Consider the following 144,179-nt stretch of genomic DNA (forward strand, 5'->3'; position numbering starts at 1 on the left):
TTATCTTACTGTCCGCAATTCTGTGGACTGTCCATTAAATACCGAAGGGGCTCTACCAACAATCCTGACCATAAAAAAAGTTCAATGTTATCAAGGATATATCTGAACATTCTATTAATGTCTGGTTGACCTTTGAAAAATCCCATTATGTGACTAAACCTCAAGTTATATAGATACGCTAATAGAAGCAGTCATATTAATCTTTCAGCTGTTGGTAGAGGTGAAGACTGATACTGAGAAATATTTACATTCCTCAGTCCTTCCTGAATCCCGAGATGTGACACTATTTTCACATTATTTATACTTGTCTGGTAATGAAGCATTTACTATGTCACGACCCTTGCAGCAGTCCTTTCTTGTGTTTATCTAACCACACTAATGAATACAAGACTGTAAAAGTCCAAGGACCAGTGTGGATTTAACCCTTAGATCAGAAATGGCTAACCTTTGGAAGGCCAGCTGTTTTGTACTAGAGTTCTCATCACGATTGGCCGACCGTATACTTTAGAGAGTTATTAAGCTGTGACGGTTAATTCACATCTCTCAGTATTATGGTACTCAAAGGGTTAGCCACTAAACAGGGAATTGTCCAGGGATTTGCAAATTGCAAGTAAAATAATCTAAACCCAACTTGCTTATGTTTACAGTTAATTTATTTTGGTTTTAAATTTGCAATTTCCTGGTCATTTCCTTGGATGTCATGAATAATCTTGTGTCAACTGGCCTTGGTGGGGAAAATGTTATAGATAGGGAATAGGGATTATTATTATTATAGCACCAACATATTGTGTATCACGTTGCAAGTAGAATGAATTATAGAATGAGGATAATTCACGAGAAGTAATTGACACACAAAATATTCCAAGAGACAAGAGGTAGAGAAGGCCCTGCTCGAACGAGCTTGCAATTAATGTTGACTAAAAGCATTAAAAAGTCAAAGATATCACATTTAATTGGACTGTTGTTATTAAAGTTTTGTTAGAGACATTTATATTATATTAATGTGGAATATAGTTAATTTTGAAGGGTACCCAAACATGCCTTTGCTTCTGTGTGTTGCAGTGGCATACCAGCAATTTAGCCACTGATAATAGGTTCTGACTAATCGACAGGGCAGAATTTAGGTAAACCTCAAGGTTATTCACTAAACTTTTGTTTCAACTTTCTTTTTTTGTTTAGTGGAATTTGTGGAGAATTGCAATTCAGCTGTTTTTTTTTCCAGAAATTTGCATTTCCCTTGCAGTTCTTCACTAGCTCCCTGATTTTGAGACACTCACAAGGGTTTATTCGTGTGGTTACTTGGAAATCGAATTGCCAATTTTAGGCTAAACCAGCCGTGCTGTGATTATAGCTGAGATGTAGAATGTTTCAGCATAGCTATTATGGCAAGAATTTTATACATTATTATGAATGTATAAAGTGTACTTTGCTGTACAATAAATGGTCTAACACAAGAAGGTTTAGCAAGACAAGGTAGATATATAGGAAGATAAGGCAGTGAGGATTTATATTACAGGAGTGGGGTAAAATTACGCAAAAGGCACCACACTTTGCTGTTTGTTCAATTCAATAAACCACACAGGGTTATTCAGTAAAGAGGAACTAGTTTGTAATTGACAAGCAAATTTTACATTTTAAACTCAAATAGCAGATAATCTAAAATGGGGTCTATCTGCAGGATATGTGTTTATGTTATACACTGTCAATACAGAGCAAGTACTTCATCTTCTGATGTGATTACAGTAAACAAGCAACTAAATAAAGCTTTATATCACTTTCACTGTTTTGTAAATCAGTTATGTGAGTATTTTAAAATAGGGATAAAAAACAAAGCCTATGAACTAAGGTCTTGCATCTCTGGGTCTCAGTAGAGCAAGCATGTCAAACCCAAAGGCTAACTCTAGCCAAATAAATAAGGTCAACGAATCAGTGGACATACATCTTTAACCAGGCACACAGACAAAGATTACGAGAGATAGTCTACATTCAGAAACATTACTGAAAACCTAAAAAACACACATGAAAGCACACCTCGTAATCATGAGACTGACATACACCCATACATATCACTAGATAGACACACACACACACATATTTGCACAAACGTACACACAGAAAGAAACAGAAAGTATCCATTCATACATTTGAAGATAGGAAAAGAATGAAGCAAGTCTGGTTTATCCAGTTTTGATTTCAGTCATCACTACACACTTTCAGTAACATTGGTTGACACCTGTACATCTGTATTTAACATTCATTTCTATCTCGCCAAAGACTCAAGGAACTACTTTAATGAGAAACTGTGTTATTACTTTCAGTAAGCTTTCACATTAAAAATGATATGCTAGGCTGGAGTTCATAAAAAAACAAAACTGTATGGATTGTTTGCTTATATTCTGCAGGCTCTGTGGGCACTTGTCAAGTAGTGATGTCGCGAACATAAAATTTTCGGTTCGCGAACGGCAAACGCGAACTTCCGCAAATGTTGGCGAACCGGCGAACCGGGCGAACCGCCATAGACTTCAATGGCGAGGCGAATTTTAAAACCCACAGGGACTCTTTCTGGCCACAATAGTGATGGAAACGTTGTTTCAAGGGGACTAACACCTGGACTGTGGCATGCCGGAGGGGGATCCATGGCAAAACTCCCATGGAAAATGACACAGTTGATGCAGAGTCTGGTTTTAATCCATAAAGGGCATAAATCACCTAACATTCCTAAATCACAATGAATATGGATTGACACCTGACATATGACATATTGACACCTTGACATATGGATTGGCACTCGTCCTCAGAGACCCTGATGCACACTGACACAGAGCAGAAAAGGGACTGTTCCCCCTACATAGGGTCACTTGGCAGATATGGATTGACACCTGTCCTCAGGGACCCTGATACACACTGACACAGACCAGAATAGGGACTGTTCCCCCTACATAGGGTCACTTGGCAGATATGGATTGACACATGTCCTCAGGGACCCTGATACACACTGACACAGAGCAGAATAGGGACTGTTCCCCCTACATAGGGTCACATATGGATTGACACCTGTCCTCAGAGACCCTGATACACACTGACAGAGCAGAATAGGGACTGTTCCCCCTACATAGGGTCACTTGGCAGATATGGATTGACACCTGTCCTCAGGGACCCTGATACACACTGACACAGAGCAGAATGGGGACTGTTCCCCCTTCATAGGGTCACTTGGCAGATATGGATTGACACCTGTCCTTAGAGACCCTGATACACACTGACACAGAGCAGAATATGGACTGTTCCCCCTACATAGGGTCACTTGGCAGATATGGATTGACACCTGTCCTCAGGGACCCTGATACACACTGACACAGAGCAGAATAGGGACTGTTCCCCCTACATAGGGTCACTTGGCAGATATGTATTGACACCTGTCCTCAGAGACCCTGATGCACACTGACACAGAGCAGAATAGGGACTGTTCTCCCTACATAGTGTCACTTGGCAGATATGGATTGACATCTGTCCTCAGGGACCCTAATACACACTGACACAGAGCAGAATAGGGACTGTTCCCCCTACATAGGGTCACATATGGATTGACACCTGTCCTCAGAGACCCTGATACACACTGACAGAGCAGAATAGGGACTGTTCCCCCTACATAGGGTCACTTGGCAGATATGGATTGACACCTGTCCTCAGGGACCCTGATACACACTGACACAGAGCAGAATAGGGACTGTTCCTCCTACATAGGGTCACTTGGCAGATATGGATTGACACCTGTCCTCAGAGACCCTGATACACACTGACACAGAGCAGAATAGGGAATATTCACTAAATGCCAAACATTGTTATACAGGGGAATATTCAGTAAATAAGGATAAGGGGGGGGCTACTGTCCTGCCCCCCCCCGGCCCCCACCCCTGCGCTCCATAAATCACAATGGGGGGACCTACTGTCCTCCCGCCCGCCCCCACCCGTGAGCGGTGGGTGGGGGCCATTAAAATAATGAGGGGGGGGACCTACTGTATGATGTTGTATCGATCAGGTAGTGTAAGGGTTACGCCCACTTCACAGTGACAGACCAAACTCCCCGTTTAACGCACCGCAAACAACCGCAAACAGTCCATTTGCACAACCGCAAACTCCCCATTTGCACAAGGTTGGATACCAAGCTAGCCATGTCCGTTCCTTGTCCTCACTGATGTCATTGAAGGTCTCTTCCTCCACCCAGCCACGTACAACACCAAGGGTCCCCGAAAGGTGACAACAAGCCCCCTGGGACGCCTGCTGTGTTTGGTCTACCACCTCCTCAAAGCTACCTCCTCTGACTCCTCTTCTTCAGACTCCTCTCTCTGCGTTGCCTCTCTCTGCGTTATTATAAGGTGTGTTAAGTAGTACTATTCTTATCAGTTTAATCCCTGTTACGAGTAGAGGACTATTTCCTTGTTTCACCAAACCCCTTCAAAGATGGAAAAAGCGGTATGAGTGGAAGAAACGAGGAAATGTGGTCAGGTGGTGGTGCCAGCCCCAAAAGTGTCAATAAGGTGATATAAAGTTAAATGTATCACAGACACACAGCCACCCTTTCTCTTAGCTAGTTTCCAGAAATGCTGGATAGGTAGAAGGGCTATAAAGACTCAGAGATGTCTAAGAAGAATCCTCTAAACTAGCCCTAATCTCCTTAAACACCTTCAAGGGTGTTCTAAGCTAAAGCTCAATCTAAACGTTAAGATGACTGCCTGATTTCCCATCACAGATGCTGGCTAGGAATAACACTGTGCAAGACAAAGAGTGGGTCTAAGTGCCCATAGTGCAGTAAAGTGTCCCTAGTGAAGTGAAAAAGAGAATAACGAGCTGGCGCCCAAGAGAATAACGAGCTGGCGCCCTATCAGGGGATGTGTATATGGCATCGATTTTAGGAACCGGGAGATGGAAAAAGATGCTTGGTCGGTCCTCCTACTTCAAACTTGGGGCACTGCGCGTGCAATCTAATGTGCCACCAGATAGGAGTGGTGTGTTAAGTAGTACTATTCCTATCAGTTTAATCCCTGTTATGTGCCTTTTTTTTGGTTTGGTTTTTGAAGCCACAGTGCAGCACCAGAGGCCCGAAAAATTAGGCATGTACACATGCCTGAAAAATTAGGTATTGTTGCAGCCGCTGCTGTAGAAAATTGATGTTTGTTTCCCAGGCAGAAAGTACCCTAAAACATTGCGGCTTGAACCCTAGTTGGTGGCTGATAAGTCACGCAAGTCAACCGGCATTTAGAGCTAAAATACAGCAGCGTGTGGACCATTTTTAGCCCAAGGCCTTTTTTAGTCTAATGTATCGCCCACTGTCAGTCCCTTCGGGATCCATCCCTCATTCATCTTAATAAAGGTGAGGTAATCTAGACTTTTTTGACCTAGGCGACTTCTCTTCTCAGTGACAATACCTCCTGCTGCACTGAAGGTCCTTTCTGACAGGACACTTGAAGCGGGGCAGGCCAGAAGTTCTATCGCAAATTGGGATAGCTCAGGCCACAGGTCAAGCCTGCACACCCAGTAGTGAAGGGGTTCATCGCTCCTCAGAGTGTCGATATCTGAAGTTAAGGTGAGGTAGTCTGCTAATGTCGATCGAGTCGTTCTCTGAGGGTGGATCCCGAAGGGCTGTGGCGATGCGTAGGACTTAAAAAGCTCCGCAATGCCTCCATCAACAACATGTCTTTAAAGCGTCCTGTCCTTGCCGGCGTGGCCGTGGGAGGAGGAGGATTACTTTCACCTCTTCCCCTGTTAGATTCCCGTTGTGCTGTGACATCCCCCTTATACGTTGTGTAAAGCATACTTTTTAATTTATTTTGCAAATGCTGCATCCTTTCCGACTTATTGTAATTTGGTAACATTTCAGCCACTTTCTGCTTATACCGGGGGTCTAGTAGCGTGGACACCCAGTACAGGTCGTTCTCCTTCAGCCTTTTTATACGAGGGTCCCTCAACAGGCACGACCCCATTTGCACAAGGTTGGATGCCGAGCTACTCAATTCCCGTTCCTCCTCCTCAGTGATCTCAATGAAGGTATGTTCTTCCCCCAGCCACGTACAACACCACGGGTACCAGATAGGTGACAACAAGCACCCTGGGATGCCTGTTGTGGTATGTCTTCCTCCTCCTCAAAGCCACATTCCTCCTCTGACTCCTCTTCCTCACAATCCTCTTCCAGCGTTGCCGCAGGTCCAGCAAGCGATGCTGATAAGGCTGTTTCTGGTGGTGATGGTGACCACAACTCTTCCTCTTCCTCTTCACGCTCATCTACGGCCTGATCCAGCACTCTTCACAGGGCATGCTCCAGGAAGAAAACAAATGGTATGATGTCGCTGATGGTGCCTTCGGTGCGACTGACTACTTTTGTCACCTCCTCATGAGCCTACAGGCATTGCGCATGAGCGTCCAGTAACGTGGCAAAAAAATTCCCAGCTCCCCAGAGGCTGTCCTACCACCCCGGTAATACAAATATTAATTAATGGCTTTTTCTTGTTGGAGCAGGCGGTCGAACATTAGGAGTGTTGAATTCCAACGTGTCAGGCTGTCGCAAATCAAGCGCCTCACTGGCATGTTGTTTCGCCGCTGGATATCTGCAAAGTGCGCCATGGTCGTGTAGGAACGCCTGAAATGGCCACACACCTTCCTGGCCTGCTTCAGGACGTCCTGTAAGCCTGTGTACTTATGCACAAAGCGTTGTACGATCAGATTACACACATGTGCCATGCACGGCACATGTGTCAACTTGCCCAACTTCAATGCCGCCAACAAATTTGCTCCGTTGTCTCAAACCACTTTGCCGATCTCCAGTTGCTACGGAGTCAGCCACTTTTCCACATGTGCGTTCAGGGCGGATAGGAGTGCTTGTCCAGTGTGACTCTCTGCTTTCAAGCAAGTCAAACCCAAGACGGCGTGACACTGCCATTGTGACACCAAATATGAGTGGCAATGTGCACTGGCAGAGGTTAGCAGAGTACACGCTGTAGGTCTGACACCCGCTTGAAGACAACTAACTGCTATTCAATCTATAACAGTGAAAAAAGTTTTTTGGTTTTAAATGCACGCTATTGTGACACCAGATATGAGTGGCAATGTGCACTGGCAGAGGTTGGCAGAGTACACGCTGTAGGCCTGACACCCGCTTGAAGACAACTAACTGCTATTCAATCTATAACAGTGAAAAAAGTTTTTTGGTTTTAAATGCACGCTATTGTGACACCAGATATGAGTGGCAATGTGCACTGGCAGAGGTTGGCAGAGTACACACTGTAGGCCTGACACCCGCTTGAAGACAACTAACTGCTATTCAATCTATAACAGTGAAAAAAGTTTTTTGGTTTTAAATGCACGCTATTGTGACACCAGATATGAGTGGCAATGTGCACTAGCAGAGGTTGGCAGAGTACACGCTGTAGGCCTGACACCCGCTTGAAGACAACTAACTGCTATTCAATCTATAACAGTGAAAAAAGTGTTTTGGTTTTAAATGCACGCTATTGTGACACCAGATATGAGTGGCAATGTGCACTGGCAGAGGTTGGCAGAGTACACGCTGTAGGCCTGACACCCGCTTGAAGACAACTAACTGCTATTCAATCTATAACAGTGAAAAAAGTTTTTTGGTTTTAAATGCACGCTATTGTGAAATTAGAAATGAGTGGCAATGTGCACTGGCAGAGGTTGGCAGAGTACACGCTGTAGGCCTGACACCCGCTTGAAGACAACTAACTGCTATTCAATCTATAACAGTGAAAAAAGTTTTTTGGTGTTAAATGCACGCTATTGTGAAATTAGAAATGAGTGGCAATGTGCACTGGCAGAGGTTGGCAGAGTACACGCTGTAGGCCTGACACCCGCTTGAAGACAACTAACTGCTATTCAATCTATAACAGTGAAAAAAGTTTTTGGGTTTTTAAATGCACGCTATTGCGACACCAGGTAAGAGTGGCACTGTGCACTGGCAGAGGTTGGCAGAGTACACGCTGTAGGCCTGACACACCCGCTTCAAGACAACTAACTGCTATTCAATCTATAACAGTGAAAAAACATTTTTTGTTTTTAAATGCACACTATTGTGACACCAGATATGAGTGGCACTGTGCACTGGCAGAGGTTGGCAGAGTACACGCTGTTGGCCTGACACACAGACGCTTGCAGACAACTAACGATATTCAATCTATAACAGTGAAAACAAATTTTTGTTTTTAAATGCACGCTATTGTGACACCAGATATGAGTGGCACTGTGCACTGGCAGAGGTTGGCAGAGTAGACGCTGTAGGCCTGACACACACGCTTGAAGACAGCTAACTGCTATTCAATCTATAACAGTGAAAAAAAAATTTGTTTTTTAAATGCACGCTATTGTGACACCAGATATGAGTGGCACTGTGCACTGGCAGAGGTTAGCAGAGTACACGCTGTAGGCCTGACACACAGACGCTTGCAGACAACTAACTGCTATTCAATCTATGACAGTGAAAAAAAAAATTTTGTTTTTAAATGCAAGCTATTGTGACACCAGATATGAGTGGTGGCACTGGGCAAGTGGGCACAGTATCCACTGTGAGCCTGACACAGAAGCTGGCAGGCAGGCAACTGCAATTAGATTACACAGGGAAAAAAAAAGCAGACTGATGTTCTAGCCCTAAAAAGGGCTTTTTGGGGTCCTGTCCTTACAGCAGAGATCAGATGAGTCCTTCAGGACTGTAGTGGACACTGAATACACTAGCCTAGCTATCCATTTCCCTATCAAATGAGCAGCAGCTACACTTTCCCTCCTCTATCTAAGAATGCAGCTTCAGAATGAATCTAAAATGGATGCTGTACAGGAGGTGGGAGGGTCTGGAAGGGAGGGTCTGCTGCTGATTGGCTGGAATGTGTCTGCTGACTGTGAGGCACAGGGTCAAAGTTTACTCAATGATGACGAATAGGGGGCGGATCGACCCGCGCATGTGTTCGCCCGCTGTGGCGAACGCGAACACGCTATGTTCGCCAGGAACTATTCGCCTGCGAACAGTTCGGTACATCACCATTGTCAGGCTCCTGCTGCTATACTTACCTGAAGCAGCCTCCCAGACAATAGTTATTCCGGTGGTACCTCTATTAAATGGTCAACTATGGCGACTGTGAATTCAAAGCTTCAAACACCGCTCACGCATAAGCAATACGTTTTTCATCAGCCGAAGGATGGCCAACCCCAGCTGAATGCTTAAATATTTAAACCTCCTAGTTTATTCCTACAGTGCCTTTCTATGGTTCTCTGTAGAGTTTTAGTGAGCTTTGTCACTTTAGTTTGTTTTCAGATTTTTTTGCCATTGCTAATATGACTACCAACTCCAACTTTGGGACACTATAGTCACCAGAACAACTACAGCTTATTGTATTTGTTCTGGTGAGTATAGTCAGTATAGTCAGTCCCTGCAGACTTATTGCAGTAAACACTGTCCTAATGCAGTGTTTACTTTACAGCCTAGGGATACCTCCACTGGCCATTCGCCATATGGCTGCTAGACGTGCTTTCTGGGGAACTGCTGCACAGTGTGCAGAGCTGACATTCAGTGTCTCCACCTTCTGCATGGAGACAGCAAACATTCCTAATAGAGATGCATTGATTCAATTAATCTGTATGAGGAGATGCTGATTGGCCAAGGTGGAGTTTGGCTCCACCTTCAGCTCACCTCCTTGGCTGAGATAATCAGAATTGACATTCTCAGCCAATTCAATGCTTTCCTATGGAAAAGCATTGCAATTGGCTAAGATCATCACTTCTGATGATGTCAGCCAAGGAGGTAGATCAGGGGCAGAGCCAGCACCAGCAGACTGGAATAAAGATAAGAATTTGCTATATTTAGGCGGGAAATGTAGGGCCAGGGGGGGTTAGATCATGATTTTAACACTACAAGGTCAGGAATACGTTTATGTTCCAGCCCCTATAGTGTTTCTTTAATGACCTTGGCTAGTATTTCTGATTACAAGAAACTCTGGTGCTTTTGTCTAGGGTTCTACTATGTATAAGCTTAACTTCTTTGGGTTCCTGGTTTTCCAGCCTCTCTTGCAGGGACGGACTGGCCCACTGGGATACCGGGAAATTTCCTGGTGGGCCATGGCACCTGGGGCCGGGCTGACAGCCCAAATCATGAGGCTAATGTAATTGAAATGATTTTCCCCTCGGACTGTGCCAGACCAAGGGGAGTATAGAGGGAGGAGCTGGGGGCTGGTGCACCGCAATTAGGCTGCTGGCGGCCGGAGAGAGGCCTGTCAGTCTCCCTTCAAAACTTACAGCAATTTCGGCTGCATGCTCTGCCTCTGCACGCAGAAGCTCAGCCTCACGTACGCAAGCTCCGCCCCCACGAACATTGCTGACCTCACTGGAAGAAAGAGGCCACAACATGGGAACTTCACCTACCAGTGCCAGGTAAGTTTGTGTGTTCCTGCTAGCGAGAAAACTTGTGTGTGTGTGTGTGTGTGGCTGCTAGTGAGTGAGCTTTTGTGTGTGTCTGTGTGTGTGTGCCTGCTAGTGAGTGAACTTGTGTGTGTGTGTGTGTGTCTGCTAGTAAATGGCTGAGTGCATGGCCAACTTGGCTGGGTCTTCAGGGGCACTGTTAGGAGAGTACGAGTTAGCTCTCTATGTTTTCATGTAACAGACTGTATGTATCACAGTATTTCTCTGCTCACTGAGCTAAAACCCAACAGATTTCCATATACCTCCTTTTGTAAATGAGTATTTCTGAAGTAAAGTTGAGACGATTATAGTCACACCCTAATGCAATGTACTGTGCACACCATGACAACTAGTCGTGTGACACCGAACTCAGCTCTGTTGTCTGCAAGTGTAATTAACTCAGCTCTGTTTCATTGCAGACCTGCAGGAAACGATGCTGGCTTAGAATGAATGGGCCTTAGGTTGTTGGTGGATTAGATTGATGCTGGCTTAGGTTGATGCTGGCTTAGGTTGATGATTGCTCAGTGTGATGCTGGCTTAGACTGTGTGTGTGAGTGCCTGCTAGTGAGTGAGTTTGTGTGTGTGTGTGTGTGTGTGTGTGTGTGCTTGCTAGTGAGTGAGCTTGTGTGTGTGTGTGTGTGGCTGCTAGTGAGTGAACGTGTGTGTGTGTGTGTGTGTGTGCTTGCTAGTGAGTGAGCTTGTATGTGTGTGTGTGCTTGCTAGTGAGTGAGCTTGTGTGTGTGTGGCTGCTCGTGAGTGAGTTGTGTGTGTGTGTGTGGCTGCTCGTGAGTGAGTTGTGTGTGTGTGTGTGTGTGTCTGATAGTGAGTGAACCTGTGTGTGGGGCTGCTAGTGTGTGAACTTGTGTGTGTGTGTGTGTGGCTGCTAGTGTGTGCGTGGCTGTCATGTGTGTGACTGCCGGTCACTGAAATATTGCGCCCCCAGAGCCCGTGCGCCCTAAGGCGGCCGCCTGTGCCGACTTATGGACGCGCCGGCCCTGCATGTATTATATATATATATATATATATATATATATATATATATATATATAGGGCTAGGAATTTTTTTTTTTCCAGTGCTGCTTTGTATCCCCAGTCTGGCCATAGTCTCTTGAGGCCTTTCTGTTGAGTCACGCCAATATAAGGAGTGCTAATACATCTCTCACTGCCACTATAGTCTCAACTTATCATAAGCGCTCTGGAATCTGTTGGCTCTATATAAATGACAATAATAATAATAATAATAACCACTTCTAAACTATCTGCCAGAGAGTCATTAAAGGACATTATAGCACCAAGATGTGGCTGTGATTTTAAGACATTCCTGGTGCAACCATTGCTTTAAGTTGGTGAGATGAACACAGTTCTATAAAAAAAACTGTTTTCTATAATATCAAATACACCTCTACTTATCCTTCATGGAGTATGCAGTCTCCCCGTACAGCAAATTCAAATGACTGTTGATAATTGTATTTTTCCTAAATGTACCGTACATACTCCTTCATTATCTTTTAACCAAAATTAACATTTAGATTTCCTCTGCACCATCAGACTAGGCAATGTCTTGGTCTGACCATTCTCCTGTGTTTGATTTTAATTGTATCACCAATAACAGACCCATGAATTCGTAACTGGTGACTTAATGAAACCTTAATTCTCATCCTTATTAGGGAGATATATAATCACAGGTTTTGCTTGCATCCATTCTCATTATTTTGATGATTTATCAGTGTCCACTATTTGGGAAGTTCATAAGTCTCTCACCAGGGTGCTTCTTCTTAAAAACGGTTCCATTAAAAAGTATACTTAGTCACCTGATGGACCAAATGACAATGTTATAAATTAAGCATAAATAGAACCACGATAATAGATCTTGACAACAGTTGCTCTCTCTCTCTGCCCTCAGTTGGACTGCATGTTTTCTTTACATATCTCTTTCATAAATCAATGAAGTATTTTTCTGAATACGGGAAACAACATAATATTTCAAAATAATGCATGTTACCTCTTACAAATGATAATGTACGAAATAAATTATCAAAATAAGCTGGTAGAACAATTCAATCCATAAATATAGCAATCTGTGCAAAGTGTCATTGTCCCTAGTTAGCAGTGTCCCCCATTGCCCTTTCGTGTCCCCATTCACATAGAAACATGGAATGTGACAGCAGATAAGAACAATTCTGCCCATCTAGTCTGCCCAATTTTCTAAATATTTTTATAAGTCTCTGGCCTTATCTTATAGTTAGGATAGCCTTATGCCTATCCCACGCATGCGTACACTCATTCACTGTGTTAAGTTACCTCTACCACTTCAGCACCCACTACCCTTTCAGTAAAGTAATACTTCCTGATATTTTTAAACCTCTAATTTAAGACTATGTCCTCTTGTTGTGGTAGTTTTTCTTCTTTTAAATATAGTCTAATGCTTTACTGTGTTGATTCCTTTTATGTATTTAAATGTTTCTATCATATTACTCCTGTCTCGCCTTTCCTCCAAGCTATACATGATAAGTTCCTTTAACCTTTCCTCGTAAGTTTTATCCTGTAATCCATGAACCAGTTTAGTAGCCCTTCTCTGAACTCTCTCTAAAGTATCAATATCCTTCTAGAGATACGGTCTCCAGTACTGCGTGCAATACTACAAGTGAGGTCTCACCAGTGTTCTGTATAATGGCATGAGCAGTTCCATCTTTCTACTGCGAATACCTCTCCCTATACAACCAAGCATTCTGCTAGCATTTCCTGCTGCTCTATTACATTGTCTGTCTACCTTTAAGTCCTCAGAATTAATCACCCCTAAATCCTTTTCCTCTGATGTTGAGGTTAGGACTCTATCAAATATTCTGTACTCTGCCCTTGGGTTTTTACGCCCAAGATGCATTAGTTTACCTAAATCATTTGCAATTTCGCTTATCTCTCCTGGAACATCAACCCTGTTACATAGTTTTGTATCAGCAAAAAGACATACCTTACCATCAAGACCTTCTGCAATATCACTAATAAAAATATTAAAGAGAATGGGCCCAAGTACAGATCCCTGAGGTACCCTCCTGGTGACAAGCCCATGCTTCGAATATACTCCATTGACTACAACCCTCTGTTGCCTGTCACTCAGCCACTGCCTTACCCATTCAACAATATTGTAATCCAAGCTTAAAGATTGCAGTTTATTGATAAGCCTTCTATGTGCAACAGTGTCAAAAGCCATACTGAAATCTAGGTAAGCAATGTCTACTGCACCACCCTGATCTATTATTTTAGTTACCCAATCAAAAAAATCAATAAGATTAGTTTGGCATGATCTCACTGAAGTAAACCCATGTTGTCTCTCATCTTGAAATTCATGTGTTTTTAGATATTCAACAATCGTATCCTTTAACATGGTTTCCATTACTTTCCCCACTACTGAAGTAAGGCTTACTGGTCTATAGTTGCCTGACTCCTCCCGACTACCTTTCTTGTGAATGGGCACAACATTTGCTAACTTCCAATCTTCTGGGACTACTCCTGTTAACAATGATTGGGTAAATAAATCTGTTAATTTATTATTAAGTTAAGTTAAGATAAGATAAGATAAGGCCAGGGACTAATGAAAGTATTTAGAAAACTGGGCAGACTAGATGGGCCGAATGGTTCTTATCTGCCGTCACATTCTATGTTTCTATGTTTCTATGTTAATGGTTTTGCTAGTACACCACTAAGCTATTTTAATAACTTTGGGTGTATTCCATCAGGTCCCATCAGTGGCGTACTAATGACCCATGGGGCCCCGGTGCGAAAATTGATCCGTGGGCCCCCCCCCCCCTTCGCGCTTACTCTGCGCGGGCCAGGGCAGCAACACATGGCGGCGGGCACCTGGTCGCAGGGGTTGCAGGGCTGCGACCGCGGTATTTACGCCAGTGCATGCAGATGCACACACACTTAAAGGACCACTACAGACACCCAGATCACATCAGCTCAATGAAGTGGTCTGGGTGTCAGGTCCCTCTAGTTTTAACCCTGCAGCTGAAAGCATAGCAGTTTCAGAGAAACTGTTATGTTTCACTGAGGGTTAATCCAGCCTCTAGTGGCTGTCTCACTGACAGCCGCTAGAGGCGCTTCCGCCATTTTAAGACACTGAACATCCATTGGTAAGCATTGAGTAATGCTTTCCTATGGGCGGTTTGAATGCGTGCGCGGCTCTTGACGTGCATGCGCATTCGGAGCTGAAAGGCGGAGAGATCCCCAGCGCCATGGGAGTCCGGCGCTGGAGAAAGGTAAGTGCTGAAGACACACACTCTCACGAACAAATGCATACACACTAGCTAACAGACACACACATTTACTGACAGAGACACACTCAGCGGCAGACATACATACACACTCACAAAACATACACTCTCACTGACAAACACACACTCACTAACAGACATCAAACAGACTCACTAACACACACACACAAACACACTCAGTAACAGACACACAGTAACACACTCACTGACACTCACTAGCAGACACACACACTCTAACACAAACACCAACACTCACACTAACACACTCACACTAACACTCACACACACACTAACACACTCACACTAACACACACACACACACACACACACACTAACACTCACACACACACTAACACTCACACACACACTAACCTCACACACACACTAACCTCACACACACACTAACCCTCACACACACACTAACCCTCACACACACACTAACCCTCACACACACACTAACACTCACACACACACTAACACTCACACACTAACACTCACACACACACTAACACTCACACACACACACTAACACTCACACACACACACTAACACTCACACTCACACACACACTAACACTCACACACACTTTTTAATTTAATCCCCCCAGCCTCCTTAACTTTTGGAGTGCTGAGGGGATTCCCTGGGGTCCAGTGGTGCTGCTGGGCTCCTGGGGGGGCGGTCACCCGGCGGGCAGTCAGGCTGGCCGGTGCGCGAGGGAGCACTCTCCCCTGAGTGCTTCCTCTTCGGCTCCCTCGCGCGCCGCGTAATGATACCGGCGCCGGAAGATGACGTCATCTTCCGGCTCCGGTATCAGTGCGGTGCGCGAGGGAGCTGAAGAGGAAGCACTCAGGGGAGAGTGCTCCCTCGCGCACCGGCCAGCCTGACTGCCCGTCGGGTGTAATCAGGGCCAGCCTCGGGGGGCCCGGAGGTGGCCGGCTCCTGGGCCCCCCAGGAGAAGAGGCTGGCCCAGTGGCTACATACAGGGTCGCAGGGGCGGCCGGGCCCCCTGGTGGGCCGGGCCCGGTCGCAGCCGCGACCCCTGCGACCCTGGTATGTACGCCACTGGGTCCCATTGACTTATTTGTCTTTACTTTTGGCAGTTGAAATAGAACCTCTTCCTCTGTAAACTCACATGTAACAAATTACCCATTTGTCCTTTTCCCTTACTGAGGCCCCTTTCCTTAAAGGAACACTATAGTCACCTAAATTACTTTAGCTAAATAAAGCAGTTTTAGTGTATAGACCATTCCCCTGCAATTTCGCTGCTCAATTCACTGTCATTTAGGAGTTAAATCACTTTGTTTCTGTTTATGCAGCCCTAACCACACCTCCCCTGGCTATGATTGACAGAGCCTGCATGAAAAATAAAACTGGTTTCACTTTCAAACAGATGTAATTTACCTTAAATAATTGTATCTCAATCTCCAAATTTTACTTTAATCACATACAGGAGGCTCTTGCAGGGTCTAGCAAGCTATTAACATAGCAGGGGATAGGAAAATCTTAATTAAACAGAACTTGCAATAAAGAAAGCCTAAATAGGGCTCTCTTTACAGGAAGTGTTTATGGAAGGATGTGCAAGTCACATACAGGGAGGTGTGACTAGGGTTCATAAACAAAGGGATTTAACTCCTAAATGAGGATTGAGCAGTGAGGCCGCAGGGGCATGTTCTATACACCATAACTGCTGCATTAAGCTAAAGTTGTTCAGGTGACTATAGTGTCCCTTTAATTTTCATCTGTAAATACTGAACAAAAATATTAATTAATATTCTCCCTTTCTCCAAAACCTTACCTTAATTGTAGGCCTGCTGTCCCCAACACCCATTTCCGTATCAGATGTTATATTTGTTTCTCTCTCACCCGATTTCCCCATTACAAGCTATCTTTCCTTCTCATCTCTTTTCCTCATTACAAGAACCTCTGTTCCACTCCTATTTCTTTATTAAGGGCCTCCATTTTCCCACCCCAGTTTATCTTATCACAAGTTCCATTTTCCAATCCTGGTTTCTCCATTAGAGGTTCTGTGCCACAGTTTCCCTGTTCAGCCCAACTTCCATATTGCTGGTTGACTTAATTATGGAAGTTGGCCTTTTGTGATTCACCTATACATAGCATATAATCTGAGCCCCATAGGATAAACGAATAGAGAAACTCCTCACTTACAGACTGGGTTCTGTTCTTATAACCCGGTCGTAAAATTAATTGGTCAGTAAGTGAGGATGTGCTACAGAGCATGCGCACCAGTGCAGGTCTATGTTTGGGGAAATTTCCCTGAACATAGACAAGCGCAGCATACAGGGAACCCCTTAAATCTATGTTCGGGGAGCATTCCCCGAACAAAGATTAGATGGATTCCCTGCTCTGGTGCATTTTTTTATGTTCGGGGAAATTTATCCAAAAGTAGACATACACACCAGAGTAGGGAATCCCTCTAATCTATGTTCGGGGAAAATTCCCCGAACGTAAACCAGCTCTCTAACATGGGGAATCCTTTGAATCCCCACGCTACAGAGCTAGTTGTAAGTGCGAGCCGTCGTAAAACAGGTAGGTCGTAAAGTGAGGACCACCTGTATAACGATTTGGGCCTCATTGAGGAGATATCACTAATAAACACAGAGACTTAGGATGCATTAAGTTAACCCATGCTAGCTTTGCTTTTTAAGTATTTAAATTATACAAGGGTTAGCTGACATGGGATAAGGCAAATTCATTTATATCATCAGAATCTCAGCAATTCATCTGTCACAAAGTGGTTATTTTATATAGTGTTGGCCCTTCGGGGAATCTGTTCATAGCAGACTACAGGCAATGCATACTAAGTATATACTACAGGAAATATATGACTGTGTCAAGGTTTGCAAGCAACCAAGCTGGGGATACGCTCATATCAAACGTTACTGCAATGCACTAAACCTGGATCAACGAGCGACAGTTACAGGATAAGTAAATGGTTATTAGGTGCTTAGATCTAAATACCTTGTCATAACTCTTGAACAAGCAAAAGTGCTGTAAGCTCTTCAAAGGCCGTCTTCAACACTCACAGAGGGAATACTGCACCGTTCCCAGAACATTGTTTTAGGAATACAGAGTTCATTTATGTGTAATTCAAAAACATATTATTCCAAAGTCTTTGTCAGTATTACAGAGACTTTTGATGGCATAAATTTGGTTTATTTGGCTATCCTGGTGCCTTAAGCCTAGACCAGCTCCTATGTCTTGGCTGCTGCGGAAGTAAACTTCTGTATTAGGCGTCTACTTTGGACTGGCATTGATAGGCAGAGAACTTTGGATACAGGTTAGCCTTAGTTGGATGGCTAATGGCTAGGTTCATGTCCGCATTAACATCCAAAAACAGTGATAATGTGTGCAAAGTGTATCACAGCAAAATGGTTATATTTTTTGTGTAAGAATATAACAGAGATAAACCCAAATATGTTTGTCTTACAGTAAATGGTATTGCACCTTCTAATGGTTGAAATTTATTGTATATACTGTACAATGTCTAGGTCTCATATGAGGGTTGCCCACGTTACGGTAAGGCACGTGGTGCCCCTCCAAGCAATCAGAAACTGTACTGGACAGTTTAAACTTAGCAGAGAATATTTATCAAACTATATATAAATCTGAGAACTTTAAAAACTGTTAAATGTGTCAGAGGATATGCTATATAAAGAGTCAAGAGAGTGGTATAGTGTAAACGGTTAAAAGAGACCTTCCCATTGGCCGCTACCTCAAAAACACAATACAAATACAAGTTATACATTTTAAATATTGATCTTAATTTTAGTACATTCTTCAAAATTACCCTCTCCCATCCATTTAATCTATTTTCCATTAATATTCATAAAGGGCAAAAAAGAAGGATCAGCTTGATGAAATACCCCAAAATTAGCTGACACTTTACTTTTTTATATATATTTTTTTTACTCAAGTGAGTATTCAAAGTTAATTCAAAGTGCATTTCAATTAAGGCCCAAATAGCTGAACTGAAAATAGAGCTGACTTTTTACAGTTTGGCTATTTTAACCTTAAATTTAAAGGGACACTATAGTCACCTGAACAACTTTAGCTTAATGAAGCAGTTTTGGTGTATAGAACATGCCCCATGAAGCCTCACTGCTCAATCCTCTGCCATTTAGGAGTTAAATGCCTTTGTTTATGAACCCTAGTCACACCTCCCTGCATGTGACTTGCACAGCCTTCCATAAACACTTCCTGTAAAGAGAGCCCTAGTTAGGCTTTCTTTATTGCAAGTTCTGTTTAATTAAGATTTTCTTATCCCCTGCTATGTTAATAGCTTGCTAGACCATGCAAGAGCCTCCTGTATGTGATTAAAGTTCAATTTAGAGATTGAGATACAATTATTTAAGGTAAATTACATCTGTTTGAAAGTGAAACCAGTTTTTTCTTTCATGCAGGCTCTGTCAATCATAGCCAAGGGAGGTGTGGCTAGGGCTGCATAAACAGAAACAAAGTGATTTAACTCCTAAATGACAGTGAATTGAGCAGTGAAATTGCAGGGGAATGATCTATACACTAAAACTGCTTTATTTAGCTAAAGTAATGTAGGTGACTATAGTGTTCCTTTAAAATTCACTTTGACCTCTAGGCACAGTGACCACTGCAGTTCAGTGTAGTAGTTATAACGCAAAGAGCTGCGTTGCCATCCTGAGTTTTTATCAAACAGGTACCTATTAGCCATTGTCTATCCTGCCCCCAATCCTCCCACCATATTACCACCAGCCAGGATTACCACCAGCCAAGGGAAACTCTGGTCACCATAACAACTGCATCTAAATTAAGTTGTTATGGTGCCAGGAGATCCTGACCACTCTCTTACCTTAAGGTTTTAAGCCGGTTTAACCCCAAAGGTTGCCTCCAGTGCCTATCTTCAGGTCTCCCAGGCAGCATCTGGCATCTGGAATTGAGTTACAGGAAGTGCAGAGGCACTGTTGATTGGCTAGAGCGGTCAGCTGACGCTCTAAGCCAATCAATAGCTTCCCATTCATAAAAAAAAAAGGTACCTTTTTTATGAACGGAGAGCTACAGCTGTAGCCAATCAGCTGTGCCCCTGCCAGGTGGGACTCCACGCATCCTGTAACTGAGTTTCAGAAGCTTTATGACACCTGGGTGACATGGAGATCAGCACTGGGGTTAACCTTTGGGGTTAAAGAAAGGTTCAGAAAGGTTCAACTCCTCAAGGTAAGAGAGTGCCTGAGGGCCAGATAGAGGAAAACATTTTTTGGAGAGATTAGAGGCGGTACAGAGATTGGTGAAGGCGAGATCAAGAGTGTTTCCCGCTATATGGCTTGCTAAATTGGACCATTGCGTAAGGCCAAAGGAAGAGGTTGCAGAGAGCAGACGAGAGGCATCAATGCAGTTGGGGTTGTGTTTTGGTATATTGAAATCCCCAAGTATAAGGGAAGGAGTGCTAGATGAGAGGAAGTGGGGAAGCCAGGAAGAAAAGAGCTCAATGAATAGCCTAGGATGACCGGGGAAGGGGGGGGGGGGGGGGCGGAGGGGGGCGGTAGATGATAGCAAGTCTTAAAGGAGTGGGTTTAAATAGGTGGATAGTGTGAACTTCAAAAGAAGAAAAGGATAGGGCAGGGGGAGTTATGATTGGTTGAAAGGGGAGAAAATGATGCCTACATCACCTCCTTTACAGTTGAGTCTGGGAGTGTGAGAGAATTGAAGTCCACCAAAACACAAAACGATGAACTGTAGTAGTTATGGTACTTAGAGTGCCCTTTTAGAAAAGGTTTAAAGGCAGTCATACTCATATAGCATAGTTAATATTTCTTCTGAACTACATTTCCTGTAATGGTTTGCAAGCCAAAGTCTGGTTATAGTAGTCAAATAAAATATGGAGAGCTAAGTTTAGTATCCTTAGTGCACATCAACTCGTAAACTCTCATTCCTCGGTAATATCAGCAAAGCTCTAAAAACACATAAAATTCCACATGAAATAAGGTTTTTTGATAAGTCAGCTTAAACCGTTGAAAAGTGAATATAATAAAATTTGAGCAGCTACTGTTATATGATCCTAGTAAAACAGCACAGTGGGTCTCGTGCAGCTTATATAACAGCTTAAAAGATATGATAATGCAATCTACTTCCCCTCAAAAGATATCTTTATGCAAGAAAGACAAGCTTAATGCAAGATAGACAAGGTTAACTTATTGTACGAAGAAAAATGCAATGGAATCAATAAAACTTCTGAAAAGTCTGTGTGTTATGTGCTAATCAGCAGAAGCACCATCTGATAATTGGTTAAAATAGAATGGTCTCCTTGAGTTGCTCTATGCTGAAGAAAAGGCCAGTAATTCCAGCTTGGTTCTCTGATGTCTCCATAAAACACAGGGCATAGTGTGATTGTGTTACCAAACTAGATGGTGCTGTGCTCAGCTGGCTAGTGCATTCTCCCCCATAAAAAGTAAACGGAGTTGCCCTGGTGAGCTACTATGTCGAGCAGCTTGTTATCCTAGTTGAAATTGCAGATGTTGTAAAGAACTGACAATCTGCACCCGTTAAAATAATCGAACCAGAAAATTTCTCCATCTAAGCTATATTTTTCCATCTCTGATATTTTTGCATAATCTAAAGGTCAAGTGGTTTACAGGGAGTGCAGAATTATTAGGCAAGTTGTATTTTTGAGGATTCATTTTATTATTGAACAACAACCATGTTCTCAATGAACCCAAAAAACTCATTAATATCAAAGCTGAATATTTTTGGAAGTAGTTTTTAGTTTGTTTTTAGTTATAGCTATTTTAGGGGGATATCTGTGTGTGCAGGTGACTATTACTGTGCATAAATATTAGGCAACTTAACAAAAAACAAATATATACCCATTTAAATTATTTATTTTTACCAGTGAAACCAATATAACATCTCAACATTCACAAATATACATTTCTGACATTCAAAAACATAACAAAAAAAATCAGTGACCAATATAGCCACCTTTCTTTGCAAGGACACTCAAAAGCCTGCCATCCATGGATTCTGTCAGTGTTTTGATCTGTTCACCATCAACATTGCGTGCAGCAGCAACCACAACCTCCCAGACACTGTTCAGAGAGGTGTACTGTTTTCCCTCCTTGTAAATCTCACATTTGATGATGGACCACAGGTTCTCAATGGGGATCAGACCAGGTGAACAAGGAGGCCATGTCATTAGATTTTCTTCTTTTATACCCTTTCTTGCCAGCCACGCTGTGGAGTACTTGGACGCGTGTGATGGAGCATTGTCCTGCATGAAAATCATGTTTTTCTTGAAGGATGCAGACTTCTTCCTGTACCACTGCTTGAAGAAGGTGTCTTCCAGAAACTGGGAGTTGAGCTTGACTCCATCCTCAACCCGAAAAGGCCCCACAAGCTCATCTTTGATGATACCAGCCCAAACCAGTACTCCACCTCCACCTTGCTGGCGTCTGAGTCAGACTGGAGCTCTCTGCCCTTTACCAATCCATCCATCTGGCCCATCAAGACTCACTCTCATTTCATCAGTCCATAAAACCTTAGAAAAATCAGTCTTGAGATATTTCTTGGCCCAGTCTTGATGTTCTAGCTTGTGTGTCTTGTTCAGTGGTGGTCATCTTTCAGCCTTTCTTACCTTGGCCATGTCTCTGAGTATTGCACACCTTGTGCTTTCGGGCACTCCTGTAGCCCATGGAACAGCGCAGTCAGGGGAGTGGGCCTTGACAGAGCCAGGAGTAGGCAGGGGAGTAACCAGTTAAAGGGGCGTGGTTATTGGTAAATGGGGGTTGGACAATAGGAGTATATTAAGCGGCCATTTTATGACTAAGGGACATTTTAACTAAACTGACACTTACCTGGTAATTGTCCCTCCCACCCTCCCTGTTGTTTTGGAGTTCCCGTTTGGTCACAGCGGCGGGATAGGGCTTGGGTAATTGGAAGGTAGGAGGAGTATAAATTGGTTAGGCTGGATTAAACTGGAGTGTGAAATGGTTTGTGGGTTCGAGCTCATCGGTGGCTCCGAACCAGGTGGTGTAGGGGGGTCTCGGTACACCCCTACAGTTAAAAAAGTTATGGATATGGGGCCTCTTTGGTAGGCCATGTGTTATGTGTTATTTGTTATTTATAATGTTATTTATTGTTATTGGGCGGGGTCATTGCCAGGGGTAATTTATGTACGGTGGGGGGTGGAGGTATATTTACTTTTGTGGCAATGACCCCAATTTGTTACCTTGTTTATAATAATAAATAAAGCTGTGGACTTTTTTATTCCAACAGAAATACGGTGTCTGTAAGTTATTGGGGGGTTGGGGTAAACAGCGCACCTGCCGAATAATCGACTGTGCGCATGTCAAGTGATGTTGCAGCTCTGAAATATGGCCAAACTGATGGCAAGTGGCATCTTGGCAGCTGCACGCTTGACTTTTCTCAGTTCATGGGCAGTTATTTTGCGCCTTGGTTTCTCCACACGCTTCTTGCGACCCTGTTGACTATTTTGAATGAAACGCTTGATTGTTCGATGATCACGCTTCAGAAGCTTTGCAATTTTAAGAGTGCTGCATCCCTCTGCAAGATATCTCACTATTTTTAACTTTTCTGAGCCTGTCAAGTCCTTCTTTTGACCCATTTTGCCAAAGGAAAGGAGGTTGCCTAATAATTATGCACACCTGATATAGGGTGTTGATGTCATTAGACCACACCCCTTCTCATTACAGAGATGCACATCACCTAATATGCTTAATTGGTAGTAGGCTTTCGAGCCTATACAGCTTGGAGTAAGACAACATGCATAAAGAGGATGATGTGGTCAAAATACTCATTTGCCTAATAATTCTGCACGCAGTGTATAAATATTTCCCAATGCAGCTCAATTAGAAGTATTTGCGAAGCAGGTTCTCTAAGTAATAGTGTGCCTCCTGAATTTAGTTCCAGTGAGCTAAACAAATACGGAAGTAACGCCAATTGCATGATTGACAGGGGGTGTAACAATGTTGATTTAGAAATATGCCAATTTCTATTGACATCTGCACTTTTTGTAAAAATAGGAGACACTCCTCAGCTAATGCTCTCAGCCAATGACTGGCCATCCTTGAGAAAAATGTTTTAGACACTAACCAATGAATAGATGCCTCTTCCTATTTAAACCTTCACCACTGCTAAAACAATCTAGCCCCCAGCCCCCCTAAATATAGTATAATCTTACTTTTATTCCAGTCAGCTGCTGCTGGCTCTGCCTCTGATCTGCCTCCTTGGCTGACATCAGAAGTTGTGATCTCAACTAATCACAATGCTTTCCCAAAAAGAAAGCATTGGATTGGCTGAGAGCGTCAAGGAGGCAGATCAGAGGCAAAACCAGCACAAGCCAAACACATCCCTGGCCAATCAGCATCTTCTCATAGAGATGCATTGAATCAATGCATTTCCTTGAAGAAAGTTCAGAGTCTCCATGCAGATGGTGGAGAGACTGAATGTCATTACTGCACACTGTGCAGCGCGGCCCCAGGAAGCACCCCTAGTAGCCATCTGAGGAGTGACTAGTGGAGTTATCCCAATGCTGTAATGTAAAGACAATGTTTACTGCAAAAAGCCGGAAGGGAATGATTATACTCACCAGAGCAAATACAATAAGTTGTGGTTGTCCTGGTGTCTATAGCGTCCCTTTAATTAAATGTTTCTGTTTATCAATATTTTTCTATCTCCTCTATTATCCTGTTATTCTCTACTTGCCCTTCTGTTTGGATGGATGCATACAGACTGAGTTTCAGTCTGGATGTCCCCTTGTTTGTGAAACAGCCCTGTTAGTATTTGATTTAATCCTTCCATTGGCCGAAATACCAGAACATTGTTTAACCCCTTAAGGACACATGACATGTGTGACATGTCATGATTCCCTTTTATTCCAGAAGTTTGGTCCTTAAGGGGTTAAAGGAGATGAATTGCAGGAACCCTTAGCATCATCAAATGGGTTAAAAATTTACTTTGCATAGCTTTTCTTTATTCTTTCCAGCATGAGAACAAAAATTCAACTTCTTTGGAGGTACCAAGATCTGAAAATAATAGAATTTACTCTTTGACAATAAAGTGAGCAATGTATTTGGAAAGCACTTTATGAACAGTAATGATTAGGTGCCAATCTCCATCTAATGATGGACTTAGCAAGCATGATAATTCAGGTTAATTGAAGACTTAATCCAGTTTAACCAGTATTCAAGCCAGTGGCAACTAATTCCACATCAGGGTGTGAATACAACAGTTGTAAATCCCAGAGTGTGATAGTTATTAAATTGTCTCATCCAAGTTGTGAACCTATGTGGCCATTAAATGAGTTGAAACACAAGCAGGCTTGACTAGAGAAACCGTCACATCTGATAATGGTTTCTTTGAATTCAAACGATCTACAATCATAAGAGTTCCCTAGTTTGCTACAACAGTGCTGAGCGTATCCCAAACATACTTGCACACCAGTCCTATATGGGCAGTTTTCACAGTTCTTCCGTAAAAAAATCTAGAAATCAGAAACCAAGTTTAAAAAGTTATGACAATATGTGCAGTTTTATTATGGGAACAAAAATTTTTTTATAAAGGTTGGAAGGGCAAAAAGGGTGGGCTTGCAGGGCAGATCTATTCATTATTTTGTATAAAACATAAAAGACTGTTAGAAAGACACATAGCATATGTAACTGTAACTAACCTATACAGCGCAGCAAACAAATTGGCGCCTGGCGTATATATATATAAAAAAAATAATCTAAATCTGTCATAATTCTATCATATCTATGTCTGTCTGTATATTTATAGTAATGTGAAAAAGGCCTGTTTCTAGCACTTGTGAACTAACTCAATCACAGTGCATACTCAAGTATACACACACGTACAGAGCACGGTACCTTAGGTCACAGTGTGATATTTTAGGGTAAAGTTACTGAAAGTTTCTGGTACAGACCTGAAATTGTTAATTTACAAGCACTCTAATTATTGGTTGACTTTAATTCTATCTCTGGTGGGCAGCGCTATGCGCACAAAGCCACCTGCATTGCTCTTTTGACTGTATACCTTGGCATGACACTGAAAAAGGGATGCTACCTGCCTATGTATACTGACCTTGATTGACGTTGGACTTTGCCTAGCTTGCTTCCTGTTCTGACCATTTACTTGACTACTACTAATGAACCTGAGCTTCCCATCTTGGTCTTTTTAAAGTAGACTAATCTTGAGCTGTGAAACCGGTTTATTTACCTGCCCAGACATGCTTTCTGTCCAGTCCTGTGTGCTGTCACATCAGGGCAGCAAGAAACCTAGAAAATATTGATAATGCATTACATAACACTGTAGTGGTTATGGTTCCAGGACTGCCCTGGCATCCTCCCACAGTAAGTAGTCAACCATTCAATAACAGTTTGACTACTTACCTGTGGTCAACCGGACGCCTGTTGGCTCTTCCGCTGGAGCTTGGAGTGTTCCGTTAAAAAAGAATAATAATGGGGTGCGCCAGGGCGCCTCTACAATGTGCTGTAGTGTTTATGGTCCATGGCGTATTCCTTTACTAATATAAACATTTATAGACCCTGGGAAGGTTATTGTTTCCCTCGGTCATAGTAAGTGATGGCTGAAGGGTAATGACAAGATAATACAGTAAACTGAAATTTATTGAAGCTCTGTATTGTGACATATTTGACAAAATACTTGCTTTGTCTTATCATATCCATATCAATATCAATGAAATTCTGTTAGACATATATATATATATATATATATATATATATATATATATATATAAAATTCACACACATACTTTTTTCTTGAAAGAAAAACAATATACTGTTAGGAACACATACATGTATTCCCAACGTTATAGTGTTCCCCTGCGTATGTAGGTATCCCCTATGTAGATGCTCCCCCATTACCTTGTATCGTGCAACGTGTTGGTCTATGTGCCGAAACTCTACCTCCTTGTCTGAGATCATCAAGATCCCATAGGCAAACATTGGCAGGCTAGTGCGCATGCACAGCAAAATGCCACGCTGTGCCAATCACATGGTCTCTATGAGACTATCTAAATGAATAGCAGAGTTTAACTATTGGGGCCAACATCCTCACCCCATGCACTCATTCCACTGTAATGTAAGTATTCCCAAGACATTCTGGCAGATTTGATCACATGTTCTGGTAATTCTACAGTCACAGAATGCTCTGAAAACGAAATACTTTATTGGCATTATGTGTTAATTTTTTGTGCTTCTAAGTATACAGTATATTGGAGAACTAAACAGATATAACAGGGGTTTTGCTTACAAATTGTGTGTCTTAATATTATGAGGATTTTTTTTTTTTTATAAATCAACCCCCCTCCCACAAAAAAAGATAAATAGAAATAAATCAAAACTGCATTGAAACAGTATTATATACAAAAGTAATATGTTTTCTCTCAGCAACGTGCATTATTATGATTAATTGGTAATACTTTATCTTGGTTTGGAAAACTAGCTATTGGCTGGCCCCAAAAAATTAAATATAAAATAAATGAAAATCCCTGTTAGACTTGGCTGCCTTGCAATATATCTATACTGAGCCCATCCCCCACTGTTAAAGGGATACACAGAAAGGCCTCTCACTTTTTTTTTTCCTTCTTCGTGCAAGAGGAAGAGAGGGAAATGAAGTGCAGAAAAAAAAAATAAAAAAAAAATGACATTTTGCAAAGTCTCTCTCCCTCCTCCCCGCCCCCCATAGATCACGTGACTCCCCCTCCTCAAGAAACGGAAAAATAGTCCCTTAAAACACGCGTAACGACACAAATATACTCTTCCTCGCTGTGGGGATAAAAATCCTTCCACATTCCTCTTTTCTGTAAAAAAAAAAAAAATGTCCCCCCCCCCCCCCCCGTTTGCTCTCTCTTGTGAAATAAACAGTGTCCGGGTCTGTCAGCCCCCCATTCACCGGCGCAGTGTGTGGCAGGCAGGTGTGAGCTCTGCGGTGAGAGGGTTTGACAGGACGGGAGCCGTTGGCGGATGATGTGGCGCGGGGACTATATTGTGACTCCGCGGATTGGTTTTGATCTCTGTGTGAGTGAGTGTGGTGACTGGTGAGGTAGGCGGAGGGAGATGCAGTGGAAGGAAGGTTAGATTGCTTATCCGCGGAGGGATACCCAGTGCCTCTTCGCTGCCTCTCTGAGGGAAGCCATGATGGGAGTCTGAGCGTGCGGCTGTGGAGACATGAGAGCTGGCAGCGGGCGGGACCCTGCACGCGGCACCCAGGCGGCGGTTTAAAGCGGAGCTGCTCGTCACCGGCAAGCAGAGCGGCAGAGAGCGGCGGGCGGAGGGGACACGGAGCCGCTGGCCCTCAGGATCAGGAGGAGGGGGGCACGGAGCTAGTGTCACCCGGGGGAAACGGCCGCAGGATCCTGGGACTCGGAGAGAGGAGACCCGGCAAGGACTGCGAGAGACCGGCCCTACATCACCCCCCCCCCCCCCAGCGGCCTCAGAGTGAGCCGCCAGCCCCGGACTGAACAGACCCCGCTAGGGGAGTAGCACTAGGCCGCAGCCCCCCTTCCCGGCCAGACTCTGGCCTCCCCCGGCAGCCCCCGCAGCAGCAGCAGGAGGAGGAGGAGGGGGAGGAGAACGGAGCTGAGCGGCCGGCCAGAGGAGTCCGACCACGGAGCCGGGGCCGCTGCTGCCCCCTTACAGCAGCAGCAGCACCTCTCTGCCCCCCTGTCCTTCTTCCCCACCCCCCGGCTCCCCGACATGACTGCCATCATCAAGGAGTTCGTCAGCAGGAACAAAAGGCGATACCAGGAGGATGGCTTCGACTTGGACTTAACCTGTATCCATTTTATATTTATTTATTTTGGGGGGGGGCTTTTATATGCCTCTCCCCCCCCCACCTCAATCCTGGTTGTCAATCTGGAAAGAATAAAAGGAGCCTGTCATCAAGCGTGTGGATGGATAGAGGGCATTGAGGGGAAAAAAAAGGGGGGGGGGTGTATCTGGATGGATTGGGGGTATCTGGATGGATTGGGGGTATCTGGATGGATAGGGGGCATTGGGAAAGGGCTGGGGGTATCTGGATGGATAGGGGGTATTGGGAAAGGGCTGGGGGTATCTGGATGGATAGGGGGTATTGGGAAAGGGCTGGGGGTATCTGGATGGATAGGGGGTATTGGGAAAGGGCTGGGGGTATCTGGATGGATAGGGGGCATTGGGAAAGGGCTGGGGGTATCTGGATGGATAAGGGGGCATTGGGAAAGGGCTGGGGGTATCTGGATGCATAAGGGGGCATTGGGAAAGGGCTGGGGGTATCTGGATGGATAAGGGGGCATTGGGAAAGGGCTGGGGGTATCTGGATGCATAAGGGGGCATTGGGAAAGGGCTGGGGGTATCTGGATGGATAGGGGGCATTGGGAAAGGGCTGGGGGTATCTGGGTGGATAAGGGGGCATTGGGAAAGGGCTGGGGGTGGATAAGGGGGCATTGGGAAAGGGCTGGGGGTATCTGGGTGGATAAGGGGGCATTGGGAAAGGGCTGGGGGTATCTGGGTGGATAAGGGGGCATTGGGAAAGGGCCGGGGGTATCTGGGTGGATAAGGGGGCATTGGGAAAGGGCCGGGGGTATCTGGGTGGATAAGGGGGCATTGGGAAAGGGCCGGGGGTATCTGGGTGGATAAGGGGGCATTGAGAAAAATATGGTATTTGGAGGGGGGGGTCGGGGGTATCGGATGATGGGGAAAGAGGAGACAATTGGGGGCAATCTGGATGAGGGAAGAAATATGGTATTGGTTGGGATTTGCTTGGAGCCCTAGTCACGGGGGGGGGGTCTATTAAATGGAATGCTGGGGTATAGTGCTACAATTCAGAAAGGAAACCAATTAAGCGATTTTATTTATAGTGAGGCAGTGGTTCTTTTTGTCTAGTCAGTAAAACGGAAGAAAAAGCTGTGACAGTAACAAGTTTAAGTTAGATGTCCCTAATGTGACATTTAAATGTTAAGCAAAATATGTATTTAGAATTTTTCTTTTTTTTTTCTAGGAAGGATACATTGAGATTTTCTCTAGTTTTTAAACATGTCCTGGGTTTTTCAAGTATGTCCTGCAGTGTAGCACATTAGAATGGGTATTGGTGCAATAAGCAAAGTGCTGTTGGTTTCCATGGTAGTTGCTACCCATTTAGCACATTGCCCCAGAATGGCACCTGTCTGGTCTCTGTTCTCTTGATAAATTAACCCCACCCCCGATTCTGATGCAGGTTTACAGGTTGAGGGGAATGATGCTTTGAAGTTTAACACCCAGCTTTTGTAGCAGTAGTGATACATCTGGATTTGCCCAACTGTCTGCTGCAAAATCCCTATTAATCTGTGGAAGACATATCCAGCTATTCACGTCAGGATAAGCTAATCTAGCTGCAAAATCAGTGTTGCCCCCAGGTAGTTTTATTACAGGTTCTCTGGGTACAGCATATTTAAAAGAAATATGATTTGGAGCTATGTATGTTTATGCACATAGGGTTTTTTCACTGTTTGCCGCCTTGAAAAAATGTTGGTTCATATGCTCTTTAAAAGAACAATTTGCATCTTTTACATGGTACTTTGTGCTTCAAAGAGTAGGCTTGAGTGTAATTTAATGAATTTAAAATTTAGCTCTATTCCAATGAATGGATCAGTCCCTGCACCTGTTTATTATATTATGCTAAAAGTATTTCAGTAAGTAAATTTAAAGACTTTCATTGAAATACCCTATCTATATAGTGTAGTGGGTTTAAACTGGTTACTCAAGCACCAAGCCTTTCTTTTTTTTTTTTTTTAAATTCTTTATTTTTGAGTGCATAAGGAAGATTAGCATTCACATGTACGCGTGCCATGCCACAACAGCCGGCACCAAGCCTTTCTATGTGCATTGGAGACCCCTCTGACTTTGGGGAGTGTCTAATTAAGATGAATGAGGTTATGATGAATGAGGTTATTTTGAAATTGAAGCCACATAGAGAGGCAGAGTACTGTTTGACTGTTTGGTAGTATAACATACCTGTTTAGAACTCTATGCAAATTTGCACATATAATTTTTTTTAACACTTAAACATTGTGTTGAGTTGTAATGATTTGTTGATTTGTATTGTCAACAAAAAATGTGGCCAAAGAATATTGTAATGCCAAGATTTAGTCTGACATAACTTTTATGTACCTTATTTATACACCGTGTGATTAGTTATTTCACTTTTCCTATGGGTTAAAGGTTCTGTCTTTAGAGCTAGACTTATTTAGCGTCTGTTGCATAGAAAGGACTATTTTGGTTGCATGTTATTTTCTCCACACTCCTTTTTAGCTTTCATTCTGCAGTTTGGTTATCAGTTCACCAAGGTTGTTATGCGTGAATAGTACTATTGTGTGTGTGCAGAATTGTTGTATGTCAGTGTTTGTCAAATATATGTACCAGTAATTTATCACTGTAGACCCTTCACTATTTCTTGGGAGTTGTGGTTTACTGGGTGTGAAGGTGAAACTGCGCAATTATATAGTCAATTGGTAGGTACTTTTAGTAACCTCCCGGAAATGATGGCTGGATACTTCCTGAAGGCATTGAGTAAAATGCAAGAATGTGGCTGGTCCTTTTGTATTACGCTCTGCAGCACCTGCGCAATTTTCAACACTTTTTTTTTTTGTGTGCAATGAATCTTCTTTTACAGGCCCTTTTTTTTTTTCCTACTTCCTTTCTCTTATGGCCTAGGTACAAGTGCCCTGTTGCCAGAGCAGCTGGAAATGTTTTTTGATTTTGAACAAAAATCTGACTGTGTTTGGATTCATTTTATATCCGCAACCTGCATTGTCATGGCTTGCGTTTTAGCAATATAAAAAGTTCTTTAATGGTCTTCTTTTTTGTATTACATTAACTTCACAATTGTCATTATTTGGTCAAAATTCACTGCTGAGTGTGCGTTGTTTTTGGTGAAACGCCTACCTATTTCTAGGCCTCAGTTTCTCTTGTCACATTTTGTTAAACATACTGTAAAATTAAGAGGGCACATTTTAATGTTGACAAACTTTTCTAAAGTGCCACATATTTGATAGAATTGTGCAAAGGACTGCCACCAAATGTAATTGTTAAGTTTAGACCCAATAGAAGTATAGGGTATGGGTCCTGCTTGGAGCTTACAAGACTCTTAAGTTAAATAAATGTACATATTCTGCAAAGCATTTCTATGAGAATATAACAAAATGTAGGTACATTACTGTACAATGGAATGTATCCATCATTGATGAGCATAATTTGCATGTTGTGCACGGTTTACATTTTTTTTTTTTCACCTTAAAGCAAATATTATCAATCATCCTAAATTGCATGAGTTTTTAGTTGCATGCAGTTTAAAATGCTGTAATCTTACCTTTTTAATAATGGACTAGTTTTTTGAAATACTCTGCATTGCTTTGGGATGAATGGAAGACAAAAAAAAAATCAATCAGAGCAAATCAATGCAAGCATTGATACAGCCTATCTGAACCCATGCCAGTTCAATTTTACAGCATTTAAAAGTAAATGGGGATTCCAATCTCTCTCTATACTTAACTTACTATGCTATTGATATTGCACTTAAGTTGGTTTCATGTATGTCCAGGGTTTCCTTTTTGGTATTTAATTTCCTTTAAGAAATCCCTGGTGTTTTATCTTCTGACTAATTCACATTTTCTGACCTGGTGTAATGCACATTAGAATAATTGTCACAGTTGCTTTAGCCACAATGCCACCCAAGATATTTCAGTAGCACAGTACTAATGGTTTGATTAATGTATAGGAAAATCCTGTGTGCATTAATTATACTTACAGCGCATAAACTTTTGTCTAGTTTTTCATTGGTGATCTGATTCTTAATAATTTTGGCTGATCCCGGTTTCTAATATAGTCTTATGGACCAACTATGTGCAAACTACTTATGCCTATATAACGGTTCATATACAGCACTTTTAGTTAGAGACTTTATAAAATATAGCAATTATTCCTAGAATGAGTTATAGAGTATATAATTCAAGCATTTCAAACTTGCGGTCCACCTGCCCTGGGGCAACTTTGTGTTGTGGCTGGTCGCAGTCACAAGAAAGGAAAGATATTTCCTGTCTGATTCTTGTCTTCCCTCCCCCGGCCAATTGCGTGCTCCTGGAGGCCAGTCACTCCCCCTTCCCTCCTGCTCGCAGTGCCAGAGGAGTGTCTGGCCTTCTTGAGCAAAGAGGAGCAGGGCTGTAACTGTCGAATGGGGCAGCTTATCTTAAGGTAGGGAAAGAGGGGCTTGGGGGACCTTCCTGTGTAGTGTGTTAAATTGGGGAGGGAGGCATTGTATTAATTTGAGCGATGGGGGTAGGGCATTATATATAGGGGAGGGAGTGGGCAGTGTAATAATTTTAGGGAGGGGGCCAGCGTATGAAATTGGGGAGAGACGCAGTGTATTAAATTATTACTGGGAGGTGGGGCAATGTATTCGATTAGAGTGGGGGGGGGGGGGGGCAGTATATTGAATGGGGAGAGGGCAGTGTATTTGAGTCTGCATCGAGGCGTTGAAGGCTTGCCATGGAGATGTTGATTTTGCCACTCATGCACAATAGCCTATAGGAAAGCATTGGATTGGCTGAGACCTTCAAGTTTAATCTCAGCCAAATTGAAGAACACACTCATAGGACTTAAAAATCAACAAGACGGTGCCTTGTTTTTTTTTTACAGTTGTGCAACAGCATACATTCACCATTTCAATCCCATTACCAAACTTTTCTTAATATGTCAAGGTAGTTGGACTGAAACATTGGTTATATGCAATACATATCTCCTTAAAGCGGCACTGTCATGCCGAACTTACCTTTCCTCAATCTCTTCCTCTTCTCCCCCTCTCTCGGGATCTGTTATTCTTTTCTTCCTGTCTCCTTTAGTTTTCTTTAAAACCATAAGACAAAGTAGGGACTCTTTGTCTTATGGGATTCCTCCGCTTGACCAGCTCTGACCAGCGGAGGAGCAAAGTGTGCTTCATTTCCGCTGGTCAGAGCAATTTTCCCATGATCCCTAGCTTTCCTCCCTGTTCCCACAATGCTTCCTGTCAGTATTGCCAAACGTCCTGTCACTTAGACAGAACGCCGGCAAAACTGCCGAATTGCATCCTAACAGAATTCTCCATTGGTGTTAGGATGCAATTCGGTACTTTGTTTGTATCGGAATTTCATTCTAATGAATGAAACTCCGATCCTATTCATTGCCGCGGCTGCATCTTGCAGCCGCTTAGTAGATAACTCCCTAATTCCCACGGTATCAGGGAGCTATCTACTAAAAGGCTGAAAGACCTGAATTGGTCTTTCAGCCAACTTTACTAATACTAAGTAAAGATTACTTAGTATTAGTAAATAATATGCCCCTACTCGCTATACCGCGAGTAGGGGCATGTCTAGTAAGCAGTGAGCAGCCTGTGGCTGCTCACTGTAAAAAACAAAAAAAACAATAAACACCCCCCCCTCCCCTGCGCGGGGTTAAAGATTGGGGGGGGGGACCTACTGCCCCCCCCCCGGCCCCCACCCCTGCGCGGTGGGTGGGGGCCCTAATAAAACAATAAGGGGGGGGGGACCTACTGCCCCCCCCCCGGCCCCCACCCCTGCGCGGTGGGTGGGGGCCCTAATAAAACAATAAGGGGGGGGGGACCTACTGTCCTCCCCCCCGGCCCCCACCCCTGCGCGGTGGGTGGGGGCCTTAATAAAACAATAAGGGGGGGGGACCTACTGTCCTCCCCCCCGGCCCCCACCCCTGCGCGGTGGGTGGGGGCCCTAATAAAACAATAAGGGGGGGGACCTACTGTCCCCCCCCCCCGGCCCCCACCCCTGAGCGGTGGGTGGGGGCCCTAATAAAACAATAAGGGGGGGGACCTATTGTCCTCCCCCCCTGGCCCCCACCCCTGCGCGGTGGGTGGGGGCCCTAATAAAAACAATAAGGGGGGGGGGACCTACTGTCCTCCCCCCCGGCCCCCACCCCTGAGCGGTGGGTGGGGGCCCTAATAAAACAATAAGGGGGGGGGACCTACTGTCCTCCCCCCCTAGCCCCCACCCCTGCGCGGTGGGTGGGGGCCCTAAATGAACCCCCCCCCCATCAAGGTGACTAGGGGTCCCAAGCCCCTAGTCACCCCCCACCCAAAACATTCTATCCCCTACCTACCCCCCTCACCCTAAAAATAGTGAGGGGGGAATAAAATAACTAACCTGTAAAAAAAAAAAAAATTAAACTTACCATTTGACGTCTTCTTTTTTCTAAATTCTTCTTACTTCAGCCCCCCAAAAGGCCAAATAAAAATCCATAAACCCGTCGCACTTTTAAAAAAAAAACAAAAAAAACCGAGCGCAAACAAAAATTAATCCATCTTCACCCATGGAGGGCACGCCGTGTACTGAGCTCCGCAGGGCGGGTCAAGGCTTATAAAGCCTTGCCCCGCCCTGCAATTAGGCTTAGAACACAATGATTGGTTGGTTTAAGCCAATCACAGTGCTCTGTGTCATTTTACAAGCGTGGGAAAATTCCAAAGAACTTTCCCACGCTTGTAAAATGACACAGAGCACTGTGATTGGATGGATTTCAAACCATCCAATCACAGTGCTCTGTGTCATTTTACAAGCGTGGGAAAGTTCTTTGGAATTTTCCCACGCTTGTAAAATGACACAGAGCACTGTGATTGGATGGCTTGAAAACCATCCAATCACAGTGATCTGTCATTTTACACAGCGTGGGAAAGTTCTTTTGAATTTTCCCACGCTGTGTAAAATGACACAGAGCACTCTGATTGGTTTAAACCAACCAATCATTGTGTTCTAAGCCTAATTGCAGGGCGGGGCAAGGCTTTATAAGCCTTGACCCGCCCTGCGGAGCTCAGTACGCGGCGTGCCCTCCATGGGTGAAGATGGATTAATTTTTGTTTGCGCTCGGTTTTTTTTTTTTTTTTTTTTTTAAAGTGCGACGGGTTTATGGATTTTTATTTGGCCTTTTGGGGGGCTGAAGTAAGAAGAATTTAGAAAAAAGAAGACGTCAAATGGTAAGTTTATTTTTTTTTTTTTTTACAGGTTAGTTATTTTATTCCCCCCTCACTATTTTTAGGGTGAGGGGGGTAGGTAGGGGATAGAATGTTTTGGGTGGGTGGTGACTAGGGGCTTGGGACCCCTAGTCACCTTGATGGGGGGGGGGTCCATTTAGGGCCCCCACCCACCGCGCAAGGGTGGGGGCCAGGGGGGGAGGACAGTAGGTCCCCCCCCCCTTATTGTTTTATTAGGGCCCCCACCCACCGCTCAGGGGTGGGGGCCGGGGGGGAGGACAGTAGGTCCCCCCCCCTTATTGTTTTATTAGGGCCCCCACCCACCGCTCAGGGGTGGGGGCCAGGGGGGGAGGACAATAGGTCCCCCCCCCTTATTGTTTTATTAGGGCCCCCACCCACCGCGCAGGGGTGGGGGCCAGGGGGGGAGGACAATAGGTCCCCCCCCCTTATTGTTTTATTAGGGCCCCCACCCACCGCGCAGGGGTGGGGGCCAGGGGGGGAGGACAGTAGGTCCCCCCCCTTATTGTTTTATTAGGGCCCCCACCCACCGCGCAGGGGTGGGGGCCAGGGCGGGAGGACAATAGGTCCCCCCCCCTTATTGTTTTATTAGGGCCCCCACCCACCGCGCAGGGGTGGGGGCCAGGGGGGGAGGACAATAGGTCCCCCCCCCTTATTGTTTTATTAGGGCCCCAACCCACCAAGCAGGGGTGGGGGCCAGGGGGGGAGGACAATAGGTCCCCCCCCTTATTGTTTTTATTAGGGCCCCCACCCACCGCGCAGGGGTGGGGGCCAGGGGGGGAGGACAATAGGTCCCCCCCCCTTATTGTTTTATTAGGGCCCCAACCCACCAAGCAGGGGTGGGGGCCAGGGGGGGAGGACAATAGGTCCCCCCCCTTATTGTTTTTATTAGGGCCCCCACCCACCGCTCAGGGGTGGGGGCCGGGGGGGAGGACAGAAGGTCCCCCCCCCTTATTGTTAGGGCCCCCACCCACCGCGCAGGGGTGGGGGCCGGGGGGGAGGACAGTAGGTCCCCCCCCCCTTATTGTTTTATTAGGGCCCCCACCCACCGCTCAGGGGTGGGGGCCAGGGGGGGAGGACAATAGGTCCCCCCCCTTATTGTTTTTATTAGGGCCCCCACCCACCGCGCAGGGGTGGGGGCCAGGGGGGGGACAGTAGGTCCCCCCCCTTATTGTTTTATTAGGGCCCCCACCCACCGCGCAGGGGTGGGGGCCAGGGCGGGAGGACAATAGGTCCCCCCCCCTTATTGTTTTATTAGGGCCCCCACCCACCGCGCAGGGGTGGGGGCCAGGGGGGGAGGACAATAGGTCCCCCCCCCTTATTGTTTTATTAGGGCCCCCACCCACCGCGCAGGGGTGGGGGCCAGGGGGGGAGGACAATAGGTCCCCCCCCTTATTGTTTTTATTAGGGCCCCCACCCACCGCTCAGGGGTGGGGGCCGGGGGGGAGGACAGAAGGTCCCCCCCCCTTATTGTTAGGGCCCCCACCCACCGCGCAGGGGTGGGGGCCGGGGGGGGGGGACAGTAGGTCCCCCCCTTATTACCATTTTTTTTTTTTTTTACAGTGAGCAGCCACAGGCTGCTCACTGTTTAGTGGACATGCCCCTACTCGCGGTATAGCGAGTAGGGGCATTGGGGAGATTTTAATCTCCCTTGTCCTATTATGGGGGTCATATTGACCCCCATAGAGTGAGGGGGGACATGGGGGGCTTAGGAAGTGGCGAGGAGCACTGCTCCCTGCCGCTTCTGTCTTTACATATTACAAGGAGGGAGCTGCACGCCGGTAGCTCCCTCCTTGTAATAAACTGAACGAACAAACTAACACTGATACACAGTGTTAGTTTGTTCGTCTGATTTTTTCTATTCATTCATTCGTCTGTCTGATGAATGAATGAATAGGTGAAATTCCCGTTCGCATGTCCAGGTGTTTCACTGGGCATGTGCGGGAATCTCACAGTCTGTCTAGTGTGGGTAGATGACGTGTCCCACAGGGACTTCACCTACCCACACAAAGATGGCGGCGCCCTGAATAAAGATCGGGCAGAAGATAAAGAATTAAAAAGAGGTAATGTGGGGGGCTTAGGGGCATTTGGGGGTGACTAGGGGGTCGATTGGATGTAGTGGAGGCGGGAGGGGGGTTAAAAAAAAAACGGGATTCGGCATGACAGTGCCGCTTTAAAATAAACTTGATCTTTTGTTTACTATGAAGCCATACGAGTGTGAGGATGTCCAGTGTACGTTGGGCAGCTTTTTTGTTTTAATTTTTTTTTATACTGTAATTTTCTAAATAAACCTACATTTCTATGAATACTAAAGGGTTTTGTTTTTTTGCGGCCCACGTAAACTTAAACCTTGTTTATTTGGCCAGTGTTAGCCTTTTGAGTTTGACATGCTTGATATAATTGGACTTACTGGATCAAAAAGGATTAGTTTGGTGTACCCAATACCTCCTCTCCACTGGCTTTTTTTTTTTTTTTTTTTTACAAATTTACATTCTTTAGTAGGTTTTGTATTTTGCACACTTCAATGTACATACTACAGGTTCAGTTGTCACTCTAGAGATTATTGAATGATTCCGGTTTAGTTTCAGTTAAAGGGACACTCCAGGAACACAGACCACTTCTGCCCATTGGAGTGCTCTGGGTGCCAGCTCCCACTACCCTTAACCCTGCAAGTGTAATTATTGCAGGTTTCATAAACCGCAATAATTACCTTGCAGGGTTAACTCCTCCTCTAGTAGCTGTCTACTAGACAGCCACTAAAGGGCACTTAAGTGTTTATAGCACATGAAAATTGTGTTATAACGTCGCTGGACGTCCTCACCCTTTGTGAGGACCTCCAGCGTTGCAGAAATCCCCATAGGAAAGCATTGAAAGCATTTTTCAATGCTTTCCTATGGGGAGGTCTAATGCGTGGCATTGCCGCGCATGCGCATTAGGTGTCCCCCACCAGTGCTCGCGCATGCTCAATAGGTCTCCCCTGCCGGATGACGACAGTGGGGAGGAGCGTGGGCGGACCCTGACTCAGCGCTGAGGGACATCGGCGCTGGATACAGGTAAGTCACTGAAGGGGTTTTAACCCCTTCAGCAACATGGGGTGGGAGGGAGAGGGGACCTGAGGTGCCAGGAAAACGGTTTGTTTTACTGGCACTGAAGAGTCCCTTTAACAGAGCATGTGGCAAAGGAATACCTGAATGACTTTAAAATTTAAAAAGAATATGGCTTTGACGTTTATCCTATGTTCAGCTTTGTTCTGTAACAGGTAAAAATGTTGTTAGTTCTCATGACATTCATATTTAATACTACCTTTACTACAGTTGTCTAAATGCTGGGCTGCTGCTAAATACCCTTTTTGAGAATGACTAGTGGTGGCAGGTTTTACATTAGAGACATAATTAAAACAACTTTATCTCATCGAATTGTTTTTATTGCAATGACTCCTATATCTCTGTACATTTTGTGTTCTCAAACCTCTTAACAATGAATGGGGTACCCGGCTGCTCACAGACCAGCCCCTTCAAATTCATGCCTGTAATGGTTGCTGTGATTGCCTAAAGGCAGCCACCTGGTGCTTTCAGCCAATCACGGTTTCCTATTACTGTTCATTTGCCAAGGAGGCACAGAAGTGATAGGGCTTGGGGACTTCAGTTTAGCATTAAAAACTGAATGGAAGGATGGCACCAGGGAGGGGGCTCCTGACACTGTAAACACTTGAATGACCTGAATAGTCAGGTCATGCAAAAACAAAACACCACAATGTTGATTGAGTTCTGGATTTCCATGTTTGGCAGGCAGCTGCATGGTCATGCATTTTATGTATCTTAAAGCAACGGTTTTATAGCCTTCAGTAATTAAGCCCACGTTTATTTGGGTGTGTACAGGGAGCCATGGATGGCATTGGAAGGACCTAAATGCATGCTTTCCCTTGTAGGCGCTGCCTGCAAGGGATTAGCTCGTTATATCTGTTGCCAGTGTGCTGTGCACACTGACGACGCACACAATTGACATTAGGCCGTCCAGAACAGAGTTCAAGTCACATTTGCCAGGGGTACAACTATCCCCTGGTATAAAAGTGTAAGTAAGAAATGCTGCACATACAGACACCTAGCTCATGATCACATATAAAGGCAGAAGTCATAAAGGGACCCTATAGTAACCAAAACAATTTTTTTAGCCTATTGAAGTAGTTTAGATGTATAGAACATGCCTCTGTAGTCTCACTGCTCTGTTCTATGCCATTTTGGAGTTAAATCACTTTGTTCATACAGCCCTAGTCACACCTCCCTGCATGTGACTTATACAGCCTTCCTAAACACTTCCTGAAAAGTGAGATCTAATATTAAACTTCTTTTATTGCACAATCTGTTTAATATAGAGTTTCTTATCTCCTACAAGAGTCAGCCGGAGCCTCCTGTATCTAAAGTTCAATTTACATAGCAGGATATTAAAAACATAAAGCAAGTTAAAGGAACACTATAGTCACCTAAATTACTTTAGCTAAATAAAGCAGTTTTAGTGTATAGATTCTCTTCCATTTAGGAGTTAAATCACTTTGTTTCTGTTTATGCAGCCCTAGCCACACCTCCCCTGGCTATGCTTGACAGAGCCTGCATACAAAAAAAAACTGGTTTCACTTTCAAACATGTAATTTACCTTAAATAATTGTATCTCAATCTCTAAATTGAACTTTAATCACATACAGGAGGCTCTTGCAGGGTCTAGCAAGCTATTAACATAGCAGGGGATAAGAAAATATTAAAGGACCACTCTAGTGCCAGGAAAACATACTCGTTTTCCTGGCACTAGAGTACCCTGAGGGTGCCCCCACCCTCAGGGACCCCCTCCCGCTGGGCTCTGGAGAGAGGAAGGGGTTAAACTTACCTCTTTTTCCAGCGCCGGGCGGAGAGCTTTCCTCCTCCTCTCCATCTTGAACGCGACGTCATCGGCTGAATGCGCATGCGCGGCAGGAGCCGCGCTCGCATTCAGCCGGTCACATAGGAAAGCATTTACAATGCTTTCCTATGGACGCTTGCGTGCTCTCACTGTGATTTTCACAGTGAGAAGCACGCAAGCGCCTCTAGCGGCTGTCAATGAGACAGCCACTAGAAGATTTGGAGGCTGGATTAACCCTCATTATAAACATAGCAGTTTCTCTGAAACTGCTATGTTTATAAAAAAAAAGGGTTAATCCTAGAGGTACCTGGCACCCAGACCACTTCATTAAGCTGAAGTCGTCTGGGTGCCTAGAGTGGTCCTTTAATTAAACAGAACTTGCAATAAAGAGAGCCTAAATAGGGCTCTCTTTACAGGAAATGTTTATGGAAGGTTGTGCAAGTCACATGCAGGGAGGTGTGACTAGGGTTCATAAACAAAGGGATTTAACTCCTAAATGGCAGAGGATTGAGCAGTGAGGCTGCAGGGGCATGTTCTATACACCAAAACCGCTTCATTAAGCTAAAGTTGACTATAGTGTCCCTTTAACATCTGAAAATGATTCCCTCCTATCAATGCAGGCTGTGAGTCACAGCCAGGGGAAGTGTGGCTAGGGCTGCATGAACAGAAACAAGTCATGTAGCATTTAAACGGGGTCTGTTCCTGTGCGTACAACTTGCCTGGTTATAATTACTTGTCAGTTGACCCATTGTACAGCGCTGTGGAATTTGTTAGCACTTTATAAATAATTTGTTAATGGCAGAGAATTGAGCTATGAGAATTCAGATGCATGATTTATCAACAAAAACTGCATTCTTAAACTAACGTTGTTTTGGTGACAATGCTATTTTTTAACAAGAATGGAAAGAAAATTAACATGAAGCACGTGTGCGACAATAGAAGCCTCTCTTAGGGATGTATTTAATCCAAATTTGTATGAGCAGCATTTAACGTCCTCGTGGATGTCAATTGTGATATGACTGAATCTTAGTCGTCGAAGCAGACGTACCTCTATGGACTCCTGGGAAGGCAGCCACTAGCAGTGTTTCGACCAGGCATTAAAACATTGCTGTCTCTACAAAACTGCATTGTTTCCAATTCCAATCACGGTTTCCCATTAAAAACAAGACTAAACGGGCAGGGCCTCTGGACCCAGACCGCTTCATTTAGATAAAGTAGTCTGTCTACCTCCTTTTACATTCCCCCATGCATGACATTTCCATTTTCTAAAAGCTCGGTTTCCTGTAATCTGCCTATTTGATGAAATTGTGATCTATGTTCAGGTTTTAAATGCTAGATTAACTCCTATTGCGCTTTTTAAAAAAAAAAAATAATTTTTTAAACAATTATACATAAGGGGACTTTTTTATTTTATGGCGCAGTACCTCTGGTAGTCGAATGTTGGCTCATTTTTAGGCTATTGCTGATATTTAAAGTTAACGTTGAACTTACGTTCTTCAGTTAACTTGATGCTTATCCTGATCATTCTAGTTCTGTCTGGTGATGGGCTTGAGAACCCACAGCACCATACTATTATTATACATACTAAAACTACTTATTTAAGTGGTTAAACTTCTGTTGGATAATTTTTGTTACTATTCGCAATGGTACTGAAGTTTGTGATGTATGTCATATCTTTAGACTGGCAGAGCATCATGAGAAATATGGTTTGCAAACATCTGGAGTGCCAAGTGCCACATCTGTAGCCCACAAAATCCCTGTATTAAATGGTTGTTTTTTTTTTTTTTTTTTATTTTTTTTTATATATCATCCTTTTATCATCCTTTTATCTGCCTAAATTAGTTCAAATTTATATACCATACATTTGCATAAGAGTGCGGGTTATGGAGAGAGTTTAGTTTCTAAGTTCAGAAACCTTTTTCTCTCTCCATCTGCACGTTTGCAAACACAATCCATAACTTCCTCTCCTCTTATACACCATGTACTGTTAACAAGTGTGTGTGTGGTGTGTTTTTTTTTGTTTTGTTTTGTTTTTTAGGGAAGTTACAAATATACTAATATAATCTTTGTGAAATGTGTTTTGGTAGTATATAGCTAGTGTGTATCAAAACTTTACATACTGTTGTCTTTTCAAATCCAGTTAATAATAATTGTTTGAGTTGTGCAATATGCTAGATCCCTTGCTGTTCAGCTGCATCTAATCTTAAAATCAAGGTTTATGCTGGAGTCTTGTTTAAAACTTTTGTGTCCCTCTGCAAATTGAATAGACTTCCATAACCCAGGAGGAAGGTTTCATGGATCCTAAAATTTTACTGCCAAATTTGTGCTGCTTTATGTTGCCTGTTTGGCCTGTGTTTTCTGTCCAGTTATGTTCTGGGTAACTAGTGATGAAACACTGTAAAATTATATTGGCAATCCAGATAATTATCATTTTAAAAAATTAAGCTTTCTTTGTGTTTAAACTTTTTACTTTTCTCCTGGGTCCTCTTCACTCATTTAATGCATTTGGTAAGCAATGGTGCATTCTACAGCTTGTGATAAAATCCCCTGTATAGTATAATGTGCATGCTCAAAGCTGACAATATTTTGTTTATATTCACACTGGTCTTATTTTCTCTAGACAGCCAGTGCTGGAACATTTCACATTGCCCCTGATTTTGTATTTTAACATATTTTTTCTTTGGGACTTGAAGTCCACGCTGCTGTAACATGAAAGTAGAGACAGCTAACTCCTAGTAAGATAATTGTGTTTTTTGTTTGTTTTTTTGTTTGTTTTTTTACACACACCATCACATTTTCTTTTTATGGTACACCATATTGTGTTTGAGAAATGTAAGATGAACCTTTTTAGTGGCCTAGGTCAGGTGTAGGCAGTCTGCTAAATGTTGATGCTGTAATTACATGTCTAATAATGGACTACATATCTAATGATGCAACATTCCAGATGCTGTGGACGTCCCATGACTTTTTAGCATTATGGCTGTAAGAGCATTGTGGGAGATGTAGTGCACACAATCTGAAGTGCTGAAGTTTGCCTAGATTCTGGTACATTCTTGATTTACAGCTAGTGATGTGACAACTTGTTGCATCACACATTGCATTTTGAGAAGGAAATGTAATGTCTAACACAGATATTTTTATGTATCTAGATCTATTTTTTTTTTCTCTTTGTGGATTAATTTCTGTAACCGAATTGAAGGACTAAATTATATTGTAGTTATGCAAGTTTACTTCTTGAAATTCTTTGACTGCAGATATCAATTTTCTGGTGTTTAAAGGACCACTATAGTGCCCTGAGGGTCCACCCACCCTCAGGATCCCCCTCCCGCCAGGCTCTAGGGGGTGGAAGGGTTTAAACTTGACTCTTTCTCCAGTGCCGGGCGGGGAACTCTCCTCCTCCTCCCCCTTTTCTTCCGTCACCGGCTGAATGCGCATTTAGCCAGTCCATAGGAAAGCATTCTCAATGCTTTCCTATGGACGCTGGCATCTTCTCACTGTGAAAAATCAGTCGGAAGCGCCTCTAGCGGCTGTCAATGAGACAGCCACTAGAGGCTGGATTAACCCATCTGTAAACATAGCAGTTTCTCTGAAACTGCTAATGTTTACAGAAAAAAGGTTAATCCTAGCTGGACCAGGCACCCAGACCACTTCATTAAAGGGACACTATAGTCACCTGAATAACTGTAGCTTAATGAAGCAGTTTTGGTGTGTAGAACATGCCCCTGCAGCCTCACTGCTCAATCCTCTGCCATTTAGGAGTTAAATCCCTTTGTTTATGAACCCTAGTCACACCTCCCTGCATGTGACTTGCACAACCTTCCATAAACATTTCCTGTAAAGAGAGCCCTATTTAGGCTTTCTTTATTGCAAGTTCTGTTTAATTAAGATTTTCTTATCCCCTGCTATGTTAATTAGGGATCGACCGATATTGATTTTTTTAGAGCCGATACAGATACCGATATTCTGTGAACTTTCAGGCCGATAGCCGATATAATTTGCCGATATTCTGTACATTTACCATTTTGGAAAATAAAAAACTATTTCTAAAGGTAAATGCGCAAAATATACATGCCACGTGTAGTGGATGCAGTGTGTTTAGACAGGGGAGCTGTGTATGTGTGTGTAGTGGATGCAGTGTGTATTTGTCTAGTGTGTATATAATGAAAGCAGCGTGTCTGTGTAGTGTGTGTGGGTAGTGTGCGTAAAGTGAATGCAGTGTGTGTAAAGTGAATGCTGTATATACTAAATGCAAAGTGTGTGTGTTTGTGTAGTGTGTGCATAGTGAATGTAGTGTGTTTATATAATGCAGAGTGTGTGTATAGTGAATGTAGTGTGTTTATATAATGCAGTGTGTTTGTGTATAGTGTGTATATAATGCAGTGTGTTTGTGTAGTGTGTGTGTATATAATGCAGTGTGTTTGTGTAGTGTGTGTGTATATAATGCAGTGTGTTTGTGTAGTGTGCATTATATACACACTATACAAACACACTGCATTATATACACACACACACACACACACTATACAAACACACTGAATTATATACACAGTGTGTTTGTGTAGTGTATGTGTATAATAATAGTGTATGTGTGAGGGGGCATTTTTTATATATTTTTTTTATATATATATTTAATTATTATTTAATTTTTGTTGTCCCCCCTCCTTGCTTGTTTCCTTGCCAGGGAGGGGGGATATGTTAATCCCTGGTGGTCCAGTGGCATTAGTTTAGCGAGGGGAGGGGGGGGTGGGGTGGGCAGCAAGCGTTTACTCACCTCCCAGCAGCTCCTCCAGCTCCTCCAGCTCCCCAGTGTAAATCTCGCGAGACCCGCGGCCGTCAGAGCTTGTAATGAGCCCGGCGGTCCTGGGAGGTATTATCGGCAATATCGGTATCCCTATTGGCCGATACCGATATTGCCGAAAATACCGAATATCGGCCGATTATATCGGTAAAACCGATAATCGGTCGATCCCTAATGTTAATAGCTTGCTAGACCCTGCAAGAGTCTCCTGTATGTGATTAAAGTTCGATTTAGAGATTAGGATACAATAATTTAAGGCAAATTACATCTGTTTGAAAGTGAAACCAGTTTTTTTTTTTTTTCATGCAGGCTCTGTCAATCATAGCCAGGGAGGTGTGGCTAGGGCTGCATAAACAGAAACAAAGTGATTTAACTCCTAAATGACAGTGAATTGAGCAGTTAAATTGCAGGGGAATGATCTATACACTAAAACTGCTTTATTTAGCTAAAGTAATTTAGGTGACTATAGTGTTCCTTTAAGCTGAAGTGGTCTGGGTGCCTATAGTGGTCCTTTAATGTGGTTAAGTACATGGTCATTAGAAAATAATTTCTAATTTTGTGCAAATCTTATGCTGGTTGTCTGCACAGAGAGCATGCTGACACTAAATTCTTAGTCTTTTAACAAGTCAGCCCTGCCTGATCCTTCCCCAGTACCTGGCTGCAGACACTGTGCCTGGCAATTCAGTGCTGGTCTATGAAAAGCAAAGGACTGGTTGATTGGGTGGTTGCTTTTATAACAAAGATCATGCTGGGCAGAAAAGGAGGTGGATCACTAGCTGTAGAATTCATTGCTGCTTTAAAGCAATGCAAGAATCCAATCTTGGTTTTAAACTAATGCCATAACAATGTGCATTAGAAAAAAAATTGCCATGCCTAATTTTTTCATTTTTCATTCCACCCCCCCCTTCATTTAAAGGGACACTCTGGTGCCAGGAAAACAGTTTTCCTGGCACTGCAGGTCCCCTCCCACCCCCATCCCATGCTGCTGAAGGGGTTAGAACCCCTGTGTATGTATCTGTCAGGTCCCCTGCGCCGCTTGCTGCAAACCTTGCTTACCTCACCACAGCGAGCGGTGTCATCTGGTCCCTGTCTCCAGACTGGCAGTGGTCTTTGGTTTACCATTGAGTTTTGCACTTGTTATTTGGATTTCCTGGTTACTGATATTTGGCTTTGTCTCTCGTTATTCCGTCTCGCTATTTCCCTTGACCTCGGCTAGTGTTTTGACATAACCCGACCATTCTAAGGATCGGTCTTGCAATTTTCTCTACTCTGTCCTGTCTGCAAGTTAAGGTTCTTTAGTGAACGTTACAATATGTATGTATTTCAGTGTCTGCCTGTGTGCGCGCGTGTCTGTGTATTTATGTTCTTATGCATCAGTGTGCAGTGTGCATAGGAATTCGTTCATATTTTTTATAATCCGGTCCCCAACAGTGTCTGAGGGACTGTGAACTGGCAACCTGTTTAAAAAGTTTGAGGACCCCTGAGCTAGAATATAATTTTAGAAATTAACATCTGTATTTCATCTTAAACTGTATTGTGGTTTTTCTGTGTATTAAGTATCTGTTTTAAAGGGCTACTCCAAACACCATGACCAATTGTCTGATATGAAGTGTTCATGTTGCTTGGAGTGTGTTTTGTTTCATTAGAAGGTTCTCAGAGGTGAAACTCTACCTCTAATGGGGTATTTGGGGTGTCATCAGGCAGCTAATGTCAGAGCTGTGAATACTGGACGTATTTTATTAACACACAGCATGATGGCAGCACGCCCATCCAGCTGCCTTAAGGGGAAGTGATGTTGGCGGAAGAGGATTGGGCTGCATTTAGAAAGTGAAATATAAACCTTCTACTCCATCTCTATATCAGCATTTTTATTGAAACACTTACGGTTGGATTAACCTTTTTAAGAATAAAGAGAACAAATTGCATGACAGATGATCAGAAATGTTTGAGACTGTCATGATTTCAGAATGTGTAGGTCAGCAGCCCTTGTGCTTAAAATTCTGCTCTGTCACTGCAACACAGAATATTTATCTGTTTGTCAGTGTGTTCTTGTGGTTCACTTGGTGACCCTGCAATAGACTGTTACTCCACCTATTTTAGGCTCGAACTCTAGTTATCTTAAGATAAACCCTTTGTGTGTGTTTTTGTCTATCCCCCATTAAAAAAAAGATGTGTGTGTGTGTGTATATGTATGTATCTGTGTGTGTATAAATGTGTGTGTGTGTGTGTGTGGGGGGGGGGGATAAGAATACTATGGGAGGGGGGGGGATAAGAATACTATGGGAGGGGGGGATAAGAATACTATGGGAGGGGGGGGATAAGAATACTATGGGAGGGGGGGGATAAGAATACTATGGGAGGGGGGGGGATAAGAATACTATGGGAGGGGGGGGATAAGAATACTATGGGAGGGGGGGGATAAGAATACTATGGGAGGGGGGGGGATAAGAATACTATGGGGGGGGGGGATAAGAATACTATGGGAGGGGGGGGATAAGAATACTATGGGAGGGGGGGGATAAGAATACTATGGGAGGGGGGGATAAGAATACTATGGGAGGGGGGGATAAGAATACTATGGGAGGGGGGGGATAAGAATACTATGGGAGGGGGGGGATAAGAATACTATGGGAGGGGGGGGATAAGAATACTATGGGAGGGGGGGGGATAAGAATACTATGGGAGGGGGGGGATAAGAATACTATGGGAGGGGGGGATAAGAATACTATGGGGGGGGATAAGAATACTATGGGGGGGGGGGATAAGAATACTATGGGGGGGAATAAGAATACTATGGGAGGGGGGGAATAAGAATACTATGGGAGGGGGGGAATAAGAATACTATGGGAGGGGGGGAATAAGAATACTATGGGAGGGGGGGAATAAGAATACTATGGGAGGGGGGGAATAAGAATACTATGGGAGGGGGGGATAAGAATACTATGGGAGGGGGGGGATAAGAATACTATGGGAGGGGGGGGATAAGAATACTATGGGAGGGGGGGGATAAGAATACTATGGGAGGGGGGGGATAAGAATACTATGGGAGGGGGGGATAAGAATACTATGGGAGGGGGGGGATAAGAATACTATGGGAGGGGGGGATAAGAATACTATGGGAGGGGGATAAGAATACTATGGGAGGGGGGGATAAGAATACTATGGGAGGGGGATAAGAATACTATGGGAGGGGGATAAGAATACTATGGATGTGGGAGGGGGATAAGAATACTATGGATGGGGGATAAGAATACTATGGATGGGGGATAAGAATACTATGGATGGGGGATAAGAATACTATGGATGGGGGATAAGAATACTATGGATGGGGGGGATAAGAATACTATGGATGGGGGGGATAAGAATACTATGGGAGGGGGGGAATAAGAATACTATGGGAGGGGGGGAATAAGAATACTATGGGAGGGGGGGAATAAGAATACTATGGGAGGGGGGGGAATAAGAATACTATGGGAGGGGGGGAATAAGAATACTATGGGAGGGGGGGGAATAAGAATACTATGGGAGGGGGGGAATAAGAATACTATGGGGGGAGGAATAAGAATACTATGGGAGGGGGGGAATAAGAATACTATGGGAGGGGGGGATAAGAATACTATGGGAGGGGGGGATAAGAATACTATGGGAGGGGGGGGATAAGAATACTATGGGAGGGGGGGGATAAGAATACTATGGGAGGGGGGGGATAAGAATACTATGGGAGGGGGGGGATAAGAATACTATGGGAGGGGGGGGATAAGAATACTATGGGAGGGGGGGGATAAGAATACTATGGGAGGGGGGGGATAAGAATACTATGGGAGGGGGGGGATAAGAATACTATGGGAGGGGGGGATAAGAATACTATGGGAGGGGGGGGATAAGAATACTATGGGAGGGGGGGGATAAGAATACTATGGGAGGGGGATAAGAATACTATGGATGGGGGATAAGAATACTATGGATGGGGGATAAGAATACTATGGATGGGGGGGATAAGAATACTATGGATGGGGGGGATAAGAATACTATGGATGGGGGGGATAAGAATACTATGGATGGGGGGGATAAGAATACTATGGATGGGGGGGAAGAATATGGGAGGGGGGGGAGAAGAATAGTATGGGAGGGGGGAGGAGAAGAATACTATGGGGGGGGGGAGAAGAATACTATGGGGGGGGGGGGGAGATTTCCTTCTGAAAATGAGGTGCGTGTTATACGCTGATAAATACGGTATGTTGCTTTGTTTCAGATTCAGAGCCACCACCTCACTATGCTTCACATAGACATGTGCTTGTTATTCTTGCCATGGTAATCTTAAACATAAAGACCTTCGATTTCTGAACGTGTGAAGGATGATGTACCTCTAGTTGCTGTCCGTCTGATGGCCTCTACAGGTATTTTCACTGTGAAATGTAAACATTGCATTTCTCAAATTACAATTATTTACATTGCCATAGAAACAGGAGCCATGTTTTTGTACTTGTAGTGTCCCTTTTGATTGCTTTAGAGTAATGGGTCTGATTAGTAAGTATGCTATTGATTGCATAAATGTGCCCTTGACCTGTCTAGTAGATCACTGGCACTTTTCCTATGGTGCTTGTACACACACTGTATAAATATTACTGTCTCTTTAGATTGGATTGCTGTGTGCCATGAGTAACAGTGCTGAAATCACTTCCTCTTTTCTCAGATGTATAAAATCAATTTTGTCAAGTTCCTGACATCTTTTCCTAAAGCACAAACATGGCTGACCTTGTCAGCACCTCTGTTGCTGCAGGGATCACCTGCAACTGTAGCTATGTGTCATTTGCCATATTTAGCTGGTGGCATGACCTAAGTCTGTTGTTGTTGTTCTAAGGTGCTACAAAGGGCCCGGGATGTAGACAACTGTTTATACATAATCTAAAAGCATGAAGGTTTGGAACAGATGCATGTTTTTTTTTCTTCTTTAAGGGGGGGGGGGGGGGGGTTAATACTCACACTCAATGGGCAACCATTGAAAAGGCACACAGCCTTATGTTTGTTACCTTATCATGTCAGGGGAATAGCACTTGATAACATTAAATGGTAGTATTATCTGTACATCAGGAGTAGTGTGGGGTTTAAGTGCTAAGGAGAGACCTCACCCCAAATTATTTGATAAAAGAAATAAAAATGGAACCGCACTGGAAATCTTACTGCACCACGACAATGAGTTGGCGAGTTGAGTGTGTATATGTGTGTGTGTGTATATGTGTGTGTGTGTGTATGTGTGTGTGTGTATATGTGTGTGTGTGTATATGTGTGTGTGTATGTGTATATATATATGTGTGTGTGTGTGTGTGTATGTGTATATATATATATATGTGTGTGTATATATATATATATGTATATGTGTGTATAGTTTAACAAAGAATCAAATTTTTGCCTCATTCCATTTTAAACATGGATTCCTTTTAATTTGTGTTTGCATTATACAACTCCTTGGAACACAATTTAGGAAAAGATGCAAAACCAGTGAACCACTCATGGACAGCTGTTTCGTTGTTAATGCAACTCTTCAGCATGAGGTTGGTTACTGGTTTGCTTATTGAGGCTTGGTAGTGCTTGGGAAGCAAAATCCAAATAGGTTATGGTGGGGGAAAATTGTGATTTTGCATCTTTTCCTAAATTGTGTTCCAAGCAGTTGTATACTGCAAACACAAATTAAAAGGAATCCATGTTTAAAATGGAATGAGGCAAAAATGTGATTCTTTGTTAAACTAATTTGCATATGCCCACCCAGAATCCTTTGCGGTTGAAACATCACTGCAGATTTGGGATTTCTGTGGGAAAAGCAAGTCTTATGGCTTGAATGGTGTGCAGATTTTTGTTTAGCATTGTAATATATATATATATATATATGTCTGTCTCTGTCTGTCTCTGTCTGTCTCTGTCTGTCTCTGTCTGTCTCTGTCTGTCTCTGTCTGTCTCTGTCTGTCTCTGTCTGTCTCTGTCTGTCTCTGTCTGTCTCTGTCTGTCTCTGTCTGTCTCTGTCTGTCTCTGTCTGTCTCTGTCTGTCTCTGTCTGTCTCTGTCTGTCTCTGTCTGTCTCTGTCTGTCTGTCTCTGTCTGTGTCTGTCTGTCTCTGTCTGTCTCTGTCTGTGTCTGTCTGTGTCTGTCTGTCTGTCTCTGTCTGTCTCTGTCTGTCTCTGTCTGTCTGTCTCTGTCTGTCTCTGTCTGTCTCTGTCTGTCTCTGTCTGTCTCTGTCTGTCTCTGTCTGTCTCTGTCTGTCTCTGTCTGTCTCTGTCTGTCTCTGTCTGTCTCTGTCTGTCTCTGTCTGTCTCTGTCTGTCTCTGTCTGTCTCTGTCTGTCTCTGTCTGTCTCTGTCTGTCTCTGTCTGTCTCTGTCTGTCTCTGTCTGTCTCTGTCTGTCTGTCTGTCTCTGTCTGTCTGTCTCTGTCTGTCTGTCTCTGTCTGTCTGTCTGTCTCTGTCTGTCTGTCTCTGTCTGTCTGTCTCTGTCTGTCTGTCTCTGTCTGTCTGTCTCTGTCTGTCTGTCTCTGTCTGTCTGTCTCTGTCTGTCTGTCTGTCTCTGTCTGTCTGTCTCTGTCTGTCTGTCTCTGTCTGTCTCTGTCTGTCTGTCTCTGTCTGTCTGTCTCTGTCTGTCTCTGTCTGTCTCTGTCTGTCTCTGTCTGTCTCTGTCTGTCTCTGTCTGTCTCTGTCTGTCTCTGTCTGTCTCTGTCTGTCTCTGTCTGTCTCTGTCTGTCTCTGTCTGTCTCTGTCTGTCTCTGTCTGTCTCTGTCTGTCTCTGTCTGTCTCTGTCTGTCTCTGTCTGTCTCTGTCTGTCTCTGTCTGTCTCTGTCTGTCTCTGTCTGTCTGTCTGTCTCTGTCTGTCTGTCTCTGTCTGTCTGTCTGTCTCTGTCTGTCTGTCTCTGTCTGTCTGTCTCTGTCTGTCTGTCTCTGTCTGTCTGTCTCTGTCTGTCTGTCTGTCTGTCTCTGTCTGTCTGTCTCTGTCTGTCTGTCTCTGTCTGTCTGTCTGTCTCTGTCTGTCTGTCTCTGTCTGTCTGTCTCTGTCTGTCTGTCTCTGTCTGTCTGTCTCTGTCTGTCTGTCTCTGTCTGTCTGTCTCTGTCTGTCTGTCTCTGTCTGTCTGTCTCTGTCTGTCTGTCTCTGTCTGTCTGTCTCTGTCTGTCTGTCTCTGTCTGTCTGTCTCTGTCTGTCTGTCTCTGTCTGTCTGTCTCTGTCTGTCTGTCTCTGTCTGTCTGTCTCTGTCTGTCTGTCTCTGTCTGTCTGTCTCTGTCTGTCTGTCTCTGTCTGTCTCTTATTTATTTTTTAAATCTGCTTCTGTTGCATTTGAAAATGTTCTTGAAGTGATTTAAAGGGACACTGTAGGCACCCAGACCATTTCAGCTGTGTCCCTTTTAGCACCTAGTGCTGCAATGTAAAACATTGTCGTTCCAGAGTCTGCCCTCAGTGGCTGTCTACCAGACAGCCACTGGGGACGCTTTTGGAATCCAAACAGACTTTTTGGTCCGTTATCTGACACTGGATGACCTCACGCTCTGCATAGGTTTTAACCCCTTCAGCCCTGCCAGGGGGGAGGTATGGGGGGGACCTATTAACCTAATCGCGCCAGGAAAACTACTTTGTTTTCATGGTACATAGGATCAATTTAAACTTCTATGGCACGTCCAACTGTCAACAACCAGCTTGAATTTGCAATGGGCAGTCCTGAATGGAGCCTTTAATTTGTGCATTAGAAATCTGGTTTCTTAAACTGTTTAAAATTCTTGGGTTCTGTGTGTGTGTGTGTGTGTGTGTGTGTGTGTGTCTCTCTCTCCCCCCTGAGTCCTATAGTAAAATTCTAGGAGTCACTGTTTTAGTTCTAAAATAAAAAGAACACCTGGTTAAATAAAGTACAAGTGAAACTGTAAAGCTCTGGTTGTGTTCAGAGTGCAGTCGAACTCTGACATCACATCCTTTGTGCACTCCAGTGTTAAATGCGGGGGACTAAAATAGGCTTTCTTCGATGAACATTGTATTTCGGTTTGTAGCCAAAAAGGATTATTTCCTGCTCTGGGATTTGAAGTTGAGAATATAGCAGTGCTGTTTTCAAGTACAGTCACTTCAGAAATGAGCTTGGCAAACCCCATGAATATGTCCCCTATGCTGAAAATACCATAGGCGTTTTCCTTGGCCTAAATATGGCTGCTGGAGCACAAAGTGTTCACTGTCTGGAAAGGGAGATTCTGCAGAAAGTCTGCACGATGGCTGAGAACAGGCACCCCTTTATAGTCCCTGGTGTGGCTATATTTAACCCCTTTGGCACTGTAACGTTCTCTGAATGACTGATTAGTTTGTGTAGTATGTTTTAATTTCTGCTAAAGTTTAACATTGTTATTGCTGGCTCCTAGCACATTTGAGTATTCCACATGGTACCCTGAGGGTATATCTTTCACCAACTCAAATTTTTAAATGTTACTTACAAGTATAAAATATTTATATTTATATTATATTTATATTTATATTTACTACAAATATAAAAGTGTTCTCCCCTCACCCCCCCCCCCCCCCCCCCACCAACATATGTAAAAAGTGTTTTAATAAAAAATAACATAATATAGTTGTAATTGTATGTGACAACTTTTTTTTTTTTTGGTTTGACAGGTTTAGATCAGATTATAGCGTTTTACTATCCACCATTTGAAGTTGTAATTCAACAGCTGGGGAGCTCGTTTTTGGAAACCCCTCCTGAAGGCATATGAATTAATATTGATGCCAAAACTACATTTTTCAAAAAAGATTTGTGGATTATGATTGGTGCTTTTTGATATTTCAGTCTACACGTTGAGGAACAACTAGTTGATTTTGGGGAATGTCTGGGCTTGAGTGGTCCTGGGGGTGGTTTTATCGGGGTTGGGTGGTGTTAAGTCTGAGTAGTTTGTTATCCTACCTGTGATCTTTATGTGTGTTCTGGTTGGGGCCTCGTTGGTTGGGTGTGAGGGTTGGGTCTTAGATCTGTGTTGTTGCTCGTTGGGAGCTCCCACCCACCTGGTCTGACCCGTTTGATGGGGCGTTTGATAGGGTCGTAAATTCAAAGATCCATGGCTCCCATATTTTGTCGAAATGTTTGGTGGTGTCGTGGACTAAGGCTGTTAGCTTATCCATTTGCATTGCTTCGTTGATTTTCTGTTTTATGATTGTGAGGGGCGGGATGTCTGGGCTTCCCCATTTTTCTGCGATCGCTCGCCTGTTGGCTAGTGCCAGCTTGGCCAGTAGTTTATTCTGTGCCCTTGAGATATTTTTAAGAGGTCTGGACAGGAGCCACAGCCAGGGGTCTAGCGGGATTATGGTGTGTAGTGCCTGTGTGGCTAATTGCGCTATATGTTGCTACAGTGTGGTCACTCGGACACTCCCACCACATGTGGGTGTATGTTCCTCTGTTCCCACAGCCCTTCCAGCATAGATCATTGTCTTGATTGTTTCATTTGTTTCAGGCGTAGCGGTGTGATGTACCATCTGAGAAGGGTTTTGTACGCTTGCTCTTTGTGGTTGACGCAGATCGATACCGTTGCTGTGGCTTCCCAAATATCCGCCCAGTCACTTTGGTCCTCCATGGGGCCCAAGTCTCTCTCCCAGGCAGCCATGTATGGCATAGCGCCTTCCCTTGTTTTTTTACTTAATAGGGAGTATAATGTTGATATTTGTATATTTGTCCTCTACCGAGTGGTTGCTTGCTACATGCTTTCTCTAGTGGAGTGAGGGGAGTATTGCTCGCTTTCTGTAGGGCTGGTTTGTCTATGTAGCTGCGGATTTGTAAGTATCGAAAGAAGTCATGGGTCGTGAAGGGGGTCTGTTGGGGTAGTTCCGAGAAGGGTAAGATCTGTTGATTTTTATAGAATTGGTGAATGCGGGTCAGGTCATTGTCCTCATAGCGGGAGAAGTCTTTCGGGGTCATGCCTGGTGTGAACTGAGTATTCCGGAGGATGGGCATTAATGGGGAGGGATGGGAGATGAGGTCATGTTTTTTGGTGATTTTATCCCATATGTTGATCGTGGTGAGGAGGGCTGGGGATGTGGTGGGGGTTGGTGGCCTGGCCTCTTTTGGGAGCCAGATGATGAGGGAGGGAAAATCGGAGCCAAATATATCGTGTTCTAGGTCGACCCATCTCTTTAGGCCAGGAGCGGCGTGTAGTTGAGTTGTCTGTGCTATTTGTGCTGCGTGGAAGTATTGGGCTTTATTGGGAAGTCCTAGGCCACCCTGTCTATTTGGGATGTAAAGTGTTCGTCGGGCTATACGTGCTCTTTTTCCAGCCCATATGAACTTGTCTATTTTGGTCTGTAACTTTTTAAAATCAGAAGCTAGTATCGGGATTGGGAGGGTTTGGAAGAGATATAGGAACCTCGGGAGGAGGTTCATTTTTATTGAGGTCGTTCGGCCGATCCATGAGATCGACATGTCTTTCCATTTTTCCAGGTCTTGTGCAGCTGTTGCCAGTAGGGGTGCGTAATTTAATTTGTAGGTATGCGTGAGGTCCGCTGGAAGAGTGATCCCTAGGTATTTAATGGCTGTGGGCTGGTACTTGAATGGGTGCCTGGTTTGAAGGGTTTGGAGGGTGGATTGATCTACTTGGATCGGGAGGGCTTCGGTTTTTTCCAGGTTGAGTTTGTATCCCGAAATGTGTGTGTATTTTGTTAACTCTGCGGACAGAGGTGGTAGAGAATTCAGCGGATCTGTGATTGACAAAAGTACATCATCTGCATACGCCGCGATTTTATAGGTTTCGTCTCTGATTCGAACTCCGTGGATTTCCTTGTGGTTTCGCAGGACTTGGAGTAGTGGTTCGAGGGAGATGGCAAATAAGATGGGGGAGAGTGGGCATCCCTGTCGCGTGCCGTTATTTATTTGGAAAGAGGGGGCTGTTGTTGAGTGTAGGAGAAGGGTGGCCGTGGGGGAGGAGTAGAGGGTTCGCAGTGCGTTCAGGAAGGGTGTTGGGAAGCCGAATTTCTGTAGGGTTGCGAATAGAAAGGGCCATAGCAGTCTGTCGAATGCCTTTTCGGCGTCTTGTGTTATCACCAGCTTGTCTGTTTGGGATAAACCCTACTTGGTCTGGGTGGATAAGTCGGGGAAGGAGGGGGTTGAGTCTTTCTGCCATCACTTTCGTGAATAGTTTAACGTCTACGTTGAGCAGGGAGATCGGTCTGTAGTGTCCGGGGTCTAGGTGGGTCTTTCCGGGTTTCGGTAGGAGGCATACGTTCGCTTGTAGCATGTCCGTGGGTAGGGGGTCCCCCTTTAGGAGTGAGTTGTAAAGGTTGCTGAGGTGCGGGAGTAGGGTCGACGCAAAGGTTTTGTAATATAGCCCTGAAAATCCATCCGGGCCCGGGCATTTATTTGGTTTTAGTGTTTTGAGTGCTTTTGCTATTTCATCTGTCGTGATATCTGCGGACAGTCGGTTAGCTCCGTCCAGTGTTAGTGAGGGTAGGGTGACAGAGTCTAGGTACTCATTAATCTTGGTGGTTAGTTGTGTAGGGTCACCTCTGTGTTGTGGGCTATGATCGTAAAGTTCAGCGAAGTATTCTTGGATTATCTTCGCTATTTGATCTGGTGTTTCTTGCGGCTTTCCCTCTCTCGTGTGGATTTTTGTAATTTTTTTGTGTTCTGCTCTACGTTTTAGTTTGCGGGCGAGTAGGGTGTCCGCTTTATTGGACTTCTCGTAAAAGAGCTGGCGAGTCCACTGTAGGGCCTTAGCTGCGTCCGCTGACATGAAGGCTTTAATGGCTGCCTGATGTTGTTGTATTTTAGTGTTTAGGTCAGGTGAGGGTTGTGTTTTGAAGGTGACTTCTAGTGATCGGAGTTCTTTTAGGGTTTGTTCGAGTTGGGCCAGGCGTTTTCTTGTGGTGGGTGGCCTGACTTATTAATGTGCCTCTGATTACTGCCTTGTGCGCCGCCCATAGTGTCCCCTGTGAGGTGACCGAGTGTTGGTTCAGCATGAAATAGTCAGTGATGGCCTGAGAAGTGGTTTCTCTGATCGCTGGGTTATGCAATAGGATAGGGTTCAGGCGCCATTGCCATCGACGGGCCGTGTTTGGTGGGTCGAGGGTGAGTGAGATGTCAGTGTGGTCCGACCATGTAATTGATCCTATAGTTGTGGTTTTGATCAGGGGTAGTACAGATGGGGAGGTCAGGAATAAGTCAATACGTGAGTGGGATTGGTGTGGATGGGAGTAGAATGTGTAATCCCGGGAGGTCGGGTGTTGGGCCCTCCATGCGTCCACTAGGTGTGTGCGTGTGAGGAAGGCTTGAAAAAGTTTGTCAGCGGTTGCCGTGTGTCCCCGGGTTGACGTTTGGCGTCTAGTCCTATGCCTATCTATCGCTGGGAATGGGGCGGCGTTGTAGTCGCCTCCTATTACCAGATGGTATGAGGAGAACAGTGCTAGGTGTGCCTGTAGTGCCAGCCAGAAGGATGCGGTGGGGGTGTTTGGGGCATAGATCGAGGTAAAGGCGTATTTTTGGGTGCCTATTTTCCCTGCTGCCGTTACATACCGTCCTTGTGGGTCTGCTTCAGTTTTGTCCACTATAAGGGGGCATGCTTTGTGCAGTAGTATCGCTACTCCGTTTTGTTTGCCTGTTGGTGAGTTAGCTAGGAAGTTTCTGTTGAAATTTCTATTTTGTAGGGGGAAAGTTCTGTTGTGTTGATGATCCCTACTTTTTAGAGCTGTCTCAGCTCTATATTATGAATGCCTGGACGCAATAATCCCTGTCTATGGATATAATTGGAGGGTCTTTGGAGCTTGTTTTCAGGATGGAGTAGGTATATGTGAAAAAGGACAAAATAGGAAATCCAATGGTATAGTATTTACAAACAATTGGTATTGATGGAGGAAAATATCATACTTCCATCACTCAGAGCAATGTCCTGCTCTGGTATGAAGAACTTGAGGTGGTACAATCCCCACCTAGGGATATATGCTGGAACCGGAAGGATGATGAGGGCTGTATGAAAGATGTACTCCACCTGTAACTTCACTGGCCATTCCTCAGATGGCTGTTAGAGATCCTTCCATGGTCATGGCTGCCTAGAATGCATCCAAACATTCAGTGTCTCCTCCCTCTGCATGCAGACACTGAACTTTGCTCTGATTGGCCAGGGCTGTGTTTGAATCATGCTGGCTCTGCCCCTGATCTGCCTCTTTGTCAGTCTCAGCCAATCCTATGGGGAAGCATTGTGATTGGATCAGGCTACCACTTCTGATGTCAGCAGACTGCTTGTTTTTCTGAGACAAACAGCATGCAGATTTACAGCTTCAGGCTTGCCTACAGTAAGATTGTGCTATATTTATGGAGGCATGAGGGGCCCAGGGGAACTAGATGGTGGTTTTAACACTATAGGGTCAGGAATACATGTTTGTGTTCCTGAACCTATAGTGATCCTTTAAGTGAGTACTTATTTTATGCACAGTTTTTGTTTTTACTTGTATAGCTGTTGTTTCCAGCTTTATTAATTTATTAACCTATCTTATAAATCACCTGTGGAGGTACATCCTTCATACAGCCCTCATCATCCTTCTGGTTCCAGCATATATCCCTATGTGGGAGTTGTTCTACCTCAAGTTCTTCATACCAGAGCAGGACATTGCTCTGGGTGACATAAGTAGGATATTTTCCTCCAATACCAATTGTTTGTATATTCTATACCACTGGGTTTCCTATTTTATCTTTTTTCACATATACCTATTCCCATCCTGAAAACAAGCACCAAAGACCCCTCCACCTATATCCATAGACGGGGTTTATTCCGTCCAGACCTTCATAATAGAGCTGAGACGGCTCTAAAAAGTGTGTGCACTTTTGCCCATTTGTACTCCCTTCACAAACATCTACTGTACTGCACCATAACCTGTTTCTTGCTTTGTACTTATAGATTCATATACGAAGAATATCTGTATCGTATGTATACATAATCCTAAGCGCTGATCATCTCCTGTCTGTTATCTTTACAATCCACTTCACAATGGTCGAGAGAACCCCTTGTTGGTGATTTGCTGCTAATTATAGATATTGAGCACTTATGCTCACCAGTTTTTCCAATTTTATAACTACTGCATTACAAATGTGCAAGCCGCCCATCCCCCAAAATACAGTTATCCCCAATAGAAATGTATTATTTTGTAGTGAAATGAATTCCAGATTTGAAGATTCGGGATATAATAACAGAGCTGTAAATATAGTGGAAATGTTTAATACCAAATAAGTTTTTTTTTTTATTGTGGTAAAACTTGCCAGTATGCTATACATATTTTATAATCTGCAATAAGTCATATTATAACTTTTTTATATTCTGCGTAGATTTGGTTTTATGTCCTAAGATTAAAGTTAGTGTCCCAATCCCTTGCTTTTTAAAAAATTCTTTATAAAGTTTAATTACGTGGCATTTAGTTTGTCTATTGAATTGGTCACTGTATATTCTAACAAAGCCATATATACATTTGCTCTGCAAATGCTATTCAATTGTTCAGTGAAGGCCCTACATAATATTTGAAATCTGGAATGTTCATGTCATGAACAACCTATAGACTAAACGGATAAATTCCAGTATTGACTAACTTACTGCAATGCTTTTCCTAAAAAATAATTCTAAACAGTAATAATCATCTTTATTAAAGCTAGTATGCATGATGCCTTTTGAAGTACAAATATTTATATATAAATGGATTTAAAGCTGCACTGTCATCCCCTCTGAAAAATGAGTTTTATTTATTTTTAAAGGAATCTTTGACATACTCCTGACTGTGTTGGAATTTTACTGAAATCCCAATCCAGTCAAGTGATATACAGAGACAAAGTAAGGACTACTTTGTGTGTCTATTTCTAAATAGGCTGATTTTCTTTGACACAAGGCAGGGCCTACGTGTCAATCCCTGCAGCCGTCATCAGTGACTGCTGCATAGAATTGGCTGTGTTTATGGAGGATCCCCCGCGGTCTCGTAGAATTCACCCATAACCTCAATGCTGTACTCTTGTGTGGCGGCACCCACATTTACCATTTTGAAAAAAAATACTTGCCTGTGCCACTGGACGCCTAGCGGTGATGACATTAATGTAGGTGCTGCACGCTGACCCAGTAAGCTCTAGAGGCTCTGTCTGAGTGACTCACTAGAGGTGTTACTAGACAGCAATGCAAACACTACCTTTTGTCTGCAAAGGCCGTGTTTACATTAAAAAGTGTCCTGGTACAGGCTATGTACGTCAGAACTACATTAGGCTATAGTGGTTCTGGTGACTAGTGTCCCTTTAAGAATTGTATTTTTGATATTGAAAAAACTGGCTCCTAAACTTTTTAACTGGCTCTTAGATTCCATGCAAATTTGTCAAGCACTGCAATAAGCACAAAATGTACTAAGTAATTTGGGGCAGTCAATCTATCCATTACAGTCTTTTGAAATTCCCACACCTCTAATGGCTCAGTCACTACTGCCTGTGTACTAAAATAGATTCAATAACCAAATCGACCGTATTTACTAGAAAAGAATACACCCTCAAATCTAAAGCGCACTACAATTTTTGAAACTTGGAAGTTGAAAAATGTTTTTGCTGACGAATGTTAATGTGCATTTATACAAGACTCTACTATACAACATTGTGCTACAATGAAAATGTTTGAAATACCATCAAGGTTACTATGTTATATCACAAACATTTTCATTGTAGCACAATGTTGTATGTATGTTCAAAATTTTCTGGTGAATTTCATTCTTTAAAGAAGACTTAAAACAAAGAATAGATTTAACATAGTAACCTTGATGGTATTTCAATTTAAGTGTTCTATGTTAAATCTATTCTTTGTTCTTTGTTTTAAGCCTTCTTTAAGGAATGAAATTCGCCAGAAAAATTAGAATTTTGCCCTGAATGTAATGCGCTATTGAATCTAATGCGCATTCAAATTTTGGAAACGTTATTTTCACAAAAAAGATGCGCATTAGATTAGTTAATACAGTATTTTATGTCCTGCATCTGCAAGGTATGTGAATGTTTGATTTCACTTTTTAAAATTGTCCTCTAACCGGTAATATAGCAAAAGATTGCATTTAGTTGTTACTGTAGCCAATGAATGAAACTTGTGTAAAGTAATTTGAATGCTAGGCTTGCTTTATATGGAACTGCTTGCACCTGACCTTTTATCTAACATATGGTGACTTGTAGGGATCGACCAATATTGATGTAAAAAAAAATTAAAAATTATTTTTTTTAGAGCTGATACCGATAATCTGTGAACTTTCAGGCTGATGGACGATAACTTAACGATATTCTGTACATTTACCATTTTGAAAAAATAAACTATATATTTCTAAAGGTAAAGGCACAAAATAGATATGCCACATATAGTGGATGCAGTGTGTTTAGACAGGGTGTGTGTGTGTGTGTGTGTGTGTGTGTGGTGGATGCAGTGTGTGTGTGTGTAGTGAGTGTGTTTTCTGTAGGTATTTCATTTGGGGATATATATGTGTATATATGTATATTATAATTTTATTTTTATTTTTTTGTCGTCCCCCTTCCCTGTTTGTTACCTAGCCAGGGAGGGGGGATATAGCATTCCTTGGTGGCATGGACTGTGCAGCGGGGGCCCAGCAAGCTCTTACTTACCTTCCTAGCAGTTTCCTTGTGTAAATCTCGCGGCCAGCGTGCCACGGTAACCTGTGGCAATGCTCTGACGGTCGCAGGACTTGCGAGATTTATACAGGGGAGCTGCTGGGAAGGTAAGTAAGCGCTTGCTGTGTAATGGGCCTGACGGTCCTGGTATGTATTATTGGCAATATCGGTATCTCTATAGGCCGATACTGATATTGCTGAGAATATCGATCCCTAGTGACTTGGCATGTATCTGTGGTCTTATTTTTGACTCCTAAATAAACTTTTTTTCCGGTGTAGACAACTTTCCCAATTTGCAGTGATCTGGAGACGTCGATCAAATTTGTGCTGCCTGTTAAAAAAAAAAAAAAAAAAATTCCTAGTTCGTATTCATTTATTTTATTTTTTACAAGGATATACATTGTGTGTTCTTAGTGTTGCTTATTATGGTTAGTGACAATATTTGGTAGTATTGGGGGTAGTCATTTACATATAACCACTATTAAACTTTGGTGTGTGGTATAGTTTGTACATCTTTAATAATGACTAAAGGTGCATTTAGATATTGAAATCATACCCACCCTGCCAAAAATAACTGCACTTTCAAACACCCAAAGTTCACCACCCAGTAATTGATTGCTTTGTGCCAAAGGGTTGCCTTCCCTTCTCTAGACTGTCCCCAGCCTATAACTGCTTCTTAAGTTTAGGAAGATGTGTGCAGATAATTTGGAAGTGAAAACATCTGCTATGTTTGCGGGAGGGTTTAGTTACCCGAAAAGTTTTTTTTTTTTTTTGCACATCTGTAATGTTTTGGAAAGATTAAACTTGGATTCCATTCAGACACCTTTTTCTGGAACTACTGCTGTAAGCTGTAGTGGTTATGGTTCTTTGACTGTTTATTGGTTGTTGTTTTTTTTTTGTGTGTAATTGTTACATGCTAAGTGAACAAAGTTTCTACCCTGTTCCAATTTAACACCTAAATGAAGAACATATAGATTTTTACCCAGCACCATTTGATTTGCTTTAAAGATTGCTTTCCTCTGTTTTCTGCGTTGACTGGTTTATATTAGTAAAGTTGTTAAAAGAATGGTGGGTGGGGGTGGGTGAACCCTTCTGCAAATTTCTATGGTCATGTATTGTACTGATGGCAGGTTGTCAAGACCTAGAGTACAAATTTAAAGAGATCCTCACTTAAGCACCGGGCAGATAAGTGTTTTGGCTGAACCAGTTTTCTGAGCCACCTATGCTCGATGTTGTTGTCTCAGAACCTTACACTGCTGGGGAAACATGAGAAGACCCAGTTTAGGCCAAAATGTATCCAATAAGTGGATGTGATTCTTTTGTGCGACTTACCTAATGATTCAAATCCCTTTTTACTGTTTGACAGGTTTTTCATGCTAAATAGTGCACCAAATAGGATTGTGACAGTTTGACTATTTGGGGGGCAGAACAGAGAAAAGGGTTGCTTTTCTGACTTAGGAATGTTAAAAAAACGTATTCATGGTTCCAGCTGCCAGAGTAGCTTAGTCGTTTAAACATTTTGTTGTTTTGGTATTTTTGCCTTCAGTTCTTTCAAAGGAGATTTAGGTGTGGGGTACTGGGAGAGAGGGGGGGGGGGGGAGGAGAGGTTGTTTTGCATGACACTGTGGCCTGTTTTGTGACTTGTATCTCTTGCATGGCACTTCGGGTTAAATCTATCAATGTCAACCTTTTTGCCATTCTTATTCATTCAGGGAAGTGTCAGACATTTATATACTTGAGTATTTTTTTTTTTTTTTTTTTTTACTAAATGCATTTTAAAATGTATATTTCGTCATATAAATGTGTAGATTTGTGTATATACAATTGCTAACAAATGTATGTTTAAAAAAAAAAAAAATGCTGCCCTCCCTCATTCCTTTCACATGGCATATCACTGTTGGCTGACGATTGATTGGTGGGGTAGAAGAAAACCCTCCAACAAAGCTAGATGTTTGTGAGAGTTACTCCCCCCCTCCCCCCCCCCCCCCCGAAAGAAAACTCCCATAATTCTTTGGCTGCCATAATCAGAGAGGTTGACATATCTGCCTTATAGAAGAAGCGGGGATAGACATTTAGATTTAAGCAGACGGTTTCCAGAATGTGAGTGTTTTTTATTGGGAATTTAGTCACCTTGTCTCGCAAGAGGTGAGTGTGTTCTTGGTAATGAGTGATTTTTTTTTTAAATCCTACGCGTTGGGTTTATATTATGAATATCCGGCTCTGTTTTATCATGCAAGTACATATGGTTGTGAATACTGAAAATGTAACTAATTTAATGTAAGTAGAATTTTCTTTCCTTTCTTTCAATTTAAACTTTCCACGACATAACAATGAAATATTTCCTTTACTCAAGTGCTCAGATATTTATCCAAACATAATAGCAATGGGTTTTCCTGCAGAAAGGCTTGAAGGTGTATACAGAAATAATATAGATGATGTAGTGAGGTAAGTCCCTTGCATATCTTTTTTTTGTTTTGTGTTTTTTGTGTTTCTATGTTAAGAATTTGTCATGCTTGTGATCTGTTATTTGGCATAAACTAGTTTTATGAATATCCATTTTCTTCATGTGAAGATGACTACTTAGAGATACATTGATAAACTGTATAAGTACGCTCGATGCTATGTCGTCCTATTGAAATTAAAGGGACACTATAGTCACCTGAACAACTTTAGCTTAATGAAGCGGTTTTGGTGTATAGAACATGCCCCTGCAGCCTCACAGCTCAATCCTCTGCCATTTAGGAGTTAAATCCCTTTGTTTATGCACCCTAGTCACACCTCCCTGCATGTGACTTGCACAGCCTTTTATAAACACTTCCTGTAAAGAGAGCCCTATTTAGGCTTTCTTTATTGCAAGTTCTGTTTAATTAAGATGTTCTTATCCCCTGCTATGTTAATACCTTGCTAGACCATGCAAGAGCCTCCTGTATGTGATTAAAGGTCAATTTAGAGATTGAGATACAATTATTTAAGGTAAATTACATCTGTTTGAAAGTGAAACCAGTTTTTTTTTTATTCAGGCTCTGTCAATCATAGCCAGGGGAGGTGTGGCTAGGGCTGCATAAACAAACAAAGTGATTTAACTCCTAAATGACAGTGAATTGAGCAGTGAAATTGCAAGGGAAGAATCTATACACTAAAACTGCTTTATTTAGCTAAAGTAATTTAGGTGACTATAGTGTTCCTTTAAGCTAATATTTAGAGGTTTAGTCGCTAAACTGCAAATCTGAATCTGGCAAAATATGGACCCAAATAAATCTAGAAAGGTTATTCAATTTGGCTATAATCAAAGTTTGACTACATTGAAATTTGACATTCAGATTTTAGTGAATAAAGCTTTTGACTTGTCTTGGGTAGGTGACAATGTTCTAGGCTCCAGTGTTTTCCCCAACTATATTTGCTAACACTTGGCACATCATAGTGTGAAATAGTTCACAAATACATTGCAATATCTTTGCATTACACCCTTGAATTTCATCTGCCAGGCCTTCTATGTGATTAAGGTGTGATAATTTTGTTTAGATTGACTCATTCATTTTGTTTCCCTCAGTGGTCCCCATGACCTCTAACCATGTAACCAAGTCAAAGGCTTTAACCATGAACTTGTTTTGGGTTTCATAATTTGAAATATTTCTCCTGTTATCCTATGGGTTGGGTTCTGTGTAATTTGACGTGCTCAATGGGGCTTTCCTATGTAATGTGCTGCCAGTGTGCATTTGCTTTAGAACCGAATATCAATCACTCATATTTGCTTTTCAACTGAACCGGAGTGTACATGGAAGACAGCTAACTTGTGGAATGTGTAGTGTTTTGAAACACATGGCACCGCAGATGTTAACTAAGTTGTTCTAAAACCTTTTAAATATTTTGTCTTGTCATTTGGGATTTAATTGTGTATATCTAATGAATTTAACTTTTTTTTTTAATTTCTCTCCCGAGTTCAAAATGTTGCTACTTGTTATTGAGTAATGTTATAAACCCATGTCATGCTTTCCTTAATAATCTAAAAACGCATATATTTTATTTTGCAACAATGTCTTCATAGTATGTTATTAAGCATTTAGCAGTTTTACATTTTCATATAACCAAATGGCTTGCGAACTAGATGTGATAGATTGCATTGTCTAAACAACTTCCTTCTTATTCAAACAGGAAGTGTTGCAAAACAAAGGTACCAAAAATGCCATCCATATTAAACGGCGTCATTGGGCTGGTGGTTCCTGTATGCTTTTGTTCTGTCTGTAAGCAAATACGCTAATATTTTTTTTTAACTGTTCTTCAGACATTGGAGGCTTTTATGTCTCTCCCCCCGATTAGAGGCAGTGCACAACAACTGGGATATTCACTCTGTCTGGACAGGAAAACGCAGGATTGCCACCTCCTAATTTAAAAGTTAAGCCCCTCCTAATACTTAACCAGGCTAGCGGTATTCCCGAGCGTGACTCGGGGTTAATTTTCGCTGCCAGAAGCGGTAACCCTGAGTCACGCTCGGGGTAGATAACAGAGCTGGCAGCGGAGTCTCCTTGCCTTCTCCTTGCGATCCAGCGATGTCCCCGCGCTGTGATTGCCGGTGAGAGCCCCGGCGGATGCCTCCATCTGACTTCCTGGTTCCGTCTCTGTGAGCCGCAGAGCCTCATGGGGGCGGAACTGGGCGGGTAATTCAAATGTTTCAAGCATAAAAGTGACACACACACACACACACAAAGTTAGGTGATACAGTGAAATCCTGTCAGATTACATTGTATCACCTCAGATTTGACACAGTATCACCTCAGATTTGAAATTTGATCATCCTACACTGCCCTGCCTGCCCTTTTTGCTGTAATTTCTGCCCATAAAATAAATTTTTTACCATGGCATCAAAGCGTCACTTTAGCATCTCCAAAGCGGGTTTGGATCAGATGAGTGGCAGCGACACAGAGCCCCTCGCAGAATTGAGCGACTGCGATAGCGATTCGTGGCAAGATTCGTCATCCGACTCTGACAGTGACCAGAGAAGTGGCGACGATTCTGCACCCGAGCTCAGTGATGTGCGCACTTGGTGCCTTATTGATTGCGGTATGGATGAGGTACCGCCGCCAAGATTTCCGTTTACTTGATCACCTGGGATGAAGGTAGACGTTGAGCACAATGATCCTTTGGCATACCTAAAATTATTTCTCACAGATGACGTCATTGAAAAGATTGTCACGGAGACAAATCGCTACAACGAGCAGCAATCAGCTACTCTGCATAGCAAGTTTTCCAGGAACAGAAAATGGAAACCGGTGACTAAAGAGGACATCTGGAAGTTTCTGGGGCTAATACTACTTCAGGGGGTGGTGGGGAAACCCCTGCAGAAATGGTACTGGACTACCAATACATGGCTGGCAACCCCATTTTTTGGCACCATCATGTCCGAGTACCGATTTTCCCTCATAATGAAGAATTTGCACTTCACCAACAACGAGGAATTTGACGAAGCCACACATCCAGCGCCAAAACTCAAGAAGATCTGGGAAGTATACCAAATGATCCTAAAAAATTTCCAGCAGGCCTATGTGCCAGATAGAGACATCAGCATTGATGAAAGTCTGATGGCTTACAAGGGACGCCTCAGCTGGATTCAATACATCGCATCCAAGAGAGCACGGTTTGGAATAAAATCCTATATGCTCTGCGAGTCTGCCACTGGCTATATATGGAATTCCGTCATATACACCAGTAAAGGAACACAATTCAACCCCAGGTACAGCGGCTATGGGATGGCAACGTCATCAGTCCTTACACTGCTTGAGCCATTGCTGAATCAGGGGTATTGTGTGACAACGGACAACTTTTACACATCGCCTGAGCTGTACGAGTTTCTGATAAAACACAAGACTGATGGATATGGAACCGTTAGGGCCAACCGACGTGACCTGCCATCTGTTTGCCAAGAAAAAACTGAAAACAGGAGAAATGGTTGCCTGGCAGAAAGGACAGATGATGGCAATGCGTTGGCGTGACAAAAAAGACGTATGCCTAATGAGTACAGTGCATAACACCTCCACTGCCATGGTCCACACAAGAGGTGGGAAAGATGTCATGAAGCCACAACTTGTTATTGACTACAACACCACCATGGGAGGAGTCGATAGAGCTGATCAGGCGATGACATTTTATCCGGCTATGCGGAAACAACAAAAAAATATTACAAAAAAATCTTCAGGCATCTACTGGAACAATGCCTCTGGAATGCCTATATACTGCATAGAGGAAAGAGTGACAAGCCTCTTGTTCATTCTGACTTTATCTGGAAGGTGGCGGAGTGGATTTTTGTGAACTACCAAACGGCATCAGTGGCCGTGAACAGATCTGGACGTCGTGCTGTTGACGTTGTCAACCCAGAACGCCTGATTGGTCGTCACTTTATGGATTACATCCCACCAACCGCAAAAAAGGCAGCACCTACAAGGATGTGCGTAGTTTGCTGCTCAAAGCGAGATAGCAATGGAAAAAAAATCTGAAAGGAAACCAGATTCCATTGCCCTGATTGTGATGTCGGTCTATGTGCAGTCCCATGTTTCAAAATTTACCACACCCAGGATGTTTACTGAATTTTCTTTGTTTGACAAATTTCATTATTTATTACATTATTGAATAAAATTATATTATTTATTAGATTATAATTCATGATTTTATGTTTCGAACTTTATCACATCTGAGCGTACTTTTGGTCAGGTTTAAGAAAGTAATTACTGGCCTACAATACATAACACCAAATTTCCATGCAAAAAAATGGTACCGCTTTTGGTACAAAATTCCTGACATAATCATACCGCCAGGGAGGTTAAACTATAAAACTGTAATCTGCCCAGTTCTCTACCTTTGGCAGATGGGTTTGGCATTCAATTTGAAATTTTCCACGGGCAAGGTGAAGCGGCTGAGACCAAGGAGGACTCTGCTTCTTTGGGTAAGGCAAGCCTCAGTCTTCTCTCTTCATGCTTCGGTGGTGTCTGCGTTCCAACTTTATTTCTGACTAACGCTGTGCCAGTCGCCACATATGGAAAAAATGTGCTCTGTGCACACGCTGGGAGGCCCTGGTGGTGGAACGCATGCACAGATTGGGATTCGTTCCAGGTGATCGTGGTGCATTATTTGCATGCACAAATCTAAATTTAGAGCGCCAACTTGACATTTTTCAGGGCTATAGAGGATATATATGCTTTGCTTCAAAGAACTGTCTGCTGGGTGCTCTCAGTTCTGTTGCAGGGTGCACTCACCAGCCCTCCAGCACACTCAGAGGCCATTAAGGAAATGGTTTCTTGTCTGAAAGATGGCTCTTAGGTTAGCTATTTATTTTCCTCTTTTTTTAGTCTAAGATTTTTTCAGTATTTGCAATTTTGCAGTTAATTAGCTCGTGTATTTTCTGGGATTATTTGGGTAGATTACTGTTTTATACCTTAAGGAAGAGCATCATTAGGAGGGGCTTAACTTTTACATTTCTTAGGCGATTGACTGCCTTTTCCTGTCCAGACAGAGTGCATATCCCAGTTGTTTTTCAATGCCTTTGAACCCAACAAATATATTTAGGTTAATGTTTTAGGTGGTTTAGACCTTTAGGATTTCCAAAATGGTAGCTTTAAAGCTTTTGTAATTCATAACTTAAGGGCAGATGTTCTGTTTACCCTTGCTTTAACCCCTTCATGACCAATTCCATGTCAAAACTGCCATAAGTGATATATTTACATACATTTTTATTTGGCACTTAAAGGAACACTCTACTACCCAAATACAAAATAAATAAGTTTAGTAGATATATCCCAAATTAAAACTTGCATACATTTAAATTTCTATTAAAATCAGCATTTTGCAAAAATGAAATGGAAAACACTCTGCACACAAACCTTTCCAGCAAGCTAAAGTGCTTTTAGGGGTCTGGAGTGTTCCCTTAGGTCAGGGATAGGCAACCTTCGGCTCTCCAGATGTTGTGGACTACACCCCCCATAATGCTCTTACACACATAATGCTGGCAAAGCATCATGGGAGGTGTAGTCCAAAACATCTGCAGTGCCGAAGGTTGCCTATGCCTGCCTTAGGGGAGTTAACATGGTGCCTGGAATTTGTATAAGCATTGTTTACACTCCACCTCTGGCAGCGTTATTGGGTTGTCTTAAGCCAGACATGCAGTTCCGGGCTTGCTAATTTAAATTCTGTGCCTATTAGGCATCTGAAACTAGAGCTCAGAAAAAAGATTCAGACACAGGTCGTCATATACAAGCAGTTTATTTTTGGTCACAAGTACAATCAGACTATTTTAAACAAGCAGTCACACACGGACTGCATTAAACAGTCTTTCTTGGGGTAATGTTGCCGATGGGAAAAGTACTTTTTTGCTATAATCCCTGAAGCTAAACTAGTTATCTATTTTGTGGACCAGCGGTGCTTGTTAAGGGGCTGTTGCCCTTTCCATATATATATATATTTTTTGAATTTGACAATTTTTTTTTTGTTGACAGAGGGGTTGGGGGTACAGAAGGTAAACAGGGTAAGGTGTCATCACAAAAGGCATTGCAGGTTAAATACAGTAGCTCAACAGGTTGTACACAGCTTTAGTTGTTTCTTTAGAAACATCACATTAGTTTTGAGGTGTGTCTTGCGCACAGTGTTCTCCTCTGCAATGGCATGATGTGAGCTTATCTTGTCTTGGGGTCATGTGGATCGGGCAGAGCCTGATTTGGCCCCGGTTTCTGCGCTACATATATTTATGGAGTTCCTTTAAGGTGTTGGTCTGTTGTGTGTGTGTGGTGAGTTCAGCCTCCTGCCGTGGAGGTGCAGTTTCCAGCTTCAGGGGTGCGTCGCATAAGGTTGGTTCGGCTTAGTTTTGTCCCACAGGTCCCACGCTTCGGTCCTGTAGGGGTTAGTCTGTCGTGATTTCCTTGCCGTAATTTCATATTTTTTGGTTGTTTCTATTACCTCAATGCATTGGTTGATTGTTGGAGTGATTGTCTGCTTCCATTTCCTGCGTATAACCATGAGGCCTGCTATACAGATGTGGTACAGTAAATCCTTGAGATGCATGTGTGTCATCTGTGGGAATGAGAGCAACAGGAACGTTTCTGGCGTGGGGGTTATCTGTGCTGTGGTACATTTTGACGCTAGGTTTGCAACTCGTGACCAGTATCGTTGTAGTAGTGGGCATTGCCACCATATGTGTAATAGAGTTCCTCGGTGTGCTTGGCACCTCCAGCATATGTCCGATGTGTTAAGGTAGCTATGTTTGAGTCTTTAGGGGACCAGGTACCACCTGTAGAGTAGTTTGCGCGAGAGTTCTAGGTGGGTTGTACAGAGGGTTAGTCGTTTATGGGCCTGATATGTCTTGCCATTGTTCACTTGAGAGTGTGTGTCCAATGTCCTGTTCCCATGCCTTTTGGAAGGATGATGCACCTGTTAGGGGCTCCGAGGTGTAGATTGTGGAGATGAGTTTCCTCGCTGGTTTTTCCCTTGTACGTATTTTTGTTAATTTGGTCCAATGCAAGTCTGGAGGATCAGCAATGTGTGGTGGTGTTTGGAGTTTTATCCACTATTGTTGAATATAAGAGAAAGTTGCTGTGTTGGGTAGCTTGAACTCTGTGCAAAGATCTGAGAATGGTTTGAGGTTTTTTTCCCTGCATTATGTGCGATATTGTGGTTATGCCATGCCTTTGCCAGAGCTTGTAATTAAAATCTGGGATGAGCTGTCGGAGTATCTCCAATGGCATCGCCGGTGAGAGTAGCGCTGTCGCACCCCTTTTCTTCCGGTAGATGTCCCATATGGATAAGGTTAGTGCTGTGGTAGGAAGCATTTCCAATGCTTTGGGTCTGTAGCTTTTCGGTAGCCACGCTAGGGTGTGGAGGGGGATCTTCTGAGCGTGCCTCTTATCCATTTCTGCCCATGCCGTGGGGACCAGGCTGTGAGATGCAGCAATGAGTGGGGCTATGTGAGCTGCCCTGTAGTACCCTGCCAGTTCTGGGAGGCCCATCCATCCCTGGGCGTGTGGCTTGTACATTGTGGCTTTGGACACCCTTGTTTTTTTTTAATCCCATACGAAGTAGTTTATGGTGTGTTGCAGTTCCATTAGATATCTCTTGGAGAGATGTATTGGGAGTGTGCAGAAAAGATATTGCATCTTAGGTAGGATCACCATCTTCACCGAGGATACATATTTCCTTTCCAGCTTTGCATTAGGGACTTAACTTCCGTGAGCAGCTTAGCGTAGTTTGCTTTGAACAGCGTGTTTGTTGTATGTGTGAAGTTTATCCCTAAAAATTTGATGTGGTCCTGCCTCCAGTAGTAGTTAAAATTGGTTTTAAGGGTTGTCATGACAGGGCTCGGGATGTTAATCCCCTTGGCTAGAGTTTTAGTGATGTTCAACTTGTAGTATGAGCAGGCGCTATGTTGGGAAAGGATTTTGTGGAAATTGGGCACGGAGATATGCGGTTGTTGTAGAGTTAGTAAGATATCGTCCGCAAACAGGGACAGTTTATATTCCCGGACCCTGGTCTCAATACCATGTATATTCGGGTTGTTTTGTATTAATTGGGTAAGGGGTTCTAGCGCCAGGATGTAAAGCAGTGGGGAGAGTGGGCAGCCCTGTCTGGAGCCGTTGGATATATGGAAGGGCTTTGCTATAAATCCCCCGTTCACGACACGGGCTGTTGGTAGGGAGTATAGTGCTTTAATGAGTGATATGAACTGTGGGGGGGGGGGGGGGGAATTCAAATTTTTGGAGGACAGCCATTAGGAAGGGCCAGTGGAGTCTATCAAAGGCTTTCAGCATCTAGGGATAGGAGGACGCTGGGGCTCTTTTTCCTGTATCTCGTAGAGTAGGTCCAAGGTTTTTCACGTGCCGTCTGCCACCTGGTCTTCTTTAATAAGTGAGGGGATTATAGGAGCTAGCCTGTTAGAGAAGATCTTCGCTATGATTTTCACATCCGTATTTAATAACGAGATGGGTGTAGGTTTTGGCATTTATTTGGGGGTTTTCCTGGTTTGGGGAGGGTGGCGACGTGCGCCATGAGCATCTCTTGTGGCATGTTCCCTGTCTGTAGGATGTGGTGGTAAACTCTTTGTAGGTAGTGGGCTAGTATTAGCGAAAACTGTTTGTAGTACGAGTTGGGCAGTCCATCTGGGCCCGGTGACTTCCCAGGTGGTAAGGAATTTATAGTGTCTACAATTTCTTGCACTGTGATCTGATGTTGTACAGTGTTTTTTTTTTTTTGTGCTGTCGAGAGTGTGGGGAGTTTCACAGTGTGGAGGAATTAATCTATTTCTCGTGTGGTGGGTTGGTGTAATGTGGGGTATGTTTTAAGGTTGTAGAGGGAGTGATAGTAATCGGCTATATCGTCATTGATGTCTTGTGGGTTGTGGATTTTTTCACCAGTTTTGGTGATCAGGTGTGGGATCTTGGAGTTGGCCTGTTTTTGTTTAAGTAGATTGCCTAAGTGTTTCCCTGCTCTGTTACACTGAGTGTATGTTCTTAATTTCAGTTTGGTAAGGATGTGAGCCGTTTTTTTAAGTGTTAGGTTTTTAATTTGCTTAGTAATATCTTTTATGTTGTCTGCATGCGTGTCCGATGGGTTCAGAATGTGTGCTGCTTTGACATCTCTTTGCCTTCGGAGAAGATCAACATGTTCCTTGTCCCTTTGGCGTTTGAGGTATGATGCTCGGCTAATCAGCTGTCCTCTCAAGACGGTTTTGTGGGCTTGCCATATATTGAGGATGGAGGTCTCTTAGTTGTCATTGGTGTGGAAATAATCTTGCATTTCCTTTGTCAGTTTTGTTGTGAACAGTTTGTCCTGAAGGAGTGATTCGTTGAGGCGCCATGGTGGCTTGCCTCGGTGTTGGTAGTTGGATCGCAGGGTTAACGTTATGGGGCATGGTCAGACCAAACTATGTTGCCTATGGAGCAGTCCACTATGCGTGTGGTAGTATTGTGCCCGAAGCAAGGATATGGTCTATTCTTGAATATGTTTTTGTGTACTTGTGAGAAGAATGTGTATTCCCTATCAGACGGATGTCGTGTTCGCCATACATTGTATAGGCCATTTTCATGTATAAGCTTTGTGAATGCTTTGTTGTTTGGTCCCAGTTTGAGGTGTCTTGCCGATGTGTTAGGGGTTGTCGTGTCTATTTGTGAGTCCATGGTGTGGTTGTAGTCTCCGCAGATGATCTTGGGGTCGTTCAAGTCTTCTGTCAGTTCACTAAGGACTTTGTGAAGGAAATTGCTTTGTTGGTCGTTTGGGCTGTAAAGGCATACCAGAATGAGTGGGTCGTTATTGATTATGCATTGGAGGATGATGTATCGACCTTGGCTATCTGTTTTGACCCGTAGGATTTCCACCGTTGGTGAGCTATGTAATAGCATGGAGACCCCTCTGGATTTAGAGGTGTGCGTGGCATGGTACTGTGTGGGGTATTCTCTATTTGCGAAGGTGGGGACTCGGTCCGTTACAAAATGCGTTTCTTGTATACAGACTGTCTGCTTTAGTGCTTTTTATATCATCCAACAGCATGCGTCGTTTATGAGGTGTATTGAGACCTTTTATGTTGTGTGAGTAGATGATCATGATTGTTGTGGGATGTCGTGGAGTTTGGAAGACGGTGTGTACTTTCGGTTGGTGTGTGTGTGTGTGTGTGTGTGTGTATACTGTGTTGGGTGGGTAAGGAAAGAGGTTGGGGGAGGGTTGTGAGGGAGGGGTTTTGTTGGTGGTATATATACAAAAGACCGTATGGTCTGGTATGCTAGTCGTACCGTGGGGCTGCGGAGTTGGAGCTTCCAAGTACGTGGCTAGTTGGGCTCCATTTTGTGTAAGAAAAAATTGTGTAGAGCTGAAATCTTGAATACAATGTGGGCTAACAGTAAAACATTTAAACACAACTTTAAACATCATTAATGGATAGGCATGCAGGTATCAATGCAGTAATCGATGCAGTTTGTTTTGATCGTAGCTGCTATAATTTTTACAAAAGCGTTAAACGTATCCCCCATTTTAACCTTCAATCTATTTTCGCAATATTGCGGTTGTTTGGATGCAGGCTAATTTAAGTTCCCTTGGTACCCAGTGGAGCGCTTGAGTCCACCCGTGGGGTAGTGTCCGTTATGGATTAGTGGCGAGGGTTTGTCCCGCTAAATATATGCACCCGCATCAACTCCATATACTGAGGCGTGCTCAATGGTGCCAGTTTCTCCAATTGTTTCTATACATGTCGCAGTTCAAGCATGCAAGGTCTCTGTATATAGGTGAGTGAGCTTTTAAGGAGAGTGGGGGTTAACACGTCTATAGATTGTATACAGATACATAACATATTAATAATTAAATTAACTGAGTGGAAACAGCATTATTACGATACTTGCGTCCAGCATGCCGTTCGTTTCCATGCTTTCATTTTAGTTCATTTTTGTGTTGTGGCTTGGGCGTTGAGGCTTGGGTCGTGCCCCTGTTGGTGGTTCTTTCAGTAAGGGCCGCCAGACCTTCTTCCGGAGATGGAATGAAGTGTGGTTTGCCATTCTTGGTGAGGATTAGCTTTGTGGGGAATCCCCACCTGTAGCGGATCCCGTGGTTGCGGAGTTCTGTGGTAATTGCGTTGAAGTCTCTTCTGCGTCGGAGAGTAGCTGTGGATAGGTCTGCCATGATGCGCACTGACGGGAAGTCTTCATGCGGATCTGCCTTGCTGTGGTGGGATCTGTGAACCAGCTCTTTCACATAATAGTGGGGTGGACTCTGGTAGGTTCTTTGGCTTCGCCACTCGGTGAACCCTGTCTACGAGCAGCATGTCAGCGGGGATGTCCGGGCCGTAGGCGCGCAAGAGGCCTCTCACGTAGGCCTGTAGGTCGTCAGGTAGGACTGTTTCAGGGACACCTCTAAGTCTCAGATTGTTTCTGCGCGCCCTAGCTTCATGGTCCGCCATGCGCATTTCCATTTTTTGTTGTAAGGTTTTTAATTGCTCCGAGGTCGTTGTTTGCATGGTCTCAAGGTTCTTGCAGCGTTGCTCTACTGCGGATGTTCTGTCAGACAGGTCCCTGACTTCGTGTTTTATTTGATCAGCGGTTGTTTGCCATGTGTTTATTAGTTTTGCCGCCATTGCCTCCATAGCCTGTTCGAAGTGGCTCAGTGTTAGGCAGTCCATGGGTTGGAGCTCTTCAGGCATTGCTGGTGATGGGCTGGATTCCAGCTCGTCCCCGCCGTCCTGCCCGGTCGCCCGTGCCACCTCCGCTGCCGAAGAATATTTTTGTCTGAAAAAATTATTTTTTTCAGCTTTTGCAGCCATTTTCTTAGTCTTAGAGGTAGCCATGGTGTGTTTGTGTGGTATCAGCTCGATTTAAAAGTGGAGTTGTTGGAGCCCATGTGCCAGAGCAGATTGCTAGATGTCCATCTTGCTCGGCGGTTAGCCACGCCCACCCTTCCCATATATTTAAGGGAATTGATCTTGCAGTTGATGTGCAACTTAGTGATTGTGCTGATCAGCCCTGTGTTCTCCCTTGTGTTCTCTAAATTTTCATTATATGGTCTATGTATTATGGATTTATTCATTTATCTAAAAACTCCAGGACACATTTGAAAAATGTTATAGAAATTAAAATTGACAACTAAAAGGTGAGCAATTTGTGACACAAGACTGTTTTACTGGAATTATTTTGACAGTTACATGTAACTATTCTGTCATGTCTCCAACTCCTGTGTGTTACAAAATAAATAACATATGCTGTTTGTTTGTCATTTCCTTTTTTAACTAGAAGGAATCAGATTGTCCTAATGAGTACACTTTAGAGTACAGGTTATAATGGTAAACCACAGGGGTTTAGGTGGGAAAAAAAATTGTGTTCATTATTTGGGGTTTATTCGTATCTTCTTATGAAGCTCATATCTTCCTTGTAAATAGCGACACATCTCTGATACTGTTTTTGACTGTGAGTGCGGAGTGTTGAATCTATCCAGTAATGCACATGACCCCCTTATGAAAGATCACAATACTAAATAACCATTTACACGGTTCTAGATAACTATTCTCATGTGCTTATGATCTTTCATGTTGTCTCTGGAGCTACAATTTGCATACACACATCTCTTACATATTTGATAAGCAGAGTCCCAATGTCTTATGAGGAGCAAATAAAAAAATATGAACAAAGCTATTTATATAAACCTCTATATTTTAAAATTAATCTACCTTTCCACTGTACTGCTAGGTGAGGCTAGCTGCATTCACTCCAAGGTAACATTTTGACACCCTTCCCCACCCTGAAAAAAGCCTATTAATCTTTCAAAGAAGCATCGTTCGCTGATACTACTAGTCACCTGTTTTAAAAGCATTTATTTTAAGTTACTTGTGCATGTCCATTTCATTTTCCCCTATATAATATGTTGCACTGAATGAGCCGAACAGGCTTCCTCTGTCTAAACCGTACACAAAAAATTTAAATGGGCCACTTAGAGACACACAAGGCACCATAGATTAATCAAAATGAAGTTCTTCTCTACAGCACAGTTTGGCTCTGCCTCCAAATAGTCCAATCCCTGGCTACACCCCCACTCTTACCTCTATTATTAAAGCATACCTCTTTGTATGTAAAATCTTCAGTCCCTGTCTGGTTGATTTGTTAATTAATATCTACAGAGAATAGGCTGATCACTCTACCACAAATGAATAATTTGTAAGAAGTGTCTGGCTCCCAAATTGTGCCTGCTAGCCTGCAGTGGGAGGTCTCAGAGCACTGCAGTACTCCATACCCACTGCATGTTGCCTGCTTATCTTTTCTTTCTGCAGTGGTGCTTCCCCTGTTTACATGAAAATATCTAAAATATGCATGGGTGCAATGTTGGTACTGTGTGTTCATTTGCATTGTGTAACAATTACTGTGTTTTTAGAACCAGATCTCCTGTAATGTTTTCATAGTTGGTTTACTCAGTAACCAGTTTTTTAAATTTATTTTATTTTTATATAATCCTTGTGCAAAACACTAAACATGGTCTACCATGGCTTGATAAATCCCAAGTTGCCATGGCGAATAGAAATTTGCCCCTGGGATTTGTCAGCCCTTTAGCTAAGATGGATGCCCTGAAGAGCATTAAGGCTGCCAGCTGAGGCAGCAAGGAGGGGGCGTGAGCGGGAGCAGTAATCTTCCTGCAATTACTCTGCTTCCTCGCCGACGTCACTCTGTCATCACTGCAGAGGGCGTGCAGAGGAACTGCAGGAAGATTAGAAAGCAGCCACATGATGCCAGGGAAATATCTACTCCAGCTCTACCAAATTTCGGGGGTCTGGGTGGGCATGAATTAAAATAAACTTGCTTGAAAAGACCGTATTTATATTGAAAAGCCTGCAGGGTCAGGCTATAGACACCAGAACAAACTGTATAGTGTTCTTTTAAGATTTAAATTTTTGTAGTTGAAAATGAAACTGTTGGTGTGAAGAAAAAAAAATGGCTCCTAACTTTTTTACCTGACTTCTACAGTCCAAAACAATTTGTCCAGCCCTGTGATAAACCATTTGTAGCCTTTCACATGTGCATATAAAGCCTTAGTGTTGAGTTCATTAGCTTAACACACCCTTCATTTGCTGGTGCAATGATGCAACACTTGTTTGAACCAGTTTTTGTTTTATCTGTTGTCAAAGCAGCCACAAGTCCAATAGCAAGCACTTTTTTATTCATGAAGGGCCTGTGGACTGTAATGCTTGTCGAAGAGCCTCTAGTTTGCAGTCATAGATGTTAAAAAAAAAAAACAGTAATTTGTTCCTCATTCAGTGCCTCTGTTTTGACTTCTTAATGACCAGTTACTACATCTTGTAAATTCTTTCCCTGAGGTCCTGGGTTGGGATCCTCCTTTACGGTACTCATGCACTTTAAGAGCAGCTGCTAACACCCTTCTTTCGCGGTGTCCTAGTCTTCAGATTTAAGTTGGCCGTTTTCCAGGCAGCCCAATGACAAATAAAGGTGTAACATACATGCATACCAGTTTCGCAAGAAGCGCACACCACTGTGATAAGGTGGTGATAATGCAGTGATTGTATCGTGAAGAGTTGTATAGCAAAGTATGAGGAAACAGTCCTAGCTAAAGCCACAATATTTTAAATTTTTAGAGACAAAAGATTAAATGTGACATTTGTGGTCATCCACTGTGTTGTAAAGATTTTGAAACCAAATTCCTCTCTGCTCAAAAGAGGCTGCGCTTATTTTTTTTTTTATTTTTTTTAATCTTCTTAACAGAAGATTCACAAAGCATTTCTTGCTGTACTTCCTGGTCTCAGATCCTCTACAGCAGTGGTAACCAAACCAGTACTTGAGGCATGCCTACCAGTCCAGGATTTGGGGATTACCCAGTTGTTTGTAAGGTGCTTTTAGAAGAAAAAGGGGGGGGGGGGAAAAAAAAAACCTTCACACAACTGGCTAATCCCTTAAATACTGTACTGGTATGGTCCAGGCACTCAAGAGCCTTGTGCAGCAGTTTTATTGGAAAACCGTTTTCAAGAATATGCGTGTAGTGGATGCAGTGAGGGTATTTGATTAGTGGATGTAGTGTGTGTGTGTGTGTGTGTGTGTGTATAATCAGTGAACAGTCTAAAACAATCTGGAAGCTTTCAGTGGAGTTGTTCTAGGCAGCTACATAACCGGGGGATGGAACATAGTGTGTACCAATTGTACCATATATGTTTGTGTGTGTGTGTGTGTGTGTACAGAACTTCACTTATATGGTCGGGGGGGCTGCAGGAGGCAGGATCTGCCACGGGGGACTCCCTGGGAGTCCCCCCAACCGCGATCGTCGGCGACCGGGTAAGTAAAAAAAAAAAAAAACGGAGGGCATACTATTACGCTGTGCGGCGTTTAGAGCCGCTTAGAATAGGGTGTAATAGTACGCCCTCCGGTTTTAAGGGGTTAATACAATGTTAAACAAAAATCTGCACACCAGTCAAGCCATAAGACTTGCTTTTGCCACAGAAATGACAGATTTGCAGTTGTTACTACCGCAAAGAATTCTGGGTGGGCTTATGCAAATTCGTTCAACAAAGAATCACATTGTTGCCTCATTCCATTTTAAACATGGAGTCCTTGGCGTCTGTGTTGCTGTATAGAACAGATTTGAAATACAACTTGGGAAAAGATGCAAAGCCAGTGAACCACTCATGGACAGCTGTTTCATTGTTAATGCAAATCATCAGCATGAGGTTGGTTACTGGTTTGCCTTGTTAGTGCTTTGGAAGCAAAAAACAAAAAGTTCATGTAGGGGAAAAATAGTGATTGAAAACCCCTTCCACCTGAAGTCTGTGGATCCTATTTTGTTTTATATATATTTATATATACACGTGTATATATATATACGTACATACACACTCTCTTCATTCCTCCCCACCCTTACTTTTAAGGGAAACATTCATAAGATAACCTGTCTGCTTCATTTAAAAAAAAAAAAAAAAGCCTTTAATTACCAGCTCTTTTTAAAAAAGCTCACATTACTCTTTCAGTGAATTAATTTGTCCAAGGTCCACCAAGTGGGCATGGTAACCTTTTGACACTTATGCTGTGTTGAAATGTATTCCACACTTGTGAATGCTGGAATGATAGTAATTTTATGTAATAAAAGTAATTAACTGGAAAAAGTAGTGTTGCTGAGCTTTTTAATGCTGAGAAATTAGAGCAAGGAGTCATTGCTCTTGGACTTGCTGAATCAGTGCCCCTTCACACTATAAACCATTTAATAAGCCATCATGATTTTATCTCGCCCATTTAATCATAATGTACTGTGAAGCTCTGTTCATTATATACACACTTTTAATTGCCATTTGCTCGGCACTACTAAAAACAAAAAAAACAAACCATTTTTGTCTCATTTACACTCTGTTACATAGAAAATTATCATTTTCTTTAGATCATGTTTAATCTTTTAAAGCAAATTATCCTGATTCCATGCCACTCATAAATGCATGGTATTTCATTAACAGTCATATTTTTCTTTTTGTTTTAAGGTTTTTGGACTCCAAGCATAAAAACCATTACAAGATCTACAATCTGTAAGTATATTTGTAATACCCTTTTCAAAACACCCAGTTATAAAATATAAACTTCAAGTGAAAGTGACTTGCTTTTAATTTCTATAGAGTGTGCAAAGTATTGTTTTACAGGCTTGCATGCCTCAAACAATTATTTGGAGTAGCCTAATGTAGAGTTCTGTTAGCTCAGTTGTGTCAACGGAGTGATGAGGTTAAATAGAATTTTGGCAGGCATTCATGTTACTTGATCTGCTTTTAAATGGCTTGGAAAGGAGCCCATTCCTTGGCCTGTGACCGTGCTCTGAATGGAAATAGAATACATGGACAATGTAATTGACTTGTGGGCTGTATAGGAGACACTCATGGAAATCACAGGTGAATGTAAATTACTGGATATTGAAAGTGTTGCTTGCCTTAGAATGTCTACTCTGGTTTGACCACCCCCCATCTCAGTTACAACAGAACCTTGGATTTGTTAGTTATAGGTCAGCAAGTTTCATTTGGTAGCTTTCAGTACTATTGTATACACTAAATCAGGCACTTTTTGTTATTTAAGGACACAGTAACTTATACATAAGAGGCTATATGGCAAGAAGAAAACCTACTGTATTTTTACTTAAATACTTATCCCAGGATTTTAGAGTTTAACCCTGAGGTGACCTACCCTATATATGATCTGGTACTCCTGTTTTTGATGGGGAAAGTATAGTTTTTTAATATATTGCTATATACTTTAAAGTGCCACACTTTCTATGAGCCAAAGCAAGAACACCAACTGACTTTATTGTTCTGTGGATGATTTTTGTTTAAGACAAAGAAAGGCTTGTCTATATCTGTTGTATATCTATATTCTGTAGGCATTGGAAGTTACTTGTGTCCTAGTAGTTTTGCACCCGTGCCCCAAACACAAGTTTGGTGCGATTGTTACATTTTAGTGCCTTATGGGTTACTATTTTAAAAAAGTACTGCTCTATGAGCCCACCATTTCTGCTGGGCCCTCAAGTCTTCAGTGCTTCCCTTTTTTTTTGCTTCAGAAAATACTGCTGTAAACTAGTATCATGGCTTAGATTTCTGGTGTTACTTCTCTGTGCTCATACCACAAAGCTCATAGGATAAGTGCGCATGATTCGTTGTCTTATTTATTGCACAATATGCCCTGCCTAGTGTTAAACATCAAATGCATATAGTTAATTATTTTTTTATTTTTTTTTGCGCATGTGTTTTCATTTATTTAGGAGGCTGTCAGATTAGTCTATATATTCTAATTGCACAAGCTAGATCGCAATCTGATCAAATGCCCTCCCTGTATCTGTTCCTTTTTTAACAGTGTGGAAATGTTGTAGAGAATGTGCATTCTAATAGGTTTAGCCTTCATTTTTCTTTTAAAATGAGTTTGATTTTCAAGTGTCTTGTGTCTTCTGACCACCTTTTTAAATTCTTATGTTCTAAAATGAGAAATCTGTGTGACGGTCGTTCACACACGGATAACTGTATTTTACATCAACATTTCCAAACTAGCTTCGTTAGATTTAATTTTTTTTAAATAGTTTTGAAGATGGGTTTTATATCCTTGAATTAAAGTATTTTTTTTTCCTTTTTTTAACCCCTTAAGGACCAAACTTCTGGAATAAAAGTGAATCATGACATGTCACACGTCATGTGTCCTTAAAGGGTTAAACCAAGTGGCACCATAGGGTATGCCAAACTGTCAATTTAAAATAATTGGTTAACATTTCAGGATTACCTTTTTAATTGAATGTTGGCTTCTTTTAGTGCTGCAATGTGATTTGTAATTTAGTGGCTAATCTGTATTTTGAATGAAACAGTTGGCAAGTTAGTTCCTGCATCATAAGGACTTGAGCAGAAATTTTCTTTACCATTTATTTTGCTCGTAGTGATGCAACTGTCCTATTGAAAGACATTATCTAACCGCGAGCGAGAGTGCCCTTCACATTAGCCACTTTCCAGTTTGAATTTAATCTGTCTCTCAAGGAACCAAGCCAATAATGACATCACACAGCATATGCACTCTACAAGAGACATTCTAGATCAATTCCACAGATCTTAATTGCATATCTTTTTAAATAATGCAGAGTAATGTGTTCAAGTGCATGTTACAGATGGTAATTTCCGATAATTAGATCATTTTCTTCTGTTACTAAGCAGGTTTAGTTTGATTTACAATTTAGCAATTCTGTAACCCTTTCAACTGACTTTTGTGTATAATTTGCTTTTCTGTGTGGTTTTTAATGTGCTAATTTTTGACTTTTCAATTTGCAGATGTGCGGAAAGGCATTACGATACCAACAAATTTAGCTGCAGAGGTAAGTTTTGGTTCTTTCTATTATAAACAGTGTTACTAATAATCTTTGGTGACCAAAATATATTCTATGTCTGTTTGAAATATATATTTTACTGTAGTGATACTTTAGTGTGCAGTAGTCTTCAGACATTACACACACCATATATAAACATAAATGTAGAGTCCAGGTTTTTCTGAAAACGGTCTTTGCTTTCATTAATGCAGGTTTAGATACTAGTCATACTATTCATTTACTTCAGTGTCAGAATTTCGAATGCAGTAATGTTAGAAGAAAAATTATTTTAAGTGTATTCAAAATCCGCAGTGACTGATCAAATTATTGATTCTGAAAAATATTTCAATTATCTGCTTTTACTCAATTATTTTTTTCTGATGTCTTTCTTTGTTTACAGTTGCACAGTACCCTTTTGAGGACCATAATCCACCACAACTAGAGCTAATCAAACCATTTTGTGAAGATCTTGACCAATGGCTAAGTGAAAATGACAATGTAGCAGCAATACACTGTAAAGCTGGCAAAGGGCGTACAGGGGTCATGATATGTGCATACTTACTACACAGACGTAAATTTCTAAAAGCACAGGAAGCCCTAGATTTTTATGGGGAAGTACGGACCAGAGATAAAAAGGTTAGTGCCTTCTTGTAAAATTCGCCACTACATGTTTTACACCTGATGTGTAGAAGCTATGGGAAAAGTAGATAAGACATTCCTTACCAGATATTGCACTATTGTGATAGCATTGTCAAAACTGGAATGTTTTCTCTTTGCTTAAAGTGAACTGATTATCCACAAACCAGGTGGGTGACATGGTCCTTTTAGCTATGTATGCATTCAAACTACATATTGTAATAGCAGCTATTTTGTGCTTACCAGAATTTCACTTCCTTCTCGAATTATCTAAGAAAATCTAGAAACCTGTACAAGATAATCTGTGAAGTTACAGCATGTATTAAGATAATCTTAAGATTAACCTCCCTGGCGGTATTCCCGAGCGTGACTCGGGGTTAATTTTCGCTGCCAGAAGCGGTAACCCCGACTCACGCTCGGGGTAGATAAGATTTACTTACCTCCGCCGCGATCCGCTTCGGGAGGACTGCCTCACAGCCCAGGCAGCCCTCCCACGGCAAATCAGGCCCCCGGGGGTCATGTGATCGCTCTCAAAGAGCGATCACATGGCCCTCTATAGCTGGCTGTGGATCTGCCAGCAGGGGGACTGTTTGAAATATCAGACAGTCCCCCTGCTGGTGGGAAGTATAAAAAAAATAAAAAAAGACAAGTGTAAAAATAAATTAAATATATTTTTATATATATATATATATATATATATATATATATATATATATATATATATATATATACACACACATATATATACACAAAAAATACCGGCACTCCAGGAATTCTCAGTAATACAAGTTTTCTTTTATTCAGTTCAGGACGTCAACGTTTCAGCTCCTCATGGAGACAAGTGTAAAAATAAATTAAATATATTTTTATATATATATATATATATATATATATATATATACACACATATATATATACACAAAAAATACCGGCACTCCAGGAATTCTCAGTAATACAAGTTTTCTTTTATTCAGTTCAGGACGTCAACGTTTCAGCTCCTCATGGAGCTTTCATCAGGACAACTTAAACAATGAGACAAGCAAGCTTATATAGGGAGAATCTAAATTAGTAAACTTACATATGTAAGTTTACTAATTTAGATTCTCCCTATATAAGCTTGCTTGTCTCATTGTTTAAGTTGTCCTGATGAAAGCTCCATGAGGAGCTGAAACGTTGACGTCCTGAACTGAATAAAAGAAAACTTGTATTACTGAGAATTCCTGGAGTGCCGGTATTTTTTGGATATTTATGATTTTTGCTACCAGAGCACCAGGTACCTTAATATTGTTTTGTTGGAGTGCAAGAATTTCCTCTCGTCTTTATATATGTATATGTATATGTATATGTGTATATGTGTATGTGTGGGTGTGTAGGCTGTGTAGGCTGTGTAGGGTGTGTAGGCTGTGTAGGCTGTGTAGGCTGTGTAGGCTGTGTAGGGTGTGTATATATAATGTGTAGGGTGTATATATATAATGTGTAGGGTGTATATATATAATGTGTAGGGTGTATATATATAATGTGTATATTGTGTATATATAAATAAAATATTGAAACAAAATTTAATATAAATTATATATGCATATGTAATTTCATTCTAACTGTATTTTGTTATTAATATATATATATATCGGTAACAAAATACACTTAGAATGACATTCTATATATATCTATATATATATTTGTGTACGGCACATTCCGAGGACGTAAGGAAAACAGGGTTTAAAAATAAGTAGTTCCTTAATAGCAAGTCAGTTGAGGTGTGCCGAAACTGACGTAAGGTTAGGCCTGTAAAAGAGGGCCCACCTAGGAATATGAAAAAATTGAGGGTGCGGTGGGAGGGGCACTTCCGAGATCGTCGAAGACAGGTAAGCAGGGGCTCACTGAGTTTAAATAGGGAATTTAAGTGCCTCCCACAATTACAGGCCAAGCCTTCTATATATATATATATATATATATATATATATATATATATATATATATATATATATATTTATATATATATATATATATTTATATATATATATATAATACAAATAAGCGCAAATAAATATATATATATATATATACATATAATTACATAAAAGATTACATTAGTATACACGTAGAATTTAAATACCTATAAATGCATACCGTATATACTCGAGTATAAGCCGAGGCCCCTAATTTTACCCCAAAAAACTGGGAAAACTTATTGACTCGAGTATAAGACTAGGGTTGGAAATGCAGCAGCTGCTGGTAAATTTCTAAATAAAATTAGATCCTAAAAAAATTATATTAATTGAATATTTATTTACAGTGTGTGTATAATGAATGCAGTGTGTGTATGAGAATGCAGTGTGTGTATGTGTGTGTGTAATGCAGAGTGTAATGCAGAGTGTAATGCAGAGTGTAATGCAGAGTGTAATGCAGAGTGTGATGCAGAGTGTGATGCAGAGCCTTGGTGGGGGGTGGGCATTTTTATTTTTTAATTATTTTAATATTTTTTTTTTTGTTTCATTACATTTTTTTATTTTATTATTATTTTCTATTTTATTATTATTTTTATTATTTTTTATTATTATTAATATACATACATTTTTTTTGTCCCCCCCCTCCCTGCTTGCTAGCTGGCCAGGGAGGGGGGCTCTCCTTCCCTGGTGGTCCAGTGGATGGGCACTGTGTAGGAGGGGGCTGCAGAGAGATGTTACTTACCTTTCCTGCAGCTCCTGTCAGCTCTCTCCTCCTCCGCCGGTCCGTTCAGCACCTCGGTCAGCTCCCAGCGGCTCTCGCGAGATTTACACTGTGAGCTGACAGAAGAGCTGAACGGACCGCGGAGGAGGAGAGAGCTGACAGGAGCTGCAGGAAAGGTAAGTAACATCTCTCTGCAGCCCCCACAGCCCCAGTCTGTATTATGGCAATGCAAATTGCCATAATACAGACTATTGACTCGAGTATAAGCCGAGTTGGGGTTTTTCAGCACAAAAAGTGTGCTGAAAAACTCTGCTTATACTCGAGTATATACGGTATATATTAAAATTCTACATGTATATTTAAATAATCTTTTAACGTAATTATGTGATTTGATTAAAATTTGATTGACATGCCTGACATGGGGGCGGAACTGGGCGGGTAATTCAAATGCAAAAAAATGGTACCGCTTTTGGTACAAAATTCCTGACATAATCATACCGCCAGGGAGGTTAAAAAGAAAACCTCAATTTTATTATGTAGGTTAAAGAGTTATTCCATGCATAACTGCTACAGCCCATGCCCGGACCTTGTTTGGTTGTAGTTTGCTCTTACCTTGCTAAGTGTCTCCTTTAAGGCTGACTGTGACGTATATCCAGCTTCTGTCAGCTGACTGCTCTCAGAATGCACAGAATTGAGATGAGATAGTTAGCCTGTAGTTGAACTTCCCGGCTGGATGATTACATCCTAGTATTGATGCCAGAGGCAGTGTTACACCTCCGTTATAAAGAAACGCTGCACATGCAGACTTCTGGCAATATGACCACTTCAAATCACTGAAGTGGCTTTGGTGCTTGGATAACCCTTTAATAGTTATCTCCTCTTGCATAGTGTTCTGTTTGTATTGCTGGTTTTGCAGGAATTAAGGTTGCTTTCCCTTATTAAATTCACCATCTTGATACCTTTATGTATTTTCTACATTAAAATGCACCTTAACGGTTTAGTTGTAGACGGTGTATGGGGAATGGTACTCTTAGATCACTTTATTGCACTCCAGTTCTCTGCAGTAGTTAATGCCCCCTTTCATTCCAAGCACACTAATGACCTTTCAGCGTATGAAAGAACGTTTTTGTTGTCTACGGGGCTACTCTTCTTTGTGTCTAGTACCCAGACATATGTATTCTATTCTTAAGTCTAGCCATGCTCATGGAGAGCCCAAGGCTACTCCATATGAGAGATGCTTGGACTTAGCAGCCATTTTCTCTCCAGATTTAGGCTTATGTACCAGGGATGTAAACAGTCAGTTCTTGGTGGCTACAAAAGAAAACATTGTTCCATCTGCTCTAAGGAAGCAGCTGAATCATCCAGAAAGTCAGAAATGTCCTCACTTATTTCCTGGCTTCAGGATAATTTAAAACAGACTCTTGTGTACTTTTGGTCTGTGGGTATTGAGTCAGCTAAACCTGAGACTTCTGGCCCTAGAAAACGCAAACAACCCATACCAGTAGATACTTCTGTGTCTGACTCAGTCCTCTTCTTGGACTAATTTCTCAAGTTCCTCATATGAGGAAGGAGTTAGAAAAATATTTGTTTGCTGAAGAGGGCTTTTATACACTATTGAAGGAAACAAAAGCCATAATATACTCATCTGGCTGGTCATCTCCAAAACACGAGTAGACTATTCCTGATGCATCATAGTTTGCTGGTTCTTTATAGAGTAGGAAAAATCCTTTTATGCTTGCAAGATTTCAATATAAGAGGCTGAGCGCTACAGCCTCGTACCTGTGGCCTACCTGGACTGAAGACCAAATGGGACTCTGTCCCGGTGCATCGACCACTGACGCGGAAGATCCTACGCCGCTGGCTGCGACAGCCCATCAGGAACTGCCGCCCCACTATAGGGTAGAACCGTCTCCTCTACGAGCTCCCAAGTCCATGGAAGCTAGATGTAGGCCTTTTTGACGGCCTGGGACTGGGTGGCATTCTTGCTCGGACCCAGTCTCCCAATGCCGCAGAGCCATTTTTGTCCTCCACCAGGGCATCGGCTTACTCGGGACTTAGTAACCCAAGCCTTCCACAAGTTGGAACACCGTCTCACTTAATGGCCCACCTGAATACTTGCTGCATGTCAACCGACTGATAATTATAACGCTCACTTTACTTATTTTACTTATTTCCATCTTTTTTTATGATACGACATTGCTAATTTCATATGCTAAAATAATCTGAAAAGTCGTTAAGCCTCAATTGTGTTCAGATTAAGCAGCTTGATGTTCCACTCACACCCTCTGCTCATTAAACGACTATCCCCCAGTTGGAGTTCCTACTCCACATATATTTGGGTCTAATGCACAGTAACCTATCTGAAGGCCATAACATGCCGACTAACTACCCCCTTAAACCCGACATTAAATCCCATCCATCGTGAGGTGTCAATACTCTAGTTCTGTGTTATGTGGAAACTAGGAGTGGACCCTGTGGTAATCTACTTTAGTACACCTAGCCTGTTAAGTGCACCTCTGCTTAGCCCTCATGCACACGAAGACCTAGCCAAACTGGTTCCCCCTGAGCACAAATTTTATTACCCCTTTCCAACATTTCAGTACACCAGGCACCCAACTAATACTCAGCAGGTATTGCTAATCCGGGCATACCAGTCTTACCCTTAAAGCGTCTGTTACATTTATCCTTAGTGTGACTAGCCTGAGAGAGTACTATACTGTGTATGTTTGGATAGGTGCTGCTTGCCATGTTTAAATCTTGTTGTGACGGCCCACCTAGCACCCCAACCGGGTACCTCAATCAATCACTGCTTCATAGTACTTGCGAGCACCATAACCACCGCCTTGGAACACTATAACCACCGTAAACCCCACAAATCGCCACAGCTTGGTTGGAGTCTCGCCGTTCTCCACCCACACTGGACCCAGGATCCAGCTTCCAGTGGGTGAACCTCTTTCTCCAGAGAGTATAGCAGGAACAGATCTTATAAGAGATGGCGATTATAGTCAGGGGAGTATTGTGATATAGCAATCCCCAGAGTGAATATAGTTCTCCAATTCCCCAAACATGAGCCAAGACTTCATGAAGGGGTAAAACGAATCTCAGTTTAATGGTAGCCACAATTGGCCTTATATTCATGTCGCCATGCAAGGGACACTACCACAAGGACCTTGTGGGGATCTGCAACAGAAAATCAAAGACCAATAACAGTGATACAATGCATGACATTCCCATACATATCATACAATCCCTCCCCTCTGACTGGGAGATAATGGAGTCAGATACTGTATTAACGCAATTATCTCCAGGCAGGTTTTATAAACCTCCAAATGTTACATCCCCTGATCTGGGTGACCAACATATCCAAAAATCACCCAGATCAATTCAGGAATTTCACGGAAGTCACATTTTGACTGACAGACCGCACCCATGGTCCCATGCCCAAAACCATTCCAGAGAATCAGGCTGTGCGGTCGGTCTACTTTGGGCATTCGAAGTAACATATAAAATACCGAACGTATAGGTTCGGGAGTAGTCTCAGTTTCTCTTGTTCGGGAGTTTCTTACCGAACGCCGTTCAACTCCCGTTCGAATAGCCGAATATCCGTGGAAGCGAAGTAGTTAACGGTGTTCATTCCATCGAGCGTCTGATTTGAGTTGCATGTATTTGATGACCAAACACCGCTCATTGTGCTCGCGGCTTAAGATGGCCGCTGCCACGTGCTCGAATGCCGCTTCGGAAGTTCGAAGTGCTGCTTCACAAACCGCTTATTACAGAGGACATAGTCACAGTGCAGGAGGCTGGCAAACCGGCTCCTCCAAAAGGCAGTGGCGAGGTTACTTTCGCCACACTTGTTTTTGCACAAAAAAAAGAGGCTGAACAACGTAGAGCTTAGGACCATGTGTTATACCTGTTATGTTGTCAATTTGTATGCAAGTGCTATGTATCTTTTATCATTTTTGTAATGGAACTATTGTGCCTCAAATAAAAACCAGTGACAAAAATAGGCTTAAAAGAGGGAACTGTGTCCCAAAGATAAATGTACCCATTGTTCAAATAGGTCATAAAGCCGTTCCTACCCTTGGTAATTCTGCAAGCTTTATTGATCCAACTGGTAGCCTAGCTTTTTTTTTTTTTTTTTTTTTTTTTTTTGTAAGCCTCTTATTATCCATGTAGTGCTTTAAAGGTCAATTTAAGCAGCACTACCACTACTGGTGTATGTAGTGGTTCTAGTGTAAAGAGACAGTACATGCAGTCTGACAATTGTAAAAAAAAAGAAAAAAACCTTCTATGAGAAACTTGGTGTTAATCTGCTTGAAAATGTATTAACATTGAATGTTGACCTCGTCACGGGATTTGATGCAATATAACTTATTGTAATGGCTATAGTGCCTACATTCAACCTTTAAAGGACCACTCTAGGCACCCAGACCACTTCAGCTTAATGAAGTGGTCTGGGTGCCAGGTCCAGCTAGGGTTAACCCATTTTTTTTATAAACATAGCAGTTTCAGAGAAACTGTTCTGTTTATAAATGGGTTAATCCAGCCCTCAAAGCCTCTAGTGGCTGTCTCATTGACAGCCGCTAGAGGCGCTTGCGTGATTCTCACTGTGAAAATCAGTGAGAGCACGCAAGCGTCCATAGGAAAGCTTGGATAATGCTTTCCTATGAGACCGGCTGAATGCGCGCGCAGCTCTTGCCGCGCGTGCGCATTCAGCCGAATGGGAGGAGAGGAGGAGAAGAGCTCCCCGCCCGGGGCTGGAGAAAGGTAAGTTTTAACCCCTTTCCTCTCCCCAGAGCCCGGCGGGAGGGGGTCCCTGAGGGTGAGGGCACCCTCAGGGCACTATAGTGCTAGGAAAAAGTGTTTTCCTGGCACTATAGTGGTCCTTTAAAGGCAGGGGTGTAGGTGGTAATAGTTACAGCTTTCATTTCTGGATGCTTTGATTATAGTTGGGAACCCTGGAAATGTTTTAAAGAAAATCCACGTCTGGTCAGTGGAGCTATAAAAATCTGCCATGGTATTGGCATGTTCTACAGTAGCCAATGGGGCAATATGGCTGAAGACCTGGTCTGCCAGGGTAGCATCCAGAATTGCTTTGTGAATTGCCCTTTGAATAGTTGATTCAGTGAACTTCAAAATAATCTGCCCTCCTCAAATACATGGCAGAAGGCAAAGGAGATAAGGTTTATGTATTATCAAGCAGTTATATAGATTTTTTTTTTTTTTACCTTGGAACAAGTTGCAGGCCTTCTTTTTCAGACCGGTTTCAAGTGCATATCTGGAAGATCATCTGATGCTGTAAGGCCAATAGGAGGTAAGTTGAAACACATCTCAGAAGTAGTGACAATCTTGATTGGGCAAGTGGGTCAAGAACACTGCCTATGATCTGGCACGACTGTAAGAGTGACATTTTCAAAAACATGAAAGGATCTCTTTGGTTTAAAAACAAACAAACAAAAAAAAAAACAAAGCTTAGTAAAATTTACTCAGAGAGAATAATTTCTACCACTGAATTATTTGTGACGTCCATAGGTTTTTAAAGGATGCTTACCTCCAGGTCCCCATCTCCCATGCAGACAGAATGTTTTCTTTTTGCTGTGTTTATTCAAAGGGAAATGCTGTGGGACCTCGGTTTACAAACGCCTCGTTTAAAATAATTTTCGGTTTACAAATGAAAATAATGCCTCGGTTTACAAATTTGTTTCGAAATACAAAGCAAGTTTCCCCAGGATGCATTGCATCTGGGAGGATTATAGCACCGCCGCTCTGCATGCTGGAGCCTGTGGGTAGCACGTGACGTCGAGTGTGGAGGTGTTGGAGCTGCTTTTGCATCCAGTTTTGGAGCCATTCTGGAAATTGTTTGCAGTTGTTTTGGGACTCTTTGGTGCATTTCTCAAGCTGTGGAAAGGTAGAGAGCTGGTCTATGTCGTTTGCATGCCTTTTATTGTGTGTTCTGCATTGTGGGTTTGTTTCCATGCCAGCTCATTTTGACATTTTTCTGACCTCCATAACGGATTAATTGGTTTTCAATGCATTCCTATGGGAAACAGTGTTTCGGTTTACACATTGTTCGCAATAAGAAACGTCCCGGAGAACGCATTAAATTCATTAACATGTGTGGAGGTCCAACTGTACATATCAAGTTCAAAACCCTCCTTTTCGAACTATTGACCTCCCCCATGCATTTACAGAAATGCAGCCCATTGGTGACTGGCTGATAAAGACTACCGTAGCCTCTCAAATTATGGAAAATGTTGCCATTAAATCAAGATCGTCCAACACCATGGTTGTTTTATTAACTGAAGGAAATCTTCCCTGACTCCTTTCATGAAAGTAACATTTTATTTTTTTTGTCAGTCAGATTGAAAATGTTTAGCTATTCTGTATGTTAAAAATGTAATGTCAGGGCGGAGCCTGACTGTCAAGCGGACTAGACGTGCATGTCAAGAGCTCTTGAGTCCGGGGCCAAGATTCGGGTTTATTGCCCGACCGCCCGATCACACAGACTGCTACACACAATAATCGTGAAGAGGAGACTGACACACGGGGATACCCGATACTTGGCTCTCTGGTGTTAGGCGGACCTAATCGCGGCCTGTGCGGGTGGGAGCCGAGGGGAGACGGACGCTCTCCCGGTTCTCTGGCTGACAAGGGGGCACTCACAAGTCACCTCCCCCCCTGCTACGACCGCTACACTGGGGGCCCTGCTAGATGGCTTTTGGACAATGCTGCTCGGCAGGGCAGGCAGCGGAGCCCGGCGAGACACACCGAGCTGGCAACGGGGAGCGGCCTGGGAATCCTCCTACAAGCCGACAAATACCCCGCACCAACCTGACAGCACTGCAGAGGAGAAAGCGGCAGAAACAAAACTACCGGCAGAGAAAACGAGCCGACGGTGGATGTTCTACCCACAGCTGCAGCGAGGTAACAAACACCAGCGCACTACCGTCAGCCAACAGCCACAAAGAGAATCCCATGGGGCCACCCCCTGGCCTCCCCCCCTCCCCCCCTGCAGACCGGGCCTAGGCATCCACTCACCAAGCGGGAGAGCCACGGACTGGCAGACCACCGCCATGCTGGACACTCCGATAAACCCTATGGGCATAGGCTGAAAGGAGATGGCCCGTGAGTTATGTGGAGCTGGGAACATGCCTGTGCGGTTGACCACTTTACGGGACATTGTAACAATCAGTTGACTAAAGCTCTGTCTCCCACATCCATCTCATATTACTGTTTAATTTAGCATGTTCCAACTTAGCAGATCCATGACTTCTCAGGCACTCTCATTTTTAAGCAACATTAGTTTTATCTTTCTGCAACTTCTGTATATTAGTACTTGTGCATTTACCTACAGGTCTATGCCACACTTACTCACAAATAAGTGTTCATACCCTCATGTATATGCTGTCAATCTCAACTAGAATTCCTTTAGCGTGTCTTAAAGTGGCCAGCATAATGCTATATATATTACTCTATTCTACTTTATTAAGCATCCGTGTGTGAAAAATCCATGACATACAAGCAAAGTTCTCATATGTAATGGCATTGTCCTGTGTACTTATAGAAAAATTGCAGCATACCCTGCCAAGCTAATCACATACATGAACAAGCCTGTTAGCTAATTGATTTGTTGTTTTCTTTATTCATACTATATCTAAGTTTAAAGGTGTACCAATCTTGATTCCTAACAAAAAATGTGCACCAGTATTGCCTATATGCCACCACTGTTCAGCTTAATGTTAAAACTTGTCTTGCTTTTGCTGTTTAGGCAAAGTGAGAATGCATGTAACTCTCAAGCACGTGAAAAATAAAGAATTAAAAAAAAATAAAAAAAAAGTCAGGCTATGAGCATTCTCGGATGACTGTCATTGATTTAGCGGTTTCTGCAATACCCAGGAACGTGTCTCTAATATCCCTGAATGTATAACTTTCCTGATGCAAAACCAGGAACTCCTGTGGTGGACAAAGTACAATTTTATTTCTTGGGCATGTTTTTCCAGAATCCCCAGTGGACACTGTTAACCATGCTTGCCATGCTTGGTTATCACTTTGCTCAGGGGATTTGGAAACCAGAAAGTTGAATAAGATCACATTTCAGAGAATTAAAATTTGCCTCCTGCACCTTGAAGGAATTTCAGCATATTGTACTAAGGAAACGTGTGATAATCCAAAAATATCACAACTGTTACATAATCCGACGAGGGCACTAAATCATATGACTGGCAGAACTTTGTACAAACATAGTCCTGGGCACTATGACCCCGCGGCTCTCGCGAGACTTACAGTGTGAGCTGACCGAGGTGCTGAACTTGCCAGATTGGTTATGTTGCCTTTGAGAGCGTATGGTAAGCCCAGGAATGAGAATTACCCCCATGATGGCATACCATTTGAAAAAGTAGACAAGCCAAGGTATTGAAAGTGGGGTATGTTTAGTCTTTTTTAGTAGCCACTTAGTCACAAACACTGGCCAAAGTTAGCGTTCATATTTGTTTTTGTGTGAAAAAAGCAAAAAACAAATATTTGGCCAGTGTTTGTGACTAAGTGGCTACTAAGAAAGACTGGACATACCCCACTTGCAATACCTCGGGTTGTCTACTTTTGCAAATGGTATGCCATCATGGGGGTAATTCTCATTCCTGGGCTACCATACGCTCTCAAAGGCAACATAACCAATCTGGCAAATTTCAATGTGAAAAAAATGAAATGCAAGCCTTATATGTGACTCTCTCACTTTCCAAAACACCATAAAACCTGTACATGGGGGGTACTGTTATTCTCGGGAGGCTTCACTAAAGACAAATATTGGTGTTTTAAAACAGTAAAACATATTACAACAATAATATAGACCATAAAAGTGCAGTTCGCTTGTAAAAAAAGCGAAAAACGTAGCTTTTACTTAAAATATCATCGTTGTAATACAATTTACCAGTTTGAAACACGAATATTTGAGTTCAGCGAAGTCTCCCGAGTAAAACAGTACCCCCTATGTACAGGTTTTATGGTGTCTTTGAGAGTTACAGGGTCAAATATAGTGCTTGCGAATTAAATTCTCTGCACTTTCTCCCTGTGTTGTCAGGCATGTCAATCAAATTTTAATTAATCAAATCACATAATTACGTTAAAAGATTATTTAAATATACATGTAGAATTTTAATATATATGCATTTATAGGTATTTAAATTCTACGTATACTAATGTAATTTATGTAATTATATGTATTTATATATATATATATTTATTTTTATATTTTTGCGGTTAATTGTATTTTATAGATATATATAGAATGTCATTCTAAGTGTATTTTGTTACCTATATATATATATATATATATATATTTTATTTTATTATTTTATTTATTTATTTTATTATTTTACTTATTTATTATTTTAATTATACGTATTTATATATAATATATGTACATCTATTATATATATAACGTCATTCTAAGTGTATTTTAATATTAATATATACTTAATATTAAAATATAAAATTTATTTTTACACTTGTCTTTTATCTTTTTTTTTTATACTTCCCACCAGCAGGGGGACTGTCTGATATTTCAAACAGTCCCCCTGCTGGCAGATCCACAGCCAGCTATAGGGGGCCATGTGATCGCTCTTTGAGAGCGATCACATGGCCCCCGGGGGCCTGATTTGTCGTGGGAGGGCTGCCTGGGCTGTGAGGCAGTCCTCCCGAAGCGGATCGCGGCGGAGGTAAGTACGTCTTACCTCCAGGGGCTGGAAGCCGTTACGGCGTGCTATGCCGTCATAACGGCTTTAAAGCCCACTTAACCCGTGACGGCATAGCACGCCGTAACGGCGTTAAGGGGTTAAAACACTAATATTTGTGTTTAGTGAAGTCTCCCGAGAATAACACTACCCCCCCATGTACAGGTTTTATGGTGTTTTGGAAAGTTAGAGTCACATATAAACTTGCATTTCATTTTTTTTACATTGAAATTTGCCAGATTGGTTATGTTGCCTTTGAGAGCGTATGGTAGCCCAGGAATGAGAATTACCCCCATGATGGCATACCATTTGCAAAAGTAGACAACCCGAGGTATTGCAAGTGGGGTATGTCCAGTCTTTCTTAGTAGCCACTTAGTCACAAACACTGGCCAAATATTAATTTTTTGCTTTTTTCACCCAAAAACGCAAACTTTGGCCAGTGTTTGTGACTAAGTGGCTACTAAAAAAGACTAAACATACCCCACTTTCGGGGGGCGGGGCCTGACACTCAAGCGGAGCAGTCGCATGCCCGGCGAGCTCCTGCTCTAAAAACTGAAATAAGGCATTAAAAGGCCGACGATCCACAGCTCAAATCCTGCAAAATCACCAACGTGAACAAGGGCATCCAGGCGAACCCACGAGTGCCCAACTTTCAAGTTACTCACTTGATCGCCCGACTCCTGACTCTGCGGCCTACAGGCAGACCTGCCGCAGGAGGGACGGCCGCTCTCCTGGGGATCTGGTCGGCTAAACAGACCGCGCAGAATTGGTCTTTCAACACCCCCCCCCCCCTTTGGACCGGCGGGGGATATCCCGGTCCCCACCTGGGACCACACCTGCCAGGCATCAAAGCTAACAGTCACCTCACCGACAAGGGGTGCGTGGCGAATCCAAAATGGCCGCCGCACCGACTGACCACATGTCCTGCTGGGAGACACGGTTCCAGACGGCTTTCGACGCCCTGTGTGCAGCGTTTCGGTCCCGGATAGAGTCCCGCCAGCAAGAAACCACCCTCCCCTCATCTAAGCCCACGGAAACCTTAACCGGGATATCATCTCCCTGTGCCTTCAGAGGACCGAGGGTCAAGAGGAGCAAGCACCCCTCGCAGCCTGCACCTGGGATTAAGCGTACTCACAGAGCTCCAGCACAGACACAAACTCCCAGACGGAGACCTCGGCGGCCTAGCTTGCCTGCAAGAAGCTCACACACTCGAGCAGCCCAGTACCTGCCAGCACCACAAGGATCCAGCCTGACTGCAGCGAGAAGAGCCTGGGACAATGGGAGATGGCTGACAGCTATGGGAGATAACACCTGCGATGGTCCCAAAGACACCGACCACCTGCCCCAGCCTTGCCAGCAAGCTAAAGGCATCGGATGAACACGGGACTTTGAGCCCAGTCTTGGCTCCCTGTTACTCTACAGTCGTTCTCTCCCCCACCCATTACGTTAAGGTCTAACCCAAGCAGTGGCCCATTGGTGGTATTGGTTTATGCCTTTATTTTCAGCATGTCTTTACTTAATATACCAAACGTGCTTCTATCTAGCTCTGTTAGCTTAATTACTTCCACTCAGCCGATGTTGATACAGACATGCTAGTCTAGCCTATTATACTATAACAACAAAAATGTGCAGTTTATCAGTGCCAAATTTACGCTTCTGTTGAATCCTCTATTTGTGCTGTTGTTGCACTTTACGTATGCCTGTAATTATCTTGCACGAAAAAAATAAAGAATTTTAAAAAAAAAACCAAAAGAAAAACATACCCCACGTTCAATACCTTGGCTTGTCTACTTTTTCAAATGGTATGCCATTATGGGGGTAATTCTCATTCCTGGCTACCACACCGTCTCAAAGGTAACATTACTAATCTGGAAAATTTCAATTTGAAAATGGAATGTTCTATATTTGACCCTGTAACTTTCCAAAACAACATAAAACCTGTTAATGGGGGGGTACTGTTGTACTCGTGACACATCGCTGATTACAAATATGCATTTTTTTTGCAGTAAAACCTAACAGTATTATGACATTCACAGTTAAAATGTCAGACGGATATGCAAATTTTTTTAAAAAAATCTTATTTTCTCAATTTTTTTTAAATTCATAATAAATTGTTCCATATATGAATATTTAATGATAAATTAAAGCCCTGTTTCTCCTGAACAAAATGATATATATAATAAGTGTGGGTGCATATAATTTGAAAGAGGGGAACTACGGGTGAACAGACATATAGCGCAAATTCTAGTTCTTGTTTACGTTTTGTTTTGATCAGAACGTGCACTATTGACTCCGTCCTGAAGGGGTTAATATAGTTTTAGGGTAAAGTGTTGGGTAACCATGAAATGTGTTCAGAAACCAATTCCTAGCCTTAACCCCCGCCCCCACACATACGTTCTTGGATTTATCTAGATCACAAGTTACTTGCTAGGTCTGTGTGTATTTTTTTTGTACCATGTTGCATATTTAATAAACAGTACTTTTAAGGATCCACCTAAAGATTCTGGTTGCTGTGTCATTCCTGTGTAAGTAATTCCTGTCCTTCATTTCCCTGTGTCTTTATATATATATATATATATATATATTTTTTTTTTTCCTTTCAATCCTGAAAAAGATTGTGCTGGACAAAGCAGCTGTTCTTGCCATCCTATTTGCTACTGCATGTAGGTTTCACTGATGTTTTAAGCCTATAGTGTGGTTGCTGTTGGGAGTTTTCAGCTTACAGAGAATTAAGATTTCCAGCATTATAGTTAAACTACTTTAAACTTTCCATTTCATGTTCTGGCTTCTGAAAGGATAGTGCTGAGGTCTCCTAATTTAGATGAATATGCCCTTAACATCCTGCTTTATTCCACAAAGCTGTCTATACAGACAACACTTAAGATTTGGAGGTAAGCCATCAAGTGGTTTCATTATTTTAGTCTCTCTCCTCTCCCCTGGATTCATCTGTATCTGTTATTGCGTTTTTCCAAAAAGTTTTCTTAAGACCTTCCAGTTGTTTATTTTTGGGTTTGTCTCAATACTAAGGTCCTTCCCAATGGTGACTCAGGCAAGTCATTCTCTGGTGATTCTGTTCCTTAACACCATTTCTAGGTAAGGCCTCAAAAAAGTGAGTTCACTTCTCCTTTAGACCTTAATCGCATCCGGTTATGTAAAGAACTTTATTTGATTGCAATAACCTCTGACAAAAGGTTGAGAATTGCCAGTCCTGTCCTTCAAGTCTCATATATAAAAGTTGACTTGGACAAAGTGGTCCTGTGTTTTTTATGTTTCCTCCAAACTTGTTTTGAATAAGTTGTTTCAAATGTTTTGTCTGACTCTTAAATCACTGCTAGAGATAAAGTTCCATTGCCTGGAAGCCATATGATCTCTCAAAACACCACATAAAATTTTCAATAATCAGAAAAACAATTTCATTACATTTAAAGGCTAACAGAAATGATCAAACACTTCCGAAGCCACGATTAGGCCAACAAAATTGTTAGTCATGCATACTGTCTTTCCTGTAAACTGCCACAGCCATCCTGAAAGCAGCATTTGCAACTTTCTGGGTAGCCTCAACCATCATATCATTAAGGCAAGAAACCAGTAACAAATTAAAAACAAAATATCAATATCTCGTGTAGGTCAAAACAGTGGAATCTGTTTTCACCTTTTCCCGAAATTAATACTATAGTGGCATATATTTTATAAAAAAAGGAAAAAGTATTTCTTAAGTGAACCAAGTGTTTCTAAGTGGTTTGTAGGGTGTGCATTGTTAGGCACACTAAGGTTTGGTTTTATTTTCTAATATTGCACATGCTTAGCCCTTTGGGAAAAAAAAACAAAAAAAACTGCTACCAGTAATTTATGTAGCAAGGTTTGTGTTCGTATGAGTGAAAGCTGTAAATAATCTGTTATTGTTTAGCACAGTTCAATATGTATTGTGTAGTGTACCATGTTAATGGTTCTTTGTAGGTATTGTCTGTTAGAAAAACTTTTTATAATGTCATACTGTCTAGTGTTGGTGTAGAACCGGGTAATTCTGAGGGTGATTGGGAGATCTCTGTTCTTAGAATTGTGGCATTTTCCAAATGTTTGTGTGGAAATTTCCACAAGTGTCACTAGTTACTACACATACTGGGAAGCATTTGCATGTTGTCTTTTATCAGTTATCTGTATTTTATCAGTATAGACAACAAAAACTTCATCTAAATGTAAGTTATGATGCATTATGGTGGCAGGAAGCCCCCTGGCGCACACTTACCTCAAGTTGTTAAACCACTTTCAAACACATTTTGCCTCCTGGCACCAGAACAACATCATTCAGATGTTTTGGCGCCTGGAGTTTTCCTTTAATATTTGATAAAGAACTGTTAATGGTGGGATATATTTTGTATGATGATACATTAACTTGATAATTACCTGAAATGCATAGGTCAGACTGTATTACAGTGCATTTGAGATATTTTGAGGAATCATCTCCCAATTTCTGTATTTATGGGTGAGAAAGTACATTGCTAATAAGGTTATCTTATTGCTGATAGAGATTTTATTTATTTGGATTTTAACAAAATGCTTTAAAATGAGAATTATCTAAAGGTATTATACATTGTAGTTCAAATATTTAATATACATTGTAGTTCAAAGGTTACTCAGCAAGAATTATAGGTTATGTAGCATGAGGCTCTATATTCAAGCCATATTAAAATTTTTGGTAAATTTAATTCTATTAATTAAACTTGTGTCTGCAGAGAAATGTACAATTTTTCACAGCAAAAATGTTCTAACTTAAGCTTGCAAGCTTCAGAAAAAATACCTTAATACCACAGTTTACCTTGGAGTGTTACTCCAAGCATTATGATCACTTAAGAGTTTTGAAGTGGTCATCGTGCTTGAAGTCTGTAGGTGCAGTTTTTCAATATGAAACTTTTCACATACTCAAATATTTTTTTTAATATTGCTCTGTTGTAGCTCTACTTCCAGCAGTGTCATTCGTATGTCAGTAGCTAGCAAAATGAGTTCCATGCTGGCTAAAGTGAGGTCTCTACATGTTCATTGCACAGAGGTGTCATTCATTGGCTGAGAGTGCTCAGCTGATGCTTTCAGCTAATGAATGACCAGTGGAGTAGGCACCTGGCTTGGCTTATACAGTTCTGCAGAAGCCAAATGTGTGCCTTAATGTAGTGGATCTGGTGCTAAGAGACTGTTTGTTTTTCTGGGAAAAGGCTGTATTTACATTTGTCCCGAAGGCCACCAGTAGTGGCTGTTACTTAGACATCCACCAGAAGGATTTTCTGGAACTGTCCAGTAATCTTTGCAGGACAGATATTCATTCCGCATGTTCACCCTGTGCATGAAGATGACGAATGCTCCCCACGTAGATGCTGATTGGCACAGTGCAGCCATTGCCATTCATGAGCCCCCTAATACTTCCATATGGGGATACGTTAGATTAGCTGTAATGATTCTCAGCCGGGGAATGTGCTTCAATGTGTTTCAGGCCTAACCAAACTACCTGTAGCATACTGAATGGTGCTCATTTAGTGCAATATTTAAATATTCGTGGCTCAAAAATAAATTCCGTTGTAGATGCATGTGACTGTGTATATTTATTTTGCTTCTGATTCTGAATAGTTTTTCTTCCTGTAAGCCAGAATATTAGATTGCCTTGAAGGCACACTTGGGCATCATAACCATATAATTAATAGATAAAATGGGCATGGTGTCTCAAGTGGTTCTTTAAAACCTTATTAGCAATGTACTTTGTCACCCATAAATATAGAAATGCAGGAGTGGTGTCTACATTTAATATTGCGTGCATCCAAATGCCTGAATCTTGTATTCTAGTCCCACCATAGACTGGAAGCAGGGAGAAAGCTATATGCAGTGTAACATACCACTACCATCATACAATTGTCATTGCTTTGTTGACTGTACATGAAGGAAAGTCAGAAGGCCGCTATGTGTATTTCAAGAGATTAAAAAGAGGAATGATTTTAACTGGGTTTGAGCAGATAAGGATTTGGAGGGTGAGGGATGAGAAGAAAAAAAATGAAGGTCGCTATGGAAGTGGTTGGCTGCAGTGAGAAGTGGCTTCCCAATTGATTAACAGAAAACATAGGATCATGGAGCTAGCAGACAGGTGGGAAAAGTTGTGCACCAAGACAAGGCCAATACTGTATTGGGCCACTCTGGAAGCTGTCACAAATGCCATTGTAGCCATATAGAAAGTAGAAAAATAATTCTAGTGGTTGTATTCTTACATAGGCATTTGGTGGCAGGTACAGCTGTTCCATCCGCCTCTACTGCAACCTGCAGGGGTGGCAAAATTCTAGCTACAGCAACCTCTTTTGGTAGCCTTGGTGCCTTTTAGTTGTTGAGCCCTGCTTTAACTTTTTTTTTTTTTTTTTTTTTGTGCACAGAAAACCTTTACAGAGCATTTGGGGGAAATATGTATCTAAATTGTGCAAGATATCAGTCTCCCGATTCATATTTTATTTCTACATGTGTATTAAGAGCATATGTGTATAATGATACTACTTTGTTGAGATAAAATAAGATTTTAAACAGGGCAGAGACATTTTTTGATCACACTTAATGTTTAACTGTTTTATCTATTTCTAGGGTGTGACTATTCCGAGTCAAAGGCGCTATGTATATTACTACAGCTACTTGTTAAAGAACAATTTGGATTACAGACCAGTGGCACTGCTGTTTCACAAGATGATGTTTGAAACAATTCCAATGTATAGTGGCGGAACATGCAGTAAGTGACTTCTATTAAAGTTTTGATTTGTAAAAGTGTGTAAAATTTAGTAATGTGGAGGGGAAAAAACAGTTTTGTACAGAATATATGCATAAGATAGCAGTGTTTATCTTGCAAACCGTTGTATAGCAATGTTTACCAAATCAATGCAAAAGATATTGCGTTGAACACATCACTAGAACTTGGCGCTAGACTTCTTCTGACTTTGTCAATTTTAATTTATCATAATTCTTGTCATAGGTACAAACGTAGGCTGTTTATTATGGAATCTCAATGTGTGAAACAAAGAAATGATGGTATTGTCCTTGACATGCAACATTGAATAATGGAAGCCATATGTAGGAAAATGATATTAAAGTGACACTGTCTGTCTGTGACTTACCTTTATTTTAAAATGTTCAAAATTACATTACACAAGAATAGACCACATAAAGATGGTTAGAGCAAATGAGCTTAAATATTATACAATTCTATGATTTGAAGTATCAAAAGAAATGACAAAAAAATAGTATGGGCAAATATTGCCAGGTAAGGCAAAATAAATAAAAGCTTGTTAAATCATTTGATCCAACCAGGTAGATGCATGAAAAATAAAGGAAAAAATAGAGAGGGAAGAAAAAAAGAGAATAAGGGATTGTGAGAGGGAAAGAGGCGAGAGAAGGAATTGTCAGGGAGGGACTGTGTCAAATCACCAGCACTGCCCACACTGAACCACCAGTTTGAACCAGCATCTCCTTACCCCAGTTATGTGCCAACAGAAGCTATGGCGCTGTCACGTTTTGATAAACCATACAACCAAATCCTCCAGGTATCAAAATATTTCTCTCTTCTACCTTGCAAACACCCAGTTTACTAATCTTTCATTATTTTCAAATAGTTTTCAAGTATTTAATATTATAATAAAATAATGACAGATGAACAATAACAAACTGGGAAGAGGAACCTTGGGGAAGTATCCATCCGAATTTACAATATTTTTGTGCAATATTGATATGTCTATGGATAATATAATTATATCTATGTAAAACTAATAAAACAAGTTTGTACTACTAATATCTTGCACGAGAGATTGAAAACTATTGACTGTAAATGCAAAGGGTTGCCTCCAGAGGACCGGTATCAGTGACCTAGTAGCTGATTATAGAGAAATATTTGAAAAACGTGGAGCTTACCTTAAGTCCTACACTTTCACATTTTGTCAAGCTGAGGAAAATACATTAGGCAAAGTAGTCCTACATTGCTTTATGTATTAAGATGAGTAGAAGAGATAAGAGCTTGAGATACAGAAAAAAAAAATCTATTAAGGTAAAGGTAAGTTTGACATATTTTTTAAATGAAGTTATGGAGTTGGTTGCAGTTGGCAGACGTGGATTACTCGCCAAAGTCTGAATTGTTGGGACGTCTGTGATTTTCACATTTTAAAACAAAATCACAGAACTGAAAACCTAGTTGATAATGTTTCAGATTCTGGGATATTTGCCCTAAAACGTATAATTCGGTTTTAGGTTGAGGTGAGTCAAAAAGCATCTATTATAAAAAGAAATGTTTGTATCTTGCTGCTGTATTGAAATTTTGTTAGTCACGTTTGGTAAGCTCTACAGTAAATTCATGTGAGGATTGTTCGTGGGAGCCAACTGGCACGTTGGAGGAGGAGGAGGAGGAGGTGTTCCAAATATAAAATGAAGGACCACTGACGTCATCCAGACCACTTTGAAAATTTCTGGGTGCAGTGGTTCTCTTTTTAACCATAAAGTTAAAAACATTGTAGTGTTTGTTTTTTTTTTGTTTTTTTTAAAAGAAACTCGTGGCGCTTCTTCTTCCATCTTGGTCCTGAAATCAAATGCTTCTCATAGAAGCAGGAGTGTAACATTTGGCTGCACATGCCTAGTTCTAATCATTGCTTCTTTATTAAATAATTTGAGGAGATCAGAGGGAGACTATATACTAGTCCCTGCACTGAAAGGGAAGGGAGTTATCATTAATTTAGTGATTCCAAAGAGACTTGGACAGAAGGAAACCTATAGTCCTGAAATAATTATCAGGACTGTAGGCTTTCTTTGGAGGCTTAGAATGTGGAATTTAAGAGATTTGATTTAATAATAGATGGACACGGAGAATGGAAAAAATATACTGACATGTCACACAATCTTTCAACCATTGCCTGAAGAGCTTATAGATTAATGTTTTGCTAATTTTGGGTTGGGTTTGAATTTGATGCAAGTCGAATGCATTGTAATAAAATTGCTTTTTTTTTTCTTCTTATGGCTATGGTTGGCTGAAAGCCACAAACCGATTATGCATTTGTCCTTACTCTGCACACCAATGTGGTATTTTTTTTTCTGACTTTGAACTCTAGTTCTAAAGCCTACACCCTTCCTGAGCTGAATATCTGAACCACTTTGGTTGTGTGCACCTGATTAGTGTGACCCAGCCCGTTGTTGGTCTAGGTTGCACTTTCTGTTAAATTCATATTTATACATTAGCTAAAATTTTTATCTTTAAAAAAAATATCATGTTGCCACACTGAACTGATAAAAATCTGCAGAGAGGGGGGAGGGGGGGGGTGTCAGCCTACATTATGATTATTTTAAGAGTTAAGTGGAGAACAAAGGCTGCAAACTCCTTAAATTTTTTGGCAGATTATTTTATACCCTTTCTTCTTTTGTATTGCATGGGTGCGTGTGTACATTTTTTATAATTTTTATTTTCTTTGTTAAATGTATGCTGCTAACTTTTAGGTTGTTTTAACTGGTGTCCATACTAGGTTACCATGCTAAATTTTCTTATATATATATAATGGTTACAGCTCGATGTAAAATAGTTTGAAGCCACAGGTTTCTGTCCTTGAGCTACACCGTCACAATTTTTGGCTTTTGACATCTTCATGCTTTGACAAATATGAACTTGTGAACAAAATATCTATAAATTGTGCAAAGCCAATTTACCAACACTTGGTTATTTCAATATTTTACACCTGTCTTTCCCTCATTCTGTTTGTAAAGTTTTAAAGACTACAAACCTGATATGGACAAATAGTTGTTGGATCAACGCTTATTGGCCAACTAGAAGCTAGGATAAATTGAGAGTAGGCAGCAACCTAAGAGTATGAGGTTCCCTAACAAACCATCCAAGAGAATAGTAGACAAAATAAAAATAGTTGGGTCGCGCCACAATAAAAAGTGAAATAATATATAGTACCAGTAATATACTTGCAAACAAAAGTCAAAATGAGATATAGAATAGTCCTGGTTATAAGACATATAATGGAAGTCCAACTTATGAGGAACTTGAGTATGATATGGATCTATTCGGATATTCTGAGTTCCGTTAGAACATGCAAATGAGGAAAAAAAAACTCCAATAGTGTAATCTGTATCAGGCAATCAAAACAGGGGAACTTCACAGCAATAATACTCTTACTCACCTATTAGAGAGCTAGTACAAGCTCGGGTGTAGCTAGCATTCATTGGTGTTGATCCCCCACTGGTAGGATGTAGGTGGTTGATAAGTGGTTTGGAGTGAAGGTTTCTCGTTATAAGGGGAAAAATAAAACAGAAATAGTGTTCTCTATATATAGTAAATAGAGGGGTTATAATATAAACAGTATTGAACTTACATTTGAGTGAGCAGGATATACTAGCGTGGGTGTTATAATCCTCACCTAGGCTTCTTGGATGAGTAAACACTCATGACCAGGTTAGAGGATAAAATAAATAGTATATGGCACTCACAAAGTTAAGGGGACAAATATTCCTTTAATCATACGCATAAAAACACCCAAAACATGTTTCACCAACACAGGGCTTCATCAACTGGTTTTTAATGCTTTTTATGTGTATTATTAAAGGAATATTGGCCCCTAACTTTGTGAGTGCCATATACCTTTTCCACATACCTTTTCCACATACTATTTATTTTATTTTGTTCTCTAACCTGGTCATCAAGAATATCAGAATACTCATCCAAGAATCCCAGGTGGTGATTATACCACCCACGCTATCATAGTGAGCAGTACATTCTGCTCACTCAAATGGGAGTACAATACCATTTATATTATAACCCCTCTATCATATATAGAGAGCACTATTTCTGTTTTATTTTTCCCCTTATACCGAGAAACCTTCCCTCCAAGCCACTTATCAACCACCTACATCCTACCGGGGGGCATCTACGCCACTGAATGCTAGCTACACCTGAGCTTGTACTAGCTCTCTAGTAGGTGAGTATGAGTATTATTGCTATGAAGTTCCCCTGTTTTGATTGCCTGATACAGATTACGCTATTGGAGTTTTTTTTTCTTTTTTTTTATTTGCATGTTCTAACTGAACTCCGAATATCCAACTACCTCAGGATACTCACTACAAATAGATCCATATCATACCATATCAAGTTCCTCATATAAGTTGGACTTCCATTTATATGTCTTACAACCAGGACTATTCTTGATTTAATTTTGACTTTTGTTTATAAGTATATTACTGGTACTATATTATTTCATTGTTTTTACTATGGCGCGACCCAACTCTATTTTTGTCTACAAACATGATATACATGGGTGAATTAACACCCAGCTGCCCAGTGCATTTTCAGACTACATCATGTAATCAGGTTAAAAAAAAAAACACTGGATCACTCCTCACAGAAGCATTTGATCCACCATCACTGAAGTTCCTAATCATAACTTGTACAAAGAAAAGCTCAAACATTGAGGATCTACAGCTTATGAACCACTATCTGCAAGTACAATATTGGCAACACACAGCGTCTGCATGATTTGCATTCCCATTCCAAATGTAAAATAGACTCCGTTATTTTTTTAATCAATTTTAGTACAATTCCTAGTGGCTGGCTGACCGCTACTTAAGGTGTTAAAATTGCAAAAAGAAAATAGTGCAGTCTCTCAAACAGCACTAATTTCCGCTGCAGGTTTATAATCTATGCCCTAAAATCACTTTACTAAGAGCTAGTGATTTTGTTGCTTACTCAGACTCTTAAAATTAGATAATTTAAAGGGACACTCAACACGTCTTAATAAAGTGTTTTCTCATAGGGAAGCATTGTATCTACGGCATCTGAGTAGCATCAGATGATAGAGGCACATGGCAATTGCAGCACATGCGTCTTAGACCACCAATGCTTTAACACCCAGCTGCCCAGTGCATTTTCAGACTACATCATGTAATCATCAGGTTAAAAAAAACACTGGATCACTCCTCACAGAAGCATTTGATCCACCATCACTGAAGTTCTTAATCATAACTTGTACAAAGAAAAGCTCAAACATTGAGGATCTACAGCTTATGAACCATAAGAACTTCTCTATAAGAATTATTTTGTTTGGCGTCAGATCATCTGTCCCGATCTTACAATGGGCAGAGTTTCTTTCAAAAGGGGACTTTCTGGATCACTGGTAAGATTAAAGTCTATAAAAAAATATAGATCTGTCTCTCTCTCTGTCTCTCTCCCTCTCTAAGTCTAAGCTTTATGTCGGCCCTTCATCCTTCCAAGATAGATAAAATGAGTACCATTAAATTGGATGTTGGGCAAAATTATATATATTGTATATATTGGCTTGGGTTGTTGCCAGTTTAGTGTAAAATTTTAAAATATTCCTACGTAAAGGAGAACTAGGCTTACTTGAATCAATTATAGTAACATACCCCAAAATAAGCTGTCATGGGAATCTTTGCTATCCTGACTATGTAGCATGTGTCTAATTCTAATGGATAGTAATGGATAGTAAGTATACTTTCAAACTTGATTATGGGAAGCACACTTGTATCTCTGATACTTTTGTTTTAATGCGTGCATAAAAAAAGGAAATAGGCACACTATATTGGATAGATATTTGTGCCAAGCCAGGTAATAAGAATAATACTTTTGCTCCGTTACTAGGTAATGAACTTGGTCTATCCCTTTGGTTATGTAAATATCTTTTTGTTCCCGTTGTAAATTCAATCCCTTTACATGTCAGTTATACTCATAATTTATTTAATAGGAAAACAAAAGATGCAATTTCTTAGGTGCTAGCGATTAAGAGGAATGTATAAGGTCAACGTGTAATTTCCAGCATTGCTTGAAATTTAATGGGACATTAGTTCATAAGATCAGTTTTCATCTGCTTATATTTGTATTTGTTAATCATTCTAGGCCATGTTCTGTTGAACACTCTATACAGAGCTTCACATGTGCATTTGCTTTGCACTTTATTTGTAATCTATCCTGAAATGTTTTGCTATGAAGGCAGACTGTGGAAGTCGCTATTCATACACTTTTTTTTTTTTTTTTTTTTTTTTTTTTAAAGCATAGTGTATAATTGTAGATTTAAGGTAGTATTCTGGTCGAAATGCTGTAAGATCACTGTAGTCTGCTGGAAACACAAGAGTATGAGCTCTGTATGGCATTGGTAATCGATAAGATGTGTGCCAGGTCATAGGATTAGCCGCTGGCCCTATTCACCACTCATCCCATAAGAGAGCTGGTTTCTCACCTATTTTTGCTTTTTATATTGCTCCTTCTAATGTTTGAATAGGAAATTAATACATTTATTTGTAATCATCTAAATATTCCTGTTAATTTTTCATATTGTACCCAAATCGTTTGTATGCCCTTTTAGTTTACTCTAAAATTATTAAATTGTATGTGGATTTGCAGTTGATTTTAGACAGCCTACATTTTTTTTTATCTGTGTAGTGAGTACTCTACATGAAACTAGTGATTAGATTTTTACTCATACGAGGATTCATATTTGTAGTGTAGTCTTAAATATTATAAACGGATTTATCCAACTAACCTTTTTAAAAGGATGCATTTTTTTCTGGCTTTGCAATATTAAAACTTTATTTGCTTTAAAATATCAATGAATCGGTTTCTCAGTATGAATACTTGGTGACATGTAACTCCACCATAGTTTGAATAAAACATGCTGGTTTGGCGTTCCATCTATACATTGTACTAGCTAATTCGTAGTTAATCTTCTACAATTTTTACTCTGATTTACGAGATTGGCTTTTGTTTAGGCCTAAAGGAGTTCTTTCAATGAAGGTTTTTCATGTTGCTGCTTTACCCTCTAAGTGATGCAACAGCTTTTCTTAAAAGAGCATTGTCCGCTCCCCTGGATTTCTCTTCCTGTGCTTATCTGACCAAAAGTCACACTGCTTTACATTGATACGGCATCTGCAGTCGTGGCCAGGCATAGTAGTGTGAGATTCAGTTGAGTAACTGCATGTTCCCTGTTTACAGGGACCTAAAGGGCAGTTGCCAGGGGGGACCTGTATGTCTTCCTGTAATTCTTGGTGTTTAGTGGTAGGAATAGTGGGTTGTTGAAAGGGTTATATAGGAGCGGGCAACTGCACATCTTGCCCTAATGTCCCTTTGCAGCTGCAAGAGGATAAAGCATTAATAAAGTAATAACTTTTACTTTATGAATTCATTTTGCCTGTAATCTGTAAAGATAAGTATACCTAACCATTGCTATTTAAGACATTTACAAAGTTTCTATAATTTGAGACCATTTCAATTAAAAGTAACATACAGGTACAAGAGGGTGTGACTTGACGGAAGGATGGTTTAAAAAAAAAAAAATCTATCTAATTTTTTTTTTTTCTTTTCCTGTTATAGAAGTATATTGGATTCCTAGAGTAGCATTTCAGTGAGAGCACTACCGGTTGACAAAATAAAGACATTCAGAGATGTTTTGCATGTGCATAAGCTATGTTTAAGAACAGACTTCAGAATGCACTTGCAATTCTGGCCATTCACATACGGATTGCATTTTCTTTACAGTAAAGTTTACATTTATTGCTTTTATTTTGATCTAACACACTGGATACTGTATTGTTTGGATTCTTTGCTTAAACCTGTGAAAAGTGTTGGAGTAACACGCATATTTCATACAAAGTATTGAGCCATTACAAAGATAAAGGGCAGTGAATTTGAACTACATATTTTAAAGAAGCCTTGACATTATTTCTCAACATTGTGCCTCTTATTCCCACAGATGCTCAGTTTGTCATTTACCAGCTGAAGGTTAAGATATTCACATCATCTACAGGACCCACTAGACGAGAGGAGAAGCACATGTATTTTGATTTTCCCCAACCACTTCCTGTGTGTGGGGATATCAAGGTAGAATTTTTCCACAAACAGAACAAGATGATGAAAAAGGTTTGTACATATTTAGCATTCCAAAAACTGAAGGCATGCTGCGATACCTCTGCACTTCTTTAGATCACATGCTCTAGGCATCTTGAATAATTATAAATTCAGTATTTAACCTACAATAGGGTAAAAGTTAATCAAAATCAAATTGGCAAATTAAATGGTTTACATAAACCATAAGCACGGTCCATGCAACTGGATGTGATAGACCAGTCATTGCAGAGGTTTGTCATTGCAGAGGTTTGTCATTGCAGAGGTTTGTCATTGCAGAGGTTTGTCATTGCCGAGGTTTGTCATTGCCGAGGTTTGTCATTGCCGAGGTTTGTCATTGCCGAGGTTTGTCATTGCCGAGGTTTGTCATTGCCGAGGTTTGTCATTGCCGAGGTTTGTCATTGCCGAGGTTTGCCATTGCCGAGGTTTGCCATTGCCGAGGTTTGCCATTGCCGAGGTTTGCCATTGCCGAGGTTTGCCATTGCCGAGGTTTGCCATTGCCGAGGTTTGCCATTGCCGAGGTTTGCCATTGCCGAGGTTTGCCATTGCCGAGGTTTGCCATTGCCGAGGTTTGCCATTGCCGAGGTTTGCCATTGCCGAGGTTTGCCATTGCCGAGGTTTGCCATTGCCGAGGTTTGCCATTGCCGAGGTTTGCCATTGCCGAGGTTTGCCATTGCCGAGGTTTGCCATTGCCGCTTTTGTACCCTGGATAATCCATACCGAGCAACCAAAGGGGAACTGCACACAAAAATGTGAAACCACGCTTGGTTCTCCACGGAGAGGTAGCAGCACACTCCCAATAGCCAGCACCTCCATAGAAAGGTCCGTCCACATGTCACTTGGCTTTAATTGAACCAAGCTACAGACCAAAATTTTGCCTTGAAAAGGACTCTTATGGATTCGAAACGTCCTGCAGCTCGGCTCCATTAAAACTGCTTACGCTGCGACTTGTGTGGTGCTTTGACCTTTGTTTGGTAGTGCTGTATAATCCATGCAGCATAGACCAGAAAACCCGTGCTTTATTTCTGTGCTTGGGTGACCACAAGTTCTTTTGCATCTTTTTTTTTTTTTTTTTTTTTGTGAATAGCCCTAGTTTACCTGACTAATTTTCTTTGGTAAGCACTTGTTCAAATGTTGAAATTTTGATATTACACTTGCTCTGTTGGTAGAGGAGTATGTGAAAATGAACACCTGGAAACCTGCTGCACCTGTAGCTGTAATTAATAGGGTAAATTACCAGTGCTTATCTTTTGTAATTCTTAGCTCTGCATCTACACCTCTCTGAGCTGGCAGTCGGATTAAATATTTACATACCACCTGCTTGCAAGCACATGCTGTGAAACTGATACAAGAAGGGCTAGATTAAGTCTGACCCCTTGCTTGTGGAATGCCAGGTTTGTGTTCCTATGCCAAATTATGTGAAACTTGAAAACTGGTCAGTAAGCAAATTATTTCTTAATGAGAGAGTGTAAATTAAAATTGCACAGTGGTAATGGTTAGCCTCTGTAGAACCCAGTGTACATATTAATAATGTGTGTAAATATATTATGTACATGGTTTCCCTCTAGATAGTTTGCAAAACATATATGGTATAAAACAGCAGAGGGGGGGGGGGGGGGGGGGAGGAGGAAAGAACTATTCCAGATATTGCTATGACTATACTTTTGTACATAATAAGCAAGGCAAGCAAATATATTTTATGCCTTTCGACCTCGTGTGTGTTACTTTTATAGATTTACTTTGGTTGACTGCAGGTGAGCACGTTCTGGAACCAGATTATAAATGTGAAAGATAAGTGCATACAAATGAAACTAATCACAAATGTTGGAGGTTAGAGGGATAGCCCAGACTCTTTATAGAGCTCTATATAGTCTCGCTTAGCAGTACTTAGTTGAAGACCGTATTCCAGAGTCCACAGTTCTAAATCTGTTCTTGGAATTACGGTATTGGTTAGTATGCTCATATGTCCTCCTTCAAATAGGTGCGAAGCACCCTCTTAGTTTTAAACTACTGTACATAAATCTCTTAAGAATTAATTGGATGTGCGTGTTTCAAATGTGAGGGAGTTTGAAGTCATTAACTCATAGAGAAAATTGTTAGAACATTTTTTTTTTTTTTTTTATCATTAGCTAAGGAATGCCCCTGGATTACGAATCGTTAAAAGGACACTATAGTCACCTAGACTACTTAATCAAATTGAAGTGGTCTGGGTGCAGTGTTTCAGTCCCACTTAGTACTGCACTGTAATTATTGCAGTTTCTCAATACCTAAATGACTTGCATTGCAGGACTAAGACTGCATCTAGAGACACTTCCTGGTGACTAACTGACTTTTGGTTGCCCAACTGATGCTGGTGGTCCTCACGCTCTGCATGAGGATATCCAGCATTGGTGAAATTGCTTTAGGAAAGCAATGAAAATGTATCCCGATAATACAAAGTTTGAGAAAATAATTAAAAATTATACTTAAGTTGAGAAGTAGCATATCTTGGATATACACAGTATTAAATTACAGCTATCACTTTAGCATTTTGTTACGTGTTTCAAGCAGCATGGGTTCCAAGGTGTTTAGAAGGTGATATTTCTTGATCTGATTGGCAGCACCGCCAGGAATCGCTTAGTGTTGTCTTGTTTAATATGTAGATAAATAAAATGTAACATATATATTTTTGGCCTGTAAACATTTTTATTTATTATATAATTTTTTTTTTTTCCCATTAGGAAAAAATGTTCCATTTTTGGATTAATACGTTCTTCATACCAGGGCCTGAAGAATATTCTGAAAAAGTTGAAAATGGAACCTTAGTTGGCGAGAATGAACTTGATGGGATATACAGCACAGAACATTCAGACAACGACAAGGAATATCTCACTCTTACTTTAACAAAAAATGACCTAGACAAAGCTAACAAAGATAAGGCCAACAAAAACTTCTCTCCAAACTTCAAGGTAAGTGTACTTAAAAATTTCTTAGATTTGTAAATCTCATAACCACAAGGTAATGTTTCAAAAGACATTCTGCAATATCAAAATTTTTCCTAATTTGAGAATTCTAAAATCTTCAGTTCAGTCTAGTCGTTCGAAGTCCATTTGATCATCCACTTTTATTAAAAAGCTTCCCAGAAAGTGTATATATGGCATGTTTTTAATTTTGTTACTTGACTTGTTACAACAGCTATGTGTATAACGTAAGTAAAAAATTGTTCTGTTTTTTGTTTGTTTGTTTGTTTGTTTTTAGGTGAAGCTTTTTTTCACAAAAACCGTAGAGGAATCCTCAAATTCAGAGGCCAGCAGTTCAACTTCTGTAACACCGGATGTTAGTGACAATGAACCTGATCATTATCGATATTCTGACACCACTGACTCTGATCCAGAGAATGAACCTTTTGATGAAGATCAGATTACACAGATTACAAAAGTCTAAATATGTTTCGTGTTTTTTCATTTCCCCCCCTCCCCCATTTTTTTTAATTTTCTTTTTTTAAGCGAGGGAAATAAAACCACAGAGAAAGACACACTTGAATAAACTGATAAAAGGACATTTTTTAAAATGGCAAATTACATTGTGTCAGGCTACCAGATATAGGAGCATTTTTTTTTCCTTGACCAATATTATTTTGCCCACCAGGGTGTTGTGTTTTTTGTTTTTGTTTTTGTTTTTTTAGGGTTTTTTGTTTTTGTTTTTGGGCACTGTCCAAACAGAGAAAAAAAAGAAAAGAAAAGAAAAAAAAATCGTAAAATGAAAAGGTTGCGAAGCAATGTTATGTAAACATCCTTTTCGTGTCAAAAGGACATTGAAATCTTAATTAGGTAAATAAAAATGGCACTTTCCCATTTTATTCCATTTTTTTTATTATTTTTTTTTTAAGTGGAGACATGTATACGTAGGAATTTTTCCTTTTTTCTTTGTTTTTCTGTCCCCAACTGAAGTTAATGTACTTTGTGAAATACCAGGTTCATCTCCTGCCTCTTCACACTCAGTGTGGCAACAGATAACATTTGCAGTTGGCTAAGAGATGTTCTAAGGATTTATTGTAGTACAAATGTTAGGTTGGGTGGAGAAGAATACCTAGATATGAATCTGTTTGCAGCTGGATTCTTGTACCATCTCAAGTTACTTACATACACCTTTCCTTGGCATGCTACCGTAATTAATCCTGAACATATAAGGAATTGTCCACTGTCGCTGCTTATTGTTTGTGCGTTTTTTTTTTTGTTTTTTTTTTAAAGCATAATGGTGCTAGAAAAGGCAGCTATAGGGAGCGATTCTGTATAGAGGTACAGGAATGAACCTTCCAAAACTTCACAAGTGACCCACACATGAGCGTTCTAAAGTTTATAGAATCACCAATGAGAAGTAGTACAAATGACAAATTGATGCAAAGGTGGAGGACAGGCACCCATAAAGGATTTGAATTGTTTGACAAGAAGTCATTTTGAAGTTCTCCCCCTCTCCTTCACTTGTAATAGATGTCCCATCTCTTGTATAATCAAGGCCAGTCTTGATCGTTTTGAGGGCCGATAATGCATTAATTGCGTTCATTTTGAATCATATACCTGCTGTGAATGCTTCATGTGCTGCCTGCAAGCTTCCTCTCCCCTCCCCCATTCACCCATTTCTTATTAAACATCATGTTTTAACAGTGCACAGGGAATTGTATGATTCCAAGAGATTTCTAAAAAACAAAAAACAAAAAAAAAACACAAATGTGTACATTCAATTGCATAGCTGTCAGCAGGTCCAGCTTTATGACCTTACACATTCTATTACAATGAGTTTTGCAGTTTTGCACACTTTTAATGTCATTAACTGTTAGGGAGTTTTACTTGAAAAATGTTTAGAACCTTCAATGTTCTCTCCCCCCCCCCCCCCCTTCTATAAATATATATATATATATATATATATATATATATATATATATATATATATATATATATATATACATTACGCGTGGTTAAGAAGGCAGTGTTGCTTTAAACGTTTCAACACTGCACAAATATAAATTGTGTATTTCATAAATATATAAAATGCCCCAAATAGCCTGTATAGTTTGAATGTTAAAATATTTGAGTTCTGAAACTGGCAGTGTTGTTTTACAAATAGTAGCCTGGAGCTCCACTTTTAAAATGCTACCATATTTTTGTTATGCCCAGACTGCAGATTTGTTAAGCTTTTCTCGCCTTTTTTTTTTTTTTTAATTTTTAAATGATTCTCCAAATAGTTATCATGATCCAAAAGCTTTAAACGTCTCCAGTTCACGTGCTAAAATCTTTGAATTTTTTTTATTTCATGCATTTCACTGCAGTGTAAAATCCCATTTAATGGTAATCAATCCTAGCTAAATAAAGGAGAGTAGAGTCCAAACTGTCTAAGTTAACAAGCTTAGACGAAATATCGTAGCGTGTTTGGCTGGGAATGCTAAAATTAGAGACAGGGATTATTTGATTACCCATAGGGTTCAGGAAGTACATTTTTGTTATAAATTAAATACAAATTATGGATCCTAGCCATACAGAAAGAAAAACTTGAATTTGGTTATAAAAATTAATTGAAGCATCCCCTTTTTAAGGGGTGTTGTGGAATTATGCATTGACATTGTTACCCACTATGTCACAAGGAATTGTGTGTACTATCTGCCTAATCATCAAAAAAGCACTTTGTATAATATTTTAATGTAGAAATGATATAACTAAATATTTACAGCCTCTTATAACTCTGCAGTTATGTGCTATCATTTAAAGCAAACTGTAATTTCTTTGGCACTTAATCTTAGAAAATAAGCTCAAAGTACACCTTTGTACTCAAGACATCTTGAATTGACTGCCTATAATGTTGGCTCAGCTCATTTGTTGCCTTTACTGACATAGCCAGGGGTGAAGTCTTGGCATGGACAAGCAAATTGCACTATGTTTGGGTGTTGCCTATAGAGCAAGCATAATCCTATCTTTTTGAGTAAATCGTAACTGCAATACCTGTTATTTTGTGAGAGCTGTCGCCAAGCTGTCAATTGTAAAAACAGTGTAATTTTCCAGTTTATTCAATATTGCAATATTTAAAGTTATTACATATGTTTGTTTTTTTTCAACAGAATCCATTTCAATGTCATATGTGATAGTCTGACAAAATCTAAAATAAAACTGGGCAATTTGCAAATCTCATTTATAAGACTTAATAAGCCTTACAGTGGCTATGTTCAGGTTAGTGCAGTTTTATAACTCAAGTAAACAAATCTAAACTAACAATGGGATTTTGCACTGTGTATATGTGTGTCATATACATTTTTTTTAATTTTTTTTTGTTCTCCTTTATGAAATGTGAAAGTTGGAGGGACTACATTTGTTTTTACATTTTCTTATTGTGACCATTACCATTTAATGGTACATTGGTCAAAACTGAAAAAAACTGTAATATAAGAATATATTATACTATATATAATTATATTATACTATAATCATTCAGGACTGGACAAGTAGTATTTTGCCAACCAGAGGAAAATGACTAGTCCACAATTTCTTGTCTAATAGAATAGTGAAAATATTAGTCCTGTATTTTATTTATAAGTCCTTCTTTCACAGTTGCCATGCCCATAGTCTTTGACAAGAAATACTGTGACATATATTTTTGTTTTCTTTTGGAATTTTGGAATTTAAGAAATATTTGTCAGTATTTGTAACTAGCCCAATAAAAATATATATATATATTTTTTTTTTTCTGTATTCATTTTAATGGTCTTAGTGCTGTAATGTATTCTGTCTGCAACGGTAAAAAGGTTATACTGCCTGGACTGTTGCATAATAATCAGAATGGTAACAGCATTTAGTACTTCCTATGCTTCTGTTTTAAGGCACACACAATCTCCTCACATCTGTTGTTCCACTCCTAATGTTGCCACAGTAACTAAAGGGGGGTTATGTACATAGCATCCACATTTTTCTGTGGCACAGGCTGTCAGCGTAAGTGGAGTTTGCAGGCAGTATCAAGTGTTTCAGCTTTAATTATATCTATATGTGAGTGTATGTGTATGCATACAGTTACAATTTAAGTGAGCAAGTTTGTTTAATTCTAGCAAAATTTGTGCAATATGTCGAACGATGCCTGTGGTTGCCACAAAGTGCCTCGTTTACCTTTTTATTTTTTATTTTATACTGTTAAAATTGTCATGCATGCAAAATTGAAGGGGTAGAACTGTGCACTATTATGAGGCTACAACTGGTGTTGGGCAAATCCAATTTTCATACTGCTCCAAATTTGAAATCTCTTGAAAGCGTGTAATTATATATAGATATATATCGCTAAATATATATAGATATATAAAAATATATATCTATATATAGGTAAATGTGTGTGTATATGTATATATACCCATATAAATATATTCATTTTTATATATATATATTTTTTTTTATTTTTTTTTTTATGTTCAGTTGGTCAAGACAGTCTTTACTTTTGGTTCAGCCTCTTCGAAAACTATTGTGCCGTGCTAAAGTGGCTCTGTGTGTAATGCTATGCACTGAGGATATACAACAAACTACATGTACAGGATAATGCCTCATACAAATCACATGTCCATTTGTTATTGTATGTGTGTTAACATCCCTTTATCTTAGTATTATAAACTCCACTTAAAATTGATTAAAGTCTCATTCTTGTCACTGTGTGGGTGTTTTTTTGGAGAGGTGTACACCAAAACTGCAGGTTTGACGACTGTATCGTCCTAAAACTGTTTACATGGCCAGGGATTACCTTGCTCCAGTTTCCAGTATTTTTGTTGTGGTCTTAGCGGAAACAGACAAACTGTATATCACAAATAAAAAGTATATTGAAAAAGCCAATATCACAATATTTGCTTATTTTTATTGCATTACATTTCCACTGTATAATTGTGTAAATCTAAAACTGTTTAATGACATCTCTCTCCATCTCCCCTTTCTTATTTTTGGTTTGTGTTGCATTCAGTAATTTTATATTTTTCAAAATAACTAGTAGCAATATGCTTTGTTTCATTTTTTGTTTGTGAATAACCTTTGTAGAATTTTTTTTTTTTTTAAACAGATATGAGCATTTTTAAAGGTTCACTACTATGGTGTTTTAAACTATTCCTAACACTATATTCCTAATATCGTGTTCGGCCTCTGTGTCCCTCCCTCACAGCATGGAAAGGATTTAAAAAAAAAAAAAAAAACTCTTTCCATTGTCGTCCTGTCAATGAGGAAAACCTGATGTGCCGGCACGCGGTGCACTTAGCCATCCCCACAGGAAATAATTGAATCCATTCCAGTGTTGGAGTTAAACTTCATGAAACTGCGCACCAACTACAAGAAACGTCTGACCTCTGTGATTGCCAACAAGGGTTTTGCCACCAAGTACTAAGTTGAAGGGGTCAAATACATATTTCACTCATTGACATGCAAATCAATTTATAACTTTTTTGACCTGCATTTTTCTAGATTATTTTGTTCTCTCTCACTGTTAAAATACACCTACCATTAAAAGGATACACAGAATTTCTTTATCAGTGGACAAATGTTCAAAATCAGCAGGGGATCAAATACTTTTTCCCCTCCCTCACTGTGCCTCAACACAAAGTTTTCCAGTAGAACATTGCCCTGAGCATAGCACTGCTTCCGCTGGCTTAATTTCTTATCGTGCATGATGCTGCCATAACTTCACCAGTTAACCCAACGCATAGCCACCTGAACTAAATGAAACAAACATCAGAACAGGCAACAGTCTGTCATGCCTGCATGGTCTAGGTCTCACATTGCCCATTGACCATGCTTTCGGCAGTGAATAGTCGTTATCTGCAACACAGCCCCATATGCAGCAAACTGCTATGCACAGTGGTCGGACACCTGTCATGGCCAGCATTTTATTTTTCAGCAATTTGAGCTACAGCAGCTCTTGTGTGATCAGATAACCTTCATTCCCCATGTACATCAATGAGTCTTAGGCAACCATGACCCTGATTAAGGTTAATCAGTTGTGCTTCCTGCCACCACTTTTGGTAGGCACTAAACTGCATACCAGAAACACCCACCACAAAACTATTTCAGACAAGGGTTTGTATTGGCCTAAATAATTTGTATATTGCTAGCATTTGCTCTGAGGCAACATTTTTCTAAACTGATTTTAAATTTCCCCTGTCTTAATAACTAAAATGTTTAATTCCTTTTGTAAGCACACTTTTCCTAGTACAGTGATCTTTCTTTAGAACAGGTACACAAAATGGTGCAGCATATGCAAGGTGTGGTCTTCGTAATGATTTCTAAAGAGGCAAAATTATAATTTCATCCTGAGAATGAATGCCTGTTTTTACACATTTGTCAGTACCTTACTGGACCCAGCAACTGCTGAATGACCTTGCATATTGTTATCTATAACAATTCCCAAATCCTTCTCGTGTGCTGTTCTCCCTAATGCACGAAGTTTGAGGGTGTAAGTTGCTTGTGCACTCTTTACCTCCAAGTGTATAATTTTACATTTATCTACATTAAATGTAATCTATTTGAATGCCTAATCCTCCATTTGTCTAAATACCTCTGCAGCAAAGTAATGCTGCTATCATTGTATTACTTTAGCGTTTAAAATGACCTATGTTTCATGAAACCTTGCTGATTTTTGCTAATACTGTTTTTCCCAATGAATTCCTGAAAATTATCCCTTAACCCTTCAAATAATTTTTCCAGCCTCAGAAGTTAAGGTCTCAGGTCTATAATTTCCAGGTCAAGATTTTGAACCCTTTGTGAATATAGTAACACATCTGTCTTTCTCCAGTACAATTCCTGAAATAAAAGAATCTTGAAATATTTAAAAAGGTTTACTTGTTCCACGTGTAGCTCCATAAGTAGTTGTGGGTGAATATACTGTCAGGTCCTGGGTCCTTTTTACACTGATAATATTCTTTAGTTGCTGAAGCACCTTGTCTAGACCCATCCATTCACAATGGTTCATGTTTTTGCAGTAATCTTTTTCATATCCCTTGCCAAAGGTTCCTCCTTAATATATACTGAGGAAAATGTAATTTCAAATTTCTGCCTTTTCTTGGTCTTCATTAACGAACACACACATCTGATTTCAGAATTTGTGTAATTTGGGGGGGGGGGGGGGGGGGTTGGTTTTGCTCTTTTGTTATCACTTTCTGATTTTCTAGATTAGCCCATATAGTTCTCTTTATGCATGCATTATTGGCTTCCTAATCTTATATAGAATCCTTCTGATCTAACCTAAAGTCTAATTTAAGTGCTTTAAATGCCCTCTTATTTTTTTTTTATTATGTTTGGTTTATCTTCCCAGTAAGCCACATTGGTTTCAATTTAAAAATAAATATGACAGAAGTTTAGGGAGGTGCAAGAAATAAAACGGTAATTATACTTATAATCGGTGACTCTCTGGATCAACCTAAAAATAAAAAAGTGTACATAGCATATTACTGTAACACTTTTAAACAAAATATAGCAGAGGTAATGGGTCACTCACGATCTGTAGAGCCTTAAGAAGCAGGCTCTAACTATGAAAGCTTTGAATAATAAGCTTATTCACGCTATCTCCACTGTTGTCTGGTAGTAAGGTGCTTTCTCCCACACCACGAAATATCACAGCAAAAATGGGATTCAGGTAAAAAAAAAAAAGTGCTTTACTTTCAGAAAACAGCAATACAATAAGGCACAACGGGTTTCAACCATAACAGGTCTTCCTCAGGTGCATAATCTAGCAGTTACATATCATTCTAATTTATACATACAATTAATTAGACAAACTAAAACACATGATGATTAACATTCATATATGGTCCTTCTGTTTTAGCTCCGCCATATTGGGAAGGTCAAAAATCATTTTTCTATAAGATCTTCCAAAATACATATGCAGCTTACACAATAAATCTAAATACACATTACATTCAACTTGAGTGTCCATGTCGATACTGTATACCGATCGCAGTCTCTCTCTCCTACCACTGATATCCGCCGGCTTTTTCCTCTTTAGTCTGGGACTCCAAGATGGCGGGCGGGTACTCAGCTGTTATCTTGACGTCATGACGTCAATGTGGTTAATTTCCGCATCTAAACGTACCATGTGATCGGAAGTTCTGTCTTCTCACATTCTTAAGTACAAAACAGGAAGTCTCGTGTATGGATGCCATTTTGGACACTGGCATAAAGTCCCATAGTCTAACTTTTTTAAGACTAATAGATAAAACATAAATTAATAAATAAATAGCATCATATATATATATAAACTTTTATAAACTCAGATTGAAATTAATACATCATATAAGGAGAAGTTAGACATACCCATATATGTAATAATAAATATATGACTAATTAAATTAAGTAATAACATCCCAACATAAAATAGATATCTCATTCAAGGAGAGAAATGTTTATAATTGTATATATTTTCCTTTTATATTACAAATTATGTTAAATTAAAGCTGCCATCTCGAAATCCACATTGAGTCCGCCCGGAGATAAGGTTTCCAGATTAAATATCCACCTCATCTCGCAACGATTAAGAGCGGACTCAATGTGGCCCCCTCTCCAATGGCCTTTTATTTATTGAATTCCATGGAAGGTAAGCCCCGTAGGGTCTCCTCCATGGACATTTAGAAAAAATGGGAAGAAACATTATGTTTAAAAAAAAAAAAAACCTCTCCTTATATTATAAACATGCTCACGTATCCTTGTCTTCAGATTCCTGGATGTTCTACTTACATACTGTAGTCCACAAGGACAAGTGAGCAAGTATACCACATTTTTGGTGTGACATGTAATAAAATAATTTATTTGAAAATTCATGGACCCAAATCTGGACTTAAACTCTTCTATCTGTTTAGGTTTATTTTTAAAGTTCCTACAGCCCATACATTCTCCACAGTAAAGGAACCCTTTCTTTAACGATTTATAATTACTCAGAAAATTGTCCTTCTGTTTGGGTATTTCTAAATAGCTTGATGTTAATTTTTGTTTTAAATTCTTAGCCCCCCGGGGGGCGGAGCCTGACAGCCCAGCCGAGAGGTCGCAAACCAGAAGAGCTCCGGGCAAAATAGCCCAATTTAAGCATAATTTAAGCCTGAAACACCTCCACACACGACGAACTACTCGCCTTTAGACCCCAGAACTAGGGGCCTATAACGGGAGGAAGGCCAAATCGACGAATATACCCGACTGGGCGACCACGGCTGATGGATGGCCCTGAGGCCTACCCGGGAGTCGCGGGGGAGACGGCCGATCCCTCCGCCGACTGAGACCCGCTACACTGGAGGTCTCCACGGGCCAACCTCTACCCCCCCCTGCCGGTGAGGGATATCCCGGCAACCCAGCACGAGGGCATCACACTCAAACGCACGGCACCACCGTACCAGTGACAAGCAACATGGCGGACGCCACGTGGGCCTCAGAGCCGGAGCCCGACCTGCCCCCGCTATCGGTGAGGCTGGATCGCATCTTCGCCGACTTCTGGGCCAAGCTCTCCAGGCGTGAGAACACCCTGAACGGAAACCCAGGGACCGCAATGAAACAGGCACCCAAGCTAAAACCTGCAGCACAAGCGAACGCCCCAAGAGTACCACATTGAGCGGGGAAGAGCCGACCAAAGTCCCAGCACACTGACCAACAACCACGGGTGACCCGTCTGAAACCCTGACCAGCGGTGAGTCGCCCCAAGCTCCCACAGGGACTCACTCCTGTATTGCCCCACCGGCGCCTCGCACTTCACCGGCAATGGGCTGGGAGACCCCGGACACCATGGCAACCTCCCCGAGGTTCTACCACACGCCAACCCGGCAGAGACCCTGCAGCAGCTGCACAGAGGACAACATACCCACTTCAGTGCTCTATAGTGCTTGGAGATTCCTATAATGCCTCACCACGGTCTCTAATGCCCGGTCCGCTGAACGGCGACATAAGGAGGAGCACAGTTTTGCCCATGGTAGGAATCGGCTAAGGATCACACACGGGACTTTACCTTGGCTTCACCTAAGCCTGAGATATAAGGCTAAGCTAATATTAACATCCCATTTTAGTTAAAGTAACATGTTTGGTTGGTCTTGTTCTTAATAATCTGTCAGTGCAAATGTTTATCTAGTTCACTAATCTATAGTATACTGAACTCTTCTATCTCTTGCGTTTAGAATCCCTTTTGGCGGAGCCATTGCTTCTTATGTATACTTACTGTATCATGCACCCTCAACCACTCTAACTGCCCACAACCTAGTTCTCTTGTTGAACAATATAGAAGTAGTCCGAGATAAGCAACAACATTATACAAAACACGGTTTGGAACTAGTTACTCTCACTAGCATTACATTATGCCTGCTATTAACCTGTTGTAACGTAAAGAATGTTTAACTAAGCATGTATACACTTTTATTAGCCATAGTGTGCATGAATGTAGAGCGCCTAGACTAAGCGTACTGTCTAAACTTTATTATATATAAAATGAGGTTGATAATCATAGGAGACTTTGACAATATGTTATGACGACCCTAACCTGTACAACTCTTGAACGTCTCCCTCTCTTTTTTCTGTACCCCTATAATCACATGCCTCAATAAAAAAAAAAAAAAATTCTTAGCCCCCCTGAATATTAATTTTGTTTTTCCTCCAAATATGGTAAGATCTCTCCATCCTGCTGGAGGATGTGCCAGTTCTTATTAAGGACCCTTTTTAATGCTTTATGTTCCTGATTATAATTAAAAATGAAGGGTATTTTGTCTCTCTCCTCTATTTGATTTTTCGGTTTATATCTTAGTAAGGGATCTCTTTCCATTGTTCTGAATTTTTGGATCTCCAAATCCAAATCGTCAGCGCAATAACCCCGATTGATGAACTGTCCTTTGAGGAATTCCGCTTGGAGATCAAAAGACTCCAATTCGGTACAATTGCGTCTCATACGGAGAAACTGTACCGAATTGGTACTTGGGAGTAGTTGCTTTGTTTACTTTTACCAACAGCGCCAATCCACCTGTCTATTTTTCTCTGGTTTTCCAGGAATTTATAGTTTGTTTTTTGTTAAAAAAAAAAAAAAAAATATATATATATATATATATATATTAGCTTTCTACAATCTTTATTTTAGTTTATTTTAATTATGTGCAACTATTGCAAAATACAGGGTATAGAACAGCTGGAAAACAGGCGGGTACCGTGGAAATTGCGTCGGTGCCGAATGCCAGCTATGATCCTGTACCTTCCCGGCCGCAGCTCAAACCGGGACACTTTCCTGGATACTGCTCACTCCCTCAGAGATTCCCCACTACATGTGAGTTGCAGCAACCTTTCAAGAAGCTTCAAGACCAAGTCCTGGTCATATCCAATGCGCAGCCCAAACCTGGACACTGCTCACTCACTCACTCAGAGATTCCCCACTACACGTGAGCTGCAGAAACCTTTCAAGAGGCCTCGAGACCAAGTCCTGGTCATATCCAATGCTGGGATTGGTTACAGTGGTGCGCTGGGCAGTAAGGGGACCTGATTGTTACACAGGCATAACCCTTTAAAACAAATGCGCACACTTAGCTACGCATTATCTGCTAAAGCTGTTATTCCTATTTTTTCACAACACTCTTAACTTATCCAAAGTACCAATCTTCCTCTATCTAGCCAGTGCTCTCATAGCCTGCATATTTGTCTCATGATCAAATTAAACTTTTAGCCTGAATATGCTTAGCCATCATCATGACTCTTAGCTAGACATGCCTAAGCTAGCTTATATTTTGATGTTAACTAAATATTATTTATAAAATTTAAAAAAAACTAAAACGGTTTATTTACTTTGGAGTCTATATAGTATTATTATTGCATACATGATGTATGTTTATCTGCTTTAACTCCCCATTCTTTATTCTGTACCGTTTTTCTTTTTGCCTCAGATAGAAGAAAGATTGATAAAACAAAATCTACTGTAAGACCAGTGGCGTACACACAGCCCATGGGGCCCCGGTGCAAAAACTGATCCGTGGCACCCCCTCCCCCCACGCTTACTCTTTGTGGGCCAGGGGCCGCAACACATGACAGCGGGCACCTGGTCGCAGGGCTGCGACCAGGGTATGTACGCCAGTGCATGCAGATACACATACACTTAAAGGACCACTACAGACACCCAGATCACATCAGCTCAATGAAGTGGTCTGGGTGCCAGGTCCCTCTAGTTTTAACCCTGTAGCTGAAAACATAGCAGTTTCAGAGAAACTGCTATGTTTCACTGAGGGTTAATCCAGCCCCTAGTGGCTGTCTCATTGACAGCCGTTAGAGGAGCTTCTGCGATTCTCACTGTGAAAATCACAGTGAGAAGACGCTGAACGTCCATAGGAAAGCATTGAGTAATGCTTTCCTATGGGCGGTTTGAATGCACACGCTGCTCTTGCCGCGCACGTGCATTCAGAGCTGAGAGGCGGATTGGGGCAGAGGGATCCCCAGCGCGAAGGGAGTCCGGCGCTGGAGAAAGGTAAGTGCTGTAGACACACACACTCTCACGAACAGATGCATACACACTAGCTAACAGACTCACACATTTACTGACAGACACATACACACTCACAAAACACTCACTAACAGACACACAAACTAACACACTCACTGACATACACAAACTAACACACACACACTTTTTAAAAAAAAAATGTAATCCCCCAGCCTCCCTACCTTTGGGAGTGCTGAGGGGATTCCCTTGGGTCCAGTGGTGTTGCTGGGCGGTCGGTCACCCGGCAGGCTCGCTGGCGCGCGAGGGAGCACTCTCGGCATCAATGCGGTACGCGAGGGAGCACTCAGGGGAGAGTGCTCCCTCGCCCGCCCACCAGCCCGTTCGCCGGGTGACACCAGGGCCAGCCTCGGGGGGGCCCTGAGGTGGCCGGCTCTTGGGCCCCCCAGGAGAAGAGGCTGGCCACACTGGTTACATACTGGGTCGCAGGGCGGCTGTGCCCCCTGGTGGGCCGGGCCCGTTCGCAGCCGCGACCCCTGCATGTACGCCACTGCGTAAGACCTATCCTGTGGTGTCTTCTTTCACAAATGGTATGCATTTATAGGGTAATATGAACTGCGAAACGAACTGCTACAATGCTCCAAAATGCGAAATAGGCCCATCAAATTCATTGATGAAAATTCTTATTATAAAAACTAAAATAGTCAGGTCTCCTATATGACTCTGTAACTTTGCAAATTAAAGGGACACTATAGTCAACATATAAAAGCAAGAAAGACAGGTCCCCCAGCCTTCTTTCTTGCTTTTATATGAACTTGCCTTAAAAAAAATTAAAAAATTGGGGCGGAGTCTAACTGCGAAGCAGAGAGGTCGCATGGCGCCGGAGCTCCTGAGCAAATATAACAAAACACGTTGCTACGGCCCGACAAAACCGTCTAAAAAAGCCACAGCTATCGGCACAAGGGTGCAGAACACTAATGGGTCGAAAAACCAAAAAGCCGGACCGGCCAAGCCAGAACCACGATATTGGGGCAATGTGGAGACAGGCCCATGAAACCTCAGGGCCCAAGATGGCTACCTTCGCCGACACGTACTCCGACCTCTCGGACGAATACTCCCTGGAGGAGGACACGATAGCAACACCGAGACAACCGGTGGCCGTGTCCAAGCCCCAGGACCCTGATGGAGCACCGATTACAACAGCGATATTGAAGAATCTGCTGGCAGGCCTGCAATCCACGCTCCAAGGGGACATCGCCACCCTCCGCGCGGAGCTACAAGGCATCACCTCGAGGTTAGACACCCTGGAAGGCACCTCGGCAGCACAAGACCTAAACATCACCTCCATGCAATCGGAGATTACGCTCCTCAAACAAAAGACCACAGCACTCGAGCGGCGGTTCACCGCGGCGGAGGATGGGCGCAGAGCTGCCAACATTAAGGTACGGGGGATACCTGATGACGTGCCCACCGAAGAGCTACCTCACTATGTACGCAGGCTACTCACTGCCCTACACACACCAAAAGCAGCCAAGGCCATCTCACTAGAAAGCATATTCCGGATCCCAAAGCCCCAGCGACAGCCTCCCGCGACCTTATACTACGCTTCCAGTTCCGAAAAGACAAGGCCGCAACCATGGCAGCGGCTAGGGACCGGGCGCAACTCATATTTGAAGGCCATCCACTATCATTCTTTCCAGACCTAACGGGCGATACCTTGGCCTGGAGAGGCACATTAAAGCCCTTTACCACGCTCCTCAGACAGAGGGATATACCGTACAGATGGCGTCCAGACCGCTCCCTTCTCATCACAAGGGGTGAAAACAAGCACGTGGTCCACGACCTCCAAGAAGCCCGAAACATGCTACAAGTATTAGGCCTACCCCAGGACACCGTGCACCATACGGCGCCCCGGAAGACCACAAGACCTACCCTTGAATGGAACCCGGAACGGATTCAACCCTTTGTGCCGAGACAATCTAGACAAGAACCATCTGAGGAGGCTGGGGCATGGGGACCCTGAAGGGCACACTAGCCGCATATTGACTCTACTAGGACACTGCATAATAACATGTTTCTCCGTAGCCACATGGCGCCAGGATCTGATCCGATTTTACAATATCCCTCCACATGTTTTTATGACCGATAACTATCTCCAGATGCCAGCACTAGGAGATCGACTACATAGACACCTCTCTGCTCCCACCACACATAGCCAACACGACTAGAACGTATCCAGACCCCCCCCCCCCCCCACCTGTTGGTCAAGTGGACCCTCGGGGTGACACGCAAGAGAACATCAAAAAGTACCACCACTACTTATGCAAACACTACCCCAACTGAGTACTGACCGACCCGATGCCCACTACACAAGCCCAAGCCCAGCTCCTGACAAAGAGTGAAGGCCAGCAAACAAAGTACTGCCACCCACATGACTGCAAGACAGGAGGGTTCACAGTTTTGGGGTGACTGACCCGACAAAGCTTAGCTAGCCGACTATTCTGCTGAGACCCTCTTGTGCCTTCACGACTACCCTCACAACTTAAATCCAGCTGTCACTCTACCCTAACGCCAGATACCATTGTTACCTGTCTTCAGCAACAACTGTTAAATTTCGCTAGTTCCTTCTTATTTACCGTTACTTTACTATAAAAATGTGCAATGCCTATATGTCACTATTGTGTTATAATGTAAAATGTTCAGGCTTACGACCGCTATCGTGGCAGAGTAAGCCGTGTTGTAAACCTCATGCACTCAAAAATAAAGAATTAAAAAAAAAAAAAAAAATTAATTAATCTAAGTTTTAATAATAAAACTTACCTCTGTTCCAGGGCTGAGCTCCCCGTTAGGCCATGCCCCCTTTTTCGTCAAAATGACTTTTTGCAGGTTACGTGAATTGTGTCAGTGGCACACCCTTTTACCGTGCCCATTGACTTCCTGCTTGACTGGACACTGCTGTTAGAGGTTAGGGATTTACCTGAAAGATGAAAACATAAATTAGAGATTAGCATAGGGTATGCGTTTTCTTATAGCTGCTGTTTTCTTTCCCTCCAGCAGCGTCTTCCTCAGATACATGATGCTCGGGAGTGTTTTTCTTCTTTTTTTTTTTTTTGGTCGATAAGATTCTGTAATTAGGCCAATCATAATTGTCAGCACTTTTAACAAAGTTTGTTAAATTTTTGGACTTTCTCTTATTTTAATAACCAATGCAAAATTTAATTCTGACACTATATTGACCACTACAATGTAATCAGCATCATATTAGTGACTGATGAACTCTGCAGAGTTTCGATTGGAATTATGAGAATATGTTATACATGCGTCAGTTCTACGGGCTGCCATCTGTAATAAAACAGAACAAACTAAAATAAAAATTGTGACGAACTGAACCTCGCCACGGGCCCCTGGAGGATCCTGCTTGCCAGCCTCCTGCCTCAGGACTATGTGCCCTGCAATATACCTTGCCCAATGCACTTTAAAACAATTCGTTCAGTTTATCTATGTACATTTGAACTGATCTGGGTGATTTTTGGATATGTTGGTCACCCAGATCGGGGCTACCAGATGATGTGACCTTTGTGGGGTTTCCATGTGTTTTGGGGTACTTTCAGGATGTTGTTAAAATGTATGTTTTCTGTGCCTGGAGATAATGGAGTTTAGTACAGTTCCTGGCTCAATTATCTCTCAGGCAGAGGGGAGGAATTACCCTGTTTTGTGTGGGAGTGTCCTGGGAGCCAATGTAATTACAGTGTGTAATTTGCCATAGTCCCCTCTCCGGTCCAGTGGGGAATGCCCCTGGAATATGCCACAGTAAACCCCTTTCATGGGGACTTGCATATAAACCGGCCAGATGGCCTGAATAAATTAATTCCTGTTGCACCTTTCATCTAGTTCAGGCTGATGTTTGGGTATATGTCTGATTGCTGGGGAAATCTACTTGGATGCTGTATTTTCTTCTGGAGAACGTTCGAATCAACACCCGAACTGCGAGCTATAATCACTCAGCCTCTAGCAGTTTGGGAGGAACGGAAAGCAAACGGGTATCTGAAATACCAATGTTCTTAACAAAAATAAAAAATGCTTACGCGTTATGATCAAAATCTTGTACCGGTACACCAAATGTTTACATGTATGGGTTACGGCTGCTTCTGAATCCTCATTCATAAACAGGTGCTATTTGTCAAGAGAAAAAAACTTGTTACAGTGCTGGAAAGGAACATTTTCTTTTTACAGCCTGATTATTAATTTCAAGTAGGAAACAGATTAATTCATAGTCTAATTCATAGTCTAAACATCAGGTTTTATTTTGGTGGACTTCATCACTCATTCCACCCTGGGATATATATGGTTGGCTATCTTTTGTCATAAGTTAGAAACATCTGCTTCAGCCATTGTATCGTCCTGTAATTGCCTCAGGCCCATGTGCTAGCTGCAACTGATTATCATCAATCTCCTGTTTAACTGGAGAGTTAAGTGAGCTTAAATTCAGTGTTCCAGAATTACTAAAACCCAGTAAAAGAAACCTGTATAGATAGCTTTGTATACATTTGTGACAAGCCCTCTTTATTTTGTTGACTTTTCCCATATTTTGTAACCCAAAAGACTATTCTCACTACTCCTGGTTCCCTGCCCCTTCCCTTCCAAGCCAACTGCTCTGGAGCACCTTTTTCCTGACAGTAACTGGAGTCCAGAAAGCTGCAAAGACTGTAGCAGGACTTATGTGCAACTCGTCTGGAACTCTAGTCCGGCAGCGTCTAGTCCCTACTCCCACCCCGATTTTTCCCCGACTTCCATACCAGCTACAAGAGTGCTTTTTTGAAGGTGCCTCAGACTGTGTGGAACAATCGCTCCATGGGAGCCAGGGGGAGTGCCCCTAACTTCGTCCACAGGAGCTCCCTACATTTGACCAGCCAAAACATGAATTATTCTGAAACTCTTTTGGGCGTGGATCACGTGTCAACATTTTACTCCGGTGGCGTTTTGTCATCTCTTCGTGCTTCCGGTCGCTATTTTGACAACATGGGCGCTCAGATCAGAGCTATCCAGGGGTATATAATGTGTGAGGTTCCTGTATCTTTTATGTTTTGGGTTTTTTTTTGTGTTGTGCTCTCTGTATCTGATAACTAGTTTAGCGAGCAGCAACTCCATTATTTCCCAGACACGGAGGCACCAGGGTGGGATCATTGTACTGTGAATAGGGACCCCATTTAAATGACCATGCTGAGCTTACTAAAACAAGATCTACTCTAAGCATTAAGTCTCCACTAATGTATGGGAGGAAAGCTATACCAGCTATACTCACTACTTACTCGGGAAGGAACTATAATACTATGGGAATGGGAATTCTTGGCGGCGATACTAAGGTGGTCCACCATAACGATGATTTAACTTTTATGCATTTGTTTGTGACATGGTTAGAAATGCGTTTTTATTTATCACTGTAATAAATAAGTCAGGCATTGGCAACCTTCGGCACTCCAGATGTTTTGGACTACACCTCCCATGATGCTGTGTCAGCATTATGGGCGTAAAAGCATTATGGGGATGTAGTCAACAACATCTGGAGTGCTGAAGGTTGCCTACCCCTGAAATAAGTTATTTCACAGAAACTTGAATAGCTGGAGGAAAAGCTTTTTAAAGAAACCCCTCAAGCACCACTACCACTGTCGATGTGCCACACAATTGCCCGATTTGGAGTACACAAAAGGCACAAATCACTCACTGACAACCGGGAAGCATTGCTCCCATGATGGGGCGAAAATGCAAAAACAGCAGCCAGATCGGCCCAGATATTCCGCAGATATTGGTGACTTGCTGCGGAAGCCGCAAGGAGGGAATGGACCTGACATGGCAGCTGACCACACAGACTTTTCCGACATGTCGGAAGATTGCCCTCTCCACACCATGAGAGACTTGGGCTACAGTGGACCAGCCAAACTCATTCCACTGAATGTGGAAGCTTCCCTCCCAGTTACCACACCAATACTCACCATTCTCTTGGAAGACCTCTGTCAAACTCTATCAGCCGAAATATCACAAGTAAGGGAGGATGTCAGGGCGTTCACTACACACCTGGAGGCTGTGGAGCAGATTACAACCTCACAAACAACCCAAATTCTGGAGCTGCAGAAACAAGTCAGTGACCGCACAGTAACATGGGCCAGGTTAGGCCTCCAACTAGCAGCAATGGAGGACAAAAGACTGTGGAAACACCTACAAATCAGGGGAATGTCTGACACTATCACAGCGGCAGAATTGCCACACTAATTGCGCAGGCTGTTCGCAGCCCTATTACCCCGAAAACTGTCGAAAGGCATACTGCTAGACTGAATGTTCAGTCTTCCTAAATCACAGATGGAAAAACCCTCCACCACCAGTGACCTGCTAATAAAATTCCAGAATGGCCAAGATAAAGTGGCATTTCTGAACGCGACCAGGGGGGAATTCCCCATATCATTTTGAGCACATGGATCTTGCAGTGGAGGAAATCTCTCCGACCTCTGCCGGCCACCCTGACTGCTAAGAGCATCAAGTATCGCTGGGTTCGCACTACTTGTACCTCATTCAGCACCAGAATTCCTATGCAGTTTTATTCTGGTATTTTCCTGACTTGGCTTTTTATTTTTTTTTTATTTTATTTGCCTGGAGCACTGAATGTTCCTTTGTCCTATGGTAGTCTGTAATTTTCTGTATGGTTTGGGTAGCCAGTAGGCAGTTCTCCAGCTGTTGTCCAAAGAGAAGTCCCATGATGCTTCGGTAACTTGTATCACTTCTCACTTATTCTCTGCAGCAGGGCTGGATTAACATACAGGCTGATGGAGCTGCAGCTCAAGGCCCATGTCTATGGAATAGGTCCATTGATAAAAATGCTCTTCACATGCTCTTGCTTAAGTATGGAAACTTAGAGGATGTAGGGGAATAAAATTGGTGTGGACTGGCTGACAATGAAATTAGTTAAGGTAAAACTGACTTTGTGCACTATGCAAATTCTCTTGGTGCTTCAGTCTCTCTAACACTGTGGCATGTTTCCTTTCTTCTACACTCACTACATACACCTTTACTCTGTCCCAGACTGTATAACAGTAGCTTCTGCCTGCTAGTAAGAAGGTAAGGAGAGGAGTGGACCAGCGAGTGCTAGGGGACAGTCCTTAGAAAGCGTGGAGTGAGCACATCATTATACACATTTATGCCAAGTTCAGGGTGCTGTCTGCATGGTATGCCCTTTGTTGGCCAGTCTGCAAGATTGGCAGGCCTTCCAATTCTTAATGCAGACATGCCCCCATTTTGACGGTCCTGGTTACGGGATTCGTATCAATGACCCACCCCTTTACCCCACCCATCGACATCCTGCTTCACCAGACACTGCTGTTAGGGGGTATGAATTTACTTGAAAGATGAAAGAAAGAGATTAGCATACGGTATTTTCTAATAGCTATATCCTGTGAGTTTCCCTCCAGCACCACCTCCACCAGATACATGACGCTTGGGAGTAATAACTGTTTTAGTGTTTTCTGTTGCTAAGATTCTGTAATTAGGTCCATCAGAATTGTCAGCACCAGGTGCAATGGGTTCTTAATCTGGCCCTGCTCTGCAGTCAAATATTACAGGCAAAATTGCACAATGTTTTTCCATGGGCCACTGGTTACTACAAATTTGATGCTGCATGACATATGGATGTAAAATAAGGGTCAGTCCAGAGAGGCTCTGGGGTGTGGGAACTATTATCTCCTAAGGTAGTATTTGTCTAAGGTAGTCCAGAGAAGCTAGCAGTCAGCCCATCCCTGGACTTTGTGTCTGTGAGGTATTTGAGTTCAGGCAAGGACAACCGATGGTCTTTAGAATCAATCCACTTATCATTTTGTTAATAATCATCCTTCAATATCAGTGGAGGCTGGTCCGTAGGCAGCATCACCCAGTTGGATGCAAAAAAATACATTCTCCCGTTTATTAATGACTGGAGATGCAGGTAGTTTTGAACAGGGCCTTGCATCTCATGGGAGATGGGTGGGTAGACCCGAAAGGTCAGGGCAACAGCGTGTCAGGGACCAGGAACCAGACAGAGACGTAACTAGATGCAAACACACCTTTATTAATAAATAACAAATAAATAACAAAAGCAAAGTCCAGGAATCAAGCAGGGGTCAGTCACCAGAGCGGGTAGTCAGACAAGCCAGGATCAGGAGCACGGAGAGCAGCGGAGTCAGGAACAAGGCCGGAGTCAGGAACCAGGAACAAACAGGAAACACAGGAACAAGGAGACTTCTGGGAAACAGGAAACCACGCAAGGAGGTTCTGGGATTTGCTGCTTAAATAGGCAGAACTGATTAGCAGCAGGGTTGATTACTACTCTCAGGTGAGTAACCGTGGTAACAAGCAGAAGGAGCTCATAGTAATTGCAGCTGAAAACTCATTCACTGAAACAGAAAGGGTTGCTGTTTAAAACAGCAAAGAAACCCTGACAGTACCTCCCCCTCAACGACTCCCCCCATCTCTGCTGGTGGGTCCGGGCTTCATGGGGAAGCGGGCGTGATAGGAACGAAGGAGGGATGGTGCATGGACATCAGAGGCTGGAACCCAGGAGCGTTCCTCTGGACCGTATCCTTTCCAGTGCACCAAGTATTGGATCTGTCCTCTGAAGACCCGTGAGTCAATGATGCTGCGTATTTCATATTCCTCATGATTGTCAACCAGAACAGGACGTGGACGTGGCACTGAGGTGGTGTAGCGATTACAAACCAACGGTTTCAAGAGGGAAACATGGAAAACATTTGAGATGCGCATGTTAGCAGGAAGGTCAAGTGCGTAAGCTACAGGATTAACCCTTCGAAGTATACGAAATGGGCCGACGTATCGGGGTGCCAGTTTTTGTGAGGGAACACGGAGGCGTAGGTTGTGGGAAGACAGCCAGACCCTCTCTCCGACCTGATAGGTAGGTGCAGGAAGGCGTCTGCGGTCGGCCTGGAGTTTGTAGTTCTGCATTGCGCGTTGCAAAGAATTCTGAACCTGCACCCAAGTGGAACGGAGTTCCCTGAGATGTTCCTCCAATGCCGGTATCCCCTGTGGCAAGAACGTATCAGGCAACATGGATGGTTGAAACCCATAGTTTGCCAGGAATGGGGATAGCCGGGAGGAGGCATTAATCGCACTATTGTGGGCAAACTCCGCCCAGGGTAGCAGATCAGACCAGTTGTTCTGGTGGTCAGAAATGTAGCAACGCATAAACTGTTCCAGTGTTTGGTTAGCTCGTTCCGCTGCACCATTGGATTGCGGGTGGTAGGCCGAGGAGAAGGAAAGCTGAATTCCCATTTGTGTACAAAAGGCTCTCCAAAATCTGGACACGAACTGGCTACCCCTATCTGAGACTATCACTTTGGGTAACCCATGCAAACGAAAGACCTCCCGAGCAAAAATTGTTGCAAGTTCCTGGGAAGTTGGTAGTTTTTTCAAGGGAATGCAACAACCATGAGAACGACTGTATTGCCACGGGAGACCGGAAGATCTACGATAAAATCCATGGACAAGTGGGTCCAGGGTCGTTCACCATTAGGTATGGTTTGCAGGAGACCCACTGGAGGGCGTCGTGGGGTTTTATTTTGAGCGCACACAGGACAGGCAGCTACAAAAGCGGTGACATCCGAACGGAGATTAGGCCACCAAAATTGCCGGGAGACAGACCAGATTAACTGTTTGGATGTCCAGCTGCTTTGGGGTCGTGGTATGTACTCAATAGTTTCGTACGGAGGTTAATAGGTACAAAACAACGGCCATTAGGTTTCTCTGGAGGAGCATTGATTTGTGCAGCCAGAATCTCCTCGCCTAGGGGTGAGGTGAGGTTAGTACGGATGGTTGCCAGTATATGGTCCGGAGGAATCACAGGAGTGGGGGGTTATCTCCTCTCTAGATGGAGGGGAGAACTGTCGAGACAAGGCATCAGCCCGAATGTTTTTAGTACCGGGCAAGTAAGAAACCACATAATTGAATCTTGATAGGAAGAGAGCCCATCTAGCTTGCCGGGGGGAAAGCCGCTTAGCTTCGGAAAGATATGTAAGATTCTTGTGGTCTGTGAGAATGAGGATTGGCACTGAAGTACCCTCAAGAAGGTGCCTCCATTTTTTGAGAGCTAAAATTATGGCTAGAAGTTCTCTATCACCAATCTGGTAATTGCATTCCGCCGGGTTCAATTTCCTCGAGAAATACCCGCACGGATGCCTGGAGCTCTCAGGGTTAGGACGTTGAGACAGGAGGGCGCCTACTCCTGTCTCAGACGCATCGACTTCAAGAATGTATGGTAAGGCAGGGCTAGGGTGTGCCAGTATAGGAGCAGCAGCAAAGGCGACTTTGAGAGACTCAAAGGCAGTAATGGCTTCTTGTGACCAATGCTGTGGATCAGCATCTCTCCTGGTCATGTCCGTGAGAGGTTTAACCAAGGAAGAAAAGTTGCGTATGAACTTCCGATAATAATTGGCGAAGCCCAGAAAACATTTGTATAGAGCGAAGACCCGTAGGTCGAGGCCATTTTAGTACAGCCGAAAGTTTCTCAGGATCCATAGAGAATCCAGCATCTGAGATAACATATCCCAACAATGTGACCTGTTTGCAGTTAAATTCACATTTCTCCAATTTGCAGAACAGATTATTTTCTCTAAGTCTCTGTAGAACACGAGAAACGTCTGTGTGATGGTTCTCGAGAGATGTGGAATGGATAAGAATATCATAAAGATAAAACACCACACATTGCTGCAGCATATCTCGCAGGACGTCATTTATAAATTCTTGGAAAACCGCCGGAGCATTGCAAAGACCAAAGGGCATTACTAGGTATTCGTAATGGCCGCTCCTGGTGTTAAATGCGGTTTTCCATTCGTGGTCCTCTTTTATCCGGACGAGATTATATGCCCCTCTCAGATCAAGTTTGGTGAAGACCGTTGCTCCCTTGAGGCGGTCAAATAACTCCGTGATTAATGGAATGGGGTAGGCATTCTTAATAGTAATGCGATTGAGACCCCTATAGTCGATACAGGGTCTCAACTCGCCATCTTTTTTTTTTACAAAGAAAAAGCCGGCCCCGGCAGGAGAAGATGACTTCCGAATAAAACCCTTAGACAGTGCATCGGTAACATACTCCTCCATGGCTCGATTCTCTGCTACAGACAGTGGGTAAATCCGTCCACGGGGAGGATTGGCACCAGGTTGGAGTTCGATACCACAGTCATACGGACGGTGTGGTGGCAGAACGCTGGCTTGACCTTTGTCAAATACATCTTGGAATTCTTGGTACTCAGCGGGTAAGGAAGAGGCAGAACATGTGCCCAAAACTTTGACCGGTTTCTGGAGACAGGAAAATGTGCATTGCTGGGACCATGATAATATCTCAGCATTGCGCCAATCAATTGTGGGGTTATGCTTCTGTAACCAAGGGTATCCCAAAACAACCTGGTAATATGGAGAGGAAATTACCTGGAATTGGATCGTCTCATGATGTAGAGCCCCTACAGCCAGAGATATGGGCACGGTTTCTTGGGTCACGTGGGTTGGCTGTATTGGTCTGCCATCGATGGCTTCGAAGGCTAGTGGAAAGTTGCGAGACTGTAAGGGTATAGAGTGCTTTGATGCAAATGCACAATCTATAAACAAGCCTGCGGCCCCAGAATCAAGAAATGCCCGGGTTTTAATGGACGAATCAGGCCAGGAGAGGATAATAGGCACCAAGGGTTTGCCCACACATATCTCTGGGTCTGCAGAAAGACCACCCAAGATCTGCCCCTGACAGTATCTTGGGTGCGGGCCCTTTGCCGGACGAATCGGGCAAAACTTTAACGTGTGACCGTGGTGTCCGCAGTATAGGCACAGACCCTCCCTCCTCCTAAAGGCTCTCTCCTCGACCGAGAGGCGTGAGAAGCCTAACCGCCTTGGCTCCACACAGACAGAGGGCTCAGGACCAGGAGGCATGGGAGGTGAGGGAGGTTTGGGTGGGCAAGAAAAGCTTGGTGTCAAATCTACAAGAGGCCTCCGCAGGCGCTCCCTGGATGAGGATCTCTCTCGGAGTCTGATGTCAATGAGGGTGACAAATGATATCAGTTCCTCGAGATCTTTAGGTAATTCTCTGGTTGCAATCTCATTTTTAAACACATCGGAGAGACCCTGTGCAAAGGCAGCCACGAGAGTCTCGTTGTTCCAGCCACCTTCTGCTGCCATGGTACGGAATTCACTGGCATACTCAACAATAGTTTTTGTGCCCTGAGCATTAGACATGAGTAGTTCGGCAGTAGGGGTGGAGCGAGCTGGAATATCAAAAACCCTTTTGAAGGACGCAACAAATTCAGGGTAATTGTAAATAATAGGCTTCTCTGCCTCCCAGAGAGGTTTTGCCCAAGCTAGGGCCTTTTCAGACAGCAAAGAAATCATGAAGTGAACTTTGTCACTGTCTGTAGGAAATGCCTGGGGCAGGATTTCAAGGTATCCTTTAACCTGATTTATAAATTCTCTGCACTGAGCTGGGTTGCCCCCAAAATACTGAGGGAGCGGGACAGACCCAGTCATTCCTCTAGCCGCTACAGGTTTGGAGGCTACAACCGGTGCTAGAACAGGAAGTGAGGCAGAGGCGGCCGCAATAGCAGGCTGGCCGGGTACTGGATCCAGATGGGCATACTGGTCCAAATGGTGGTTCTGCTGGTCCCACCGGGTAAGTAGGTTAGGTATAGGTGTCTTGCCTGTACCATCTGTATTCATGGCCCTTGCGTAATGTCAGGGACCAGGAACCAGACAGAGACGGAACTAGATGCAAACACACCTTTATTAATAAATAACAAATAAATAACAAAAGCAAAGTCCAGGAATCAAGCAGGGGTCAGTCACCAGAGCGGGTAGTCAGACAAGCCAGGATCAGGAGTACGGAGAGCAGCGGAGTCAGGAACAAGGCCGGAGTCAGGAACCAGGAACAAACAGGAAACACAGGAACAAGGAGACTTCTGGGAAACAGGAAACCACGCAAGGGCAAGGAGGTTCTGGGATTTGCTGCTTAAATAGGCAGAACTGATTAGCAGCAGGGTTGATTACTACTCTCAGGTGAGTAACCGTGGTAACAAGCAGAAGGAGCTCATAGTAATTGCAGCTGAAAACTCATTCACTGAAACAGAAAGGGTTGCTGTTTAAAACAGCAAAGAAACCCTGACACAGCGCCCCACTTAAAGCTTTACCACTCCCCACTGTTTAATATGAAAGAAAGGGTCCATTTCTAAATATACTTTCTTAAAATGGAACGGTCATTTAACATTTAAAAAAAAAAAAAACTTAACTAAACCACAAAATGTGCAATCCTGCACTTAACTCTTGGTGCTCGTCAGCTCCATTTTGGCTACTTGTTAGTCATTGTTTGTTTGCTTTTATTGTTCTAAAACCAGTCGTCAAAGTGTCTGCTTATCTTTTGCTGAATTCCACAATTTTGTAGGAAATGTGATGCAAATATTAAATCTCTTGCACCACCAAAACAAAGAAGTACATTCTAAAATGACAGGGCACAAGTGAAGCAACAGACAAAAAAACACAAAACTAACAAACCTTGACAGGTTTAATAAAATGCTCTAAAAGGCCTCCAAAAACGACACACAACGGTCTGTGATATTTTAATTAATCTCCGTTTTTTTTTTCGCTTTCTCCTCGCACAATGCAGTTTGTGCCACTGTTCTACCTGGAATGAACTGGATTGTGATGTCAGTTTCTAATAATTTATTATTATATCCTTTCCAGTCCTGTCTGATTACTTTTTTTAAACTTTTACTTGCCTAGAATACTTACACGTAGGACAGGAGTTAATACACATTATAAATGTGCATATCCAAATTATTTTTACTCAACGAGTCTGTAAACTGATTCATAACACAGACCTACAGATTAATGTAGTTGGCCTTTTCCTCCCAAAGCAAGACCAGCATTTCACACTGCTTGAATAAATTGTGCAATTTCCATTTCACCACTTCACTGTATAGAAAAGCAGCAGACTGGTACGTTCAGAAAGGAAACATGATTAGACGAACACAAGCCTAAACATGCAGACATCAAATCTGACGGTATGACAGTTAGAACAATAATGTAGTCAAAACTAGAACCAATGTGAAATTAGAAACCATGCAGTAAATTGGATGGCTAGGCTTAAAGGAACAGGAAAGTAATTAAAACAATCCTTGTTTTAAGGCTACTGCAATGTCTGTATGAAAACATTAGTGTTCGTTGTAGTGTAATGCATTACCAGTCTGAGATGTAAAGCTATTTGACTTGTACACAAATCCTTTTTAGTTGTGTTGAATTAAATTGAATGCCTTCCAATCTATGGGCGAACAAATCGATTAGTTGGTTCATAGATTGCCAGGCATTTGATTAGTTCAACACCGTTAGAAAGGATTTGCGCACAATACTTTCTATAACATTTTTGCTTGTAACAGGGAACGATGTTAACAGAATTCATTAAAGGATCACTATAGTGTCAGGAAAACAAAGTTAAAACCCCTTCAGCCACTTACCTTATTCCAGCGCCGGGCTCCCTCGGCGCTGGTGACCTCCCCTCCCCCGCTGACGTCAGCTCCCTCTGCCAACGTCAGCGGAGCCGAATGCGCATGCTTGGCAAGTGCCGCACGTGCATTCAAGCTGTCAATAGGAAAACATTTCTCAATGCTTTCCTATGGACGCTCTGCGCAATGGAGGCATAATATGCCTCCAGCGTCGCAGATGTGCCTCTAGTGGCTGTCTGAAAGATAGCCACTAGAGGCTGGCTTAACCCTGCAATGTAAACATAGCAGTTTCTCTGAAACTGCTATGTTTGCATCTGCAGGGTTAAAACCTGAGGGTAAATAAAAACAATAAAAAAGGCTGCGCACACGAAATAAAGTCCAATTAAAAGTAAAGAAAGTCCAACTGTTTTTTTCTTACAAGTGTCCTTTGATTGATGAGGTCTTCTACTATTGTAGTGGTTCCACTTATTTATGAAAGATAAAAAAAGAAAGAGAGACGGCCAATGGTGTAGTATGTAAAATTCAAATATAGACGTAAAAAATAATAGTATAAAACTCACATTTCCCAGAGCTAATGTCCAGCTCTGGAATGAAGCGCGTACAGCGGTTTGATCCCCGCTTATGGGATATAAAGCAGGTTCCTCTCCGTGAATGGTGTCCAATTCTCGGGATAAAAGAAAACAGCCAATAGTGCTCACTGTATGGCAATATTGATAAAATAATAAAAGAATGTACTTACAAAGCGTACACAAAATGAAAGCCTAGTGTAAAGGTATCAAGGCAGTGAAGGGGTTAACCCTACGTGAAAATTGGTGAACAAAAAGAGCAAAGAGCACTGCCTATAGAGTATATATTGGTATATACAGCTATATTGATTTAAGGTAAAAATAAAAAATAAGAAATATATTTATTGGTGAACAAGATACAAGGTGATTATTTCATACATCCACTCCTGAGCCGTCTGTATAGATACATACAGGGGCATACAGAGATGCTATGCAGAAATAAAAAAGGTTTAAAAGGACAGTTAACAGCACCTAGATCACGGCTATTCTCAGATCAGTCGTTACAATGTCTCCACCGTTACGATTAGTAGTATTATTGGCAGTTCGTCCAGCTGCACAAGTTACTTTCTGTAACTATAAACAAAGTGCAGGAGACTTAAGCCGTCTGAGTAATATCTCTTCCGTTAAGGTTAATAATATCTCGATATGGTTTCAAATTGAAAAAAATATCAACTGTAATTGAAATTACAACGGGAGACCAGTGCTGTCTGAATGCTGTCTTAGAGTTATAATAGGCTGCAAGCTATGGTAGTGGTACGTTCGATTCCTGCAATGGTCCCTACTCCGGGTACTTACAAAGCGAGAGCAGACCCACTGCTCTATGATGACAGCTTGGGTGGATTGATCCCCACCTAAGGATTTCTTTTAAGTACAGGAAACTTCCAGGAATTTTCAAGGTCTCTTATAAAACCAATAAAAAATAAATAAAATAACAATAAAAAGCCAGGGTAAAAAAGAAAGGTTATGTGTCTATAAAAAAGATAATTGGCACAAACAAATGACCAATAATACTTTAATACCGTATATACTCGAGTATAAGCCGAGTTTTTCAGCACATTTTTTGTGCTGAAAAACCCCAACTCGGCTTATACTCGAGTCAATAGTCTGTATTATGGCAATTTTCATTGCCATTATACAGACAGGGGCTGTGGGGGCTGCAGAGAGCATTTACTTACCTCTCCTGCAGCTCCTGTCAGCTCTCTCCTCCTCTGCGCCGTCCGTTCAGCACCTCGGTCAGCTCCCAGTGTAAATCTCGCGAGAGCCGCGTCTCTCGCGAGATTTACACTGGGAGCTGACAGAAGAGCTGACCGGACGGCGCGGAGGAGGAGAGAGCTGACAGGAGCTGCAGGAGAGGTAAGTAAATGCTCTCTGCAGCCCCCCTCTCCCCCCCACTGAACTGCCAATGCTGGACCACCAGGGAAGTATGGTAAAATATATATAATAATAATACAATAAAAAAATAATTAAATTAAATAAAAAATACCTAAACACCTAACTGCCCTTACAAACATAGAACAGGGCTGCGAGAACACCAAAGCTAAGCAGCCTCACTAAGCAGTAATCTCCGCACAAAAATAGCATTATACAGCCTGCTGCCACCCATTGCATGTGTACATTTGTCACTGACACTATAACTGAGGATGTGTAAGGCTTATGATTGTGTTATTGAATATGATTGTGCTTGTAAACACAAAGCATTGATACTTGTTCTTGCTATAACCCATATAATGAGAAATGTATACCGTGTGTACAAAACCAATAAAATACAAATTTAAAAAAATGAAATAAAAAATAATAAGAAGAAATAATAATAAAAAATATTAAAATAATTAAAATTGCCCACCCCCCACCAAGGCTCTACAACACACACACACTGCACTCATACACACACTGCACTCATACACACACACACACACTGCACTCATACACACACACACACTGCACTCATATACACACACACTGCACTCATATACACACACACTGCACTCATACACACACACTGCATTCATACACACACACACTGCACTCATACACACACACTGCACTCATACACACACACCACTCATACACACACTGCACTCATACACACGCTGCACTCATACACACACGCTGCACTCATACACACACGCTGCACTCATACACACGCTGCACTCATACACACACACAGCATTCATTATACACACACTGTAAATGAATATTCAATTAATATTTTTTTTTAGGATCTAATTTTATTTAGAAATTTACCAGTAGCTGCTGCATTTCCCACCCTAGTCTTATACTCGAGTCAATAAGTTTTCCCAGTTTTTGGGGGTAAAATTAGGGGCCTCGGCTTATATTCGGGTCGGCTTATACTTGAGTATATACGGTATATAAAAAACACAATATTTAAATATCCATAACGCGTTTCGTCACAAAAGGTCT

General features: G+C 42.0%; 1 protein-coding gene across 1 annotated transcript; it reads left to right on the plus strand.

Annotated features, from left to right (window-relative positions):
• The first annotated feature begins 28,243 nt into the window (after nt 1–28,243).
• PTEN (phosphatase and tensin homolog) lies at nt 28,244–114,906 on the plus strand. The gene is made up of 9 exons (XM_063435047.1): nt 28,244–28,520; nt 64,396–64,480; nt 81,000–81,044; nt 83,304–83,347; nt 83,739–83,974; nt 102,979–103,120; nt 111,120–111,286; nt 113,992–114,219; nt 114,509–114,906. The coding sequence occupies exons 1-9, from the start codon at nt 28,442–28,444 to the stop codon at nt 114,692–114,694; spliced, it is 1,212 nt and encodes a 403-aa protein (XP_063291117.1). The 5' UTR covers nt 28,244–28,441; the 3' UTR covers nt 114,695–114,906.
• Nucleotides 114,907–144,179: the final 29,273 nt, after the last annotated feature.

Source organism: Pelobates fuscus, chromosome 10, assembly GCF_036172605.1.
Source record: "Pelobates fuscus isolate aPelFus1 chromosome 10, aPelFus1.pri, whole genome shotgun sequence".
In the NCBI taxonomy this organism is placed as follows: domain Eukaryota; kingdom Metazoa; phylum Chordata; class Amphibia; order Anura; family Pelobatidae; genus Pelobates; species Pelobates fuscus.

What these genes read in the sequence shown, in the direction of transcription:
- PTEN (XM_063435047.1), top strand. Translation starts at nt 28,442, where the DNA reads ATGACTGCCATCATCAAGGAGTTCGTCAGCAGGAACAAAAGGCGATAC. An exon ending in CATTACAAGATCTACAATCT is followed by an intron (nt 81,045 to 83,303) that starts GTAAGTATATTT and finishes TTCAATTTGCAG; the next exon opens with ATGTGCGGAAAGGCATTACG. An exon ending in AGAACAAGATGATGAAAAAG is followed by an intron (nt 111,287 to 113,991) that starts GTTTGTACATAT and finishes TTTTCCCATTAG; the next exon opens with GAAAAAATGTTCCATTTTTG.